Below are 144,179 nucleotides of genomic sequence, written 5' to 3' on the forward strand. Positions count from 1 at the left end.
CCTGAAAGTTGGCCAACCCACCAGAGCCTCTGATGAAGTGAACCTCCAGATTCACGAAACTGGCTTGCCACTCCACTGCCTGGACTTGGAGGTCAGGTAGGCGCTCACGCTTCTCCCACAGCCAGCAATTGGAGAGACCGAAGCCACTACCCTGACTACAAGGGATTTGTATTCCCTGACATGCAGTCTGATCAGTTTTGTGTGTAGTTGTATTTTACCTTTTTGATTTTAATAAAAAAAAATTGCAGGGATGAATTTGTAGAGAGGCAGGGAGGAACAGTACGTGGAGGATGGAGAGGAGAATGTTTAGTATGCGATGGTAGAGTCAAATATTTGGGCATAAAAATTCCATCTCCCTAAAAATGTATAATACATATACATAGCAATAGTTGTCAAATATTGTAGGATTAATTAACAAATAGGATTACCAGATAGGTGACAACGAGCACCCTGGGATGCCTGTTGTGGTTGGTCTTCCTCCTCCTCCTCAAAGCCACATTCCTCCTCTGACTCCTCTTCCTCACAATCCTCTTCCAGCGTTGCCGCAGGTCCAGCAAGCAATGCTTATAAGGCTGTTTCTGGTGGTGATGGTGACCACAACTCTTCCTCTTCCTCTTCACGCTCATCTACGGCCTGATCCAGCACTCTTCGCAGGGCACACTCCAGGAAGAAAACAAATGGTATGATGTCGCTGATGGTGCCTTCGGTGCGACTGACTAGGTTTGTCACCTCCTCAAAAGGAAGCATGAGCCTACAGTCATTGCGCATGAGCGTCCAGTAACGTGGCAAAAAAATTCCCAGCTCCGCAGAGGCTGTCCTAGCACCCCGGTCATACAAATAGTCGTTAACGGCTTTTTCTTGTTGGAGCTGGCGGTCGAACATTAGGATTGTTGAATTCCAACGTGTCGGGCTGTCGAAAATCAAGCGCCTCACTGGCATGTTGTATCTGAAAAGTGCACCATGGCTGTGTAGGAACGCCTGAAATGGCCACACACCTTTCTGGCCTGCTTCAGGATGTCCTGTAAGCCTGGGTACTTATGCACAAAGCGTTGTACGATGAGATTACACACATGTGCCATGCACGGCACATGTGTCAACTTGCCCAAATTCAATGCCGCCAACAAATTTCTTCCGTTGTCACAAACCACTTTGCCAATCTCCAGTTGGTGCGGGTCAGCCATTGATCCACCTGTGCGTTCAGGGCGGACAGGAGTGCTGGTCCGGTGTGACTCTCTGCTTTCAGGCAAGTCAACCCCAAGACAGCGTGACACTGCCGTATCCGGGATGTGGAACAGTACCTGGGAGCTGGGGGGGGGTGCCGTTGATGTGGAGCAAGACGCAGCAGCAGAAGAGGACTCAGCCGAGGAGGTTATGGAAGAGGATGGAGTAGGAGGAGTAGAGGATGTGGCAGCAGGCCTGCCTGCAAGTCGTGGCGGTGTCACCAACTCCTCTGCAGAGCCACGCATTCCATGCTTGGCAGCCGTCAGCAGGTTTACCCAATGCGCAGTGTAGGTGATATACCTGCCCTGACCATGCTTTGCAGACCAGGTATCAGTGGTCAGATGGACCCTTGCCTCAACACTGTGTGCCAGACATGCCATTACTTCCTTTTGCACAATCGAGTACAGGTCGGGGATTGCCTTTTGTGCAAAGAAATTTCGTCCGGGTACCTTCCACTGCGGTGTCCCAACAGCTACAAATTTTTGGAACGCCTCAGACTCCACCAGCTTGTATGGTAAAAGCTGGCGGGCTAAGAGTACAGACAAGCCAGCTGTCAGATGCCGGGCAAGGGGGTGACTTTGTGACATTGGCTTCTTACGCTCAAACATGTCCTTGAAAGACAGCTGACTGTGGGCAGATGAGCAGGAACTGCTCAAGGCGAGAGATAGAGTGGCGGATGGTTGAGAGGGGGCAAGAAGGACAGCAGTGGTTGACGTGGCTGAAGATGGTGGACCAGGAGGAGGATGGCAGCTTTGAGTTTGTGTGCTGCTTGTACTCATGTGTTGATCCCATAGGTGTTTGTGATGTGCGATCATGTGCCTTCGCAAAGCAGTTGTACCTAGGTGGGTGTTGGACTTCCCACGACTCAGTTTCTTTTGGCACAGGTTGCAAATGGCATCGCTGTTGTCAGAGGCAGAAACACAAAAAAAATGCCACACTGCTGAGCTCTGCAATGACGGCATTCTGGTGGTGGCAACAGCATGCGTTGATTGGCGTGCTGTCTGGCTGACCCCGGGTGCCGATGCATGCTTTCTGACTGTGCCACCAGCTCCTTGCGACTACCTCCCCCTGCTTCCAACTCGTCTCCTCCTCCTCTCTGTCTCCCCATCTGAACTTTCCCCCTGTTCTTCTTCTCTTCTAGCAGGAACCCACGTGAAATCCACGGATGCATCGTCATCATCAACCGCTTCTCTTGTATCTCACAACTCAGCAAAGGAAGCAGCAGTGGGTACAACATCATGATCATCACACCGTACGTCCATGTGTGTAATGCTGCCTGACTGAGACATATCCCTGTTATCTACATCCTCTGGCAATAATGGTTGCGCATCACTCATTTTTTCCAACTGATGTGTAAATAACTCCTCTGACAGATCAAGTGAAGCGGCTGTGGTGCTAGTGTTGGTGGTGGCGGCAGGCGGGTGAGTGGTAACTTGAGAGGTGCCCGAAGCTAAGCTGGAGGAGGATGGTGCGTCAAGGTTCCGAGCGGAAGCTGTAGAAGATTGGGTGTCCTGTGTTAGCCAGTCAACTATGTCCTCAGAACTTTTCGAGTTCAGGGTACGTGGCCTCTGAACACTGGGCATTATTCTAGGGCCAAAGGGAATCACAGCACCACGACCACGACGGCCCCTGCGGGGTGGCCTGCCTCTGCCTGTCATTTTTTTTTCGATTAGTGGTACTATGCATGCAAGCTACTGTGACAACAGATATGAGTGGTACTGTGCACTGGCAGAAGTTGGCAGAGTAGACACTGTAGGCCTGACACACACGCTTGCAGACAACTAACTGCTATTCATCTATTTTTTTTTTTTTTTAAATGTACACTACTGTTACACCAGATATAAGTTGCACTGGTGTGACACTGTGCCCTGGCAGGCCCTGAAACGCACACGTGTGAAGGAAACTGACTGCTATTATATTACAGTCAAAAAAGTTTTTTTTTTTTTTAAATGCAAGCTATTGTGACACCAGATATGAGTGGTGGCACTGGGCAAGTGGGCATAGTATACGCTGTGAGCCTGACACACACTCTGGCAGGCAGGCAACTGCAATTAGATTACACAAAAAAAAAAAGCAGACTGATGTTCTAGCCCAAAAAAGGAATTTTCGGGGTGCTGTCCTTACAGCAGAGATCAGATGAGTCCTTCAGGACTGTAGTGGACACTGAATACACTAGCCTAGCTATCGATTTCCCTATTAAATCAGCAGCAGCTACACTGTCCCTCCTCTCACTAAGAATGCAGCTTCCGAATGAATCTAAAATGGATGCTGTCCAGGAGGTGGTATGGTCTGGGAGGGAGGGTCTGCTGCTGATTGGCTGGAATGTGTCTGCTGACTGTGAGGTACAGGGTCAAAGTTTACTCAATGATGACAAATAGGGGGCGGAACGAACATCGCATATGTTCGCCCGCCGTGGCGAACACGAACAAGCTATGTTCGCGGGGAACTATTCACCAGCGAACTATTCGGGACATCTCTAATTACAATATATATTTCAATTCAATTTGCCATATCAGGTACTTTCTGGGATATTCTTTCAACTGATATTTTTCTTTCTTTTATATTCCATTTTTATTAATTCTGCTTCCAATTTCATCTGTGTATCCATAGCTGTTTTGTATGGAAATTAAAGATGCTCATATTTCTCCTAATTTTTTTCTATCTTTGATCCCAGTGCTCTTAATTTTTTTTTTATTTTTTATTTTTTTTTTACAATACTGAGCTGTTTTTTTTTAAATGTATTATCGGTATTTATATAGCGCCAGCATATTCTGTAGCGCTTCACAATATGATAAGAAGGGGGGGGATTTAACAATACATGAGACAATTACTAAACCTTACAGGAACAATAGGTTGAAGAAGACCCTGCTTAAATGAGCTTACAGTCTAGAGGAGGTGGGGTCAGCGTTGTATTTAGCGTGAGGCTGACAAGGCATTTGCCTTGAGCTGCACTTTCAGAGGGGAGGCAAAAAAAGCATGTCATCTTCTTGTCCTGGGGGGCCCAAGAGCTGGCCCGAGGCTGGCATCTGCTCATGTTGGAGGCGTGAGAGCTCTGTCCCCTGAGCTCTTCCTGCTCAGCTTCCATTGTCGCCCCACTGTGTCACCCCGGCATCACTAAGCAGCGCACAAGGGAGCAGAGCAGGAAGATCAGAGCTCCCTCGCTGTCTGCATGGACCTCCCACCCAGCAGTGAAAGGATCTCCTCTGGACAAGGGCATATAGAGAATCCACACCGTCACTCACAAAGGTAGGTAGGCTGGGTGGATCACAATTAAAATAAATAAATAAATTGTAAGTGTATCAGTGTGTGTGTCTGTTAGTGAGTGTGTGTGTGTCTATTAGTGACAGTGTATATGTGTTTGTCAGTGAGTGTGTATGTGTGTCTGATAGTGAATGTGTGTGTTTGTCAGTGTGTCTCTCAGTGTGTGTCTGTCACTGAGTGTGTGTCTGCCACTCAGTGTGTGTGTATGTGTGTCTATCAGGGAATGTGTATGGTTGTCAGCAAATGTGTGTGTGTCTGTCAGTGAGTGTGTATGTCAGTGTGTGTGTCTGACACTGAGCGTATGTGTGTCTATTAGTGAATGTGTGTGTGTGTATGTGTGTCTGACAGTGAATGTGTATGCCAGTGTGTGTGTGACACTGAGTGTATATGTGTCTGTCAGTGAATGTGTATGTGTCTGTTAATGTCTGTGTGTGTGTGTGTGTGTGTGTGTGTATGTGTGTGTGTGACTCTGATTGGGTGTGTCAGTGAGTGACTTGTCAGTAAGTGTGCATGTGTGTCTTGTCAGTGAATCCGTGTCTTTCAGGGAGTATGTGTGTTTGTCAGTGAGTGTGTGTGTCTCAGTGAAAGTGTGTGTTAGTTAAAAGGTGTGTGTCCGTGTCCCAATGACTGTGCATCTGTCCGTGAGTGTATGTCTGTGTAAGCATCAGTGAGGGCGTGTGTCTGTCACTCAAAGAGCATGTTGGTTTTAAACAGGAAGTAAAATTTAGATTGGGGGAGTGTCCAAGTTTTGTCATGCCTAGGGTAGCACAAAACCAAAATACACAACTGGGTGGGGTATAAAACACAATAGGACATAAGATAGCAATCAAACAAGGTGGGAGTGAAGCAGAACTGGAAGAGAGAGTAGAGTGCTTCCCTTTAGGAGAGAGCAAGAGAACGGTATGTAAGGTAGAGGTTACTCTGGTAGGCCATAAGCTGTACTGAAGAGATGGGTTTTAAGGAACTTCTTAAATAATTGAAGACTAGGGGAGAGTCTGATGGTGGTAGGCAGACTATTCTCTAGGAAGGGAGCCGCCCGCGAGAAGTCCTGCAAGCGCGAGTTGGCCGTACGGATGCGAGCAGCAGACAGGAGAAGGTCACGCACAGAGTGGAGAGACCGAGAAGGAGCAAACCTATGTTCAGCGCTTTATAAGTGTGGGTTAGCACTTTGATTTGGCTCCTATAGGATACAGGAAGCCAATGTAAGGACTGACTGAGGGGGGAGGTGTGAGAGGACCAACTAGAGAGGAAAATCAGTCTGGCGGCAGCATTCAATACAGACTGTAGCGGGCTATATGGCTTTTGGGAAGACCAATTAGGAGAGAGTTACAATAATCCATGCAAGAGATTACTAGAGAATGGACAAGGTCCTCAGTAGCATCTTGCGTAAGAAAGGGGAGGATGTGGGCTATGTTTTTAAGATGGAATCTACAGGAGTTGGTAACAGACTGGATGTCAGTTTCCAACTTTATTTCTCCAAACTTATTTTAATATAGTCTTGTAAATTGCTAGTAGAACTTCTTCTTGCCTCGGGTGTTGATTCCTCCAGGATGGATGTTTCCGTTACAGACTTATTTTGCAGATCTTGAAAAAAAACAAAAAAGAGGTCAGTCCCTTATCTTGCTTGGGATGTTGTTTGCCTCTTTTTTTTCTGGTTTTGTAAAGTTGCCATGCTGATAGTAAAGCTCAATAAACATCAATTCCACCCTGAGCTATATTGATAGCAGATGTTTTCCTCTAGCAATATTATATCTATTTACAAACAGCTCTCTGTCCAGTACCACGGTAGGCAACCGTCGGCACTTCAGATGTTGTGGACTACATTCCCCTTAATGCTCTTACACCCATAATGATGGCAAAGGATCATGGGAGGTGTAGTCCAAAACATCTGGAGTGACGAAGGTTGCCTATGCTATAGTAAGCATTTAGCAGATGTATCAACATGTGAACTGCCTAAGCCAGATTTTTGTTCTTTTGTTCCATGTTGATAAATCTGTCTTGTTGGGAATAGAAGCAGGCTTCGACGCAAGATCACCGAGGTTCGCACGTGGATGCATCTGACTTTGAGTTCCAAACGCTCGATGACCAAGTGCTGCTGCCTGCGTTCATGAGACAAGATGGCCGCCATTCTCGCCATTCGTTTGCGGCAAACGTCCATGTTAAAGGGCATTTGTCACAACTCAGAATTATGAGATACATTATTATTCAGCATCACTAATGGATTAATACTATTTTCTGACTCTTGGACGCAACAGCCAATAATGTGATGTAAACGACAACCAAACAATTGGTTCAAAATTCACTATTTACAAAAATAAAGCTAAAATGCAAATATTGAAGTCTTGATTGATATTAAATGGATACTGTAAACACCATAACCACTACCCCATGTGTCCTATGACACATTCACCCAAGTTTATGACAAATAGTTTTACAGATATTCGATACAACCTGAAGGGCCCCCGGTATTTAAGCTCCATGCACAGTATATTGCTATTGTGAACAAGATCGGAGCAGCCATAAGGTGGCAGAGGCATCTACCTTAGGGTACACCAGCCTGGTTGACGCAATGTCCGGGTGACCAACAGGAAGATAACAAACAGCGCTTCCCATCCTGCCAGTCACTTCATATAGTGTGGCCGCACTGACCGAAGTAGAGGATCTTCGGCATCCTCTACCCAGTCTGACAGGAAGCTTCTCGTTGCTCCCCGTGAGCAGCTTCCTGTCAGACTGGGGAAGAGGTCACATAAGATGCTCTACTATGGTCACACTACACAAGGTAGGTAAGCAGGCAGATGAGGGGAGAAGAGACCACAAAGGTACTTGATATGGGGAGAAAGAGAAACACTAAGGGGGCTGGGGAAGACAAAGAGGCACACAGAGGGGATGGGGATTCAAAGAGACACAAAGGGCCTGGGGGGAAAAGAGACACACATATGGGATGGGGGGGGCAAAGATACACACAGATGGCAGGGGGAGAAAGAGACACATCATGGGGCTGGAGAATGGGAGAAAGAGACAAGATGCTAGGGGGAAGACATACAGAGGAGCTGGTGAAGGTGAGAAAGAGATACTCAAAAAGGACTGGGGAGAGACACACAAACAGGGCTAGTGGGAAGAAGGGAAGAAGGAGACACACAGATGGGATTGGGAAGGTGAGAAAGAGTCAAGGTGCTGGAGGAAGACACACAGAGACACACAAACAGGGCTACAGGGGAGAAAAAGGCACACAAATGGGCTGGAGGGAGTAAGAGACACATAAGAGGGTTGTAAGAAACCCAAAAGGGCAAAAATGTTGCATAAGATACACTAAAGGGGTCTGTAAAACACAAAAGGGGGACAAGACACTCTAAAGGGAGTGTAAGACACAAAAGGGCATAATCAATTAAACAGGGGGTTAAAAGACAGGCAGATGAAGATACATTTTTGTGTGGGGAGAGATTGGCAAAATGCATTTTCACCTGTGTAGCCAAAAATACTTGCAACAGTCCTGATTGTGAAAGTTAATCTCATGCAGTACTTTTTAAGTTTGTTTCAGAATGGATTGACAGGACAAGGCACAGTGCCAGAGCATCCTGACACCACAACCACTATCGTAGGATACAGTGGTTATGGGACCTAGATTGCACCTTAATTCATCTTTAATTGTTTAATCTTTGATGTCACAAAATTATGTTTATTACATTTAGATCTTTTTTTTTAATCTACTGCCCCCTCCCTTTCTTTCTTCTGGTAAATAGAAAGTGTTTTTTTTTTGTTTTTTTAAACAATTGACATGGACCCACAATATGTACAAAGAGTAAGCCTGAAAACAGGCAGTGGTAAAAAAAACAAAAAAACATATCAGTGACCCATTCTTCCGTTGTAATGAAACATATAATATAATACATTCAACTTAATGCCTACACTGGATTCTTCCCAATGTCTGAACGCGGCCCGTATTGATTAGGAAAGCAGTTATGCAACAGTAATTTAATTAATTATGGGCAGTTACCTGTGCCCGTAGGAATGTGATATATTTCTATTCCAATCTATGGGGTTCCAATGTTCAATTCCAACCTAGAGGTTAAGAAGCACTAGCTTTTGTTATAGGTTTGCTGGTATTGATATAAGTGCTTATGTTAGCCTTTTAGGGTTAACACATTTTAGTTTATAGTTCCTAATAAATTATTTTAAAGAATAATGCTAATCAGCTTTCTCTTACTTATTTTTGGTCTCCAGACCAGATTCCTATTGGGCTGAGCACCCCACATATCCTCTAGGGTGCCCCATTCAAGGTGACCCCAGGAAAGCATATATTGAGGAGTCTCTGGAAGCCATTTAAGCAGTAAGTATTTCAGTCCACATGTTAATCTCCCATGTTGGAATTAGTGTAAAACCCACCGATATTGGGGAACTGTGGCGTAGTGGTAGGCTTAACACAATATGGCCTTATGGTGTAACTGAATTCTTATATTGGTCTGCTAAAATTGGTGATTTTAAATAGCCTCGTAAAATATAAAACTCTATTTTTGTTTTGTTTGACTTTACGGCAGCACCACTACCCCTAGAAATGCATGTTTCAGGTGTGCCCTAATTACCCCTCTTTTCTGTGTAGATTTGGAATTCAGACCAGATTCCTATTGGGCTGAGTAACCTACCCATCCACTCTTTGGAAGTGACCACAGAAAAGCAAAAAATGGACGAGTCTCTGGAAGCCATTTAAGCATTAAGTATTGCAAGTTAGCATGTTAATCTTTCATGTTAAAATCAGTGTAGGTCCCACCAATATTGGGTTACTGTGGCGTAGTGGTGATCTTAACTCAATATGGTCTTATGGTGTAACCGAATCTCCATATTTATTTTCTAAGATAGGTGATTTTAAGCAGCCTTGTAAAATATAAAACTGTATTTTTGTTTTTTATGCTCTGTTCCTTAATCTCATTTTGATGTATGGATTTTGTTCTGTTACAATGACCTCCCAAAGCAATTTATATGCGGAGCATGAAAGGGGCTCTGTCATATATGAGTTATACTGTTCTACTTCAATCCACAATATGAATGCACTACTGTGTTCTGTGATGGCTGGGGAAGTTTAAAGGGGATGGAGCAAATTTAGAGGGGCAAAGGTTTAAAAATAATATCCGGAAGTATTACGTTACTGAGAGGGTAGTGGATGCATGGAATAGGCTTCCAGCTGAAGTGGTAGAGGTTAACACAGTAAAGGAGTTTAAGCATGCGTGGGGTAGGCACAAGGCGATCCTAACTATAAGATAAGGCCAGGGACTAATGAAGGTATTTAGAAAATTGGGCAGACTAGATGGGCCGAATGGTTCATATCTGCCGTCACATTCTATGTTTCTATGGGTGTTGCCCTCTGTCTTGTTTTGCTTTACCCACTTAGCCCCACAAGATGCAATTCCCTGGTCATATCTAATTGCATGTCAAGTCATTAAAAAAAGGGGAGAAGAGAAACTGCAGATATAATCATGACAGAGACGTGTTTTGTTCTATACGCAGTTATCAGTAGGTCTTTCAATGCCAACACATTTGACCAGTCTTCACCGGTTCTGCTGTTGTTTATTTCAAATATTCTACATTTAAATTAAGAAATATGTGAGCATTTTTTTAGCAAGTAATCTATTCCATTTCAAGCATTCTATTTACTTGTTTTTTTACAGATTACGAACAAGCAAGGCTTTGCGTCAAGAGTTGTCTATTTATGATTTAGTGTAGGACATTTTATACACTAGGGCTGAAACGTGATATTGCTATATATAAATCTGATTCATTCTTGTTAACATTTATTGGCTTCACATTGGATCTAACTTCCCGTGTTGCAATGCCATGGGGCAATTTTTCTCCTTTTTATATATTGTTGGTTGCCTTCTGTCCCCCTTTCATGACTCAAGTCCTTTGCCTGTCCTTCAATTTTTATTGGGTTTGTTAATGCCTCACATTGTTAATTTTAGTAGGTGACGATTTTGTCATAAAATTTCAGCCTTTGTTCATGATGAGGTCAGTCAGTTAATGAGTTACCAAGATTCACACCTTCTAACCTCCCTGAGATAATGCATTTAAATTGCTTATACGTTTCAGACCTAATTTTTCTTCATTCTGTGTTCAACGTGGAATTTTAAATCATGCGCTACTATTCTGTTGCCATATTAGTGCTTTTGGATCTGATAGTGTCTGGTAAGTACATCCGTTTTGGCATTGTATGAACTTAAGTAGATTCCACCCAATCTATGCCTTTATCCTAATTTGTACCATAAAGTTTGGCTTTCATGTGACCTGTAGTGGCTCATCCTTAGTCATGGCTTTATTGACAGATCTTTGAAATGTACCACCTTTGTCTATTCAGGGAGGTCCTCTGAACCTGAATCACTGTGAGAGATCCATGAGAATTGATACTGGTCAAGCAGATGTAAGATGACTTACCTCTCTTCCGTAAATAAAAAATAGTCAAGAAAAGTCAACACAGGCTTCTCAGTGCTGTGATGCCACACGAAATGCTAACTTGTTACATTAAACGAGAGTGAAACACACTCTTTAAACAGACCATCTCATGTATGTGTGAGCATTAGAACCTAGCAAAATAAATTTAAAAAATGTGAAGGTACAAAATGTAATACGTTTGGTGACTATATAGAGGAATCCTGGGATAAAGTTATAAAACAATGTCAATAAGAAGGAATAGTCCATTGGTTTCTGCAGTTATTGCTCCACTTTTAGAAATGTGCACAAGAATCCATCTTAAAACAGAATCCTGCACAGTGGCATAGTGTTTAAGCCAAGATTACTTGTGAAATACACAGATTGGGTGTCTTGGGTTTCACCTATAAAATGTTGAACATAATAACTACAAATTGTTGAGCATCACAATAAGAGCTGCTCACTGATAAGAAAACAGTATATTAATGTTATCTTTGTACTAATACAAATAGTTACAGCACAGACAATAGCTGTGTACTATATACTGTAATTCGGTGTCATTAGAGCACTGTTGGGGGACCAAGGGTGAATGCCTAAACTGAGCTGTAGATTACAGTGCCCTCCACTAATATTGGCACCCTTGGTAAATATGAGCAAACAAGGCTGTGAAAGAAGTGTCAGTCCAAGCATTTTGAGGGCACATACCACCTAAAACAAAGTAAGTACCTCTTTGACTTTTAGTACCTTAACCTTAAACCTTAATATTAAACGTATCTGAATTCTACTTGGTACTTGGAGATTGGTACCCGACCCCTATCACTAACCAAGACATTTAAAATGGCACCACTATGAACAGCACTATATCCTTAGGTCATTTTTACATCTTCGTTACATGTTTCTGTACAGACCATTTTGTTTGTGATATTTTGAACTGATAACATCATTTATAAATGGGTTACTCCAAGCACTGTAAACACTACACTGGTTTGAAGTGCTCATGGATACTGAAGTCTGTATGTGTAGCATTTCCCTGTGAAACACTGCACATAAAGAGTTAACCCCACTGCTCTCATCGATGTAACTACACATCCGAATGCATCATGTGGGCATCATTATCCAGCCTGGAACATCCCTGGCGACACATAGCCATCCAATGGCGACACGGCCCCTCCATCTGTACCGTCCAGGACCTGCCGTCAGCCTGCCTTCACAGGCACTTCAAGGGGATGTGGAATCAGCCATGGATGAGCCATGGAATCAGCCATGTAATTATTATTATTATTATTATTATTATTATTATTATTATTTTTGGTGGGTGGGGGGGAACAAACACAGCAAGAGTTACTCTGACCAAATCCAGTGTTTTATGAAATCACTGTTTTTTGTTTGGAGTAGTCTTTTAATAGAATACGTTATTAATGTATCTATGCCATGATCTCCAATGACATGAAATATGTTGCCTTAATATGAAAGAAATGTGTATTTTGCCATAGTTCCCCTCAAATTTGTGTTTCTTTTCAGGCTTTGCAAATACAGAAGCATGTGACTCTAGTAATGGTATCTACTTATCTGGGTGGTACAAACTTGGTACGTTGATTTTGAAAATAAACTGCATGCTACTGAATTTATTATTTAAAAAAAAAAAATTTTTTGATAAGCCATACCCTACACTATGAACAGCGGTTAGCATCTACATTAATGGGGCCTTGTTGGACATCTTTTTTGTTTTAATGGCTCAGGACACATTTTGGTCACTTAGGTCGATGGAGACTTTGTTCTCAGTTGTGTATAGAGGTAGAGTAGGCTCTGTTGAGCTGAGATATAAATGGTATCGCTCTACTTTATTTAGGAATCAATAGGGATCTTATGGTGTATGTAGACTTATCTGGCTGTCAAATCTTACTTTAATAAATATCAAACAAATAAATATCAAATAAAAATAGGGGCAACTTAATGAAGGTCAGTTTGTCATTTCGCAAATTTAGCCAAATTTATTCAGAGAGATTCTAGTCAATTCAAACATTTTTAATTCATTTTATTTTATTAACTAAATAAAGTTCCTACCTCCAATGTCCACATATTGTCACCTTCCCACGGAAAAAGACATCTTTTAAATAGAGAACAGCTGATATAAGAATTTAGCTGACGCAAGAAGAGTAGGACCTCATTGCTGGAGGACAATGTTATAAATTAACCTTAACCTTAGGCTTTAAGCAGGTAATTATCACGTTCTGCATTACCACGAGGAGCCAAGGGCCCCCATATACAGAGAGAGGGGGAAAATAGGACATTCTTTTCTGTGTTCCTTCTAAACTCTGGAGAAAGATTGCATCCTTTACCTTTCTATGTGTAAAAGCTCCCCCAAGTGACATAATTTGGATCTAAAAGTGCAGTTCCTGGGAATCACAAACAAACATTACGAAAATATACGTAAAAAGAGTTGATGCAGCTGCACAGATCCACGTGCCACTCTTTCCCAGCCTAGTATAAGTCTAGTTGAATCTCTGGAAATGTGATATTTGTTGAAAGCACATCTATCTATAAACGCCGACATTGGAAAAAAAAAATCTGATTTGGCGCACATACAGACGAATCAACAAAAAAAATAAATCTGTGTATACACAGTTGGCTTATCGGAGGGACAGGCAATCCATTTACACCACTAGCAGTAAGAATGGGGGATTGTGGGAATAATTAATTATTAGCCTTCTTACATTATGTAATAAGCATATGGCGATCCATTCAATCTTTTCTCTACTTAAAGTTCAGCTTTCCCCTACGGACCCCGACCAATGCAACTTTGCAAATACTACGAGGTGCCCAGGAAATGAGAGCAGATGTGCCACCATAATGATTACAGGTAAATAAAAGCACAACTTATGGACTTAAGTAATGTAATGATCATTTATATAGACCTTTGAATGGAGAAAAACAAAGTTTGAAGAATCTACATATCAAGACAGGTATGAAGTATTCTTTCAATGATTGATTAATACAGGATATTTATACCACACGTTGCAGTACTGCCAGAATAGATGTATATATATTAGATGTGTGTATTTGGTTTCAAATGAATTGCAATTCGTCCAGATTTGGGGCAATCGACGATTTGTACGAAACTCCGCAACGTCGAATGAGTGAATCACGAAACAAATGAAATGGATAATGAACAAACTCTTTTGTTTGGTCTGTGATTTGGTATTCCATCTGTGACACCAACAGAAGGGGGTCAGAAGGGAGAAGAAGCTGATAAGCTGACTTTTGAGTTGAAGTTAATTATTACCCTCAAAGCTCTCAACAACTCTACCCCAGCTGCATGTCTTCAAAAAAGTTCATCCAAATCATATCCCTGAGCAAAATTTGCACAAACCATATGAACACATTTCAAAATATCAAAATATTTTTTTTTTGCCGTGCCCATACCTAATATGGTGATTTTTCTAAATATTATAAACCTCAAACTTTATTTGGTCCTCGACATTGCCTTATATCCAGGCTATCGTTATGCTCATCCAAGGCAACCTATTCTTTGTGAATCGTATATTTTGCATGATAAATCCTATAGCTGCTGAAAAAATGCATTTAAAGTTCTTGCTGTGAAGTCATTAATAGGTAGATATAAACACTCATTTGTTGAACTTTTTCATTTTTTGCATTTAATATTTTTCAGATGCATCAAATAAGACAATGTATTTCTATGGATGTGCCACAGATTCATTGTGTAATTTGGGAACCAATGTGTTAAATGAAGACTTTCGTTTTGAAATAACTTGCAATCATGAAGAAACATCTTCAACCTCTGCATCACCTCCACAGGATAGTTTCAAAACTCAGCCTAGTACACCTGAAACTCAATCTATCTTGCCAGAATCTCAGTCTACATGGTCAGAGGCCCAATCCTCCGTGACAGAAGCTCAATCTGATCTTACAGATACTCAATCTCCAAAACAAGAAACCCAGTCTCCAAACCAAGAAACTCAATCTACTCACCCACAACCAACTACATCCCATAGTGTGACTAGTGCTGATTCCCCCTGTAAATTAGTGGCCTTCATCCTCATTGCTACTATTCTGATAAAAGGTCTGGGCTAACAATGAAATAGTAAAGTGGAAGAGCATTGTTCACGTTAGTAATAATTCTGAAGTACATTGATTAGAAGTCTTCACTTTATTAAAACAATCAATGTGTCACAGTCCTCACTGGTCTACCACACTTCGAAACATCTTCACCCATGCTTTGGAAATAATAGTGGGTGGACATTCTATTTGGAACTGTTCTGCATTTATGAGTATAGGTTAGATGTCACACATTCTAACTGGTGGAACATCATTTTTAGGCAGACTGTGAAGTCTCCTGTAGACATTGTCGGTTTCAAACATTTTGATACCCCTTGTTTATCACCCCTATTTGACATTCAGTAGGTCTTAAATCTGGTTTACAGTTACTCCCAGCTTTAACTCTTATTAGGGGCTAAAACAGTGTCATACGAAGTTGTGTCAAATCATCAGCCTCCTCAATCTAGTCTAAAAATAATATCCCCCACAGGTAATCATTATCCAAATTTAGCATTTTACGCTGAATTTAAACCTACATAGGTCTCTCCCTCCTGTCCTGATGTCTTCCCTTGTCTCCCATTCTAGAAATTGAGAGTGTTTCACTAATGTACAGGACCTCACAGTGGAAAATATACACATGGGTAACCTAGAATTTGAGGAACTGTGATTGCTGTATATATTGTGATTACAATGTTTTAATAAATCTGCCAAATTTAATCTAACAGATGTCTTTCTTCTTTTTTTTTTCTGTAAAAGTTCTGAATTTGAGGCTTTCATTTAAAAATTCTCAGAACATGTGCCTAATATCCATTAGGGTTGTTAAAGGACAAAATCTGTTTTCATTTGTTATTTTGCTAACTGCTACTACAGAACACATTTCACCCCATTCCCTTCTGATACCATGCACATACGTATATCACAGAGCTCCACGGCAATAAGACTCACAGTAATATGCAGTCTATATGAGTGTATCGCAGAGCTTCGGAGAAATAAAACTCACAGTAATGTGCAGTGCATATGAGTGTATCACAGAGTTCAACAGCAATACAACTCACAGTAATGTTCAGTATTCTTGAGTGTACACTCCTGATGATCCCAAATCGCTGGTGAAACGCGTTTCAAGTGCTAGACTTGACCGTGTATTAATTTGCACTTTTTTGTCCACTTTTTATTACTTTCTTGAACATTTTGTCCTGGAGGTCATTGTTGGCTGTGCATATATATATATATATATATATATATATATATATATATATATATATATATATATATATATATATATATATATAATTAGTTTGAATTAGGAAACAACATTACAATGTTCTCGTTCATTCTATGTGGTGCTAATTATACTGTTGTGACAAGGACTGGTACTTTTTTATAGTAGATTTATTATTTTTCTTTCCCCCCTTTTTTCGCTCAAGAGCAATTTGTTTCTGTAGTGGAGTTTTGGTTATTTTCCAACTTTTTTGTTTTCAATCAGTACCAAACCCTCTTGCAGCATTCATATTGATGTAGTGTGACCCCTGGTGGTAACATATTAATTGTGTTCTTCTAGATCTAGACGCACATTAGAGGAGAATCAAGACCTCTAGTGGTTATATAATATTACTGCATCATATAACTCACTCAAGTCCTAACATTTTTTTAATGGATGATAACCGTATTATTTGTAGAAACAGGGTGGGCCAAAATTCAGATTAGGATTTGACAGGTTAATAACTTATTTGTTAGCTCAATTTTTTCTTTGTGAGTACATATACGAACTGAGTCTTCATCATGGGTAATTTCACGAAGGAACAACAAGTTTATTATAGTGGAATTTTATCTTTATCTTCCAATTTAATCAAACAAATCTCTATACGTTAAGCATTAGTTTATTGATAGAAAATGTATTGACTACTCAAATCCTACTCTGAATTTTGCCCTTCCCCCCATGAGAAGTATTAGAAATCTATGGTCGTTAGCAGTTTATTATTATTTTTACTGACGTGGACCAGGGCATAGAATTATTTACAACTGACAGTACTTATCGAAAAGGAGGCCCTGTTTTGGATACAGTTTTTTCTTACTTGACAAGTTTATAAACAAAAGTTTTATTTTTGCTAAGTACCACATTTATTATATTAATTATCTAATCGAGTGCTAAAACCCCTTGGTCTAGTGGTGGGCTAATTTGGAATTTTAGGACTAATTACCTTTTTTGAGAGCTTAGCACAAATGAAGAGAAATGTGTCAGGAAGCTTCACACTCATTCAGACATCAAACCTAAAAGCAAGGCAATCATCAATGCCAAAAATAATAAAAATGTTATAAAATAAATGTCTACGCCCTATTCTTGCTCCTAAAAGTATCATAGAAGGAAAGATATCAAATTGATCCCAGACATGTTATTTCCAAAGACGTATCCCTATATTTAACAAATATGTATTTGTGTTGAGTGAAATATAAAATGAAATGTAGAAATACTCACATCTATATAATCTATACAACTCCTATACGAGAACTGAAAGGGTCCATCTTGCTCCATGTCAGTCATTGTTGCAAGCTCAGCCCTTTGCACCTGTTAGTATATAGAGAGAGCGCGTAGAGCAAGCATGTCAAACTTGTTGTCAGTGGGCCGCATGTGGCCCACAATTAATATATTTGTGGCCCGTCTGCCCTGGGGCCACTTTGTGCTGTGACTGCAACAAGACGCAAGACCGGAAAGATACTTCCTGTTTGCTTCTTGTCTTCTCTCCCACGGCCACAAGAGGGCAGAGTGTCTGTCTGTCTGCAGAGCAGGTCAGCCATTCCCCCCTTCACTCCTGTTCGCAGTGCTCGAGGAGCGTCTGGCCTGCTTGGACAGAGAAGAGCAGGAACTGGAGGAAGGGCGGCTCATCTTAAGGTAGGAGAAGAGGGGCTTGGAGGACCTTCTTGTGTAGTGTGTTAAATTGGGGAGGAGGCAATTTATTTGAGGAAAGTAGGGGGCAGTGTTTTAATTTGAGGGAGAAAGGGGGGCAGTGTATTAATTTGGGGGTGGGTGAGGGCAGTGTATTAAATTGTGGAGGCAGTGGGCAGTGTATTCATTTGAGGGAGAAAGGGGGCAGTGTTTTAATTTGAGGAAGAAAGGGGGTAAGTGTATTAATTTGAGGGAGAACGGGGGCAGTGTATTAATTTGGGGGAGGGAGAGGGCAGTGTTTTACTTTGGGGGAGGGAGAGGGTAGTGTATTAAATTGTGGAGGCAGTGGACAGTGTATTAATTTGAGGCGGAAAGGGGGGACAGTGTATTAATTTGAGGGAGAAAGGGGGGCAGTGTATTAATTTGAAGGAGGGAGGGGGCCAGTGTATTAATTTGAGGGAGGGAGAGGGCCAGTGTATTAGAGTGGTGGAAGGGGGGCGGTGTATTAATTTGAAGGAGGGAGGGGACACTGTATTCATTTGGGGGACTGAGGGGGCCAGTGTATGAAATTGGGGAGGAAGGCAGTTTATTAATTTGAGGGAGGGAGAGGGCCAGTTTATTAAATTGGGGGAGAGGGCCAGTGTATTAGAGTGGTGGGAGGGACGCAGTGTATTAAATTGGGGGAGAGAGTGGGCAGTGTATTAATTTAAGGAAGGTGGCACTGTGTTAATTTGGGGGAGGGAAGGGGACAGTGTATTCAATTGTGGTAGAGAGAGGGGGCCAGTGTATTAGAGTGGTGGGAGGGGGGCAGTTTATTAAAAATAGGGGACGGAGGTGGCAAGTGTATTAGAGCAGTGGGAGAGGGGGGAGTGTATTAAATTGGGGGAGGGTGTGGGCAGTGTATTAATTTGAGGGTGAGGCAATGTATTCATTTAGGGGAGGGAGGGGGCAGTGTATTCAATTGGGGGAGAGAGGGGGACAGTGTATTAGAGTGGTGGGAGGGGGCAGTGTGTTAGTTTGAGGGAAAGAGGGGACACTGTATTAATTTGGTGGACTAAGAGGGCCAGTGTATTAAATTGGGCAGGGGGGCAGTTTATTAAATTGAGGGAGGGAGAGGGCCAGTGTATTAGATTGGTGGGAGTGGGGCAGTGTATTAAATTAGGGGAGGGAGTGGGCAGTGTATTCTAGTGGTGATGGGGGGCAGTGTATTAGAGTGGTGGGAGGGGCAGAGTGTTAAATTGGGGGCAGTGTATTTGAGTGGTCAGAGGGGGGCAGTGTGTTAAATTGAGGGGAAGAAAGTGTATTAAATTGGTGGAGGGAGGGGGCAGTGTAATAAATTAGAGTGGTGGGAGTGGGGGCAGTGTATTCAATTAGAGTGGAGGGAGACGGGCAGTATATTAGATTAAGGGGCAGTGTATTAAGTTTGCAGAGGGATGATGGCAGTGTATTAGATAAAGGGGCAGTGTATTAAGTTGGCAGAGGAATGATGGCAGTGTATTAGATAAAGGGGCAGTGCAGGGCTGCCATCAGAAATTTCGGGGCCCCTGACAAAGCACAAGGTCTGCCCCCCCCCCCCCCGCCCCCTCCCTCCCGGGCCCGCCTACGCCCTACCCAGTCCGCTGACAATGATGCGGGACTGAATGTGGTGTGTATAGTGGAAGTGAATTAGAATGTGTGTAATGGATGTAGTGTTTGTGTGTATTAGATACTGTTTGTGCAGTGAATGCAGAGAGTGTGTTTGTGTAGCGGATGCAGTGTGTATAGTGAACGCAGAGTGTGTTTGAGTAGTGGATGTAGTGTGTGTTTGTGTAGTGGATGTAGTGTTTGTATGTACTAGATGAAATGTGTTTAGTGGATGCAGTGTCTGTAGTGGATGTAGTGTGTGTATTAGACGCAGTGTCTGTGTATAGTGAATGCAGAGTGTTTCAATTTGTGGTGGATGTAGTGTGTGTACTGTGAATACAGAATGTTTGTGTAGTGGATGCTGTGTGTACAGTTGATGCAGAGTGTATGTTAGTGTAGTGAATGCAGAGTGTGTGCAAAGTTTAGTGAATGCAGAGTGTGTGTTAGTGTGTAATAAATGCAGAGTGTGTCTGTTAGGGTGTAGTGAATGCAAAGTGTGTCAGTGTAATGAATGTAGTGTGTGTGTGTGTTAATGTGTAGTGAATGCAGAGTGTGTGTTAATGTGTAGTGAATGCAGAGTGTGTGTTAATGTGTAGTGAATGCAGAGAGTGTGTTAATGTGTAGTGAATGCAGAAAGTGTGTTAGTGTAGTGAATGCAGATAGTGTGTTAGTGTGTAGCGGATGCAGAGTGTGTGTTAGTGTAGTGAATGCAGAGTGTTAATGTGTAGTGAATGCAAAGAGTGTGTTAGTGTGTAGCGGATGCAGAGTGTGTGTTAGTGTAGTGAATGCAGAGTGTGTGTCAGTATAGTGGATGCAGTGAGTGTGTTAGTGTGTAGTGTATGCAGAGTGCATGTTGTATTAGTGAATGCAGTGTGTGTATTGTATTAGTGTATGCAGTGTGTGTGTTGTTAGTGTATGCAGTGTGTGTTGTGTTAGTGTATGTAGTGTGTGTTGTATTAGTGTATGCAGTGTTTGTTGTGTCAGTGTATGCAGCGTGTGTGTTGTGTTAGTGTATGCAGCGTGTGTGTTGTTAGTGTATGCAGCGTGTGTGTTGTGTTAGTGTATGCAGAGTGTGTGTTGTGTTAGTGTATGCAGTGTGTGTGTGCTGTGTTAGTGTATGCAGAGTGTGTGTTGTGTCGGTGTATGCAGTGTGTGTTGTGTTGGTGTATGCAGAGTGTGTTGTGTCAGTGTATGCAGCGTGTGTGTTGTGTCAGTGTAAGCAGAGTGTGTGTTGTGTTAGTGTATGTAGTGTGTGTGTTGTGTCAGTGTATGTAGTGTGTATGTTGTGTTAGTGTATGTAGTGTGTGTGTATGTGTTGTGTCAGTGTGTGTTGTGCCAGTGTATGCAGTGTGTGTTGTGTTAGTGTATGTAATGTGTGTGTGTGTTGTGTCAGTGTATGCAGTGTGTGTGTTGTGTCAGTGTATGTAGTGTGTGTGTGTGTGTGTTGTGTCAGTGTATGTGGTGTGTGTGTGTTGTGTTAGTGTATGTAGTATGTGTGTGTGTGTTGTGTCAGTGTATGCAGTGTGTGTGTTGTGTCAGTGTATGTAGTGTATGTAGTGTGTGTGTGTGTGTTGTGTCAGTGTATGTAGTGTGTGTGTGTGTTGTGTCAGTGTATGTGGTGTGTGTGTGTTGTGTCAGTGTATGTAGTGTGTGTGTTATGTTAGTGTATATAGCGTGTGTGTGTTGTGTTAGTGTATACAGTGTGTGTGTGTGTGTTGTGTTAGTGTATACAGTGTGTGTGTGTGTGTGTTGTGTTAGTGTATACAGTGTGTGTGTGTTGTGTCAGTGTATGCAGTGTGTGTGTGTGTTGTGTCAGTGTATGTAGTGTGTGTGTGTGTGTTGTGTCAGTGTATGTAGTGTGTGTGTGTGTTGTGTCAGTGTATGTAGTGTGTGTGTTGTGTCAGTGTATGTAGTGTGTGTGTGTGTGTGTGTTAGTGTATGTAGTGTGTGTGTGTGTGTGTTGTGTCAGTGTATGTACTGTGTGTGTGTGTGTGTTGTGTCAGTGTATGTAGTGTGTGTGTTGTGTCAGTGTATGTAGTGTGTGTGTGTGTTGTGTCAGTGTATGTGTAGTGTGTGTGTGTGTGTGTTGTGTCAGTGTATGTAGTGTGTGTTTTGTGTCAGTGTATGTGGTGTGTGTGTGTTGTGTCAGTGTATGTGGTGTGTGTGTTGTGTCAGTGTATGTGGTGTGTGTGTGTTGTCAGTGTATGTGGTGTGTGTTGTGTTAGTGTATATAGTGTGTGTGTGTGTGTTGTGTCAGTGTATGTGGTGTGTGTTGTGTTAGTGTATATAGTGTGTGTGTGTGTTGTGTCAGTGTATGTAGTGTGTGTGTGTAAATGTGCAATCTGGGGGGAGGGGGGGCATTTTAACATAATTTGTTTTTTAAATTACATTTAATTAAATTGTTTCTCCCCCCTCCCTGCTTACCTGTGTCTAGGGAGGGGGGAGATTCTATCCCTGGTGGTCCGGCGGCATGGTGGGGCCCCCTGGGTTCCCTGTTACCGCAGAGGGGGCCCAGGCAGCACACTGCCTCTTCTCTTCTCTCCTCCAATAACTCTCGCGAGACCCGCGGAGCGTTGCCATGGCAACCGGGTCTCGCGAGAGTTATTAGCAGAGGAGAGGAGAAGAGAAGAGGCTGTGTGCTGCCTGGGCCCCCTCTGCGGTAACAGGGAACCGGGGGCCCGCGGCTGCACACATAGATAGCGATATTCGCTGTCTATGTGTGCAGGGAGGGAAAGTGGGGCCCGGACTGCCAGAGCAGTCCGGGCCCCCCAGGGCCGCCGGGCCCGTGACAACCGTCATGGTTGTCACCCCCTGATGGCGGCCCTGGGGCAGTGTATTAAGTTTGCAGAGGGAGGAGGGCAGTGTATTAGATTAAGGGGCAGTGTATTAAGTTTGCAGAGGGAGGAGGGCAGTGTATTAGATTAAGGGGCAGTGTATTAAGTTTGCAGAGGGAGGAGGGCAGTGTATTAGATTAAGGGGCAGTGTATTAAGTTTGCAGAGGGAGGAGGGCAGTGTATTAGATTAAGGGGCAGTGTATTAAGTTTGCAGAGGGAGGAGGGCAGTGTATTAGATTAAGGGGCAGTGTATTAAGTTTGCAGAGGGAGGAGGGCAGTGTATTAGATTAAGGGGCAGTGTATTAAGTTTGCAGAGGGAGGAGGGCAGTGTATTAGATTAAGGGGCAGTGTATTAAGTTTGCAGAGGGAGGAGGGCAGTGTATTAGATTAAGGGGCAGTGTATTAAGTTTGCAGAGGGAGGAGGGCAGTATATTAGATTAAGGGGCAGTGTATTAAGTTTGCAGAGGGAGGAGGGCAGTGTATTAGATTAAGGGGCAGTGTATTAAGTTTGCAGAGGGAGGAGGGCAGTGTATTAGATTAAGGGGCAATGTATTAAGTTTGGGGAGGGAGGAGGGCAACGTATTAGATTAATGGGCAGTGTATTAGACTGGGTGGAGAGGGCAGTGTATTAGAGTGGAGGGAGTGGACAGTGTATTGGATTTGTGGGCAATGTATTAGAATGGGGGGAAGGACAGTGTATTAAAGTGGGTCTGCATGGAGATACTGCGCAGCTTTTTTCCACACATGCACAATAGCCTCCCAATGTTTTCCTATTGAAAAGCACTGGATTGGCTGAGATCATCAAATTTGATGATCTCAGCCAACGTGAAGAAAACACTCATAGGACTTCAAAATCAACAAGATAATGTGATTTATTTTTTACAGCTGTCCAACAGCATACATTTCCCATTTCAGTCCCAATACTAAACTTTTCTTAATATGTCAAGGTAGTTGGACTGAAACATTGGTTATATACAAATGCACGTCTCCTTAAAATAAATGTGCTCTTTTGTTTACTTTGAAGCCCTACGAGAGTGAGGACGTCCAGTGTCAGTTAGGCAACTTTTTATACTGTACTTACCTTCACCTTACTGTATTTTCTACGTACTTCACTATCAGTTTCCTATTTCTCCTCCATTTTATGGTTATATGTACACACTCCAAGGACATTCCAGGTGCTGCACCTCCATCTTTGTTTTTAGGTGTAAAAATATGAATTAATTTCAAGAACATACAAATGGTTTCAGAAACAGAACATTTTAAGCATGTACACAAAATATGGTGGCAGAAGAAATGTGTGTAAACATGTCATCTTCAAAATGATGTGATGGTGTTTTCTCTTTGAATAGAATAGACTTCATATGATGTACACAATTGTATTATTGTATGTGCTTGTTAAAACAAGCCTGGATGTTTTGTTTTTGTTTTTTGGAAAATCAGTATATTTAAGGATATAATTAATATGTATGTTGTTGATCCAAGGCAAAATCTGATTGCCTTTAAGGATTTTTTTCTGTTGTTGTTTCTTGTTATCTGAGTATGGCAGGGTGTTGTATTATATAAACAATATCTTTAAAATGCAATCACTTGTAATCAATATCTCTCACATAGAGTTAGAAAATGTAAAAGTGTTCTTCCCCTTGAATTGGAGGCGTTATTCAATCTCCTATGTAGATGTACAGCACTTAAGACTCAATTATTAGTGAGAACCACATCAACCTTCTTAAAATAAATCAAAAGCAATGTTGGACTCATGGGCAAACGTGGAGGTGCCATGGCAGATCCATTTCAAAATTATGGCTTTCCCAACTGTCCTTCATGTTTTTTGTACTCTCCCTATTTGTATTCCAACATCTCTATTACAGCAATTCCAAAGAGTGTTCAATGTTTAAACGTGGTAGAAACAACCCTAGATTGGCTTATTCAGTGATGTGCCTCCTCGAGATTTAGGTAGCTTGGGTGTGCCAGACCTGAAACGATATTACATTACTTCAATTCTCTGCCTCTGTAGAACCAAGTCCAGTCCTCTATGGGCCCAACTAGAAAATTACTCTCTGCATTCTTGTTCCTGCCAACAATTTCCATGGGTCCATCTAACTATAAAAAGGAATATTCCCTTGCACCACTTTTGTCCTAGACCTATCTTACTCCCAGACCCACTTTATATCCTGTTTTTGCTAAGCCCAAACATGTATTCCTTATACTATAGTGTTAACCTACCTGTTTAGGTATCTGGCCTCCCTCTCTGTAAGGTTAAAAGGTTGTTTAACTTATCTTGTCTTCCTCCTCATGCTGGTCTCGCTGGCTGGCCTGCAAGCTTGATGATCTCAGCCAATCTTGATGATCTCAGCCAATCTAATGCTTTGCCACATGAAAGCATTGAGAGGCTGTCACGGGAGGCAGTCCATAGACCGGACCTCTGTGCCTGATGTAGTTGATTAAGAGTCTTCAGCGTGATAGTGGATACGTAGGGCCTAGTGCAGGGTAACCGCACCCCCCCTGGTGTTGAGCACCAGCATTTGTGCGGCCTCATACCAAGACCCTGTTGCAGCTTAGCGGATGTCAGAGCAGAAATATGCTGAGATGTATCCAGTACTAGAAACAAGGCAAGGCTAGGATAGACACCAAACAAGAAAACAAAACAAAACTAATAGAACCCAGAACCAGAGAAGGATAGAAAGCAAAACCCAGAACATGTACACAATACAAAAGGGAAACATAAACAGAACATGGGCAGGACAGTACAGGACAGGACTGTACATGGACTGGGAATACAATATAAAACAAGACAATATATAATAGGAAAAACAAGAGGAGACATAACTAAGTACTAATATGTGCAATAAACATTGGAGATTTAGACATACATAAATGGCCAAGATGTAAAGATGTATGTGTCAGGATCGGGACAGGGATCCAACACGCAGAGTACAAACAGGTGGTAGGTACGTATACCGGACCTTAGAATGGCCGGACTTAACGTAAGGAGTAAGTAGAGAATGGTCTAGGAACAAGCCGAGGTCGAGGGAACAAGAGGACAGGTAAGCGAGAGACAAGCCGAGTCAAAGGGTAACAGAGATAAACAGGGTAGTACAAACAAGCCGGGTCAGAACCAAAGAGACAACAGAATACAAGAGCACTGAGTGACTAGACAGGCTAGAACCACGAAAGGGCAATGAGCAGATGCCGAAAGCCTTACTTTATACCTTGATTCTAGAGGGTAATCACGCCCCCGACGAGTCCTGATTAGTGCTCGGGACTTGACTGACGGGTCGACCCGGGTTGGCGTCATGACGTCGACTACTGAGCGTCGCGTCATATAAGGAAGTGGATCCCTCGCGGTCGGCTTGTAAATGGCCGAGAGAACCGCGAGGAACGGAAGAAACAACCCCTCTGGGAGGATAAACGTCTAAGTCTCTCACCTCCTCTGAGGTAGAGACTACAGGTACCCTGACAGTACCCCCCCTCTCAGAAACGCCCACCGGGCGGAAGGAACCGGGACGAGATGGAAAACGGGAGTGAAAAGCCCTGCGGAGGCGAGGAGCATGTACATCCTCCTGAGGTACCCAAGTCCTCTCCTCAGGACCATATCCCTTCCAGTCAATAAGATATTGTAACTTCCCCCGGGAGATTCGAGAATCGATGATGGAGTTGATTTCATACTCCTCCTGACCCTCAACCTGAACAGAGCGAGGAGAGGATATAGTGGAGGAAAATCTGTTACAGACTAGCGGTTTCAGTAAAGAAACATGAAAGGAGTTAGGACTGTAAGGGCCAATGTAACGAGAAGCGAATTTCATAGAAGGAACCTTCAAACGAATGTTTCTAGTACTCAACCATACCCTATCACCTGGAACAAAAACCGGAGCCGCCCTTCTGTGCTTATCAGCGTGTTTCTTGAACAACATGGAATTATGTAGGAGAATTTGTCGAGTCTGATCCCACAACTTCCTCAAATTGGCAACATGAACATCAACCGACGGTACCCCTTGGGAAGGAGAAACCGAGGGAAGAATGGAAGGATGAAAGCCATAATTCATGAAGAAGGGACTGGAACGAGTAGAATCACAAACGAGATTATTGTGTGCAAACTCCGCCCAAGGAATCAAACCGACCCAATCGTCCTGGTGTTCAGAAACAAAACAACGCAAATATTGTTCAATCTTTTGATTGGTACGTTCAGCAGCTCCGTTAGACTGAGGGTGATAGGCAGAAGAAAAATTCAATTTGATGCCTAGTTGAGAACAGAAGGATCTCCAAAAACGTGAAACAAATTGGGAACCTCTATCGGAAACAATTTCGGAAGGTATCCCATGTAAGCAAAAAATCTCTCTCGCGAATATCTCCGCCAATTCAGGAGAAGTCGGGAGTTTAGTTAAGGGCACGAAATGAGCCATCTTAGTAAACCTATCAACCACCGTGAGGATCACAGTCTGTTTTTTAGAAACAGGCAAATCTACAATGAAGTCCATAGCCAAACAGGACCATGGTCTCTCTGGAATGTTCAAGGGATGTAACAACCCACATGGAAGCGTATGAGGTTGCTTAGTCTTCATACAGACCTCACATGCTCCGATGAAATCCCTAATATCCTTCCGTAAAGAAGGCCACCAGAAATCTTTAGAGATCAAGGAACATGTCTTGCGAATACCCGGATGCCCAGCCGCCTTACTGTTGTGAAAACACTGTAAGAGTTCCAGTTGGAGTTCAGGAGGAACGAAATGCCTTGCCCCAGGAGTCTGTCTAGGCGCCAGATGCTGCAACTTCATGATCTGACCAAGCAACGGAGAGTGAATCTTAAGACTCGTGTTGGCGATAATATTGCACCTGGGTACTATAGAAGACAAAACCGGCTCAGATATCGCAGAAGGTTCATATTGTCGAGACAAAGCATCGGCTTTAGAATTCTTAGAACCAGGTCTATAAGTGAGCACGTAATTGAAATGCGAATGTGAATAAAGACCAACGAGCTTGCCTGGAGGACAAGCGCTTGGCCTCCCCAATATAGGACAGGTTCTTGTGGTCTGTCAAAATAGTAACAGGATGTAAGGTGCTCTCCAATAAATGTCTCCACTCCTTTAAAGCCATGATAACTGCTAGTAGTTCCCTGTCACCAATGTCATATCTGCTCTCAGGGCCTGATAGTTTCTTGGAAACAAAAACACATGGATGTAAGGGCTTATCCACACCTAACCTTTGGGACAGGATAGCACCTATACCTGTCTCTGAGGCGTCTACCTCGAGTAGGAAAGGCAGAGTCGTATCAGGGTGAACTAAAATTGGTGCAGAAGCAAACAGTTCCTTGAGTGTTTTGAAGGCAAGAAGGGCTTCAGTAGACCAGTTCTTAGTGTCAGCCCCCTGTCTGGTCATATTGGTAATAGGAGCTATAATTGAAGAGTAACCCTTAATGAAGCGCCTATAATAGTTGGAGAATCCAATAAACCTCTGAATGGCCTTGAGGCCCCTGGGTAAAGGCCAATCCAAAATGGACTGGAGCTTATCCGGGTCCATCTTAAACCCTTCCCCAGAAATCACATAACCAAGAAAGTTTATCTGGGATTGGTCAAAGCTGCATTTCTCCAATTTGCAGTACAGGCCATGTTGAAGAAGCTTGCGCAATACCCTTCTGACTTGTCTGTGGTGAGTCTCAATCTCTCTAGAGTGTATAAGTATATCATCCAGATATACAATAACGCAGTCATGTTGAAATTCCCTAAGAACTTCATTGATCAGGTCCTGAAATACTGCCGGTGCATTACAGAGGCCAAAAGGCATTACTGTGTATTCATAGTGCCCATAACGGGTATTGAACGCCGTCATCCACTCGTGTCCCTGCCGAATTCTCACCAAGTTATACGCCCCTCTGAGATCTAACTTGGTGAAAATCTTGGAGCCTTTTAGACGATCAAAGAGCTCGGTAATCAAAGGAATTGGGTAGGCATTTCTAATGGTTATTTTGTTCAAACCTCGATAATCAATGCAAGGTCTTAGTGTACCATCCTTCTTTTTAACAAAAAAAAACCCAGCCCCGGCAGGAGAGGAGGATCTCCTAATGAATCCTTTTTCAAGGTTCTCACGAATATACTCCTCTAAGACTAAGTTCTCTTTAGTGGACAAAGGATATACATTACCCCTGGGGGGCATAGTACCAGGTAGTAGATTAATCTTACAATCAAAAGACCTGTGTGGAGGTAAAGTATCAGCATTCTTTTTGTCAAATACTGCCTTTAAATCCAGGTACAGGGGCGGTATTTGTACCTCTGTAGAGTAGGTAGAATTAATCGGTGTGTTAACTGCGCAAAGCGGTGACACTGTCCGTAAGCACCTGTCCTGACAACCCTGACCCCATGAGATTATCTCCCCTAATTCCCAATCAATAATAGGGTTATGTTTTTTTAACCAAGGGTACCCCAGGACTATGGGAACAGAAGGAGAAGAAATAAGCAATAAAGATATGTCTTCCTCGTGTAAGATACCAACAGTTAATTTAACGGGTATGGTTTCACGGAAAATCACAGGCTCAACTAAAGGTCTACCATCTATGGCCTCAACGGCCAAGGGTGTCTCCCTTAACTGGGATGGGATAGCGTGTTTGGTAACAAAAACTTGGTCGATAAAGCTCTCAGCAGCTCCGGAATCTATCAATGCCATAGTTTTTAGTACTCCCTTCTCCCAAGTTAAAGAAACGGGTAGCAGAAGCCTGTGATCTTTATAATTAAGATTAGAGGACAAAATAGAAACACCCAAGGCCTGTCCTCTAGAGAAACTTAGGTGCGAGCGTTTCCCGAGCGATTAGGACAATTTAGGCGTAAATGACCTCTGACTCCACAGTACATACACAACCCCTCCCTTCTCCTGTACTGTCTCTCCTCTTCTGAGAGGCGAGTATTGCCTATCTGCATAGGTTCTGGAAAAAGTGAGGTTGTGGATTCAGAACTTTGAAATGAAGGAGCTAGTTTAAAGGAAGGTCTACGGTTTCTCTCTCGAGTGTTCTGCCTCTCTCTTAAACGTTCGTCAATGCGAGAAATAAAAGAAATTAAATCCTCCAAATTTTCAGGAAGCTCTCTAGTAGCAACCTCGTCAAGGATTATGTCTGATAACCCGTTTAAAAATACATCTATATAAGCCTGTTCATTCCACTTAACCTCTGCCGCCAAGGACCTGAACTCTAGTGCATAATCCACAAGTGTTCGGTTTTCTTGTCTAAGGCGCAACAGTAATCTAGCTGCATTGACCTTTCTACCTGGAGGGTCAAAAGTTCTTCTGAAAGCAGCTACAAAGGCATTATAATTATATTCTAACGGATTATCATTTTCCCACAATGGATTGGCCCATCTCAAAGCTTTCTCAACAAGTAATGTGATAATAAATCCAACCTTCGCCCTATCTGTAGGATAGGAGCGGGGTTGTAATTCGAAATGGATACCTATTTGGTTTAAGAAACCACAACACTTCTCTGGAGAACCACCATAACGTACAGGTGGAGTGATACGGGAAGAAGCACCTACGGTGGCTACCTCTAGACCTGAACTCACAGGAGAGATAGAAGTATTACGCATCTCCTCTGGTTGATTACCAGAACGAGATAGTAACGCCTGTAGTGCTAGAGCCATCTGGTCCATTCTGTGATCCATGGCGTCGAACCTAGAGTCAGAAGGACCAACCTGAGTGTTTGTACCTGCAGGATCCATTGGCCCTGTCGTAATGTCAGGATCGGGACAGGGATCCAACACGCAGAGTACAAACAGGTGGTAGGTACGTATACCGGACCTTAGAATGGCCGGACTTAACGTAACGAGTAAGTAGAGAATGGTCTAGGAACAAGCCGAGGTCGAGGGAACGAGAGGACAGGTAAGCGAGAGACAAGCCGAGTCAAAGGGTAACAGAGATAAACAGGGTAGTACAAACAAGCCGGGTCAGAACCAAAGAGACAACAGAATACAAGAGCACTGAGTGACTAGACAGGCTAGAACCACGACAGGGCAATGAGCAGATGCCGAAAGCCTTACTTTATACCTTGATTCTAGAGGGTAATCACGCCCCCGACGAGTCCTGATTAGTGCTCGGGACTTGACTGACGGGTCGACCCGGGTTGGCGTCATGACGTCGACTACTGAGCGTCGCGTCATATAAGGAAGTGGATCCCTCGCGGTCGGCTTGTAAATGGCCGAGAGAACCACGAGGAACGGAAGAAACAACCCCTCTGGGAGGATAAACGTCTAGGTAGAGGTAGAGACTACAGGTACCCTGACAGTATGCACCCCACCACTGGGTCAAAGTCCTCCAATTACGGTGGGTCCTATCTACCAAGATATGCATGACTAAATAAACAATAATAAAATACACACAGCACTTACCTGCAAGAAAAGGGCAGAGGGCTTGTAGCAACTGCCTGCAGGAACCAACTGAAACAAAAAGGATTAATGGAAAAGGAACGGGTGTGGCAACATATAACAAACATTTAAAGGAATATCAGAGACTGGGAATTCAAGGAATGGAAAAAAGGAATGAACCCAGAAAATCCAGCATAAAGAAAACCAGACATAGAATAGAAAACCAGAAAAACTAAACAAGAATTGTAAAAAGAGTACTGGATACCAGAAGCCATGACCAGACATCTAAACAGGACAGAGCAGGTCCTGACAGAGGCTAATGCTCAGGCGCAGCAAAACGCCACACTGCGCCAATCAGCATCTCCTCATAGAGATTTATTGAATTAAAGCATCTCTATACGAAGTGTTTCAGGTCTCCATGCAGAGAATTAATGTCAATCAATGAACGCCAATCAATTTTTATTGAAGTAACTGCACGATAGATTTCATGAGTAGAAGCATAAAAGAAACACAGTATCAGATTGCAAAATGTAAATGCAATACAACATGTTATGTGTTTTTTAAAATTGTAAAAGCCAAGGAGGCACACAAATAAGGCTATCTGAATTAGAGTCTGACATGCTTGGAACTAGGCTTAAGACTATTTAGGTGAGACAAGGTCTTGCATTGCATTATGAGCTCACAGAGAATCTAAACGTTAAAATGCCCCATTACCCTGGGGCTAGTAGGAGGGGAAATTATTGTCGAAGCTGACATGAACTTAAGGCATAAATTAAGATGGGTCAAGTGTCACCATATCACAATTAAAGATATTCAAAATAGTGCTAAAATAAACTTAAAACCAATATTTGCCAGCAAGGAAATTAAAATACATAACTAAATAAAATGAATAGAAAATTAGCATGTTAATAAACACAGAAATGGGATAGGTAAAAAAAAAAATATAAACTGCAGGAAAAGTGGTGAAGTCTGAATCATAGTGTGGAGGAAACCGGGCCACCTCCTCAATTCCCAGCATCATTACGTGGCAAAAATGGGGTTGTGTCCAATGTCCAAAGGAGGACAAGGTGTTACGGCCAGTGCAGAAGGTCATTGGTAGTTCAGGCTAAGTTGTAGTCAGAAAATAGAGTCTGTATTATTATTATTATTATTATCGGTATTTATATAGCGCCAACTAGTTTCGCAGTTACAATAAATGAGACCATTACACAATGGCACAGGAACAATAGGTTGATGAGGGCCCTGCTGTATTATTTACCATCTCAGTTGCTACCAGGACTTGTGGTTAGACCCATTTGTATTTGATGGCAGCAGTTTGCAAGCGTTGGGTGACAGGCCTGAGAGATATTCACCAGGTCATCATAAAAGGTAAGGCCAGATTCCTCAAATACCAGTGGCTGTTTGGCCCGAACCACTGCCATTACCGACTATTTGTCATCAAGGGATTGTAAGATATTTATAATGTCCCTGGGTGGGTTATCCGTGCGACGATGTGAGAGGTGCACTCGAAATACTCCTTCCAAATGTATAACCTTGACCTGCTTTGGAGACAGTAGTGTGAAGAGCAGACACTGTATATATTGCGGCAGCTCATCGGCTCATATGGAGTTAGTGACTCCCCTGATCTTCAAGTTCCATCGCCTCATTTTATCTTCCAGAGTGGCTATTCTGTTTGCAAGGACTTGACGCATGAACAGGCAATGTTTGCATTGAAAAGCCTGCACAGACAGGCTATAGACACCATAATCACTACATTTAGCTCTAGTGGTTCTGGTGACTAAAGAGTCACTTTAACTGCCTGATTACACTGTGATAATGTGCTTCAGCTATTTTTCATGATGGTTCCCTTATGTCTTTGCCCTCTAATTACAGTGCCCATCCTTCTAGAGAACTGTTTACTTTATGTATTAAGAATATACTCCATTCCTTTAAAATTCTTAGCGTTGAACCCTTGTCACCACACGTTTTGTAAAATGGTTTTGAGTAAGATACACATTTGCCAGATACTTTCCGATCCTGCCTATCCTTTTCCCCGTTATTGGTAGACTTTCTATAGGCATAGATGTTATGGATAGACATCTAATTTTAAAACATCAAAATGCTATGGATAGACATCTAATAAGCAAACTAATGAAAATTATGCTTCATTTTCATCCAAAATTCTATCACCTCTAAATGTTTCAGCTTCATATATGAGGCCCAAAATGAAGACACAATCCATTATGTACTCATAGTAGCCAGTACCACCATTCCTAGGATGTAGAAAACGCTAATCCTCCCTCAATAACCCAAGTGCTCTAATCACTCTTTGTCACAACAACATGACCACAACACGCAGAATCAACCCCCCAAATAGAGAGGACGTATTACCAGACCTTAGAATGGTCAAGTTTAACGTGGTTAGCGAGAGAATAGTCAAGAAATAGCCAAAGTCTAGGAAAACCAGAGATCAGGGTAATGATAAGAAATAATGAGAATAATGAAACAGGATAAACAAGAAAACGAGCCGAGTCAAGGATACCAGATAAGCAGAATTGTCCAAATACAAGCCTAGTCAAAATACCAGTAAACACTATCATGAAATACAATAGCACTAGAAGGAACAACAAATAAACCACAATAGGGCACTGAACAAAAGCAAAAGGAGCTAGCAATCGGAGTTTCCCCATGCCGGCATGCAGGAGTAACACCTATGAGGATATGTGCCACTGTTTATGTGGTGTGAGCCAGATGTCAGGTCTAGTGGTTTATTATACTCAGAAGCAATATTTATCTTGTGTATCATTATTTTGCTTTTGATTGTTGTTTCTTTGTTATGTGTTTCTCTGAATGTTCGTATCACTTTTTCTGACAAGCAGTAACTATATGCTACATTGTACTGATACAGCTGTCTATTCGTGGATGTAATGCACGTTATTTTGTTAAAACCTAAGCAAACAATAAACAAGTAAAAAATTTCCCCTGTTGTGGCGTAATATGCCATCGCTTTAAACAATTTTGAATTCATCTGGATTAACAGCATAAAAAATGTGTTTTCAAAGTTGAACTCAGTGGACTCTTTTCAGTCTAGATTACTCTGTAACTATGTAACATACAGCAAATGCTTTTATGTGTTTATTGAGCTTTAAGAATGATTTTGGCGTGATGTCGGGTAGACTAATCAAGGAAAAACATACTATATACTCGGATAGCGTGCTAAATAAAATGCAGTCATCACGGAAAGCACCAGGACGTTTCTTTACATGTAGCAAAGTGAAACAATGAACCATAAAATATATACATTAGCAAAGATTTCCTTCTTTCTGCATTTAAGGCTGGCAAAGCATCATGGGAGTAGTAATTCTGCGCAGTGTGAGATCTACCCTTCGGTCACACCTGATCTATTATATACTTTTTACATGTTGTGGTGGACCTGGCATCTGTCCCTGGGGTTGCCCGAACCCATATTGAGTTTGTACGAACAAACATGTAATCCCCCTGTTCGGGAACCGAACAGAGCTTGTGTGTTCCCCACCTGTTATTGAATTAGAACACCAACCACACCTTGCTTCAAATATTTATTTTAATGTTGTTCATTTGAAAATTTAGTCATTTATCTCCTTTCGTTTCCCATTCGTATGCTGCTATCCACCAAACCATAGCTATCTTCCACTGTGAGGTCTGTATCCCACCTCTGCCACCAAGTGTAGCAGAGCTGCAAGGCTGAGACTGAATATCTAAGCTGTAATCCTTTGGAGCTGGAATTGAAGTAATGGTTAGTAGCTATAGCCCATTCCCCCAGTAACTAGACGACACACAGTTCTGGGAGCCAATTTATTTTATTCTGGCCACACATGGCTTTTATGCACAAACCCCTACATGGGGTCTCCTATACAAAAAATACAGGGCTTTCCCCCCCCAAGATCATCTGTGCCTAAGAGAGAATTGTGTGAGAAAAAACTATAACTCAATTATCTTTCAGGTACAGAGAAATCTACAATATTTTAAAACACCCCAAAATAAATTTGAATACAAAAGTAACATCATCGAATAGCTTGGATCTGAGCATACACCTTCAGTGGTTCGGGAACGCCATTCAAATGAAGTTTTGACAGGTCGGCCACGAGGCGGTGCCCCAATACAGTTCCAGAGAAAACAAGGCAACGACCGTTCATCTTTCGGGGTTCTTACACGAACACTGACTAATGCTCCCCCTGGCTGTTAGTGTACGAGTAGTTTAAGCCTACCGAACGCTGTTCTCATAACTGTTCGGGACGTTGGTACCAGCGGTACCAGTTTACCGGGTGTTCGTGGGGTGTGTAGCCAAAAATAGTTCCACGCCATCAACGACCATGTACCGCTGCCCGCATTCAGGAGACAAAATGGCCGCCATTTGTTTGCACACATGCATTCTGTTATACGAACGGCCACACAGTGAGAACTCCTTAATTGCAGTTAACAGCGAAGGGTGGTCGGTGTTCTAATTCAATAACTCAATAACAGCCCCCCTCACAAACACTCTGATCGGTTCCCGAACAGGGGGATACATGTTTGTTCGTACAAACTCAATATGGGTTCTAGCAACCCCACGGACTGATGCCAGGTCCACCACACACGTTAATTCTTGCTAGTGCTATTTTCTGTGCACACTTTTTATTGCTGATTTAATTTTTAGCCATTAATGCACATATGGCGAAATTAAGATGCAATGCACATTATACATTTTTCTACCTGCACCATGTTCCCGTGTCACTGTACTTTGGCTGTAACTTGCAAGCCTTGCCTCTATTTTATGACATTATTCATTTATTGAATCAGTTAATGAATTACAGACCTGTACCTGAATTTTTTTATTGCAGAGCTAGTCTATAATTTCTTCATTTTTCTCCATAAGACATTATCAGATATGGATTCCTACCTGCCTGTACTTTGCATATTACTGGGTCTTGTGAACCCATGTAAGTACATCTGGTTTTAGGGAACAAGATATACAGGGACAGATTGACAGCACTCTAGACACCAAGGGCAAACTTAGGCCCTGTACCCCTTTTTTTGTCTACATACAAATAGAGCTGGGTATTTTCACTAAGCAGTTAATTTTATTGAATTTAATTTAATCTTATCTGGGAAAATTATGACATTGCCGAAGTTTGAAAATGTTAGGTGGAATTGTGTGCATCTCATTAGTTTTCACTACAGGTAACGGTTTCGTAATATCGAACAGCAAAAATTTGCAAATGCATTTGTATTTATGAATAGCTTCATAATGTATGTCTGAATGTATATGTCTATTTGTGTATTTTATCAGAAATGAATGGTTGTATTGCAATGTCAAAATGTAAAAATGCATTTGTGTGTAGTGCTAGTGTGTGCAACTGTGCATATGCAAGAGTTTACACGAAAATGCCCTTATGTGTGAGTGCAGGATCAGATATGTTAGCAGTCCATGCGTGTATGAAATTTGGTGTTTAAAATGTTGGGGCATTCGTAACAAGGGAACCCACAATTATTATTAGTGCTGACCGATAATATTTGTAAACAAATAACCCTGGGAAATCAGCTGATGTCACCAGCCATTCTATGACTGCATGGCCCCAGTAGGGACCACCTAATGCCACAGGTCCACAGTTTATGACCCAAGCGCCCAAGCAATGAGTGAGCCAATGACTAAATGTATAGTTCTTTCATATTTTACTAAGACACACCTTGACTCACTGATTTTAGATACACCATGCTCTCAAGCTGATATTTAGTTTATTGCCCACAGGTATGCAGAATAAATTTATAATGTAGTATTGGAGTTAAGCATAGCTTGCCTAATTGTTTTGTTTTATTTTTTAGGTGATTCACTGTCATGTATTGAATGTTACAGTGTAACTCAAACGTCATGTACAGGCCTCTCTAAAGTTTGTCAATCTAATGATGCAACCTGTATGACGGGAGTAATCAAACTAAGTAAGTCTTCATAGCTCCTAACAAAGGTCGTCTTCGGTAAAGGTAATACTCAGGTAGAACTTGTTGTGTTATATACTCCATTTTGGGAGATAGAAGTAATTCATTTTAAAAATGCAATTTTTAATGATGTACATTGCATGTAAATTGGACATGAAATTGATATAACAGCATGCAAATGTGCAACAATGTGCATTTTTTTAAATTATTATTTTATTTCAGGCTTGTACCTGCCCTGCATACATTTATATTACTTGTGTGGACCGGGCCTTGGTGCAATGTCATCATCAATATATTGCTGGATTGTTAGTCTACCCATCCCTCCCACTCGGGTCCCCCCCCTCCCCCCTGTTTCTATATATGTCTTATTGTAGGTTTCTTGTCTATCCACCCCGTACATTTACTCTTGGAGACTATGAGAGCCTCTTATATCCTGTATGGTTTTGTTATTCTGTTTGTCTGCCGGTTCAGGGTTATATTTCTCTCTTTTTTTTTCTCTCTCTTTTTCCATTTCTCTTCTCCTTTTTTCCCTTCTCTCTTTTTTCCCCTTTACCTCCTCTCCCTTCCTCTGATCTTTTGTTGCCCCTTGATAGAGGGCGAAAGCAGGAAGGAAGAATCAGAAAGAGAAGAGTCCGGTCACTATGTGGGACACAGAAGACCAAGTATATCATCCAGTCTATTTATCCATGTATCCCAGTCTTCTATTTGCTTATATCTGTTTCCCAAGTTTACTAGGATACCTCTTTCCATTCTTGCTTGCCATGTTACTTGTTTTATCAATTTGTTGCAATTTGGAATTATCTCTGTTTTCCAGTTTCTTGCAAGAAGTATTTTGGCTACCTTGATTACACGTAATGACAACATTGATGTTTTTTTGTCATTTCTGGCCAGTGCAAGTTTAGTAAATTCACTTCAGGCTTACAAGGTAGTTTGGTTTCCATTATTTGATATATTATCTTGATTACTTCTTTCCAAAATGTATTTATGGGTGTGCACTGCCACCAACTATGGATCATATTACCTTCACCAGTATTGCATTTCCAGCATCTGTCTGGTAGTTCTGGGAAGATTCTCTTTAAGCGTTTAGGTGTTAAATACCATCTATTTGGTAGTTTGAACTGGGTTTCTAAAAGATTTAGACAATGTATATTTTTATTGAGTTTGTTTAATGAATGCATCCATTGTTCCTCTTCTATAAGTACTTGAAATTCTTTTTCCTATTTAATAATCAATGCTTTCGGTTTGTCATGTCTCCATCTATATACAACTTTAGCACATTTTGCCATTAGGTTTTTATAGTTCTTTAATTCAAATAATTGTATAAGGTTTATGGTAATCTCCTCCTTATTTTTAAAGAGGTGTTCTTTTAAAAAGCTTTTAATTTGCAGATAGATGAACATTTCACTGGGGGAATCTTAAAGTCCTTCAAATTTTGGTTAAAAGGTTTAAGGTTGTATTCCTCCATTATATTTTTAAATTCCTTTACCCCTTTTGACATCCATATATCTGTTTTTATATTTTCTAACATATCTGAGATACTTGCGAATGGGAGCATATCAATTATTTTGTTTCTAAGGTCTTTCTTGTTTGTATGTTTATCCCACCATCTCATTAGCTCTTTAAGTACCTGAGATTTGCTTCATGCCTCTCTAATACATTTTTTATTTGCCTCAACAACCCAAAATAATGAGGATAGGTTTCCAACCCCAGTCTTAGCTTTTTCCATTTTATACCATATTTCTTGAGTACCCGCCTTGCTTTGTGTGAGCCTTATATGAAATAGTCTGCTGGCCTGATAACATTGTAAAACTTCTGGACACCCTAAGTCTTCGTCCTGTCTTGATCTAGCCAATACTTTAATTTTGACTCTTAACTTTCTGCCCCCCAAAATAAATTTAACAAAAGAAGAATGTAGTAGAGACAGACAGTTTACTGGGAAATTAATTGGAATAATTCTCCACAGGTACAACCATTTTGGCTGGATATATGCTTTTAGGATGTTAATCCTACCCGACCATAAAAAACCCAAGCCTTTCCAATCCCTTAGATTTTTATTAGTTTGTTTTAGTAGGGTTTGAAAGTTAGCTTCTATTAAATATTTTCATTCTGTAGTTATGTTGATACCCAGATATTTTAGTCTATCACTGTTTTCGGGGAGCCCAGTGTCCTGCACAAGTAGTTTGATTGTCCTTTTAGTAATATTTTTAGCTATAAATGTCGATTTCCCCAGATTTATTTTACATCCTGAGACTTTGGAGTAGTTGTTTATGTCCTCCAGTAGTTCTGGGATCGAAATGTTTGGCTCTTCTAATGTTAATAGTATGTCATCTGCATAGATGTTTAGTTTGGTTTGTCCTAGTGAATTCGTGATTCCCTTAATTTTATTATTCGGTCTTATTGAAATTGCTAAGGGTTCTAGCACCATTATATACAGTAAGGGGAAGAGAGGATACCCTTGTCTGGTCCCATTTTTATATTAAAATTTTGTGATGTAAAACCTGACCTTGTTATCTTGGCTGATGGAGAGCTGGAGAGAGCAAACACGGCTTGTAAAATTGGTCCGGTAATTCCAAACCGGTTTAAAGCGGCGAACATGAAACCCCGCCCAACCCTGTCAAACGCTTTCTCTGAATCTATTGACAGAAAAATTAAAGGGGTTCCACTGCTCTCTGCTTCCTCCATTATGTTTATTATTTTTCTAAGGTTGTTAACTGAGGACCTTCCTGGTATAAATCCGACTTGATCATTGTTAATAAATTGTGGTATTACTATTTTTAATCTGTCAGCTAGAATGGAAGATAGTATTTTAATATCTGTATTAATTCATGATATGGGTCTATAATTGACTATAATTTCTAGGTCTTTGTCTGCTTTGAGGATGGGTACAATGTTTACCCTCAACAGCTCTCCAGGACAGTCCCCTGTTTCCATTATATGGTTAAAAATATTGTTGAGTTCCCCTTTTAGTTGATCTTTCATTACTTTGTAAAAAAATATTTGTAAAGCCATCTGGGCCTGGACCGGTCTTTATTTTAAGTTTTCTATCGATTTACTGACCTCTTCTTCTGTTATGGGCTGATTTATTTGCCTTAATTGATAGGGTTAGATTTCTGGTATAGGCAAGAAACCAAATGTTTCTTCTGGTAAGCTGTATAAATTCTGATAAAATCTTTCAAATGTTCCAACAATTTTTTCCAGAGCCATTAGATAAGTGTCGCTCTCTTTTATTTTATATATTACTCTTTTGTGTATGTCATTTTTTAATTCATTGGTTATACTTGATTCGGTTTTATTGCTTTTTAAATACCATTTAGCTTGCAATGATTCTAGTTGTTTGGATGCTTTGTTTATTAGTTGATTGTTAACCTGTTTTTCTATTTCTGCTATCTTACTTGCTGTTTGTGTAGAAAGTATTAATTTATTTTGCCTTTTATGTTCGCTTAAAGTTAAGTATAGTTTCAATAGGGGCGGTAATTCTCTTTTATTTTCAATCGATACAATTTTTATCAGGTGACCTCTAACTACACTTTTACATGCACACCAGACCGTAATGTCCGGTGTACCTTTGCCTTTGTTTTCACGAAAGAAGAGATTTGTTATCTTTTCCATTTCTTCCACACAACTTTTTTTTGTGTAGTATAAAGTCTTTTATATGCCAATCTTTGCGAAAATTATCTAAATTATCTTTAAATTCCAGCATGATAGGGCTATGGTCTGACCATGCTATATCCTGTATCTCTATTTTTTTTACAAGATACAGCATGGTCACATTTCCCAAGATATAATCTATTCTCGAGTAAGAATTGAATAGTCTAGAATAGCATGTGTAATCTAAATCTGTGGGATGGAATGTTCTCTATATGTCTCTTAAGTTGTACAGTTTGTTCTCATCTTTATTTAAATTTTTATTATCATTCTGTTTTTTTCTATCTCTTATCGGATCGACTACGCAATTAAAATCCCCATAATTAGTGCCAGCCCTTGTCTGTTCTATCTTTTTAAACACTTTTGCTATAAATTGTATTGCTGCTTTATTTGGTGCATAAATATTGACTAGTGTAAATAATTTGTTGTTAATTTCACCTATCAAGATAATATATCACCCTTCTGGGTCTAATTCTTGGTATTTAATAACTAGTGAAACATTTTTTGCAAAAATAAGTGCAACACCCCTTTTTTTCTTCCAAGGCTGCGCTTATAATAATGGGGTATCTTGATGAGTTTATTGTCTTTTCTTTGGCTATTGTCCAATGAGTTTCTTGAAGGGCACAAATTTGTACCAGTTTTTTAATCAAATAATCTACAATTATTGACCTTTTACATGGTGTATTTATGCCCCTGGGCATTTATAGATATCAACTTAATTTATGAAAATTTCTTATTTTTCGGGGCTCTCTCTCTCCAAGTGTTACCATATATACATAGAAATCAAAACATTTTTTTTATTAGTATTTACATAAGAATAAGACGGGTTGATACAAAGCAATGGGACCAACCTAAAACAAGTGTAGTGTATGGCTGCTGACCCCGCCATACCGTATCTCGAGTAGTGAATCCCATTACTCAAATATAGGTCCCACATATTATGTGGGAAATGCGAATGGCAAGCACAACTGGAGGTACTACTAATGAGGGGAGGAGGGGAAAGATAGAGGGAAACACAAATAATGGAGAAAAAAAAGAATGAGAGTCCCCTAACTTCATTGTCCTCCCTATCTGATTGTGTATCTTCTGTGAATTGACTCTTTTTCCTTTTCCTCTTCCCTTTCCCCCTTCCCTTCCTCTTCCTTGTCTCTTTTTTTTTCCTTTGGGGAATTTCCCTCTTCTCTTAATTCATTACTTCCCATTCGTGATTTTAGTGTGAAAATTTTCTCTTCTAATTAGAGATTCGTTTCTAGGTGGAGTGCCTATTTAATACATTTTTCTTGTGGTCTATAATTATATTTGTTTATTTATTTGCCCTAAACCTCTTTCAGTATTTTAGTGTCTCCCACAGGTCCCCAATATGGATTATAGAATACAAAAGAATATATAAACAGTAAAACAAAAAGAATTAGAAAATATAAAAGAAAATTCCCTTCCTCATTTCTCAAGAAAGTTAAGAGTCTCCCCCGTTTCTATTCCCTTTCCCCCATTTTCCTCCCTTCCCCCCCCCCTCCCCACACTTCTTCCTTCCCTTCTCCATTTCTTTAGATATTTAAAACCTCCCAATTCTTTTGCTAGTGGCAGGGGCTATTTCCAATTTTATTTTTCTCTAGCCAACTTTTCAGGTCTTCTGCACTATTGCTATAGATGAGTTTACCTTCATATGTTATAACTTTTGTGGGGAAACCCCAACGGTAATTGATGTTGTTCTGTCTCAGGGTCAACGTGCCTTCAGCAAAGGTTCTCTTCTTTTGTCTAGTTCACCATGACAAATCCCGGAATACTTTTAGGGTTTCATATTTTCCTATGCATTCATTATTTTTTATGGCTCTCAAAATTTGCATCTTAATTCTAGAGGAGGCTCAGCATATCATTACGTCCCTTGGGAGATGTTCTGGGACTCCTTTAGGTTTGTATACTTTATGACATCTTTCCATCATAGGGATTCTATGGTCCCATTCAACCTTCAAGTATTTAAAGAATTCCTCTATATATGGTTTCAAATTTGTTTGATTTATTTGCTCTGATATTCCTCTGATTCTTAAATTGCTCCGTCTTGACCGGTCTTCTAATTCTGTCAGTTTATCTTCCATATCCTTAATTTTTTTCTCTCTAGCGCCTGGTGTTCTCCTTATATTCTAGTCCCTTTAGTTTTTCTTCTATTCCTAGAAATAGTTGATTAAGGGTTGACAGTTCTGTCTTGATGTCTGTAGTCTTGGTTTGAATTTCTTCTCTTAATTTACTGAATTGTATATCTCGATGTCTGAGTAGATCATCATATTCGCTTTTTGCATCACTTTGATTTAATTCTTGGGTTTCCTCCCTTTGTGCTTTGTGAATGCTTGCTTCTAAATGAATATTAGAGAGAATCAATTCCTCCATGTTTGTTTTATTAGTTGTTGGATTTGGTGAAAAAAAGGAAAGGCGTTTTTCTGTTTTATTTTCCAGCTTTTTTTTCCTTTTTTAAATGCTTGCCATTTTGTGTCTTTTTTGTAGCCATTTTTTTAACATTTATTTAATTATTATCTATTTTTTTCCTTTTTCTGTGCCTTTGTATTTTGTTTCTTGTTGGTTTCCATTGGTTTTGGGGGTACTTTTAGGATGTTGGGAAAAACTGTGTTTTTTTGTGCCTGGAGATAATTGAGTTAGTACAGTATCTGACTCAATTATCTCCCAGGCATAGGGGAGGGATTGCATTATTATGTATGGGAGTGTCCTGGACCTGGGGGCCAATGTCATTGGTTTGTGTAATTTTGTTGCAGGCTTCCATCAGGTCCAGGGGGGAGTACCTCTTGCATGAGGATTGCCATAAAAGGTTATGTGTGGCCCTATTAAAACCAATAGTCCCACAGCATAGAGCCTCGTCTCATGTTTGTGAGAGAAAGCAATACAGCTGTCTCCCTTCTGCTTGGAGTGCTATGATCACTGGCTCTTATAAGAGCTGTTCCTGCTCTGCTTTCCCGCATCCTTCCCACTAGGGGGAGAAGAACACATCGGGCAGCGGAACCCCTCTCCTAATTAGGGTGGCCACCACACACACACTGACAGGTATGCACTCTCAAATACACATACATTGAAATACACTCACAAACACATATAGCCTTACTGATTTGACACTCTGACAGGCACACACTTCACTCACTTACTCACATACACACATTCACTCACATACTGACAGACACACACACATACCGACATATACACATTTACTGACAGACACACACTTATTGACAGAGACACACACACACATTCACTGACAAACACACACTTACTAAAAGACACACATTTACTGACAGACATATTTACTGACACACACATACTCACTGACAGATACACACTCATTAACAGACACGCATACTCACTGACCCACACTCCCTGACAGATACACACTCATTAACTGACAGACAGAAACACACACTCACTAACAGACACACATTCACTGACAGACACACACACTGATACTGGCACACACGCACATTTTCTTATACACTCACAATTATTATTGTTGTTTTATTGTAATTTATGTTCACTTAACCTCCCTACCTTTGGGGGAGCTAGAATGGATTCTTTCCTTTGGATCCAGTGGGGCTGCTGGGCTGGCTGCAGTGCAGGCTACTGGGCGGGCAAGCGGGCGCCAATAGAGGCGACAAGGGAGCTGTAATATTATTGTGATATTATTGCTCTGCTCCCTTGCTTGCTTGTGAGAATATTTATGAAGTAATTCAAATATTAAAATAATATTTTATAAAAACTATCAAAAAAAATAATTTTTATTAGTATCAAGAATGCATATTATGGCACTGTATCCCCTTATTAATTAAAGCTTAGAGTTACTCACTATTTTTAATTCTAATAGACCCTGGAGCATGTTTGCTAGTGAATTTATATTTCACATATTAAGTCACAATATTTATAAAATTATATATTTATTATGAATGATTAATAATAATTAATATGTAAATATACATGACAATAATCAGTGAATATTTTGAAAACAATAGGAAATAAAATATGTTATGATAACAATTATAACAGTAGGATAATTTCTAGATCACATTATCTTAGCGTGAAGAGTTAGTAGTCCACTCAGAAATTATCTACGAGTAAGGGTCAGTATCCTTAGCAAGTAACAATACAGATATGAGTAAACATAAATACTCAGCTTGCTATTTGTACTTCAGCAACATAAAGTTAAAAGATCAACACCGATAAGACATGTATTACAAAAATACTAAGGGAATCATAGATAACATTTCAGATACAGTACACAGCACATAGCAAAAAATACAGATGCTTGCCGTTCAGATAAGATAACACTGTTAGTCTAATTAACTATCTTACTGTTGATTATAGTTCTCATTGAGTAAATACATAAACATTGAAATCTAAGTTTCAATACATTTGAACAATTTTTTACACAATTAGTTAAATAAACTATTATTTACCATCCAGTGACCAATACAACCTTAAGCATTAAGATCTTTCTATTACAGTATTTAAATAACTGATGTCCACTAGCTGATATTATAACTACTTGAAATTTCTCAGTAACAAGTAACAATTAAGATATCCTGCCTGCTCCTTCTACACACTTATTAAGGATATGTCTAATATCTCTGGATAATGACTTGATATGCTAAACTTGGCAAATTACCAGTGAATGAATATAATTTACTAATTTCAGCTGCAGCTTGAAATCCTAAATCATATTATTCCCTTTAGCTAATTATGATCCCAAAAAGTTTTGAAATGTATATCAGCATTAATCAGGTATATGTTGTTTAGGGATGTAATAATCCAATGGATATAAGAGTGGATGTATGAGTTTGAAGTGTTTAAGGATGTTAGTCAAAGGTTTAGAAATTGAGAAATTAAGTGTAAGGGAATTCTGGAAGAGTTTATAAGTCCCAGAATTGGTCTGGCTAACAAAAACATTTTCAGAGTTTATGAACAATTCCAGAGGGCAAAGGTGTGTCTTCAGAGAAGTGTTGAGCATGTATTCCCAGAGTGCATGTTGTCTCCTCTTCCCCTAAAGTTTCTCTGTCTCCTTCATTTAAAGAATTTTCTTATCTGTCAAATTCACACCCAACTATTTGAAATAACCAATGGAATTGTATGGGTGTGCACTATCATAATAAGTGTTGACCTCATCCTAATGGTCAATTTATCGAATTTGATGGTGTAATTGTCCAATGATTATTTTCGCCATGAAACCCAAAAACGACTTTCTCTTAAGGAGTTAATTGATTGTGATGACGAAAAATTACATCACAGGGCAGTCCATTTTTATTGCTACTTCATCATGTAGATAATGTCATATCAAAGCTGGTTTTGGTTAGTTTTAACAGACAGAGAGGCACCAAACCTTGCAATAATTTGAAATGGCTGACATGGATGCCCTCCAAATCAACTTAAGTTTTACAAGAGGACCTTGTAGAATTATCTTATGGTTTAATTAATGCTCATAAGAGAATTATATCTTAAAGGACAATCACACATTGGCTAATCTGTGCCTTGATTCTAGTGCCTTGATTAAAAAAATCTTGAATATAAAAAAAATATTAAAGAGGAGTAATATCTCATGTATATAATTAAGTTTCTAATGATATATTTTAAGTATGGGCCCTTTCTAACACATTAGTTTCTAGTGATGCCCTTTAATATGACCTTATCTCACATTAGATTCTTAGTCAGGCAGTGTGTTTGTAGCGGAGTACAAACCCAGAGTGGTACCTCCATCGTAGTCTCTCCAAGATCCCATGGTGAAGTAGTGAATATAACTCCCCTATACCAAAACATCAGTCAAGACTTAATGAAGGATACACCAACTAGTTTTAATAGACAAAAGCACACACATTTATACCCAAACCCCTAGCATAGGGTTTCTATTTAGAAACTCTCAAGCCCGATCAGGTGTCTATGTGTCTGAGAGATAATTGAGTTGATCCCCGGTAAACGAATTATCTCCTGGATAATGAGAGCGCAATACAGAAATACCCCCAAAACATACATAAAACATCAAGGTATTCCCACATGTCAACATCCTTCAAAAAGTCTGCTACGGGGGGGGCGGCCTAGAGAGGACCCTGGGCGGGAGAGGCGGACGATCTCCCGTCCTCTGTCTCTTACCCCAGCAGGACCACACAAAGTCCTGTTTCCCCCCTCAGGGCCGCGGGGGACCTCCCGGCCCACACTCCACTGCCCATGGAGTGGTGGGGCCCGAACAAACCACAAAGCGACGCTCTGAACAGCAACTTGACACACAAGATGGCGGACGTACTCACCTGCCACAGCCAAACAAAGCAAGCACCCATACACTGCAGACCGGTGGCCCAGGGACCCTGGAGTCAAGGCTTGATGCCATCCTGGCGGCCTTTTGGGCGAAGCTGGTGGCAACAGCAACAAATCCCAAACGAGAACCGCAAACGACAGCACAGAGGCAGAGGACACAAAATGACCGCAGACCACACAACGACACACGGCGGCGCCCAAAACTCACCTCCGGGGAAAGGGAAACACCTCTGGGGAAAGGGAAACATCAACAGACCCGCTCCCCGACAGCGGAGTAAATTACCCGCAAAGTGACGCAAGACCGCGACCCGACCCTGTTCTCCCTCGGTGAGGACAGACTTGGGCGGTGCTGGGTCCCCGGTCGGCGGCACGAAGAAACGGGCCTCAACACAGGCCTGGGACCAGGGGGCCTCCTCACCTCACCTCTGCCCGGCAGACAAACATGGAGCCCTCAGAGGCTCGATCCACCAGGCGCACTCCATAGCTGACCTGGACAGAGACTACAAAACGTGGCCCACCGAAGGCATCGGCTGATTATCTGGCCCTCTGAGACAGGCGCTACCCTACGGTTTCCGAATCTGCTACCATTGCCAACCACCCATACTGCTCACACGTAGGCTCACCGGACCCACTAGCCAGAGACTCAGGCTATTATTGGGACTGTCACTCACCAGGAAGATCAGGTACCAGGGCAGGGGACAGGATGACTGTGGCGAAACCGACCTCGCCACGTGTCCTTGGAGGGGGCTGATTGCCCGCCTCTTGCCTTTGGACTATGGACCAGACTTTATGGGAATGTGATACCCCAGATAGCCATACCATGGAGCCTATTCATATAATGAAAGACTATGGGAAAGACTTTAGCTCCATGGCAATTGTACTGTGTGAGTAGGATCTGCGCGCTATTCGGTAGTTTTGTGCGTGCAGATCCCAGCTATCTGGGGATAGGTGAAATGTCTGTGTGTTATGTGTAAATGTGACTTTATGTATTTTAAAGTGTTTTGTGTCGTTTTGCAACCATGTGGTTAATGGAGTCTGCCTTTAGTCCTGGGTAGTTGGATTGCTTCTCCAGTTGACTACAGGGCAGAAGGGAGGAAACCGGGGTGCATTGTGGGGATGTTTTTCTGCCAGCCAGAAAGGAACAAAAGATACTTTTAGTAACTTTTGAACCCCTGGTCGGATTCATGCCATTTTTTAATATGTTGTTCCCCTGAATGGATTGATTGTGGATATGTATTTTTGTGTGAATGTGATGTATGGTTTTAAAGTTGTGAGAGTTGTGTAAAAGTATATTTTACACTGTATGCATAATGGGATTATGTGTCACACTAAGGGGAGGGGATGTGTGGGAGGTAACATCTATGTCATTGGTTCTTTTATGCCTCCCCCTGGGTGTGGACTGTATGTGTGAGTTGGAAATAAAAGCCAGGCTGGATGAGCCAGTCCAGAGTTCCTGTTTTACCCTCAAAGTGATGTGTCGTCTCATTATTGGGGGAAGGATTTAATGTATGCTGTTCCAGTTGACTGCTAGGAGTACAAGCCTATTCATATGGTTCCTATTCAATGGTCTACAGCATTCATATGCTTGTGAAGATTCATATGCTGCATCGGATTCGGTGATTGTGGTGTCTGCCAGAGTGCTTGGAGTCCTCAGGTGCGCTAGGAGCATCCATTAACGGAGGTACCAAGTCGGGGTGCCAGGCGATCCGTTACAATGACACTACTATAACGCGCTACCTGGACATATCAGTCGCTACCATGCTTTTATACCCAACCCTTGCCTGGACTCCATGAACTACACTGTTCACCCAGTTACCTACCCTTGTAGTCTCGATGGCACACCACCCGATCTGCACCGTGGAGCATCTTGATACTCTGATGTTATTTTTGATGTCTGTCATTGTGCTAACCTAGCCTGACTCCTGTATCGCACAGAGTAACCTAATACAAAATGCCTAGTGACGCCCTTAATTGTCTCCAAGCTGCCCAGTGCATATATCTAGTATGTGTTCCCCATACGACTATATTAGACTAAGCACTGATTATCCTTTCTGGTTATAGTTCCTAAAAAATGTGCTATCACCATACCAGAGTAATGCTATAACTCGTTAGTTATAGCCGTTGTTAATCTATGCTTAATGGCAAAGTTTTTTGTTTGTTTTTTCTCGTCATTTCATTGACATGCCTACCATAAATGCCGATTCACTCAACCTATTATAACTGACCAAAAGTTACATACACATCCTGTTTACAAAAAAAATGTGCAACTGACTCGTGTCATGATAATGTTGTAATATATAATATGCTGTAATATGCCTGTACCTGCTATTGTGGCACAGAAGGCTTGTCTGTATACCCTATTGCACGAAAATAAAGAATTTTAAAAAAAAGTCTGCTACTAGCACGCATTCTGTCAAAATATCGCTTGGATCCATGGGATTTTGTCCAAACGCCATTGACTAAAAGTTTCAGCTAACCGTTGTTGAAAGGTTGACCGAAAAGAGTTCCATGCAGTTGGAGTCATCTCTTGGTAAATTCACAGGGTTTATATCCTGGCGAGAAAGAGGAGCTCCCTGGTGGATAGAGGAAACTATTGGTTGGCTAAAGTGGTAGGTGATTCCCTCCAAAAAACGCCATCCTGGGTAGTTGGGAAGGTGGTTAAAACCACGGTACAAAATGCCAAGGGGTTGAGTGTGGCCGAGCCGGAATTCCAGAGCGAACATAGGTTACTCCTGCTTGATAGCTTCTGTACCCTTCAGCTCCGGGATAATGTCTCCTGGGTATTGAACGAGGTGTAGTGGATGATAAAGTACATAGGGAAGTGGGAATGCATAGGGGGTCGCTTAATAGAGTATTGTACCAATCAAAGGTTACCTCTTTTTACAGAGGAATGTGTATAACAAAAGTGCTCAAGAAAATTAAAAGTGATTTACAGGCAGCTCTATACACTTGTGTGGAAACGGCTACTCCAGTTGGTGAGAGGGTATCAGCCGTTGGAGACGTCCTTTTTCCCGGCAAGCTGTTGTTCAGTAATGGAGTTGCTTATTCCCATTCACTGGATCCAAGTAGAGAGCAAGGCAGAGCTCTTAAAAGAGCTAGGTGATTAAGCTGCAGATTTCCTTCCAAGAACGAGACAAGGCTACGTTTTGAAGGGTCAAGAAGAACTGCATTTTAAAGGCAGGTACTCTCCTTTTATGCTATGCTTCCCATGCAAGGGAGCCACCCACATAATTATTACAGTAACCAATACAACACAAAGTACAACCCACACATCTCCTCCCCTTAGATAAGCGTTTAACATAATTAACAAGCACACATTTTCCCCCAAGTTTTGGATGTACCCCAAATATATGTGGTACATTCATAAATCTGGTATCCCCTGATAGCCCTAATCTGGGGAGCACCATATTTTAAAATCACCCAGATCGGTTCAGGGGTTGGGGAGTTATGGAACTTTAAAGTTTTGACCGACCGCATAGGCACAATAGCCGAAAACAGTTCCATAAGTTTTGGCCTTGCGGTCGGTCTCCGTTCGTGGATTAAAAGTCCCGAAATGCTTGCCATCCGTGAATATCCTGGGGTTCGTTAGAATCCCCATGTTTAACTTAGTCTGTCTACCGAACAGCGGGACGTTCTGTAGTTTCGGCACGAATTTATGGAAGTCTGGAGGTCTCTGCGGTGTTTGCCTGGTCGAGTGTCCGATTTTAGTTCCAGACACTCGACAGCAGTTTAAGATGGCCACTGCCATGTGTAAAACTCCCGAAATGGCGGCCACCCAGGGACTTAAACAAAGCGTTCGTGGGTTTTCAATATGACTGTATTAGCCGAACAGGGAGGTAAATTGAAGCACAATTAGGTATCAGGGTGGTCCGGTGTTCGGTAGTTTTCCTTTGTATGGTGCATGCAGTGTCCATATAGTTTCGGTGAAAACAATTAAACGAATGCTTTAATCTACCGAAAGTCTTTAGAGAAATTCCACACGAAAGCAGGTAAAACATACAATTTTCAGACAGCTTGATGTCCTTTGCTGGATAAAAGGTGTATATATATATATATATATATATATATATATATATATATATATATATATAATCCGTAGTTTCTGTTACCTTATATGTCCCCGGCTGGTTCTTAAAGGGCCAGTAATGCCATATATGAACAGTCTTTGTATTTATGTGCAGGGTAAAGTGGGAAAGGGCAAGAAAATGGTGGATGTTCCCAGGCACATTGTAGGGATTTGTTACAATTATAGTCAATAGGTAAGCTCTTTTACAGTGTTTATGTTAGCTTACATTTCAAGGTTTTTACGATCTGGACTGTGAATAAGATAGAGACAAGCATTATCTCTTTTCACCAATTAAATAGTGTTTAAGAAAAAGAAAAGAAAAAATATAAGTCTGTGACTTTTATATTCTGCTAGCAGCAAAATGGAGTAACGGTTGCTATACAGTGACATACAAAATAGCATTGGTTTTACCCACAAAATGTCTGACACACTGCTTAGTGATGCAAGCGCTACAATGACATCAGATTCATATTCCATTTTTCTTTTAATACAGACTCGGTTTGGATGTTTGGCAGATCATGTGAGAATATAAAGTCTTCATGTAACATTTCTGGGAGCCTTCTTCAAGGGTCGGTTCAGCTGGCTACCTCTTGCTGTGACAGTGACAACTGTGACCCCATTCCACTCAATTGTATGTAATTTAATTATGGATTTAATTGTACAGCCTTATACATTGTAATGGGATTAATATTTTATTATTTTACATAGTAATATAAATCTGATTCGTCCAAGTGGGTCATCCAAATTCTAAAACTTTGAATCGCAATATGGTTGTAAAACAAAAAAACTAAAAAACTTGCACAATAGGCAAGCATGTTTGTTCGATTTGTGATTCAGAGTTCAATCAATGCCCCCCCCCCCCCCAAAAAAAAAGATAATTGATGGGAAAAAAGATGATTGATGGGAAAAGATGATTGATGGGGAAAAAGATGATTGATGGGGAAAAAGATGATTGATGGGAAAAGGTGATTGATGGGGAAACCAGATGATTGATGGGGAAAACAGATGATTGATGGGGAAAACAGATGATTGATGGGGAAAACAGAAGATTGATGGGGAAAACAGATGATTGGGAAAGATGATTAATCTGAAGAAAAAAATCTGAAGAATTGATTTAATTCATAGATCAAGTGAATAGTGACCAATTCAGGGAAAAAAAGGAGGAGCAAAAACACCAACTGTATTTATATATTATATATTTAATAAATACATTTTACTACTACTTCATTCTTTTCCCTCTGTTTGTTACTTTTATTCATTAGATATGTGAATCAAATGGCAGGAAAATATTAACTTGTTATTATATTAATAAATCTATTATGATATAATTATATTATGTTTATATTTTGAAGAACACTGATTGTCCCATTCCCACTTCTTTTTGGTTTAATTTAATCATTTCCATTAATATTTTGCATGGTTGATATTAAGCCGAGCCACCATAGAATGACTATCGGACTATGTCTAAACAAAAAAATGAATACACCCCAATCAGGGGACTCAATACTGGTGTTTAGGAAAGGAAAAAAAAAAAGATTAAAAATTACAGCTGTTTTATAACTAACTTAGAAATCGATCTAATGGGGCAGTGCTACAAATGTCCACAGCTATAAGTGCCAATAGTATCTAGTAGGAAAATACTCTATTGGTAAGACAGGAAAAATAAAGATACCGATTGGACTCAAGCTGGGAAACAAATGTAACATTGTTCCCAATCCTTGTTTAATGGCATCAAACTGCCGCCAAGCTCTATTGGGGCTATAATGAACCCCAATGATGGCTGTTAGGTGCAAATAAACAGGATAAGTACAGGGAAAGTTCACTAAATAGTGCTCTGGTTACTAAATATAACATTGGAAGCAAATAGCAGGAAAAGAGTAAGGCAACAAGGCTATAGCCTAGACCAGTGATGGCAAACCTTTTTGAACTCGAGTGCCCAAACCGCAATACATGCCATCTTTTTTTTCCACAAAGTGCCAACACGACAATTAAACCTGAATACTGAGGTTTAAGTTTAGATAAAACAACTCGTACAGTTGTCCGAACTAATTAACAACTTTTGTTTTAAAAAAAGAACACAACAACAGAGAGTTCAATTATACAAAGTTTAAATAATGATATAAATAGATAAAATTAAGCTTATATCTATTAGTATCTCCAACAAATGCAATATATGCACAAACAGACTGCTGAATACATACACACAGTCTGCTGAATGCATACACTGCTGAATACACACACAGGCAGACTGCTGAATACACACACACACACACACACACACAGACTGCTGAATACATATACACAGTCTGCTGAATACACATACAGACAGACTGCTGAAAACACACACACAGTGCAGAGCACACACACAGACTGCTGCATATATACTCACAGACTGCTGCATATATACTCACAGACTGCTGCATATATACTCACAGACTGCTGCATATATACTCACAGACTGCTGAATACATACACACACACACAGTCCTCTGAATACACACACACAGTCCTCTGAATACACACACACAGTCCTCTGAATACACACACACAGTCCACTGAATACACACACACAGTCCACTGAATACACACAGACTGCTGAATACATACACACAGACTGCTGAATACATACACACAGACTGCTGAATACATACACACAGACTGCTGAATACACACTCACACACACACAGACTGCTGAATACACACACACAGACTGCTGAATACACACACATACAACCTGCTGAATACATACATACACACAGACTGCTGAATACACACACACACACACACACACAGAGACTGATGAATACACACACATACAGACTGCTGAATACACACATACATACTGCATTGAGGGGCGCTGTGTGTGTGAGAGGGGTGCTGTGTGTGGGGGGGTAAGGGTGCTGTGCTGTGTGGGAATAGGGGTGCTGTGCTGTGGGAGGGGTGCTGTGGGGGGTAGGTGTGCTGGGTGTGTGGGGGTAGGGGTGCTGTGTGTTGAGGTAGGGGTGCTGTGTGTGGGGGTAGGGGTGCTGTGTGCGTGTGTTGGGGGTAGGGGTGCTGTGTGCGTGTGTTGGGGGTAGGGGTGCTGTGTGCGTGTGTTGGGGGTAGGGGTGCTGTGTGTGTGTGTGTTGGGGGTAGGGGTGCTGTGTGTGGGGGGGGGGGTAGGGGTGCTGTGTGTGGGGGGATAGGGGTGCTATGTGAGGGGGGTAGATGTGCTGTGTGTGTGTGTTGGGGTAGGGGTGCTGTGTGTTCTGGGGGGTAGGGGTGCTGTGTGTTGGGGTAGGGGTGCTGTGTGTTCTGCGGGTAGGGGTGCTGTGTGTGTGGAGGGGCAGGGGCACTGTGTGTGTGGGGGGGTAGAGGTGCTGTGTGTGGGGAGGGGGTGTAGGGTTGGTGAAGATACATTTAATAAAGAAAAAAAAAGGTATATTAGATCTGTATCCCCCCCCCCCCTTCTTACCTTTGGTGAAGGAGGGGCACAGCCATCCCTGGTGGTCCGGTGGTGGTAAGTACTGTAGGGAGCAACTCTCCTGTCCTCCCGTGCAATGCTGTGTGGAGCATTGCCATTGTAACTGATATCTCCTGCAACCTACTAAACTAATTCTGCTCTGGAAAGCCTCTCTCTGCCATGGACTAACTATTGCCTTTCTCTTATACTAATACCAATTTCTGCTGCTGCTTGTTCCATTTATCAAATTCCGATTATTTAAAGATACAGTACCTGTACTAATTTAAATCATTATCTCCACTCCTATTCATTAAATAAAACCATCAGTTATCTGCAGTTGTGTTCCATATAGTTACCAAGTAAAGCATTACAGAATAATTCAGCCTTTTGTAATGGATCCAGCAGATATCAATTCCAAATTTACTGTATTGAACCAAAGAGTAGATACACTTGCCCAAGGCATGCAAGATCTACAGATTGCAAACAAACGGATCCTTACTTATGTAAGAGACTTACAAACACATACTCCTCATACTGTTACGCACTCGGCTAGCGACCCTGCTGTCTGTAATCCCGAAAAGTTTTCTGGAGATCGGTCCAAATACAGGGAGTTTCTTAATTCCTGCAAATTATTGATTGCTTTAAAACCTAGATCTTATCCCACTGAAAGATCCAAGGTTTGTTCAGTTGTTTCTTTTCTAAGAGGTGAACCTATGGCCTGGGCTCACTCCTTCCTGGAGAACGATGACCCCATCTTAGACTCCTCGGATGAATTTTTTGAAGCCATGTCTCTTCTTTATGAAGATCCCAATAAACAAGCTACAGCGGATTTAACCATTAGAACCTTACATCAAAGAAACAGATCCGTTGAAGATTACATTGCTGAATTTAAAAGATGGGCAACAGAAACTCAATGGAATGACATAACCCTACGCAGCCAGTTCCGTATCGGGTTATCTGAAGCAGTAAAAGATGAACTCTCAAGAACTGAACTGCCTACTACACTGAATACTCTGATTCAACTTTCAATCAGCATTGACAGATGGCTTAGAGAAAGAAAAGCTGAGAAAGCTCTCTCGAGTTCATTATGGAAAAAAACATTCATTCCGTCAAAGATGCCTGAAAAACCAACAATACAAACAGAACCTATGGACATAGGGGTAATAAGAAGTCCTCTTACTCCAGAAGAGAGAACCAGAAGAAGACAATTAAACCTCTGCATGTATTGTGCTTCACAAGATCATGTGATCCCAGAATGTCCCTTATTGAAACGTCCAAGAGGCGGTAAGCATGCTTCTATCACTTCTATACTGAGTGTACTTCCTCCAAAATCAACCACTGATTTCTCCTCTATTTCTCTCATATTGCAGTGGGACAAAGAAAGAATTACGACTGAGGCCAGGGCCGGATTAAGAGCCCAGTGGGCCTGGTGCTGATAATTATGATGGGCCTAATTACAAAATCTTATTGACCAAAAACACTAAAACAGTCCTACCTCCTAAGCATCATGTATCTGATGGAGATGGTGCTGGAGGGAAACTCATAGAATGCAACTATGAGTAAACACAAACCCTTTGCTAATCTCACGCGTTCATCTATCAAGTAAACCCATACCCTCTAACAGCAGTGTCCAGCAAAGCAGAAAGTCTATAGATGTGGTAAAAGGGTGGGCCACTGACACAAATCACATAACCAGAACGTCCGAAAGGGCAAACATACACAAAAAGGGCGCATGTCCCCATGTCTCCCAGTCCCTTAGTGTCTGTGTCCCCATGTCTCCCAGTGTCCCCATGTCACTAGGGGACATTGAGAGACATTGGGACACTGGGAGACATGGGGACACAGATAATAGGGAACACTGGGAGACCTGGGGACACTGAGACTCTTGGGGACACTGGGAGACATGGGGACACAGGGTGACAGACACGAGGGGACACTGGGAGACATGGGGCACTGAGACACTGTGATATATGTAGGGGGCACTGGAGACTTGATAAAGACCTGGGTACAGGTCAAAATGTTGCAGTGTCCAATAAACCTGCCTAAAGCTATCACAGTGAGTGCCTGAGATTTTTTTATTTTATACTAGGGGACACTACTAGGGGACACTACTAGGAGACACTACTAGGAGACACTACGGGCACTGAGAGACATGGGGCACTGAGAAACTCTAATACACAGGGGCCACTGATACCTAGGGGACATTGGAGACTTGATAAAGACCTGGGTACAGGTCGAAACATTGCGGTGTCCAATAAACCTGCCTAAATCTATTACAGTGAGTGCCTGAGATTTTTTTTCTTTTATACTAGGGGACACTGAGACACTAGGAGACATGGGGACATTGGGAGACTAGGGGACTTTGGGAGACTAGGAAACACTAGGGACACTGGCACACTACAGACACTGAGAGACACCAGGGACACATGGGGATACTGAGATACTAGGGACACTGGCTGGGAGATGTGGGGACACTGGGAGTGCCCCATGTCTCCTAGGTCTCAAAGTCGCCCAGTGTCCCCATGTCTCCCTGTGTCCCCCAGTGTTTCCATGTCTCTCATTGTCCCCTAGTGCCTCAGTGTCCCCATGTCACCCAGTGTCCCCTAATGTTTGTATCCCCATGTCTTCCAGTGTCCCTTAGAGTCTGTGTCCCCATTTCTCCCAATGTCACTAGGACACTAGGGGACACTTAGAGACATGGGGACACATGGGAACACTGGGAGACATGGGGCCACTGAGACACTAGGGACAGTGGCTGGGAGACATGGGGACACAGACTAGTGGCCACTGCGAGACATGGGGCCACTCTGTCCCTAGTGTCTCAGGGTCCCCATGTTCCCCAGTGTCCCAATGTCTCAGCATCCCCATGTCTCGGAGCTGCTGTCTGGACTCTCTGTGCAGAGCTGCTCCCCCGCGGATCAGAGAATAGAGAGAGGCAGGGAGGGAGATGCCGTAACTTCTTATCACTGCCTCTTTCCACACAAACAGCGACCCCTACTGGCCGGCGCCAGACGTGGACCCCTCGCTCGCGCTGCATTCGTGGCTCTCCACAATGTTCCCCAGTGTCCCAATGTCTCAGCATCCCCATGTCTCGGAGCTGCTGTCTGGACTCTCAGTACAGCGCTGGTACTGCAGAATAATCTCTGTTTATACTGAGACAGACATTTGTATTGCCGGTATTACTGCAATACCGGCACCGGCTAGGCAGCCTCAAATACCTGAGAAATACTTCTGAGAAATACCTGGCAACCCTAAGAAATACATGAGAAATACCTGGCAACCCTAAGCATAGTGTGTAAAAAAAAAATGTAAAAAAAAAAATTTTTTTTTTTTTTTTTTTAAATCAATGGGCCTATTCCATGGGCCTGGGCCTGGAGCTGCAGCTCCATCAGCCCCTATGTTAATCCGGCCCTGACTGAGGCCATTATTGATTCTGGTGCAAATGGGGTGTTCCTCGATTCATCCTTTGTAACAAAAAATAAAATTCCTTGTGTTCGTAAAAGCACTTCTGTCTCTGTCAGAGTTATCGATGGCTCCTTAATATCCTCGAGCCCCATTCGAAATGAAACTATTCCTTTAAGAATAACCACTAATAATATTCATTCCGAATTTCTTGGATTTGATGTTATCGCATCTCCTCTTTATCCGGTTATACTAGGAATCAACTGGTTAAGGACTCACAATCCACAAATTACATGTTCTCCCTTCTCTCTCACCTTTTGCTCTGCTTATTGTAAAGGAACATGTTTACAACATATCCCCATTTTCCAGGTTACTGAAGAACCGATTATACCTACCTATTATTCCGAGTTTGCAGATGTATTTAGTAAAAAGGAAGCTGAGACTCTTCCACCTCATCGACCCTATGATTGTCCAATAGACCTCATACCTGGTGCCCCTATCCCTTTTGGGCACATTTATCCTCTCTCCGAATCACAGTTAAAAAACCTCAAGGAATACCTGGATGAAAACCTCCGTAAGGGGTTCATTAGACCTTCCAGCTCACCGGCTGCTTCCAGCATGTTTTTCGTAAGAAATAAAGACCAGACTATACGTCCCATCATAGATTACAGATCTTTAAACAAAATAAGAGTTAAAAATCGTTATCCTCTTCCCCTGATAAATGAGTTGATCGAAAGGTTAAGAACAGCTACCATCTACACTAAGCTTGATCTCCGTGGGGCATATAACCTTATTAGAATTAAAGCTAATGATGAATGGAAAACTTCCTTTCGGACCCGATATGGCCTTTATGAGTATCTTGTTATGCCTTTCGGGCTCTGTAACGCCCCCGCAACCTTTCAGCATTTCATAAACGACATCTTCAGGGATCTTCTAGATGTATGTGTTATCATTTATCTAGATGACATACTTATATACTCTAACAGTCTCGAGGAACACAGGAAACACGTAAGATGGGTGTTATCCAGACTAAGAACTCACAAGTTATACGCCAAACCAGAAAAATGTATTTTCGATGTTAATGAAATTACCTTTTTAGGGTGCGTTATTTCACCTCATACGATAAGAATGGATAATTCCAAAATAGATTGTATTCTCAACTGGCCTGCTCCTACTAATGTAAAGGACTTACAACGTTTCCTTGGGTTTGCCAACTTCTATAGAAAATTCATTAAAAATTACTCCGACGTAGCTCATTCACTTAATCTTCTTAACAGCAATAAACATCCCTTTACTTGGAATGAAAAGGCTCAAGCAGCCTTCGATGAATTAAAGAGAAGATTTACAACTACTCCTATTCTTCAACTGCCGAACCCTGCATTTCTCTATGTCCTGGAAACAGATGCTTCAGAGACAGCTATCGGAGCTGTCCTTTCCCAACACAAAACACCTCAAGATCCTCTCCATCCAGTTGCCTTCTTCTCACGATCCATGTCTCCTGCTGAAAAAAACTACCCTATCGGAGAAAAATAATTACTGATTATAAAAGCAGCCTTCGAAACCTGGCGGCATCTTCTTGAAGGGACACAAACTCCTATCATAGTATATACTGACCACAAAAACCTTAAATATCTGCACTCCAACAAAACTCTCTCAGCCAGACAAGTAAGATGGAATCTTTTTTTTTTCTCGGTTTAATTTTCAAATTATTTATAGACCCGGATCCAGAAACAAAAAGGCGGATGCCCTGTCCAGAATCCACCAAGGTCCTCCTGTACTTGGAACTCCTCCTTATAAAGTTATTGGAATCATATCATCACTAATAGATGACATAAAAAATCTCTTGAACTTCCCAAGTCAAACAAACTAACAAAGAAAAACGGTATCTACTACTTCAATAACAGAATCTACATTCCTCCCATATTTAGGAATAAAATACTCAAATTAATTCAAGATTCTCCTTTGGCTGGTCATCCTGGTATAAAGAAGACCCTAGAGTTATCTACGAGATATTATTGGTGGCCTCGCCAGGACAAAACCATCGAATCCTATGTCAAAACTTGTTCAACCTGCCAGAGATCCAAGTCTGAACATCATCAGCCATTTGGTCAATTATTGAACCTACCGATCCCGGAAAGACCTTGGCAATCCATTTCAATGGACTTCTTGGTAGAACTCCCTCCTTCTCAACATCATACCACCATTTTCGTAGAAGTGGACCACTTCACAAAAATGTCCCATTTTATTCCCTTGAAGAAGTTACCCTCATCATCTGAACTTGCTAAGGTATTCATCGATAATATAGTGAAACTTCATGGACTCCCTGATGAAATCATATCAGATAGAGGGACTCAGTTCACCTCCAAATTTTGGAACGAAATGTGTTCTTCCCTCCATATTCAGCGCAAACTATCTTCAGCCTATCATCCCCAAACCAATGGGCAAACAAAGAGTTAACCAATGCGTAGAACAATATTTACGATGTTATTGTTCTACCTACAAGATGATTGGATCACATGGTTGACTATGACAGAATTTACGTACAACAACTCTATTCATACCAGTAGTAAAATGACTCCTTTTTTCTCAAATTATGGGTTCCATCCCTCTTCATTTCCTAACCTAACCATTCCTTCTTCTAACCCCACCGTTTCAAATCAAAACTCTTTCATGTCTTCCCTATTTCTCAAATTACGTGAAAATCTTAAACTCGCATCGTTTAATCAAAAGAAGTTTTTCGATGCTAAAAGGCAACCTCCTCCTACTTATAAAATAGGTGATCTTGTATGGCTCACCTCAAAAAACATTGCCACCAACCGTCCCTCGAAGAAACTGAGTTCCCTCTTTCTTGGTCCTTTCCAAATATTGTCAATCATCAACAATAACGTTGTTAAATTGAAGCTTCCACCTACTTTAAAAATTCATCCTGTCTTCCATGTTTCCTTGCTTAAACCTCATATTCCGGCTCCCAGCCTCACTCTGCGGGCGGCGCGCGAGGGAGCTGAGCAGAGCTCAGGGGAAAGTGCTCCCTCGCCGCCCGGCCGCCCGCCCAGCAGCCAGCCCATCAGCCCGACCGGCAGCCCCAGGGAGAGGGAGAATCCCCCCTCCCCCCCCAGCATTCCTAAAGGTAAGGAGGCTGGGCGGTTAAATAAAAAAAAATTAAAAATGTGAGTGTTAATGTGAGTGAGTGTGTGTGTCTGTTAGTGTGTGTCTGTTAGTGTGTGTCTGTTAGTGTGTGTGTCTGTTAGTGTGTGTGTCTGTTAGTGTGTGTGTGTGTGTGTCTGTTAGTGAGTGTGAGTGTGTTTGCCTGTTAGTATGTGTCTGTTAGTGAGTGTGTGCTTGTCTGTTAGTGAGTGTGTGTGTGTCTGTTAGTGAGTGTGTCTGTTAGTGAGTGTGTCTGTTAGTGTGTGTGTCTGTTAGTGAGTGTGTGTGTCTGTGTGTGTGTCTGTTAGTGTGTGTGTGTCTGTTAGTGTGTGTCTGTTAGTGTGTGTGTGTCTGTTAGTGAGTGTGAGTGTGTTTGCCTGTTAGTATGTGTCTGTTAGTGAGTGTGTGCTTGTCTGTTAGTGAGTTTGTGTGTGTCTGTTAGTGAGTGTGTGTGTGTGTGTCTGTTAGTGTGTGTGTCTGTTAGTTAGTGAGTGTGTATGTGTGTGTCTGTTAGTGAGTGTGTGTGTGTGTCTGTTAGTGAGTGTGTGTGTGTGTGTGTGTGTCTGTTAGTGAGTGTGTGTGTGTGTGTCTGTTAGTGTGTGTTTGTCTGTTAGTGAGTGAGTCTTTTAGTGAGTATGTGTTTCTGTCAGTGAATGTGTGTGTGTATTTAGAATGCGGGGCCTAGGGCAGCACAAATCCTGCCTATGGCAGCACAAAACCAGGATACACCACTGTCCATAACAGTGGTGACACTACTTTGGTTTCTAACTATCATCCGATATCCTTGCTCCCAGTATTGTCAAAAATCTTTAAAAATATGTGTCCATACGTGACTATGTAAGTATTACCAACAATCGAACTATCTGACCCCTGATCAATCAGGTTTTAGTCCAAATCACTCCACTACAACTGCCCTCTTAAAAGTAATGACATCCAAACTGGCATGGAACACGGAGACCTAACTGGAGCTATTTTCCTGGATTTTGGACATTCTATTTCATAAACTAGAAAACTCAGGTATTAGTGATGATCGTTCGCTAGTTTTGATCATATGTATCGGAGCGATCACAATATGTGTCTATTTCTGACAGCAACTCCCTTCTCCGGGGTGGGTTTGGGGGTGAAAGGACCTGATGTTTCCATTTAATGGATCTATTTGGGTGAACAGTGAGTGTTGCAGGGGATGTGGCGACCAAAGGTTGGGAAAACCCCAGTGACATAGTTTTAGCTATTACCTCCCCGACCAGGTAAGCAGTAGATGAAATGATGGAGCAGGGACAAGGAGTATTATTCAAAATTGAAACTAGTTAACATGGATTGGTCATCTACTAAGCTTAGGTTTCATATTTGGTGGCTCTGTCACTTTGTTTCCCTCTCATCTTAATGTCTATCTTGGTTTACATTTAGGGCCCCCTATCATTACCAAGAAAAATGGAGTGGCCTGCCCTTCTTGCACTTCAGCACTTGATACACAGTGTACCCAACTTCAGACCATGGAATGCACTGGTAATGAGAACCGCTGTGCCACAGTACAGATGTCAGGTAAGCAGAGGTCACATCCTAATAAGAATCCCTTCACCACGTAACAGTTGCTCCATTCAATGTAGTAGAGCATGATACATGCAGTCCCCTGTCAAATTAACTCAATCCAAAGTAATTTATATTGGGTCCATGATAACCAGCAATTGTACACAGCTCACAGATTGTAAGCTCTTTAGGCAAGGCCCTCCCCACATCTGTTAACATTATTTTGTCTGTCAATCACTTGTTGTTACATATCCACATTGCTTAATTGTAAAGCAACGTGTAATAAATCGGTTCTATATAAATACCAACACAGTAATAATTAAATAGAGTCAGGCTTAGATATTGCAGCATAGTTTCCATCAAAGTATATTGCGTGTAGTGTGTACACAGTGTGCATAGTGTACATGGTTATTATAGTTTATATAGCAGATATGGTTATTATAGTGACCTCCACCAACAAATCCCCTAGTGGAGCGATTAATATAATACAAACTCACCCTTATGTAGACAATAAAATCTGTCCAGTGTTGTACATAAGGGAAGAGAAAAGAAGAAAAACAAATATAGTGTGGTATGTCAGATACTAATGAATATTAAATACAGTAGACACACTCACATGAATTTGAGCCAATATGGACAGGCTCAAATCACCTGTGCAGGAGTGTACTTAGGTGACAGTTCATCTCTTCCGATGATTTCATCAGGTGAACTCAAATAAAACCGAGGAGAAAAACACAGCTTCTAGTGTAGTGTATTCAGTAAAAGTATATTTCTTAAATACTATAAGAAATTGCTCACCTTTTCCAGAGCCTGGGTTCACGCACGCTGTGCCAGATTAAGGGGGCACAACCCTACTTTCACAGGCAGATAAGTAGTAGAACCAAGGGACTTTATCTCCAAAAGAGGTATAACAGTTATTAATAGATACAACTTTAAAAATATAAAACAAGTAATTACGGGGGGCGGGGCCGGGCGGCCATGCTAGCAGGCTGCAAGTCACTATGGCTCCTGAGGAATTTGGCTAATATCGGGCAAATCCCCGCTCAACTCAGCCTGAAACACCCTGGAAACCGTGGTACAAGATCCTGGAGTGTCCCGGTGTAGCTAGAGCACCTGATATCGGGTGGTCCTGGGTCCCGGTGAGATGCTCTGGGGCTTGGAGACTGAGGCCTACTCGGGAGGGGGAGTGGAGCAGATGGCCGCTGCTTTGCTTTTCACCCCGACTGCAGAGAAGCACAACACGACTTGAGCCCTCCGGGCCCCGTTCACCCCCCCTTTGGACCAGTGGGGGTTATCCCGGTCCCCACCGGGCAGGCAAACACCCACAAGGCGCTCCTGGGCAGCTCGGCACTAGCCGCCAACGACCGCCACGCGGCCTCAACAAAATGGCCGAACGTGCGGTAGCTGCCCCACAAGCCACTGGAGACAAGCAGCGCAGACCGCGCCAACTAGGAGCGCCTTACCCCAGTCTCCTACTACCAAGACCGCAGACCGTCATCTGAGGCAGGCCCTGAAACCTACTCTTACCGCAGCGGCAATCTCCTGGAGAGAACTCTGGGCCCACCCTGAAAGAACAAGCCTCGCCAACAATCGGTGGACCTGAATCACCGGATTGCTACTGCTTACAGAGTACAGCACCCAGACTCACCCAGCAACCGGGAAGCTTGTCGACGACAGTCGGCGGACACCGCGCCACTGAGCAGGACAATGGGACCTAGTGGACTTCTGGTACTATCTTCCACACACCTAGTCATGTGCTGTGTTCCCCCGGACTCTCATTTGTTGCTCTGCCGGAGCTGGCGGTCATTCCAGCCCTTTCTGCTAAGATGCACACCGTAAGCTGTACCACTCATAGCCTCATTAGAGGTTACTGTAGCTAAAATTATCGATCAGAATGCATGCACCCTAACTACGGTAGTTGTTTTTTTGGGGGGTTAAATTTCCTACCTATGGACGGAGACAGCATGGTGTGTGACGTTATGCCTGGTGGTTCCCTATTTCTTTGCTATCACTCTCGGTTAAGCTAGAGACCTCTAAATCTAACACAAATGTCAGTATGCAACTCAGAATATGTTCCTTATCTGTCATACCTAGTAACTGACACCTGGAGTAACTTTTGCTGCAACTACTTTACTTTAAACTATAAAATGTGCTATGTCCTGAAATGCCAAACAGTTACTGTTAAATGTTGACTGACAAGTTGTCACTGGCTGTTGTGGCATTGCTTGCCTCACTGTATTTCTCGTGCACAATAAAATAAAGAATATAAAAAAAAACAAAAAACAAGTAATTACAGGTGTCCATAAGCTTCAGTTGTCGTCCAAGATGCATTTCGCCACATATAAGGGCTTTTTCAATCGATTCATGTATGGTCACCTTCAGGTTCTTCTTTCTCCTTTATATTTCCTATTCGTGTTTCCTCTGTGATGCCCTTTTTCATCTTTCAGTTTAGCTTTTCTCAAATATCTCCACTTCTGTGAGTTCTGCCTGTTACAGCCCCCTTTCTGTTTGCTCTTTTCCATTCCGTCACTTGTTTTTTTAGGACAGTCGTTGTATTCTTGAATACAACTTTTTCCCTTCATTATGTTCTCTCCTATTATTCTCATTCATTATCTCTTATCTCAACCTATTCCTTGGCTAGTAGGATCAAGTTGTACCCAAAACCCCACCATCCAGATATAGCCTTCCCACTCATTCCCACTGTACCCAAGCTCTGAGTTAATGTTATGTGAGTTAATATCATTATATGATGCTACCATTATTTTTCTTTTTTTTTCAGCAAACTTAGTACCAAACTTTAACCTACATGGATGTGCCACAGAATCCATCTGCACATTTGGTAATCAGACTTTCGACATTGATGGAGTAATAATGAGATTAGGAATTTCTTGTTCCAAATCTCACAGTACACCCAATGCTGAGTTCCACTGCTGCCTGATTTTCATGGCACTCACTGTTGCTTTAATTAAATTCATTCCGGCCTAGTGATCAGCTTTTCAAAACTTACGAAATAAATATAATTGAACTTTGTCCGACTGAAATAAAAAATAAAGCTGTAGAACCTGATCAGAGGCCAACATTTGCACCACTTCATAAATACTTATATTGTGATTGTACTGGTACTGTAACTTCAAACACAAAAAAAAAAATCATCAGAATTATTTACTAAAATGAAAATTCAAAGTTAATTTCAAATTTAGGGTAAAAATACCCAAACTGAAAATATTCTCTAAACTGTAAGCTGTGATTTCCTTTCTGCTACTCTATTAAATTTTTAATTTACTCTGAATTTACTTTGAATTCTCACTTTAGTAAATAGCCCTGACAATGTTATTAACCCCTTAATTAATTTGATCAGAGGATACAAACAAGTCTAGCTAGAAAGGTGCTTCAGTTGTCCAACTAAAAGTTTGACCATATCGCCTCCTGTGGCTAATTGGATACAAATATTAAAATATTAAAACTACACCAAGCACAGCTTCCACTATCATATTTTACTTAGTGATTTAGGTAATGTTTAAGGCAGTTATTATCTGGTTTCCAAATTGTCAACTTTATTGCTCAAATGTTGTTACAATTCCCAAATTTGCCAAGGAAGCTCCTTGCTATGTGCACCAAGTCTTTCACCTGCAAAGAAGCTAAACCTACAAAATACTGGAAAGATTCACAACGATCTGACTGCATTTCTATTTAAATTGGTGAAATCATTAAACAAGCAAAAGCTAATATAAAATCTGTGTTCTTTTTTATTTATTGTTTATTAGTTTCTCTTTGACTTACTCTGTGTTCTATATGAAGGATTGTAAATTATAACAAAAAGTTTTTTTTCTTAATTTAAAAACAATAAAATTGCATATATGTTAAATTTAACCCCTTCAGGACCTAGGACGGTTCAGGACCGTCATCTGCATTTTTGCGTTGCCGACCGCTGACGGTCCTGAACCGTCCTAACGGTCAGATGTACTTACCCGATCGCCGTCGTTCCCCAGGCGGCGATCGGCGGTGCTCCCGGTGTGGGGAGACTTCCTGCAGCCCAGACAGTCTCCCTGCGGCGGACTAGGACCCCTGTGGCCATGCGATCGCTCAATAGAGCGATCACATGGTCACAATAGGTGTCCATGTGTCTGCCTGCAGGGGAACTGCCTGTGCTGACAGCCAGTCTCCCTGCTGCTGTAAAATATAAAAATAGAATAAAGGTTAATATTAATAAATAAAAATATGATTATATATGTGTATATTGTATCTATATATGTCTATATATAATATATATAATTTCATACTAAGTGTATTTTTATATTAATATGTACATATATTAATATAAAAATACACGTATAATTAAATTACACACGTGTGTATATATATATATATATAATAACTATATATATTGTATATATATATATATATATTATTATAAAATACAAATAATAAGTAATTGAAATTAAATAAAAACATGTAAAAATAATAGAAATTAAAAACAATTATATATCTATATGAAATGTTATTCTAACTGTATTTTGATAGTAATATATATATATGTCAATCAAAATACACTTAGAATGAAATTGGATATATATTTATGTATATATAAATAAATAAAAATAATACAAAATATACAAATATGGGTCAAATATTTTTACATTGAAAATGGCCAGGTTGGTTACGTTGCCTTTGAGAGCGTATGGTAGCCCAGGAATGAGAATTACCCCCATGATGGCATACCATTTGCAAAAGAAGAGAACCCAAAGTATTCCAAATGGAGTATGTCCAGTCTTTTTTAGTAGCCACTTAGTCACAAACACTGGCCAAAATTAGCGTTCAATTTATTTTTTTACTTTTTCCACACACAAACAAATATGAACGCTAACTTTGCCCAGTGTTTTCGACTAAGTGGCTACTAAAAAATACTGGACATACCCCATATTGAATACCCTGGGTTGTCTACTTTAAAAAAAAATATGTACATGTGGAATGTTATTCAGAGATTTATGACCGATAATAGTGTTACAATGTCACTATTGATAAATTAAAAAAATGTATGTTTTGAAACCGCAAGAACCTACTTGTACCTATAGCCCTATAACTTGCAAAAAAAAAGCAAAAAAGCACATGAACACTGGTTGTTTTTAAACTCAGGACAGAATTTTGACTCTATTTAGCTGTTTTTTTTCATTCGCTTTTGTAGATGAGTAAAAGATTTTTCAAGTAAAAGTCAAAACACATGTATTTTTTTCAATTTTTCATCATATTTTTTAAATTAAATTACATGAGATTATATAAATAATGGTATGTAAAGAAAGCCCTTTTTGTCCTGAAAAAAACTATATATAATTTGTACAGGAACAGTAAATGAGAGAGCGGAAAATTACAGCTAAACACAAACACCACAAAAGTGTAAAAAGAGGCCTGGTCGCAAATGTACAACATCGCAAAAAGAGTCCAGTCCTTAAGGGGTTAAAGGGACACTATAGTCACCAGAACAACTATAGCTTAATGCTCCCTTCAGGCATTTTCATGTAAACACTGCCCCTAGGGACACCTCCAAGTGTCCACTCCTTAGATGGCCACTGGAGGGGCTTCCTGGCTCAGTGCTGCACAGTAAGCAGCCCTGCCATTCAGCGTCCCCAGACTCTATGAAGAGGTGCTGATTGGTCAAAACTATATTTGGCCCTGCCCCCTTGCAGATTTTAGCCAACCCAATGCTTTCCTCATGGGAAAGCATTGGATTGGCTAAAAATCTGCAGTTTTGATGATGTCACCAAGGGGCCGGGTCAGCGCTGGCGGACCCGTGGAGAGCTGAAAATAGGGTGAGTTTTAACCCATTCTGTGGGGGCTAATGGGGTGGGTAAGTCACCTAAATGTGAGGGTTATGTGGATTTTCCTAAATGTGGGTTTTCACCATATGGTCAAAATACATGTTTGTGTTACTGACCCTATAGTGATCCTTTAAGTATTATAGACTACAGACTTGTAGATAATAAACTATGACTACTAAGCCTTGAATGATTAGCCTGAACTGTAGAATTACTATATAAGAATAGTAATAAGAAGACTGTAGCTCGCCTTACATGAAAAAAGGGTAGTTTTCATGACTCTAAATTAAAAAAATACAGTTTGCAAGAGGTATTAAAACAATCTCCGATTTTACTACCAGTAAAGGGTAAAGGGGACGCCACCATGTTAAATTTAATTTTAACAAGGCTCAAGCGCACACCCAAACCTACCTCTCATGGAGACGTGGGCATTACGACTTCTGCCCACACTACACCTGGCAAGGAGCCAATTGTTTAAATGCACTTCCTTGCATTGCATCCATCATGGTGGCATTACTCACAGACCTGAAGCTGTCATGGCTGACAATCCCCAGTGGAGCAAGACCTTGAATCCTTCATTTTCTTAAAACACTTGCAAGCTAAGATTTGCACTGTGGAGGACTTACCATATAATCCACCACATTGGGGTGATAAAATGGCTTATCAGTCTATCATCACTGAAAGGGTTAACTAATTTAAAAAGGTTGATATAAACCAGCAGGGCTCCCGTGGCTAAATGGTCTAGAAATTTAGAAACAGTACAAGCACTGCTAGAGCTTTTTTATTTTTTTTATTTCCAGGGCTCTCATAAGTAAGTAAGTTTTGAGTGATCTTAAAGGAACACTCCAGGCACCATAAACACAACAGTGCACTTCCGTTAGCTTCATTGACTGAGAGTGATCGGCAGCTGATCTCGCCAATGAACTAAAGTGAGCATTCAAAGTTAATTTCAAATTTAAGGCCAAGAAAACTGAACTGGAAGAATTCAGTTGGGCTCCTAGTTCAGCTATTTGGGCTTTAAATTTAAAATTCACTTTTGTTAATAACCTTATTAATAAGCATGAAATACAAAAATGGTTTAGGCACTTCAAGGTTCTACCTACACTGTCTTTGTCAAGCTTGATAAAGACTGTGCAGGTCGAAACATTGCGTGACATTGGGCTTAAATTTGCCATTTCTGAACCTTGGAGCGCCAAAACTATTTTTGTATTTCATGCTTATTGTTATTGGGACCTGGTGCTTGGTCCTGGTTTGGTTGCACCCTGGCTCAGAGTTCCTTATTGCTTTTTGAAAAATATAACCTTATTAATGTCTTGTCACATAATTGGATCTGTGTATTGGACATCCTCTAGCGCCTCTTCATCCCTATCACAATATCCCCTCAGTATGTGAAGTGAGAGAAGATATAAGAGCCCATTCTGACCTGCTAGGGCAGCTGGACATTGTGTTTTAATTATCATATAATACATTTTATTATATTATTATATTGACCATCAATTGCCAATGAGCCTTAACTTTTTTTAACATCCATAAGAATTGACAGTTGCTCAGGAATTAATTTAGGAACATTATTTGGCAAAGGTTTAAGGGCTAGTCCTCCACGTAGAACTGGAATCCAGGATTTATGGGCAATAGATGGCGGGGGATGTATATTTATGAACAAAGACAGGACCCAAAACTTATCCTTTTGGAACATTTAACAAGAATGAATCTTTTCTTGTAAATGTTACATTCACCACAACACTCTACTGACTATGTCTAGCCAATTATTTAGTCAATTAAGTAATCCTAAGGCTTTACTTATTAATTAGGAACTCATGAGAATTGACCAAAGAACGTAAAGTTATGATAACATTTCTGATTACTAAATAAATGATCCAGATCCTAGCCATGACATTTTGAGCAAGTTGTTACTTTTTTTTTTTTTTACCAATATTTGGATAATTACCATCCATCCAAATTTAAAACCTCCGTAACGTTTATATGATATTCTCTTGACATTATTGTCTTCTTGATTATATGAACCTTCTAGAACATTCACTCTTTCAATGCAGTATTTTTTTTTTTCATCCACAATAACTGTGGGTTTTCTCAATATAGATGTGAGACTTACTGGCCTTCTTTGACATCCGATTTGTCAAATTGCATCTATATAGAATTCTTGAATTACATCGAGTAACCCCTATTATTAAGGGTGTGTTGAAAAATTTAGTGTGTGGTGCTCTAGTCATATACTCTTGCTACTTTGATATTACTAAATGCATTGCATCTTGTCCTATAAACTTGGTATTATTTATAATGCATTAACATATTTTTCACTATCAGTGGACTAACAAACAATACGCAATAAAATCAGTGGATGTAAACGAACAGGAGCAGTGTTATAAAGAGATTTGTAAACGAGGACCAGAATTTTAAATTGAGCTCTATATCTTACAGGAAGCCAATGTAAGGACTAACAGAGGGGGGTGGCGGGGGACCTGAGAGAGAGCACAAGAAGATGAGGCTCACCACAGTGTTCATTCTAGAGGGTAGCTGCGAGTGTGTAAGACCAGTGAGAAGCAGATTGGAGTAGTCAAGGTGGGGGATGATTGTGGCATGAGCAAGCACCGTAGACAGGTTGGTGTTTGTTAGGGGGGGAGCTGTTTTTTTTAAGGTGGAAGAGATGGGATTTGGTCTGTATGGTATGGTTGTAAGGGTTGAAGGAGAGGTTGAAATTGCAGAGAACCACAGGGCAGCGAGTCTGTGTTTTAGGAGTGATAGAAGTACAATGGACTTTAGACATGGAGGTAGAGGGCTTAAGGCAGGCTTAACTGTCAATGATAATATATATTAAGGGAAACCAATTAACATTCAGATGCACTCAGGAATGTATCATGGTTTTAAATAATTTACATACGCCAGGGCCCAGAGTGGAATGTATAACTCCACTTAATATCTACCATACAGCCAAGATTTTCAAAAAATATAAAGTAAAATAACTAATGTCCAATTATATAAACTAAACACAGAAGTCTAAGATAATCGATAAAATGATTAATGAAGACCATAGCAAGACCAGATGTTTTATAAGGTATATAGTTTCAGTTACATAGTTACACAGTTACATAGTTACATAGCTGAAAAGAGGCATGTGTCCATCAAGTTCAGCCTTCCTCACATTTGTTTTTTGTGGTTTTGCTGTTGATCCAAAAGAAAGCAAAAAAAAAACAAAAAAACACAGTTTGAAGCGCTTCCAATTTTGCAACAAACTAGTAAAAATTCCCTCTTGACCCTAGAATGGCAGTCAGATTTATCTTTGGATCAAGAAGCCATTACCCTACAGTTGAAAAATGTTATCCTTGAATATTCTGTTTTTGCAAGTATGCAGCTAGTTATATACGCATATCTAACACAATATGCAAGCTGGGAGCAAATCATTTGAAGCTATAGATCATAAATCAATATACAATATAGATAAGTTGGCACAACAATATAGAGTAAATCTAAATTTAATCAGATATGCTGCACTCACTCTAAACCTTGGTAATAGGGTCCAGATTGTAGCCCATGGAGCAGCGTAGCTAAGGGGAGTGGGCCTTGACATTGCCAGGAGACAGGCATCTAAGGGTCAGTGGTTAGGGATTGGTCTAAGGAAATGGAGTGGGGTGGAGTTATAAGGGGAGTAAAAGTAGTGGCCATTTTAGACCTAAGGATCACTTTAATTTAAGTTACACTTACCTGTTGTTGTCCCACCCACCCTCCCTTTGCTTTCAGGTGTTTCCCGTTTGGTCACGGCGGCGGGGGATGGAGAGTAAAGTTGGGGGGGAGAAAAGAGTGAGATGGGGGAAAAGTTTGGAGTTCAGGGCTAATAGGTAGGCCTTTGGACTGGTTTGGTAGGTTCGAGCTCGTAGGTAGCTCCGAACCAGTGTGTGTTGGGGTGTCTCGGTATGCCCTTTGGTGGCAATGGTCATGTTTCAATGTTAAGTTAAATGTTACAATGTTGTGGTATTATGTTATGTGGGGGTGGGTCATTGTCAAGGGGTTTAAATTGTAAACTGCAGGATGGTAATTGTGCAGGACAACGTTGGCCTGCTGTTGACAATTACCTTTATATTTTATGTTAAGAATCAATAAAGCTGTGATATAAATTTTGCCAAAACCATGGTGTCAGTGTTTTATTGGAAATGGGTATTGGGGTTTATGCATATGCCGACAAGGCGACATGTCAATTAGATAACAAAAAGTGCTGGTGCGCAAAAATTTAAAAAACACCTCAAGTGTTCATTTTTATCATAAAGTGCTTTTAAAGTAGAAACGAAAAGACTGAAAAAGGGATTACAGAGAGGTCCTCCCAATTATCAGTCTCTATACCCCAGGATAGAATTGTTCATAATCATGGCTAAAAATTGCCAGTATAGAACATGCATGAAATATATGTAAAATAATAAATTTGTATTAGTCCCTTCTAGGGAAGATAATGAACGACAAAATAAATAATAAACAGTGAAAGAGTGTGAAAGAATAGGAATCCTCTGTAAAGTACTGGCCACACAGCACACCTTGTTATCAAAATAATTACAACAATGTCTCAACAGCTAAAGTAGCTATTGGTGTGTATCTTAAGAGAAACAATAGTGTCTCCCTGATTTGGATCGCTGAATAGCAGAGTTGCTAGGGAGGGGAGGGAGAAATCCCCCGCTCACAGGGTATGCTTAAGGAATGGAGTATATGTTGAAAAATAACGGCACACTCAGACTAGCCCCAGATCGTAAGGCTGATGTAACAGACCCCCCCCCGTGTGTAGAGTGCAAATCACATAGAGTAGACCCCTAATATCAATAGACCACTGTAGACCCCTAATATCAATAGACCACTGTAAGTTGAGAGCAGCAGAACTTCACATCCCATGTAACGGGACTAGAGTGACTAGAGCCTGAAAAATCGTTGGCTCCTAAGTTTTCGTCACTCAGGATATGCTGCTCGTATACAAATATCAACCTACCGTATATACTCGAGTATAAGACGAGTTTTTCAGCACATTTTTTGTGCTGAAAAACCCCCACTCGTCTTATACTCGAGTCAGTTGTCTGTATTATGGCAATTTACATTGCCATAATACAGACATGGACTGGGGGCTGGCAGGAAGCTGTAACTTACCTTCACAGCAGCTCCTGTCAGCTCCCTTCTCTCTCCTCCGGTGCGTGCAGCTCCCAGGTCAGCTCCCTCTGCAACTTTCGCGAGAGCTGCGGGGTCAGAGCGTTGCCACGGGTTACCGTGGCAATGCTCCGCGCGGCCGCGAGAGTTGCAGAGGGAGCTGACCTGGGAGCTGCATGCACCGGAGGAGAGAGAAGGGAGCTGACAGGAGCTGCTGTGAAGGTAAGTTACAGCTTCCTGCCAGCCCCCTCCTACAGCCCATCCACTGGACCACCAGGGAGTGAGAGCCCCCCTCCCTGGCCAGCTAACAAGAAGGGAGGGGGGACGAAAAAATTAAAATATTAATAAGAAAACAAATAATAATAAGAAAAAAAATATTAAAATAATAACAAAAAATAATACAAATAATAATAAAATAAAAAAAAGTTACCTAAAAAAAATAATAACATTAAAAAAAATATTAAAATAATAATTAAATAATAATTAATAAAATGCCCACCCCCACCAATACACTGCACACACACACACTGCATTCATACACACACTGCACTGCATTCATTATAAACACACTGCATTCATACACACTGCACTCACACACACTGCACTCATATACACACACTGCACTGCATTCATTATACACACACTGCATACACACTGCACTCATACACACACACACACTGCACTCATACACACACTGCATACACACTGCACTCATACACACACTGTACTGCATTCATTATATAAACACTGCATTCATACACACACTGCATTCATACACACACACACACTGCACTCATACACACACACTGCACTCATACATACACACTGCACTCATACACACACTGCACTGCATTCATTATACACACACTGCACTCATACACACACACTGCACTCCATTCATTATATACACACTGCACTCATACACACACTGCACTCATACACACACACTGCATACACACACACTGCATTCATATACACACTGCATTCATTATATACACACACTGTAAATAAATATTCAGTTAATATAATTTTTTTAGGATCTAATTTTATTTAGAAATGTACCAGTAGCTGCTGCATTTCCCACCCTAGTCTTATACTCGAGTCAATAAGTTTTCCCAGTTTTTTGGGGTAAAATTAGGGGCCTCGGCTTATATTCGGGTCGGCTTATACTCGAGTATATACGGTAAATCCTGATAAGGAGTCTAATTGCTGATAAAGCGAGACAGATAACTGCCAACAGATTTCTTAATCTACACTTGGACCAAGTGGTCCCGGTAACAACTCTACAGGAAAGAACGCTGCTCATATTAATCTAAACTCTGATAAGAAGTCTGGGTGCTAGGTTAGCGAGGCGGTCAGATACAGCTGAACTAAAAGTCCTATTGTATAGAGGAAAAAACTTTTCCTAGTACTAGTATTGCAGAAAGATCCCTAGTCTAATCTCGGACCAAGTGGTCCCGGTAATGGCTCAACGCGCGTTTCGGCGCTGGCGTTGCGCCTTTGTCAAGAGATAAATGTCTTAAAAATAAACCAATGCATATGTATAGTAATTAATGCACTACATGTCAAGAGATAAATGTCTTAAAAAATAAACCAATACATATGTATAGTAATTAATGCACTACATAAAGCCAAAGCATTGATTTGTGTATATATCCCCAAGTAATGCTATATCCTAAGTGCTCCATATAGAGTGCTACATGAAGATTATGTCTATCCTCCCATAAAAGAGACAGACACATAAATGGTATTTCGAAAAAAAAAGGGGAAGATCACCTAACTCAAAATTTCAAGATAAAATTATTATTATTATCTGCAAGTGGGTAAAACGTGTTCAAGTATAGTACATAACAATTTATAATATAAATATATACATACACAGCAACATACAAGATATAGGGATATACATATCAAAAATTATATCAGAAATAAAAACTTAAAACACAAGATCTAAAAACATATAAGGAACATATACAGGTATCAAATTCTCTAATCTGCTACTTGACCCATGTATTGGAGATGGATTGGAGGTGTTAGAAAAGTTAAAACATGAAAAAAGTAAAAAAAATAAAATAATTAAGATTATATATACAGTATATAAATATTATAAAAAGAGAGAGACTTGTAAAAATTTGCATAATTCAAAGTCCTTATTTAGACCGGACGGAGCTAGGGTATCTAACCGGAAAATCCATCGCATCTCTTCCTGTCCGATCTTACGGATAAAATCACCTCCTCTCCAGTCCCTGCATACTCGTTTAATCCCGACCAATTCAAGGCCACTAGGGTCCTGTTTGTGTATCTTTTTAAAAGGTTCGGAGACACTGTGACATTCCAATCCTTTTTAATGTTATATATATTGTGACAGACCCATCCGTATGGACTAAAGATACTGTGTTGGTCTGTTCTGCCAATTGCCTGTATTCCCCCCGTTCGTATGCCTGGATTAAGGGAATGCATTTGTTTGCCGACTGCAACTACCGAACGGACGGCCACCCAGGAGAGAAGTGTGCTGCTCGTTAACCTATTGATCCCAATTAGAACGTTGACCGCAGCCACTTCTCAATTAAGACCGAAGACAGGGTGGTCGTCGTTCGTATGTCGACCACGAGGCGGCGGCCATTTTGACTATGCGAAAGCCCAGCGGTGTTCGATGGTTATTTCATGGAACTCAAAACGGACACTTTTTCAACCGAACACCGCTGAAGCCATCGTCCTCCCCTTCTCCATCGACAGAGGTATACGAACGCCGGCCGTTCGGGAACTTTAACAGCACGAATGGACTTGAACCCAGATAGCCGTCCCATGGAGTCAATCGCATACCGAAGAACTATAACCGACTTTGACTCCATGGCGATTAAACTATGCGTATGAGCGCTATTCGTCAATAATATGCACTCAGATCCAGGCTATCTGGGGATGGGTTATACGAATGCAATATGTTCGGCAGTTATAAAGTTATAGATTTTAAAATGTTTTATAACTTTGAGTTAAAATGGCGATGTGCCTCTGCTCGAGGAGATAATTGAATTACTTCCCAATTATCTCCCGAGCAGAGGGGAGGAAACTGTGATGCATGCTTGGAATATTGGGGGGATGTATGTCTGAAATGTCCCCATGTCCTTCTATTATTTCAGTCTTCCATTTGGTCCCCTAGGGGAGTGTCCACCAAGTAGGAGACCTGCATAAATACAGGCAGGTAGCCCACAGTAAACTCAGTTCGTGTTTTACCCTCATAATGGAGCTTAGTCTCGTTATTGGGGGGATTTTATTACCAGCGACTAGAGACTGCTTATGGAGATTATATGCCGTTTAGGACCTATTGCCATTCGGCTGTAAGTGGCGATTCGTACGATTGGAGCTCCAGAAGGGAGAAAGCCGTACCGGTACCGTTCGAGAGTTTGGAGGATTCCCTAACTAGCGGTTCGCATGGTTGTACTGCATACGCTACCGACTACAGTATTGTGACCGGGGAACATCCACTAAACGGCGGTTTGGGCATTTATTACAGGAGGTACCGTAACATATATGCTCTCTAATCCTTATATGGAGAGGTCATGTTGTCCTCCCTACATATTGTAATTGACAGGGGCATTTAAGTAGATATATTATATTGTTATAACAAGTGATGTGTTCCCTAATTATACATTCTTTTTTGGTTCTTTCTGATTTAAATTTCAGCTCAGGTTTACTATTGTTTTTATTTGTATTTTTGCATGCAAAACACATTTTACACTTAAAAATAAACCTTTTGGTTGTCCTAGAAAGGTACCTGGTGGTCTATTTGACTTTTCTTTATAAAAGCTATGGACCAAAGTGTTTCTAAGATGCGGCACCCCGGAAAAGTAATCTTAGGTTCGGGTGGTAATGTGTCACCCAGGTCTTCATCTGTTTTCAATATTGGCCAGTATTTTTTTATAATTTGTTTAATTGATCTATGTTGATTAATAAAATAAAAAACTAAAACATCCTTAAAAGAATCCGAGCTACTATTTTGTTATTGCTTCCTTTGTTTTAGTTCTACCTGTGTTACGTCTTTTACTTCCTCAAGAGCTCTTCCTAAAATAGATCATAAATCAGGAAGCCTTAAAGATATTTCAAAAGAAAACCTTTTTTACTACTCCATCCTGGAAATTCCCTTCATAAAGTGTCTGTAACTGTTCATATAATCATATAATAAGTCATTCGTTTTTTACAGCATGCAAGTGTTTATTTAAGAAGCAAGTTTTTAACCCCTTAACGACCGCTGACGGTTCAGGACCGTCAGCGGTAAAACGTGCGTTTGGACCGCTGACGGTCCTGAACCGTCATAACGGTTTTGGGCTACTTACCTGATCGCCGTCGGTCCCACGGCGGCGATCAGTGCTCCACCCGGTCCAGGGGGGTTGCCTGTCTGCCCAGGCAGTCCCCCTTCGGCAGATCAGGACCCCACGGCCATGTGATCACTCGATCACATGACCGCAATAGGTGTCCATGTGTCTGCCTGCAGGGGGACTGTCTGTGCTGACAGGCAGTCTCCCTGCAAGTAAAAAATCCAAAATAAAGTGTAAAAAAAAAATCTGTGTAAAAAAAAAAAAAAATATGTGTATATATATGCTATATATACATGTATTATATCTATATATACCTATATATAATATATGTATATATATCATATATATAATGTCACACTAAGTGTATTTTTATATTTATATATACGTATATAATTATAAAAATACACTTATATTTAAATTACACACGAATATATACAATATATATAATAACTATATATATGGTATATATATATTATTATAAAATACAAATAATATGTTAATAAAAATAAATAACAAAAAATAAAAATAATTTTTAATAATTAAAAAAAAATTATATATATATATTCAGTTTTATTCTAACAGTATTTTGATATTGATATATATATATTTATATCAAAATATACTTAGAATGTAATGATATATATATCTATGTATAAATAAATAAATAAAAATAATACGAAATATACATATGTCCACATACATAATTACATAAATAATTTCATAAATATACACGTAGACGTCAAATATATAAATATGTATATATATTAAAATTCTACGTGCATATTTATGTAATATTTTTACCTAATTAAGTAATTTTAATGATTGCAATTTGAGGGACCTGCCTGCCAACCCAGGCCAAAAGTACAGATAATTTAATTTGCTAGCACTGTGTTTAACCCTGTAACTTTCTATGACACCCTAAATCCTGTACATGGGGGTACTGTTTTACTCGGGAGACTTCGCTGAACACAAATATTAGTGTTTCAAAACAGTAAAACATATCACAGCGATGATATTGTCAGTGAAAGTGAAGTTTTTTGCATTTTTCACACACAAACAGCTCTTTCACTGAGGATATTATTGCTGTGATATATTTTACTGTTCTGATACACTAATATTTGTGTTCAGCGAAGTCTCCTGAGTATAACAGTACCCCACATGTAGAGGTTTTATAGTGTTTGTGAAAGTTACAGGGTCAAATATAAGGCTTGATTTTACTTTTTTTTTTTTATTGAAATTTGTCAGATTGGTTAGGTTGCCTTTGAGAGCGTATGGTAGCCAAGGAATGAGAATTAGCCCCATGATGGCATACCATTTGCGAAAGAAGACAACCCAAGGTATTGCAAATGGGGTATGTTCAGCTTTTTTTAGTAGCCACTTAGTCACAAACACCGGCCAAAGTTAGCGTTTTTTGCATTTTTAACACACAAACAAATATAAATGCTAACTTTGGCCAGTGTTTGTGACTAGGTGGCTACTAAAAAAAACTGGACATACCCCATTTTGAATACCCTGGGTTGTCTACTTTAAAAAATATGTACATGTTAGGTGTGTTTCGGGGATTTATGACAGATAACGGTGTAACAATGTCACTATTGATACATTTAAAATATATATATATTGAAACAGCAATTTCCTACTTGTATTTATAGGCCTATAACTTGCAAAAAAAAGCAATAAAGCATGTAAACACTGGGTGTTTTTAAACTCGGGACAAAATTTTGAATCTATTTAGCAGTTTTTTTCATTAGCTTTTGTAGATAAGTAAAAGATTTTTCAAGTAAAAGTCCAAAAACATGTTTTTTTTTTTATTTTTCACCATATTTTATTATTTTTTTTAAATACAATATATGACATAATATATATACTGGTATGTAAAGAAAGCCCTTCTTGTCGTGAAAAAAACAGTATATAACTTGTATGGGAACCGTAAATGAGAGAGCGGAAAATTACAGCTAAACACAAACACCACAAAAGTGTTAAAACTGCTCTGGTCCTTAACGTACAAACATCGCAAAAACAGGCCGGTCCTGAAGGGGTTAAAGCTATCAAACAGTCAGTGACACATAAAGATGAAAATAAACACAGTCAGAGTTTCAGAAGGCATGGGTGGAATATTCCTAAATGACTGTGCATATAACGGTGTTAAATATCTCAGATCAAAACCAGTCCAATGATTTTAGCTGGTGTTTAACCAAATTATCTATCATCCAATATCTGCATGAGCTATGCCATGTTAAGTTGGTACGTGGGTATGATGGTATGTTGGACCAGTAATGACCTCCTCCGCAACTTTCCTTTCCTCTCCATACACTATTTGCGAAGTAGAACTCTCGGGTGGCTTCTTCAGAAAACGTCACTTTTGCTTCCCACAGACAGCGTGAGAGTGGTTCATGCTATCTCTCACTCCACATCCAGCTCTCCCCTGGTCTTAGCTCTCCTACACCACTTAGTTTTGAAGTGTTAACAATATAATACCTGGCTGTGGTCTGTCATCAGACCAGTGCGTGAAGAAAATGCCTTCTTGTCTTATTCCCAGTGGCATCATTTTCGGAATCTGTTCTGAGTGCTGTGAGCACCTTTGATGCCTCTTGAACTTGATCAGGGAGTTAGTTTCACCATCCACTTTGTCCACTTATTCTCAGGTGTAGAGGAGCTGGTTGGATATGGCTTTATTGAGATTGCATGAGGGATCATCTCAGTCATGTTTGACCAGTGTTCCATTATTTAACTTTATTAAGGATTAAATATGTGGCTCTACTACCAAACATCATTTACATTTTATTTTGGGTGTTTTGAGTTATAAATGGGAATTTTTCCATTCTACATCAGGTGTGCTTCTCTAGTTTTAGTGTTTATTCATTCATGGTAGAATTTCCCCCTTCCTTTTAATGGACTCTTCAGGGAGTGGGTGGGTTGCTCCTACCTCCAAAGGTACTCCTCTGTCTTATAGATATGTTATCAATCAAAGTGGTGTGGTTCTGCTCTGGTTGAAAAGGTCCAAAATAGACAGAGGTATAGAAGTTTCCATTCATGCTACTGGTGGGGAGCACTGTCCAGTGTTCAAGTGGGTTACATCCATGCTTATGTGTGCCCGAGTCCTCTGGTGGGCTTTTCCTTACTAATTCATTCAAGTGGCTCTCACCTTAACCTCTTCCATTTCTCCAGTATAGTCAAGAAATGCTTGTCTGTAATAAATTCACTCTCTTCTTCTTATGATATAATATATTTCTTCTTTCTTCTATTTTGGTGGCTCGTCTGAAAGTTAATATATATCTATATTATAAGTGTTCTTTGTGTCAGATACAAACATCGTTATGCATCAAACTTTTTCTTTATGTTTATTTTTATTTTTATCATCTTTTTATTTTGCGATACAAATACAAAAATATACAATACAATATAATTGCATAGAATGTGTAATATAAATTGTCTTACAATGGAGAAATTCATCTTTTATTTAATATTGGATTTGAAATTTTTCATTTTAAACTTTAAAAGACCTCAATTTCTCCGATCCTTATTACATAGAAGACAGTGATGCCGCTAACATTAAAAACTCATTCATACTACCATTCATTCCATAACTTTCAGGGGAAAATATTCTATGATGTGTCAACTCTCTCTCCATTTTTGTTTTCTTTTTAAGTTCATAATATATCTAGTATTTGTATTATATTGTATTATATATATATATATTATATCTTATAGATAACATCATACTAAGTGTATTTTTTATTAATATATACATATATTAATAAAAAATACACTTAGAGTAAAATTACACATGTATATATATATATAAAAAAGGATCTTGCACTCCACCTCTCCAATTGTTCAATGCCCGGTGCTTGTCAGCCAAAATACAAAGAAAGTTCCAAAGATAGCACTCCAGGGACTTGATAAAAATGAACTTTTATTTTCTTCACTAAAACATCAAAGTGTCAACGTTTCAGCTTGATCCCCTCAAGCTTTCTTCAGGACATACTGTGCAAACAAATAAACCCACATTTATAACATAAAAATAATATTAACTCACCACACTTGTGACACCTCTGACTCCATGGACGCCCGGACCGGGACTGCCGCGGGCTACCCGACGTGCGTCTGCAGCCGCACGGCGTCACGCTCAATGACGCGGCCAAGGGTCATCACCATGGTGACCTATAGTAACATATGCAAAAAAAAACATATGAATCTCACGGTTAAAAGCAAAAGTAAAGACCGGACCTGTCCTGGTACAGTTAACCTCAGTGTGAGATTTGCCTATGCACCTGTCTTTAAATTTTCTTAAATTGACAGGTCCGGTCTTTACATCTTCAGAGTCATTAGTAACTATGTTATACCGCATTTCTGCTTGTTATGAGTTCAGCATATTTATTAAGTGTTGAAAACAGTGTAGTAGCTAGTACTCTATGCTGCCAGTATTGTCAAATTCGAAGTAACAAAGTTTTCATTCCCCTAGTGTGAAGCAGTTATGTTCACTGCTTTTAACCGTGAGATTCAAATGTTTTTTTTTGCATATGTTACTATAGGTCACCATGGTGATGACCCTTGGCCGCGTCATTGAGCGTGACGCCGTGCGGCTGCAGACGCACGTCGGGTAGTCCGCGGCAGTCCCGGTCCGGGCATCCATTGAGTCAGAGGTGTCACAAGTGTGGTGAGTTAATATTATTTTTATGTTATAAATGTGGGTTTATTTGTTTGCACAGTATGTCCTGACGAAAGCTTGAGGGGATCAAGCTGAAACGTTGACACTTTGATGTTTTAGTGAAAAAAATGAAAGTTAATTTTTATCAAGTCCCTGGAGTGCTATCTTTGGAACTTTCTTTGTATATATATAATTATTTATATCAAAATAAACAGAATTAAATTATATATATATCTATGTATATCCCCTTAACGGCCATGGCCTTCCTATGTACGTCCGACAAAAAAGCGGTTGTTAAGGACGCGGACGTACCTAGTACGACCGCGGCAAATAGGAGCCCTGGACTTACCTAGACCAGCAAACCATGGTGTGCACGGTCAGGGGGGGCTGCCGGAGACCCCAGCAGTCTGTCTGTAGCAGCTCCAGCCACCTCGGCCCTCCAGGGCCATGTGATCACCATGATCACATCGCCGCAATAGGAGTCTAGGAGCTGCCAGTAGGGGGACTGCCTGAGCTGTCAGAAAGTCCCCCAGGCTGCTAAAAAGTTAAAAAAAAATAAAAATAATATATATATATATATATATTAGACATATATTATATATGTATAATATATTATTAAATAATTAAAGCATTTTATTATATATTATACATATATAATGCATATATATGATTTCATTATAAGTGTACTTTGAGATATACACACGTTTGTCCCTAAGTGGCTACTACAAAAGACAGGAAATACCTCATTTGGAATACCCTGGGTTGTCTACATTTGAAAATGGTATGCCGTGGTTGGGTTATGTTAATTCCTGGGCTACCATATGGTCTCAAAAGGCAATACAGACCCAGCAAACCAATCTGGCAAACTGAATTGGGCAAGCCCTATATTGACCCTGTAACTTTTCAAAACACCATAAAGCCTGTACATGGGGGTGTATTGTTATACTAGGGAGACTTTGCTGAACACAAATATGATTTTTTTAAAACAGTAAAGCATATCACGACGATGAAATCGCCAGTAAAAGTGCAGTTTTTATGTAAAAATAAAAATAAAATAAAAAATAAAAACACTAACTTTGGCCAGCATTTGTGGCTAAAAAAAAAAGTCTAGAAATACCCCATTTGGAATACCCTGGGTTGTCTAAATTTGAAAATGGTATGCCATGGTGGGGTTTTTTCCACATACCTGGGCTACCATATGGTCTCAAAAGGCAACATAGGCCCAGCAAACCAATCTGGCAAATTTCAATGTGCAAACACGGAAAAGGGGAAAGTCCTACATTGACCCCTGTAAGTTTGAAAAAAACTATAAAACATGTACATTGGGGGCACTGTTGTACTCAGCAGATGTTGCTGAACACATATTGGGGTGTTCTTGGTCAGTAACACATAACAGGAACTGAGAATCTATGCCTAAAGTACAATGTGAGAGAAAAATAACACACAAAAAAATAACTACCCAAAAGTTTGACAAAGACTGGTGGTAGAATTAGTGCATGGAAAGATTTTAAATACCACTATTTAAAATAACCTAGGGTGTCTACTTTTCAAAAATATATGGTTTAATGAGGGTAAATTACATTGGCCGAATAGGACATGGGTGCATGATGACCATATGTGAAAATCCCAAGTTGGAAGACTGGAATGCGCACCCTTCAAATAAGATATTTTAGCCCCCCAGAGAACCTGACACACCTATACATGGGGGGTATCACTGTACTCAAGAGATGTTGCTGAACACATATTGGGGTGTTCTTTGGCAGTAACCCTTAATATTCTCTGTACATGTATTCTTAAATTGCTATGTGTTTCAAAAAAATCACCAATTATTATTATTATTTTTTTTAAATGTGGCATAGAGTGGTGGTAAAATGGTAGCATGAAAAGAGTCAAAATACCCCTAGTTTAATACCTTAGGTTGTCTTCTTTTAAAAAAATATATACATGTGAAGGGTTATTCAGGGATTCCTGAGAGATATCAGTCTTACAATGTAACTTGCGTTAATTTTGAAAAAAAAAAATGGTTTGGAAATAGCAAAGTGCTACTTGTACTTATAGCCCTATAACGTTCCAAAAAAGCTAAGAACATGTTAACATTGGGCATTTCTAAACTCAGGACAGAATTTAGAAAACTATTTAGCACTGGTGTTTTTTGGCAGTTGTAGATAAGTAACAGATTTTGGGGGGCAAAGTTAGAAAAGGTTAAACAAGAAGTGGGTTAAACAAGAAGTGGGATATTAAACAGGGTGTAGCGCACTGCTTTGTATTGTTTTTACATCTGTTTCTATCTGGTTCGGAGCTTGTTCCATGGCCAGCTTAGACTGCCTTGGGCTGCTATAATAATAATAATTATTATTATTATTATTATTATTATTATTATTATTATTATTATGATATTTATAGAGCGCCGTCAAATTCTGCAGCGCTTTACAATGGGTGGACGAACAGACATGTAGTTGTAACCAGACAAGTTGGACACACAGGAACAGAGGGGTTGAGGGCCCTGCTCAATGAGCCTACATGCTAGAGGGAGTGGGGTAAAGTAACACAAAAAGGTAAGGATAGTATTAGACTAGTGACAGTTGCAGAAGAGGAATCAGTCGGAAGCTATTAACAGTTTAGTTGATGCGCTTTTATGAAGAAGTAGGTGTTTAATGATTTTTTGAAGGAGTGGAGACTGGGTGAGCATCTAACAGAGGAGGGAAGCGAGTTCCACAGGAACGGTGCAGCCCTCGAGAAATCTTGAAGGCGAGCATCAGAGGTGGGAGTACGGACAGAAGATAGACGTAAGTCTTCAGCTATGGGTCACCCTGGGCTGCACTTGTGCACTCTAGATACAGACCTAACCACTCAGTTTCCCAATTTGACCAGAGGTTGGTTGGTGTTGTAGTGAGAAATCTGTAAATGGGAGTATGACAATTCTGACTTTATAAAGGGAGATAGTATACATTAAATGAGTTTGGATGTTTAAACACATGTCTGCAGTCGGGGATTGAGCATTTTTTCACACAAAACATATATATCCCAAATCCCAAGAAATATCTGAATCAATGCCTGGACAACGCCGAGATAAGCCACCAGCTCAAACATAATCTCACACAGTACTGGATTAGCACAAGCCCTACACAATCCCTTCTGAAGAAGCCTTGTGAGGCGAAACGCGTTAAGTGGGACATTAACTTTTTATACCTTTTATGGTTTTTGTTTATATTTTGTTTATATTAAAGTATACTTTTAAAGTTACTTTTTATATTCATTCTTTTACCTCCTGTATATCCTTGGTGGGGATTATACCACCTAAGCTGATCATACTAGAGCAGGTTACATGCTCTAGCAATTGTAAGTACAATACTATCCATTATTTACACCATTACTGGTACTTACTTCACCATTGGCTGCTATTTTCCTTTTTTTGCATATACCACGCATATTGCACTTTGGAAGCACCTGTATATACCACAACAACATATCCTAAGACGGGGATTGTACCGTCCAAGCGCTGCACAGCTGAGCTCTGTTATAGCTCGTATAAATGTGAGTGGATTATATATAGCTGTACTCACCACCGCCAAAAATATTTTAATTACTGTATTGCACTATTGTTTTTTATTCTCTGCTTTATTCCGAGGTTCGGTTTCTTCTGGATATACTTGAGAACATATGTATGTATATTTTGCACATATAAAATACTAGGCGCGGGATACACCTTTCTTTTTTCTGTACATTATCCACAAGGTTTGGGAATCCTTGTTTGTATACTGCTGCCTGTCCATTATTAACTATAGTGAGCGCCTATTATCCTATCTTTTTCTCCTACACAATCCCTGCCTGCTTCCTCACTATTGCAGTAATGTGCCACCAAACATTCCAATATTCCACTTCCTGCAGCGTTCCATCAGCTAAAGAAATATACCGTGAGAATAAAGAGGTCAAATCTTGTATGCTTATGGTCAAGGGGGCACTGACTTCCCTTAACGCCTTGGACAACCACCGAAATCATTTAATCTTAATACAGTCATTGTTACGACTGCAGCCAAATGAAACTAGTGCTAGTTCTATGCTGTAACAATTTTTAATCAACATAACTCATCTGTCCGATAGAATTCCAAACCTGTAATTATATCTGGAATCAGCATCACACTGTCACATTGAAGCAATTGTCGCACTTCTTACACCATGTTCTTTATAAAAAGCATTTGAGAATCAGGCTGAAGTGAGCAGGCTGTCTCAACACTATATTACAGATACATTTATTTTTGCTTCTCCTGCCTGCTTCTTCTTTGACGCCCTACTCAATAAAGGCTAGGTTTAGGTTTATTGCCCAAAACATTTTAATGCTGCTTGCCACAGGACGCTGGGTAGGAACATCATCAACGTTGAACATGATAAACTGCCAGCTTGTTTATAGTATTTTTTTATATGGTTTCTGGTTAATGAATGGCAAAACGTGGCATTTAAAATCGCTGTGAAGCCTAGCTAGGTGGGTAAATGTAAGATGGTTTGTTCTAGCTAGTCTGGGCCAGTACTTTTAGCTCTTGGGTTAATCTTCAACCATTTACCAACCTTCACGCACTCACTAGCCCACACCATTAGAGAACCCGAGGTCGCTGCAGAGGGGGTTCGCCCTGTCCAAAGAATCACTTAGCAACTTGACACCCTGAGCCTCTATATAAGTCTCTATGTAATTTGTATTACGGGAACTATCCCACTTAAGCAAATTCTCACACGACTTCCTATTCCTAATTCAGCATTTTCAATCTGCTTCAGTACCGACTTTATCTTATCTTTTAGCTGACATTGAGATTTCTCTTGTGACTATTATACTTTATAATATAAAAATTGCACCGTTAATGTATGCCTTACACATGTTTATAAGTGATGAATTGATCGGCGAGCAACTGCTGTTGTGGCATTGCACGCCTCTTTGTTTTTTCACAAGCACAATAAAATAAAGAATTAAAAAAAAAAATCGCTGTGAAATTTAAGGATTCCTGATTTCTCGCTCATGTTGTACATTATGGATTCCTGCCTCTTCGTGACTTGTCTGTTTGTTGTTTTAGCTTCAAGTGAGTATATTTTACTTTTCCTATTACGCGTGAGGCGAGAAAATCCAATCTCTGAAAGCAGACCAATGAGGGTTCCAAAATATCACTTTGGTTATTGGTCTGTTGCTAATACTGCTGATTGTTGCAATTTGAAGATTGTTTTCAATATTCCATATAGTGTGTATTACAATCTGAAAGTATTACCTTTTCTGTTTTAACTCATCGTACTTGATCTTTTTAATGCTTCAGATGGGAATTTGTACAAATTAACATAATGGCTCTGAAAAGCTTATTCAACTCATTTATTTTGAAACCTGGCACATGAAATTTGCATAAGATGCCTTCTGAAGCATGACAATATACAGGATTATTAAAGTGCGCATTGTCGGGAATTCAAAGTGTGCTTCCAATTAAATTGCCAAAGTGGCCAAACTAGCAATGCTTCCAGTGTGACTATTTTGCCCTTAAATGTAATATTCACTTTTAATTCCTAAAAATTCTCAGTTTAGTGAATAACCTTGTATCCCTTTTATTCACTAACTAGGTCATTTACTAAATATAATACAAACACAATAGGTGGAGCAAATATTATACTTTCCTCTCTTCTCAACGAATTCAGCAATGCTGCGGAGACAGAGAGGTATACAAATAGTGCAGATAACTCTAAATTACAATGTAAAAATAACATATGCAAGGAAACACTCACAAAATTAGAGCCAATATAAAACCTGGCTCTGGTGTGGATGGCCTTAGGATCTTTTAGGGGTGATCCAAATCCCTCTCTAGATGGTCTGGATATCCGGTCTGTAGTGTGGAAAATTGTTCAAGAAGCAGAAAGGATTTTATTGGATACTAAGACATATAAAAAAATACCCACAAATCCAAGTATAAGCATACAAGAAAAATGTTAAATATACATTGAAAAAAGGAGTTACGTTAGGAATTTTGAAAGAAGATGAAAAGAGATATCTATCAATTCCGTTTCCAAAAACACCAGTTTTTTACTATTTACCAAAGGTCCATAAAAACAAAAATAATCCTCCGGGAAGACCAATTATTTCGGGCATAGATTCTGTCTCCTCGAGAGTTTCAGAATATATTGATAAATTGCTACAACCAAAGTCATAAAAAATCCCTCATACCTAAAAAAAACTATACACATGCTACAAATTTTAGAAGAAATTGAATGGCAGGAAAACTATCTTTTAGTGACATGCAGTGGCGTACACACAACCCATGGGGCCCCGGTGCGAAAACTGATCCGTGGGCCCACCCCCCCCCGCGCGCTTACTCTGCGCGGGCTGGGGCCGCAACACATGGCGGCGGGCACCTGGTCGCAGGGCTGCGACCCCTGCGACCACGGTATGTACGCCAGTGCATGCATAAACACATACACTTAAAGGACCACTACAGACACCCAGATCACATCAGCTCAATGAAGTGGTCTGGGTGCCAGGTCTCTCTAGTTTTAACCCTGCAGCTGAAAACATAGCAGTTTCAGAGAAACTGCTATGTTTCACTGAGGGTTAATCCAGCCTCTAGAGTCTAGAGGCTGTCTCATTGACAGCCGCTAGAGGATTTTCTGCGATTCTCACTGTGAAAATCACAGTGAGAAGACGCTGAACGTCCATAGGAAAGCATTGAGTAATGCTTTCCTAGGGGCGGTTTGAATGCGCGCGTAGCTCTTGCCACGAATGCGCATTCGAAGCTGAGAGGCGGATCGGGGCAGAGAGATCCCCAGCGCCAAGGGAGTCCGGCGCTGGAGAAAGGTAAGTGCTTAAGACACACACACATTAACTGACAGACACACACTCAGTGACAAACATACATACACACTCACTAACAGACGCACACAGACACACACTCTAACACTAACACGCACACTCTAACACACACACTCTAACACTAACACACACACACTCTAACACACGCTCACACACTCACTAACACACACACACACTCACTAACATACACTCACACACTCACTAACATACACTCACACTAACATACACTCACACTAACATACACTCACACTAACATACTAACATACACTAACACACTCACACACACACTCACTAACATACTCACTAACATACACTCACACACACACACACACTAACATACACTCACACACACTCACTAACATACACTCACACACTCACTAACATACACTCACACACTCACTAACATACACTCACACACTCACTAACATACACTCACACTAAGATGCACACACTCACTAACATACACACTAACACACACTCACTAATGTTTATTTATTTTTTTTTTTTTTTTATTTAATCCCCCCAGCCTCCTTACCTGTGGGAGAGCTGAGGGGATTCCCTGGGGTCCAGTGGTGTCACCCGGCTGGCTGGTCCTGCTGTCACCAGGCTGGCGGGCGCGCGAGGGAGCACTCTCCCCTGGGTGCTCCCTCTTCAGCTCTCTCGCGCGCCGCGTACTGAAGCCGGAGCCGAAAGATGACGTCATCTTCCGGCTCCGGTTTCAGTGCGGCGCGCGAGGGAGCTGAAGAGGGAGCACCCAGGGGAGAGTGCTCCCTCGCGTGCCCGCCAGCCTGGTGACAGCAGGGCCAGCCTCGGGGGGCCCTGAGGTGGCCGGCTCTTGGGGCCCCCAGGAGAAGAGGCTGGCCCTGTGGGTACATACCTGGGTCGCAGGCCGGCCGGGCCCCCTGGTGGGCCGGGCCCGGTCGCAGCCGCGACCCCTGCGACCCCGGTATGTACGCCACTGGTGACATGCGATGTAAGTTCCCTGTATAGTATTATACCCCATCACTTGGGAATAGAGGCAGTGAAATATTTTTTAGGAAAATCAGGTTTTAAAGACATACAAATAGATTTTATTGTGGAAGGCATTTTACTAATTTTAACAAATAATTATTTTTGGTTTAAAGATTATTTTTTCTTACAAACCACGGGTACGGCGATGGGCACCAAGTTCGCACCAAGTTACGCGAACCTATTTATGGAATATTGGGAAGAAAAGGTTATATTACCAAATACACATGCGCGAGCTTGGTGTCCTATCGCCGTTACATTGATGACATTTTTTTTATATGGAAGGATGGTGAGGAACAGCTTTTTAAATTTTTTAAATAACAACGAGTGGGGTATTATTTTAACATCAACATATAGCAATAATCAGATTATTTTTTTAGATTTAGAAATTTTTATTTCAGGATCAATAATACATACAAGGAATCATTTTAAAGAGGTAGATGCTAACAGCTATATCGATAAGAATAGCTGTCATTATACCCCCTGGTTGGCCAATGCTCCAAAAAGCCAATTGCTAAGAATATAAAGAAACTGTACACAAGATAGGGATTATATATCACAAGCAGAGAAAATATCAATTTATAGAAAAAGGCTATAATGCAACAGAATAGGAGCAAAGGAGAAAAAACAATCCGTGAATGAGAGTACAATTAAGATTCCCTTTATATGTAATCACAGTGGAAATAATAATAAAGTAAGAAAAATTATTAAAAAGTCTTGGCCAATTCTACAAGAAGATCCTATTTTGAAACAGATCTTACCCCCCGAGCCGATGGTAGTATACAGAGGATGTAAAAATATAAAACAAATGGTAGTAAAAAGTAGTTTTAAAACTAAACAGATTTTTTTAAAAATAGGAATAAAGGTTTTTTTGGTTGCGGATCCTGCTTGGCGTGCAGAGACACGAACCAGAAAAAAGACATATTACCTCCTTTTGCTACCAAAAAGATAAAGTATTCAGTATTAAAAATCAGTTAACATGTTTTTCTAAAAAATGTATTTATATCCTGAAATGCCGCTGCGATCTTATATATGTGGGTAGAACCACCAGATGCCTACATATAAGAATCGCGGAACATATAAGAAATATCAAAAAGGGTCTAGAAACACATAGTGTTACAAACCATTTTAAAATGTATCACAAAAATGACCCAAAAAAATGTTCTTTTGTGCAATAAATTGGTACAGAGAGATTGGAGGGGGGGAGATTTGAATAAAAGGATAGGCGAAGAGGAGATGAAATGTATTTACAATTTTAGAACATTGATCCCACATGGTCTTAATCATGATTTTGAGTTGTGTCAATTTTTATAGTGATATTTATATTTTTATAGTCTTTTTAACCCCTTATTTATTATTATTTATTTATATATTCTCCCAAATCCCCTCCCTCTCTGTATTTATAAAAAGGTGCTGTTATACTATTTAACAAGAATATTGAATTAGGCAACGTGTTACTTTAAATAATATCTGTCTGGGTTCACTATCTCACTTTTAGAATTTTGTGTGAAGTGGGATGATATTGAGAGTCCACATAAAACTATAGAAATGGATTCACTACTAAATTACATACAATTTAGCGATATCTAAATTAAATTTGCACTGTCACTTTAAAAATTGACACTCAGGGGCGGGGCCTGGACGCAGAGCCAAGCGGGCGCAGGTCAGAGCTGCTCCCGCTCCAAACGCCAAATCTGTCGGATAAAAAGACTCCAAAACTCGTCAAATTGGCCACCAACAAAGAGCTGCTGACAAGGGCTATGCGTTGGTACCAAACACCCGGCACGACTGCAGAACACCCAGCAACGCAACCCGAGGCCTACAAGCATGGCCGGCGTGGAGGAGGCGGCCGCCCCCCCGCCGCCAGCGACGGCGTACAGAAAGAGACTGGGCCTACGTTCCACCCCCTATGGACCGGCGGGGGTTATCCCGGTCCCAGCTACCCATTACCTGCTGCCAAGCGACGACGGGGTAACACTCTGTGCAGCCGTGGACAAGATGGCGGACTCCGCACGGACCCCCACCACACGGGACCTACTGGAGCCGCTAGAGGTCCGCCTTGACCTGCTATTCACAGCCTTCTGGAAGAGGCTCGAGAGCAGACCGCGAACCGCGAAACCGCCACCTGACCCACCTCACCCTCCCCGCTACGCACCAAGCTTGATCAGCCAGCAGGCTCATGAGACACACTCTGACGAGAGGCGGAGGAGACGGGTGAAGCCCAGGGCACGCGGGCCACGCAAGCAAAGGAACAAGGGCTGCCACCCGCAGACCTGGGGGCACTACCTGCCATCCCCTAAAAGGAATCCGCTGGGCTACAACGGGACCACCAAAGCGAGACACCGTGACACAGGCACCGGAACAGAATGCTGGCAGGAGGAACACCTTACCGCCGCAGGGCAACAGGGTTCCTGCACGCAACACCAGCCTCCTGGCTGCTCTCTCCACCGACTACCTCGCCTGCCCTCACTCCCAGCGCACATGTCCAGCCTCCAGGGAAGGGGTTGGGTGACCGAGACGGACTCTAGTTTCCAGCTGGCTAAGGACAGTGTCCCCCCCTCTACAGTCACAGGCTGAGTAAACTGTCGACCACTCTATAGCAACGCATATCTGTATTTTGTTCTTTTTTGCTCCTTCACAAAGTTAGACATGAACCTGTTATCCTGATACTGCGGTTATTGTATACGCTATACTGTAGCCTAATTACCATCGTATATCCTTTACTCTCTGCTACGGTATACTACTTTGTACTATATTGAATACTCCCTCGCAAGTTAGACATATTTTTGCCATTATGAAACCGCAGTTATCGCATAAGCTATGTTATAGTTACATTAACACGACCTAGTGGTACTTTTATTTTATTACTCTACCTATGTAAACAACATCTAATGTATTTTATTCTTAATCCTCACCAGTTCCATCACCTAGTAAAGCATCTTATAGTGCAAACATCTAGATCTAGATGACCTAGCCAACTAAATGCAAATGTACACCTTGCATATTTTGACTCACAAGCGTTCGAATTATCTTGTTAACTTAAAAATTGCATATATGTAATCTTGAGAACAGACTCACATGATTCTTTCCTTATTTATGCTAGGAAAATGGGCAGTTCATTATTGCAAAGCGATCTCAGGCAAACATAACCAAGCTGAACATTACTATCTGCCTTAAAAGTACCACTCTTGCTCACTTAGCAAAAACTTGCACAATTCTGCTGATATGTCGAATATGTAAATCTTAACTAGTCCGGCAAGGTTTACTAGTCCCTAAATACCACTATGCACAGTTGAATTATAGCATGTTTACTATCTTACGCTTGATCACATCGGGACCCAACATAATAGACGCGCAAAATGAGCATGTATTAGTATGTTTATAAGCTTTAAAAATGTTTTATCTTTTTTTTTTTTTTTAAAGTGCTGTTTATTTTTGCCGTGACCATGTATGCCGTTGAAACGCCTGTATCCGCTGTTGTGGCGCTACAGACTACTCTGTTATGTAATCTAATGCACAAGAAAAATAAAGAATAACAAAAAAAAAATTGACACTCAAAGATAAAAGGACTTTGCAATTATATATAAAGAATTACATTATGTAGCTATAGTGTTATTTTAAGATGTAAAATTATGGTTTTATTGATATAATTAATTTATTTTTATTTGTCTATCTCTCCAATTATATCAGTTAATACCAATGTATACTTCATGTCAAGAAGATGTATTATTCTGTTGGACAATTTATAGGAATATAATGCTTATAGAGACTGTTTTTATTATATGAACTAAGAGACCGGTAAAGGGTAAAGGATTCCAAATTTGGTGGAACGCAGAGTGCGTTCCACATATACAGAGTGCACAGATGAGGAAATTGGAGGTGTGCTGTCACGGATCGACGGGCACCCCGACTTGGTACCTCCGTTGATGGATGCTCCTAGCGCTTCCTGAGGACTCCAAGCACTGCAGCAGACACCACAACCACCGAACCGGAGAAGCATACAAATGTTCTCAAGCATGAGAATGCTGTAAAGAGCTGAACAGGAAAAGCATACAATCAGCTTACACTCCTGGCAATCAGCATACAATCCAATTCCCCCAATAACGAGACGACACTTCGTTTTGAGGTCAAGCAGAACTGACTGTACTGGCACATACAGCCTATTTTATTCCCAATCCACAAACTTAGTACTGCCCACAGGGTTTTACCGAACAACGAATCAATCCGTACAATACACACAGACACTCCCACACAAAATCCTCCCCTCTGCCTGTGATATGATTACTGAACACAATGGTTAATTTCGTTATACGAATGGGCTCCATGGCATAGCTATCTGGGGTAACACTGCTCACATAGGGAAAGTACAGAATGACCCGGCTTTCGGGTCTTTGCAGGGGAAAATCAAGCATTTTAACATGGGGCCATAGTCACAGGGCAGGAGGCTGGCAATCAGTCTTCTCCAATGCTTAGTGGCGAGGCTGGTTTCGCCACAAACGCACAATGCGTTCCATTCATGCCGGAGATCATAACCATTAAGTGTTATGCGTTCCAGTAATACTGAGGCTCCACGTGACCGGAACCAGGAAGTGAAACAGGCGACCGAGGAATGGAACGCAAGTTGCGTTCCACTGGGGGGACAAAAACGCGAATTTGGATTATACACAGCATTTAAAGACCTGTATGAACTTACAAACAAGAATTCAGCCAAGTGAGGAAGCCACGTTAGGCGAAACGCGTTTTTGGCAGCATTTTACTTATCTCATAGATTTTATTTACATTTTTTATTTTACCTGTATCTAATAAATATTTTTTACTTTATACCTATCTGGATCCCCTGCAGTTTTTTATTGGGAGAAATTTTCCACACTACAGACCGGATATCCAGACCATCCAGAGAGGGATTTGGATCACCCCTAAAAGATCCTAAGGCCATACACCAGAGCCAGGTTTTATATTGGCTCTAATTTTGTGAGTGTTTCCTTGCATATGTTATTTTTACATTGCAATTTAGAGTTATCTGCACTATTTGTATACCTCTCTGTCTCCAAAGCATTGCTGAATTCGTTGAGAAGAGAGGAAAGTATAATATTTGCTCCACCTATTGTGTTTGTATTGTATGTATCTTTGGTGTTGGTATAGGGGATACCACACGGGTGTTTTTGAGCTTTATTGTCACTATTAGATATACCACTGGTATTTGTTTTTTACATTTACTAAATATGAATGTTAGTATGTGTCTGTGTGTCAGTATGTATGTCTGTGTGTCTGTATGTGAGTGTGTATGTCTGTTTCAGTATGTGTGTTCAGTATTTATGCCTGTATGTGTGTGTATATCTGTTTCAGTATGTGTCTCTGTTAGTATGTATGTGTGTTTGTCAGTATGTCTCTGTGTGTGTGTATGCAGGGACGTTTTAGCAAAAAACGCCGCCCCCAAATGCCCAGGGCAAATGCCTTGTTAGCCTTGCGGCTAACTGACATGCTGGGCTGGCGGGCGGCGCTGGCGGGCGGCGCTGGCGGGTGGCGCTGGCGGACGGCGCTGGCGGACGGCGCTGGCGGGCGGCGCTGGCGGGCGGCGCTGGCGGGCGGCTGGCGAGGGAGCACTTTCCCCTGAGCTCTCTGCTTAGCTCCCTCACGCGCCGCAGAGTGAGGCTGGGAGCCGGAATATGACATCAGCAGCCACCACTGGACCCCCAGGGAGAAAGAGAACCCCCCCAGCATTCCCAAAGGTAAGGAGGCTGGGGGGGGGTTAAATAAAAAAATGTGTTAATATGAGTGAGTGAGTGTGTGTATGTCTTTTAGTGTGTGTGTCTGTTAGTGTGTGTCTGTTAGTGTGTGTGTCTGTTAATGTGTGTGTGTCTGTTAGTGTGTGTGTGTATTTTAGTGTGTGTGTCTGACTGTGTGTGTGTGTGTCTGTTAGTGTAAGTGTGATTGCCTGTGAGTGTGTGTCTGTTAGTGAGTGTGTGTGTGTGTCTGCTAGTGTGTGTCTGCTAGTGAGTGAGTGTGTGTCTGTTAGTGTGTGTGTGTGTGTGTGTGTGTGACTGTGTGTGTCTGTTAGTGTGTGTGCCTGACTCTGTGTGTTTGTGAGTGTGTTTGCCTGTGAGTCTGTGTCTGTTAGTGAGTGTGAGTGTGTCTGTTAGTGTGTGTGTGTCTGTTAATTTGTGTGTGTGTGTTAGTGTGCTTCTGTTAGTGTGTGTGTGTGTGTGACTGTGTGTGTCTGTTAGTGTGAGTGTGTTTGCCTGTGAGTTTGTGTCTGTTAGTGAGTGTGTGTGTCTGCTAGTATGTGTCTGCTAGTGAGTGAGTGTGTGTCTGTTAGTGTGTGTGTGTGTCTGACTGTGTGTGTCTGTTAGTGCGTGTCTGACTGTGTGTGTGTGTGTGTGTGTTAGTGTGAGTGTGTTTGCCTGTGAGTGTGTGTCTGTTAGTGTGTGTGTGTGTGTCTGACTGTGTGTGTCTGTTAGTGTGTGTGTCTGTTAGTGAGTGTGTGTGTGTCTGTTAGTTTGTGTCTGCTAGTGAGTGTGTGTCTGTTAGTGTGTGTCTGTGTTTGTCTGTTAGTGAGTGTGTGTTTCTGTTAGCTAGTGTATGCGTATCTGTCAGTGAATGTGTGTGTGAGTGTATTTCGAATGCGAGGCGGGGGAAGGGTTGGGTGGGGGTGGCGGGGGGAGGAGTTTTGTCCTGTATGTGTTTACATGTGTGTGTGTGTATCTGTGTCCTTTTGTATCGGTGTGTGCATCTGTGTTTGTGTCTGTGTGTGTATTATGTGTCAATGTTTGAATGTGTGTGTGTGTGTGGTTGTATATGTGTGTGTGTATATCTGTGTGTCAGTGTGTGTATCTGTGTGTATTTGCATGTATTTGCATGTGTGTCATTGTATGTGTCTGTGTATCAATGTGTGTGGAAGTGTATACACAAAACACAAATGCATGCCTACATTCAAACACCAACATTCACACACATACTCTATACAAAAAACATGCTCACAGTCAAACACAAATTGTGTGTGTATATATAAATACACACCCACACACACACAATATGCACACAGTGCATCCACTACACATGCACTAACACACACTGCACATTACATACACTGCAGCCAATAAACAAAGACACACTGCATCCACAAAACACACACCCTGTATCCACTCTACAAACACTACTTCCTTGTGGGTGGACTTGGAGGCAGGTCCTGCGAGCGGAATTTGGAGACATTTAGTGACAGGAGGTGTACTGTTTTGGGGGGGAAAGGATTGTGAAATTTTTACATTGATTTTGAAAATATGGTTGATCATGCAAAAAAATTATTTTATTATAGGAAGGTGATCATATGAAACCATTTATCACATAGTTGTTTGGCTCTTTTTAAAATCATATTAATAACAGAAATCACCCAAATGACCTTGATCAAAAGTTTACATACCCTTGAATGTTTGGCCTTGCTACAGACACACAAGGTAACACACACAGGTTAAAATGGCAATTAAATGTAAATTATCCATGCCTGTGGCTTTTTAAATTGCAATTAGTGTCTGTGTATAAATAGTCATTGAATTTGTTAAATTTTACGTGGATGCACTGAGCAGGCTAGATACTGAGCCATAGGGAGACGAAAACAACTGTCAAAAGACCTGCGTAATAAGGTAATCGAACTTTATAAAGATGGAAAAAGATATCCAAAGCCTTGAAAATGCCAGTTAGTACTGTTCAATCACTTATTAAGAATTGGAAAATTTGGGGATATCTTGATACAAAGCTGTAATTTCTTGGTTTGTGTTTCCTCAGTTGATTAAGTATTTTATATATTATTATTATTATTATTATTTTATTATTTATATAGCGCCATCAGATTCCTTAGCGCTGTACAATGGACGGACTAACAGACACGTAATTGTAACCAGACAACTGGACGTAAAGGTGGAGGGCCCTGATCAATGAGCTTACATTCTAGAGGGAGTGGGGATATATCTATCTATCTCTATCTCTATCTCTATCTCGCCAGGTTAATATACATCTATATTAACAAGAAAGTGCTAATACGCAATCTGACATTCTTTATAAAAAATATGCATTTATTCTTCTTTAAAAGCAAACAATAACATACTTAACAGATGGTATTTCTTAACGACGTTACAGAAAATGAGAGATCTTAAGTAGTCCTCTTAGTATAAGCAAGTCAGGGACACACCAGGAGAGGAGAGCAGATCCTGGGAGACAGAGAACGTGGTCCTTTGTCCTCAGTTCTTTATAGGCAAAATTACATCATGACTTTTAATTTAAATAATGCCCATATAAGGATACTCCCCACTTAAGGACCCTACCCCCAATCTCCATATACAGCACATTCCAGAGTCCTCATGGTACAGAATAGCAAACACCATCTGTTCTTTTTTACCCATTAGACATCCACACCTTAATATGTATATGAATAGGAACATATAGAATATGTAATATTCTACACCAGCCAAGGTCAGGTAGACCAAGAATGATACGAGTGCAGAAAGATAGGTCCTGCGTTCACTCCCATCACTACTGGGCCATTGGAGGTAACTAAAAAACCTCAATTTGTTTAAAAATACATAGGGATTAGGGAGAGAGCGCAGGTAACTTGTTTTTCTTGGTTTTTACTATAGCCCACGAATGATGTCAGCCACAACTGCCAGAATAATTGTTCAGGATGCAAAGAAAAACCCACAGATAACCTCAGGAGAAATACAGGCTGCTCTGGAAAAAGAAGGTGGGGTTGTTTCAAGGAGCACAAAATGTGTCCTGCTACCAATTTTTGCTTTTACTTCTCCTGCCTGCTTCTTCTTTGACGCCCTACTCAATAAATGCAAGGTTTAGGTTTATTGCCCAAAACATTTTAATGCTGCTTGCCACAGGACTGCTGGGTAGGAACATCATTAACATTGAACTTTATAAACTGGTAGCTTGCTCATGTATTTTTTTTATATGGTTTCTGGTTAATGAATGTCAAAACGTGGCATTTAAAATCGCTGTGAAATTCAAGGACTCCTGATTTCTCGCTCATGTTGTACATTATGGATTCCTGCCTCTTCGTGACTTGTCTGTTTGTTGTTTTAGCTTCAAGTGAGTATATTTTACTTTTCCTATTACGCGTGAGGCGAGAAAATCCAATCTCTGAAAGCAGACCAATGAGAGTTCTAAAATATCACTTTGGTTATTGGTCTGTTGCTAATACTGCTGATTGTTGCAATTTGAAGATTGTTTTCAATATTCCATATAGTGTGTATTACAATCTGAAAGTATTACCTTTTCTGTTTTAACTCATCGTACTTGATCTTTTTAATGCTTCAGATGGGAATTTGTACAAATTAACATAATGGCTCTGAAAAGCTTATTCAACTGATTTATTTTGAAACCTGGCACATGAAATTTGCATAAGATGCCTTCTGAAGCATGACACTCTACAGGATTATTAAAGTGCGCATTGTCGGGAATTCAAAGTTTGCTTCCAATTTAATTGCCAAAGTAGCCGAACTAGCAATGCTTCCAGTGTGACTACTTTGCCCTTAAATGTAATAGTCACTTTTATTTCCTACAAATTCTCAGTTTAGTGAATAACCTTGTATTGCTTTTATTCACTAACATGGTAATTTACTAAATATGAATGTTAGTATGTCTCTATGTGTCAGTATGTATGCCTGTGTGTCTGTGTGTGTGTGTCTGTGTATGTCTGTTTCAGTATGCGTGTTCAGTATTTATGCCTGTATATGTGTGTATATCTGTTTCAGTATGTGTCTCTGTTAGTATGTATGTGTGTTTGTCAGTATGTCTATGTGTGTCTGTATGTGTGTACCTTTGTGTGTGTGTATCTGTGTCCTTTTGTATCAGTGTGTGCATCTGTGTTTGTGTCTGTGTGTGTATTATGTGTAAATGTTGTAATGTGTGTGTGTCTGTGTGGGTGTATATGTGTATGTGTATCTGTGTGTCAGTGTGTGTATCTGTGTGTATTGGCACCCATCCCCCCTGCTCCCCCCCCCCCCCCTCCAAAAAAAAACAAACTACTAAATTTTGAAAATGTGTTATATTTTTTACATTTTTTTAAAAATGTATTGAACAAATTTGTAAACTTTTTAAAACCCCTGCCCTCTTCTACAAAATCCCTGCACCCCCTCACACACCGTTACAGACAGACAGTCACACACAGTTACAAGCAGACAGTCACACGCACAGTCACATGCAGACAGTCACACATATAGTCACAGGCAGTCATACACACAGTTACAGGTAGAGAGTTACACACACACACACAGTCAGTTACAAGCAGTTACACAAAATCACGCACACTGTTACAGGCAGACAGTCACATATACAGTAACACACACGGTCACAGGCAGATAGTCATACACATAGTTACAGCCACACACACACACAGTTACAGGCAGTTACACACACAGTCAGTTACAGGCAGTCACGCACAAAGTTACATGCAAAGACAGTCTCACACACACACACAGTCACAGGCAGATAGTAACAGGCAGCATCACACAGTCACAGGCAGTCACACACACACAGTTACAGGCATGCAGTCACACACACACACACACAGTTACAGGTAGACAGCTACGCACACACACACAGTTACAGGCAGACCGTTACACACACACAGTTACAGGTAGACAGTTACGCACACACAGAGTTACAGGCAGACAGTTATACACACACACAGTTACAGACACAAACACACAAGACAGACAGTCACACACACACACACAAACACAGTTACAGACAGACAGTCTCACACACACACACACACACACACAGTTACAGGCAGACAGTCACACACACACACACACACAGTTACAGGCAGACAGTTACACACACACACACACACACAAACACAGTTGCAGGCAGACAGTCACAAACACACACACACAGTTACAGGCAGACAGTTACACACACATAAACACACACAGTTACAGGCAGACAGTTACACATGCATACACACACACACACACACACACACACACACACACACAGTTACAGGCAGACAGTCACAAACACACACACACAGTTACAGGCAGACAGTTACACACACATAAACACACACAGTTACAGGCAGACAGTTACACATGCATACACACACACACACACACACACACACACAAAGTTACAGGCAGACAGTTACACACACACACACACACACACACACACAGTTACAGGCAGCTATACACACACACTCACTTACTTACAGACAGTGTGGGCTGGAGGAGGACTGGATTGCTTGAAGTCCTTCCCTGGCTGGAGCCTGTTAGGTGGAGAAACCTCTATGTGCAGCAGTAACAGCAGCTTGCAAGGGCTGTGTTAAGCCCTGCCCCCGCTCTCGGACTGGCTCCGCCCCTAAATGTCCATGGCCCCCTTATTCATTCCGTGCGGCCAGTTCATCATGCTGGTCTCTTTGTGTGATCAGTGCGACACCCCAGCTGCCATGGGGCACAGCTCACACAGCCCCCTCCAGCCCCAAGACCAGGGTCAAGGCACCCCCCTACCAGGTGGCACCCGGGGCGGACCGCCCCCTCTGCCCCCCCCCCCTTAGTCCGCCACTGCATGCTGTCATTGATGCTAAAGGGGGCAACACACATTATTAAGAACTAAGGGCATGCAAACTTTTGAACAGGGGGCATTTCATATTTTTTTTAGTTGCTATGTTTTGTTTTATCATTGTGCCATTCTGTTATAACCTACAGTTGAATATGAACCCCTTTCTTTAAAAATGCTAAATATATTATCGATTCTCCAAGGGTATGCAAACTTTTGAGCACAACTGAATACAGTTCATTTGTGCCCAATTTGCTACATGGTTAAAAAAACATTTATTTTGTTGTAATCATTGTGTTTGATGTTCCAGGTTAATATTTGCCATGTATCAATTGTACAAGTTCAACAGAAGCTCCCTACTCGGGCCAAAAACGACCCTGTCAATCAAACGAAGATGTGTGCATCTTATCGACACTTAGTTTACGTACGTTTATCTAAAAAGTAAACTGAAATTCTGAAACTATAAAATTAGGTCTGCAGTAATAAAGAAGTAGTATCAAAGGAACACTTTGGACACCATAACAACTTAATCAGAATGATGGTTGATTGGAGATCCCTGGTGCAGGTTTATTTTTAGTGGTTAAACTATTCACAAACCCAAAAGTCTTCTCTCCAGCTCCATTTAGTTCTGCCCCTGTACCTGCACTTCTTTTAGATTCTTGAAATAGGAAGCCTTGGACAGACTTGGACATGCATATTGTACTCAAGCTGCTATTATGAATTGGAAGAACTGACACTGTCTTGAGTATTGATCCAAGTACTAGGTTAGTGTCACAGATCACTGCTGTAGTATTAATCCTAGTACTAGGTTAGTGTCACAGATCACTGCTGTAGTATTGATCCTAGTACTAGTTCAGTGTCACAGATCACTGCTGTAGTATTAATCCTAGTACTGGGTTAGTGTCACAGATCACTGCTGTAGTATTAATCCTAGTACTAGGTTAGTGTCACAGATCACTGCTGTAGTATTAATCCTAGTACTAGGTTAGTGTCACAGATCACTGCTGTAGTATTAATCCTAGTACTAGCTCAGTGCCACAGATCACTGCTGTAGTATTAATCCTAGTACTAGGTTAGTGTCACAGATCACTGCTGTAGTATTAATCCTAGTACTAGGTTAGAGTCACAGATCACTGCTGTAGTATTAATCCTAGTACTAGGTTAGTGTCACAGATCCCTGCTGTAGTATTAATCCTAGTACTAGGTTAGTGTCACAGATCACTGCTGTAGTATTAATCCTAGTACTAGGTTAGCGTCACAGATCACTGCTGTAGTATTAATCCTAGTACTAGGTTAGAGTCACAGATCACTGCTGTAGTATTAATCCCAGTACTAGGTTAGTGTCACAGATCTCTGCTGTAGTATTAATCCTAGTACTAGGTTAGAGTCACAGATCACTGCTGTAGTATTAATCCTAGTACTAGGTTAGTGTCACAGATCACTGCTGTAGTATTAATCCTAGTACTAGGTTAGTGTCACAGATCACTGCTGTAGTATTAATCCTAGTACTAGGTTAGAGTCACAGATCACTGCTGTAGTATTAATCCTAGTACTAGGTTAGTGTCACAGATCACTGCTGTAGTATTAATCCTAGTACTAGGTTAGTGTCACAGATCACTGCTGTAGTATTAATCCTAGTACTGGGTTAGTGTCACAGATCACTGCTGTAGTATTAATCCTAGTACTAGGTTAGTGTCACAGATCACTGCTGTAGTATTAATCCTAGTACTAGGTTAGAGTCACAGATCACTGCTGTAGTATTAATCCTAGTACTAGGTTAGTGTCACAGATAACTGCTGTAGTATTAATCTTAGTACTAGGTTAGTGTCACAGATCACTGCTGTAGTATTAATCCTAGTACTAGCTTAGTGTCACAGATCACTGCTGTAGTATTAATCTTAGTACTAGGTTAGTGTCACAGATCACTGCTGTAGTATTAATCCTAGTACTAGCTTAGTGTCACAGATCACTGCTGTAGTATTAATCCTAGTACTAGGTTAGAGTCACAGATCTCTGCTGTAGTATTAATCCTAGTACTAGGTTAGCGTCACGGATCTCTGCTGTAGTATTAATCCTAATACTAGGTTAGTGTCACAGATCACTGCTGTAGTATTAATCCTAGTACTAGGTTAGCGTCACAGATCTCTGCTGTAGTATTAATCCTAATACTAGGTTAGAGTCACAGATCACTGCTGTAGTATTAATCTTAGTACTAGGTTAGAGTCACAGATCCCTGCTGTAGTATTAATCCTAGTACTAGGTTAGTGTCACAGATCACTGCTGTAGTATTAATCCTAGTACTAGGTTAGAGTCACAGATCACTGCTGTAGTATTAATCTTAGTACTAGGTTAGAGTCACAGATCCCTGCTGTAGTATTAATCCTAGTACTAGGTTAGTGTCACAGATCACTGCTGTAGTATTAATACCAGTACTAGGTTAGTGTCACAGATCACTGCTGTAGTATTAATCCTAGTACTAGGTTAGAGTCACAGATCACTGCTGTAGTATTAATCCTAGTACTAGGTTAGTGTCACAGATCACTGCTGTAGTATTAATCCTAGTACTAGGTTAGTGTCACAGATCACTGCTGTAGTATTAATCCTAGTACTAGGTTAGAGTCACAGATCACTGCTGTAGTATTAATCCTAGTACTAGGTTAGTGTCACAGATCACTGCTGTAGTATTAATACCAGTACTAGGTTAGAGTCACAGATCACTGCTGTAGTATTAATCCTAGTACTAGGTTAGTGTCACAGATCTCTGCTGTAGTATTAATAATAGTACTAGGTTAGTGTCACAGATCACTGCTGTAGTATTAATCCTAGTACTAGGTTAGTGTCACAGATCTCTGCTGTAGTATTAATCCTAGTACTAGGTTAGTGTCACAGATCACTGCTGTAGTATTAATCCTAGTACTATGTTAGTGTCACAGATCACTGCTGTAGTATTAATCCTAGTACTAGGTTAGTGTCACAGATCACTGCTGTAGTATTAATCCTAGTACTAGGTTAGTGTCACAGATCACTGCTGTAGTATTAATCCTAGTACTAGGTTAGAGTCACAGATCCCTGCTGTAGTATTAATCCTAGTACTAGGTTAGTGTCACAGATCTCTGCTGTAGTATTAATCCTAGTACTAGGTTAGTGTCACAGATCACTGCTGTAGTATTAATCCTAGTACTAGTTTAGTGTCACAGATCACTGCTGTAGTATTAATCCTAATACTAGGTTAGTGTCACAGATCTCTGCTGTAGTATTAATCCTAGTACTAGGTTAGTGTCACAGATCACTGCTGTAGTATTAATCCTAGTACTAGGTTAGAGTCACAGATCCCTGCTGTAGTATTAATCCTAGTACTAGGTTAGTGTCACAGATCACTGCTGTAGTATTAATCCTAGTACTAGGTTAGAGTCACAGATCCCTGCTGTAGTATTAATCCTAGTACTAGCTTAGTGTCACAGATCACTGCTGTAGTATTCATCCTAGTACTAGGTTAGTGTCACAGATCACTGCTGTAGTATTAATTCTAGTACTAGGTTAGAGTCACAGATCACTGCTGTAGTATTAATCCTAGTACTAGGTTAGTGTCACAGATCACTGCTGTAGTATTAATCCTAGTACTAGGTTAGTGTCACAGATCACTGCTGTAGTATTAATCCTAGTACTAGGTTAGAGTCACAGATCACTGCTGTAGTATTAATCCTAGTACTAGGTTAGTGTCACAGATCACTGCTGTAGTATTAATACCAGTACTAGGTTAGAGTCACAGATCACTGCTGTAGTATTAATCCTAGTACTAGGTTAGTGTCACAGATCTCTGCTGTAGTATTAATAATAGTACTAGGTTAGTGTCACAGATCACTGCTGTAGTATTAATCCTAGTACTAGGTTAGTGTCACAGATCTCTGCTGTAGTATTAATCCTAGTACTAGGTTAGTGTCACAGATCACTGCTGTAGTATTAATCCTAGTACTATGTTAGTGTCACAGATCACTGCTGTAGTATTAATCCTAGTACTAGGTTAGTGTCACAGATCACTGCTGTAGTATTAATCCTAGTACTAGGTTAGTGTCACAGATCACTGCTGTAGTATTAATCCTAGTACTAGGTTAGAGTCACAGATCCCTGCTGTAGTATTAATCCTAGTACTAGGTTAGTGTCACAGATCTCTGCTGTAGTATTAATCCTAGTACTAGGTTAGTGTCACAGATCACTGCTGTAGTATTAATCCTAGTACTAGTTTAGTGTCACAGATCACTGCTGTAGTATTAATCCTAATACTAGGTTAGTGTCACAGATCACTGCTGTAGTATTAATCCTAGTACTAGGTTAGTGTCACAGATCACTGCTGTAGTATTAATCCTAGTACTAGGTTAGTGTCACAGATCTCTGCTGTAGTATTAATCCTAGTACTAGGTTAGAGTCACAGATCACTGCTGTAGTATTAATCCTAGTACTAGTTTAGTGTCACAGATCACTGATGTAGTATTAATCCTAGTACTAGGTTAGAATCACAGATCACTGCTGTAGTATTAATCCTAGTACTAGGTTAGAGTCACAGATCCCTGCTGTAGTATTAATCCTAGTACTAGGTTAGTGTCACAGATCACTGCTGTAGTATTAATCCTAGTACTAGGTTAGAGTCACAGATCCCTGCTGTAGTATTAATCCTAGTACTAGCTTAGTGTCACAGATCACTGCTGTAGTATTCATCCTAGTACTAGGTTAGTGTCACAGATCACTGCTGTAGTATTAATTCTAGTACTAGGTTAGAGTCACAGATCACTGCTGTAGTATTAATCCTAGTACTAGGTTAGAGTCACAGATCACTGCTGTAGTATTAATACCAGTACTAGGTTAGTGTCACAGATCACTGCTGTAGTATTAATCCTAGTACTAGGTTAGTGTCACAGATCACTGCTGTAGTATTAATCCAAGTACTAGGTAAGTGTCACAGATCACTGCTGTAGTATTAATCCTAGTACTAGGTTAGAGTCACAGATCTCTGCTGTAGTATTAATCCTAGTACTAGGTTAGCGTCACAGATCTCTGCTGTAGTATTAATCCTAATACTAGGTTAGTGTCACAGATCACTGCTGTAGTATTAATCCTAGTACTAGGTTAGCGTCACAGATCTCTGCTGTAGTATTAATCCTAATACTAGGTTAGTGTCACAGATCACTGCTGTAGTATTAATCCTAGTACTATGTTAGTGTCACAGATCACTGCTGTAGTATTAATCCTAGTACTAGGTTAGTGTCAAAGATCACTGCTGTAGTATTAATCCTAGTACTAGGTTAGTGTAACAGATCACTGCTGTAGTATTAATCCTAGTACTAGGTTAGAGTCACAGATCCCTGCTGTAGTATTAATCCTAGTACTAGGTTAGAGTCACAGATCCCTGCTGTAGTATTAATCCCAGTACTAGGTTAGTGTCACATATCACTGCTGTAATATTAATCCTAGTACTAGGTAAGTGTCACAGATCACTGCTGTAGTATTAATCCTAGTACTAGGTTAGTGTCACAAATTACTGTTGTAGCATTAATCCTAGTACTAGGTTAGTGTCACAGATTACTGCTGTAGTATTAATCCTAGTACTAGGTTAGTGTCACAGATTACTGTTGTAGTATTAATCCTAGTACTAGGTTAGAGTCACAGATCACTGCTGTAGTATTAATCCTAGTACTAGGTTAGAGTCACAGATCACTGCTGTAGTATTAATCCTAGTACTAGGTTAGAGTCACAGATCACTGCTGTAGTATTAATCCTAGTACTAGGTTAATGTCACAGATCACTGCTGTAGTATTAATCCTAGTACTAGTTTAGTGTCACAGATCACTGCTGTAGTATTGATCCTAGTACTAGCTCAGTGTCACAGATCACTGCTGTAGTATTAATCCTAGTACTAGTTTCGTGTTACAGATCACTGCTGTAGTATTAATCCTATTACTAGGTTAGAGTCACAGATCACTGCTGTAGTATTGATCCTAGTACTAGCTCAGTGTCACAGATCACTGCTGTAGTATTAATCCTAGCACTAATTTAGAGTCACAGATCACTGCTGTAGTATTAATCCTAGTACTGGGCTACTGTCACAGATCATTGCTGTAGTATTAATCCTATTACTAGTTTAGTTCCACATATCTCTCGTGTAGTATTAATCCTAGTACTAGGTTAGTGTCACAGATCACTGCTGTGGTATTAATCTGTGTACTAGTTTAGGTTCACAGAACTCTGCTGTAGTAGTAATCCTAGTACTAGTTTGGAGTCAAAGATCACTGATATAGTAGTAATCCTAGTACTAGTTAAGTGGCAATGATCACTGCTGTGGTATTAATAGAAATACTAGGATAGAGTCACAAATCACTGCTGTCATATTAATCCTAGTAGTAGTAGTATTGTGTCACAGATCACTGATGTAGTATTAATCCTAGTACTAGGTTGGTGTCACAGATCACTGCTTTAGTATTAATCCTCGTACTAGGTTAGTGTCACAGATCACTGCTTTAGTATTAATCCTCGTACTAGGTTAGTGTCACAGATCACTGCTGTAGTATTGATCCTAGTACTAGGTTAGTGTCACAGATCTCTGCTGTAGTATTAATCCCAGTACTAGGTTAGTGTCACAGATCACTGCTGTAGTATTGATCCTAGTACTAGGTTAGTGTCACAGATCTCTGCTGTAGTTTTAATCCTAGTACTAGGTAAGTGTCACATATCACTGCTGTAGTATTAATCCTAGTACTAGGTTAGTGTCACAGATCACTGTTGTAGTAGTAATCCTAGTACTAGGTTAGAGTCACAGATCACTGCTGTAGTATTAATCCTAGTACTAGGTTAGTGTCACAGATCACTGCTGTAGTATTAATACCAGTACTAGGTTAGTGTCACAGATCACTGCTGTAGTATTAATCCTAGTACTAGGTTAGAGTCACAGATCCCTGCTGTAGTATTAATCCTAGTACTAGGTTAGTGTCACAGATCACTGCTGTAGTATTAATACCAGTACTAGGTTAGTGTCACAGATCACTGCTGTAGTATTAATCCTAGTACTAGGTTAGAGTCACAGATCACTGCTGTAGTATTAATCCTAGTACTAGGTTAGTGTCACAGATCACTGCTGTAGTATTAATACCAGTACTAGGTTAGTGTCACAGATCACTGCTGTAGTATTAATCCTAGTACTAGGTTAGAGTCACAGATCACTGCTGTAGTATTAATCCTAGTACTAGGTTAGTGTCACAGATCACTGCTGTAGTATTAATCCTATTACTAGGTTAGTGTCACAGATCACTGCTGTAGTATTAATCCTAGTACTAGGTTAGAGTCACAGATCACTGCTGTAGTATTAATCCTAGTACTAGGTTAGTGTCACAGATCACGGCTGTAGTATTAATACCAGTACTAGGTTAGAGTCACAGATCACTGCTGTAGTATTAATCCTAGTACTAGGTTAGTGTCACAGATCTCTGCTGTAGTATTAATCCTAGTACTAGGTTAGTGTCACAGATCACTGCTGTAGTATTAATCCTAGTACTAGTTTAGTGTCACAGATCTCTGCTGTAGTATTAATCCTAGTACTAGGTTAGTGTCACAGATCACTGCTGTAGTATTAATCCTAGTACTATGTTAGTGTCACAGATCACTGCTGTAGTATTAATCCTAGTACTAGGTTAGTGTCACAGATCACTGCTGTAGTATTAATCCTAGTACTAGGTTAGTGTCACAGATCACTGCTGTAGTATTAATCCTAGTACTAGGTTAGAGTCACAGATCCCTGCTGTAGTATTAATCCTAGTACTAGGTTAGTGTCACAGATCTCTGCTGTAGTATTAATCCTAGTACTAGGTTAGTGTCACAGATCACTGCTGTAGTATTAATCCTAGTACTAGTTTAGTGTCACAGATCACTGCTGTAGTATTAATCCTAATACTAGGTTAGTGTCACAGATCTCTGCTGTAGTATTAATCCTAGTACTAGGTTAGTGTCACAGATCACTGCTGTAGTATTAATCCTAGTACTAGGTTAGTGTCACAGATCTCTGCTGTAGTATTAATCCTAGTACTAGGTTAGAGTCACAGATCACTGCTGTAGTATTAATCCTAGTACTAGTTTAGTGTCACAGATCACTGATGTAGTATTAATCCTAGTACTAGGTTAGAATCACAGATCACTGCTGTAGTATTAATCCTAGTACTAGGTTAGAGTCACAGATCCCTGCTGTAGTATTAATCCTAGTACTAGGTTAGTGTCACAGATCACTGCTGTAGTATTAATCCTAGTACTAGGTTAGAGACACAAATCCCTGCTGTAGTATTCATCCTAGTACTAGGTTAGTGTCACAGATCACTGCTGTAGTATTAATTCTAGTACTAGGTTAGAGTCACAGATCACTGCTGTAGTATTAATCCTAGTACTAGGTTAGAGTCACAGATCACTGCTGTAGTATTAATACCAGTACTAGGTTAGTGTCACAGATCACTGCTGTAGTATTAATCCCAGTACTAGGTTAGTGTCACAGATCACTGCTGTAGTATTAATCCTAGTACTAGGTAAGTGTCACAGATCACTGCTGTAGTATTAATCCTAGTACTAGGTTATAGTCACAGATCTCTGCTGTAGTATTAATCCTAGTACTAGGTTAGCGTCACAGATCTCTGCTGTAGTATTAATCCTAATACTAGGTTAGTGTCACAGATCACTGCTGTAGTATTAATCCTAGTACTAGGTTAGCGTCACAGATCTCTGCTGTAGTATTAATCCTAATACTAGGTTACAGTCACAGATCACTGCTGTAGTATTAATCTTAGTACTAGGTTAGAGTCACAGATCCCTGCTGTAGTATTAATCCTAGTACTAGGTTAGTGTCACAGATCACTGCTGTAGTATTAATCCTAGTACTAGGTTAGAGTCACAGATCACTGCTGTAGTACTAATCTTAGTACTAGGTTAGAGTCACAGATCCCTGCTGTAGTATTAATCCTAGTACTAGGTTAGAGTCACAGATCACTGCTGTAGTATTAATCCTAGTACTAGTTTAGTGTCACAGATCACTGATGTAGTATTAATCCTAGTACTAGGTTAGAATCACAGATCACTGCTGTAGTATTAATCCTAGTACTAGGTTAGAGTCACAGATCCCTGCTGTAGTATTAATCCTAGTACTAGGTTAGTGTCACAGATCACTGCTGTAGTATTAATCCTAGTACTAGGTTAGAGACACAAATCCCTGCTGTAGTATTCATCCTAGTACTAGGTTAGTGTCACAGATCACTGCTGTAGTATTAATTCTAGTACTAGGTTAGAGTCACAGATCACTGCTGTAGTATTAATCCTAGTACTAGGTTAGAGTCACAGATCACTGCTGTAGTATTAATACCAGTACTAGGTTAGTGTCACAGATCACTGCTGTAGTATTAATCCTAGTACTAGGTTAGTGTCACAGATCACTGCTGTAGTATTAATCCTAGTACTAGGTAAGTGTCACAGATCACTGCTGTAGTATTAATCCTAGTACTAGGTTAGAGTCACAGATCTCTGCTGTAGTATTAATCCTAGTACTAGGTTAGCGTCACAGATCTCTGCTGTAGTATTAATCCTAATACTAGGTTAGTGTCACAGATCACTGCTGTAGTATTAATCCTAGTACTAGGTTAGCGTCACAGATCTCTGCTGTAGTATTAATCCTAATACTAGGTTAGTGTCACAGATCACTGCTGTAGTATTAATCCTAGTACTATGTTAGTGTCACAGATCACTGCTGTAGTATTAATCCTAGTACTAGGTTAGTGTCACAGATCACTGCTGTAGTATTAATCCTAGTACTAGGTTAGTGTCACAGATCACTGCTGCAGTATTAATCCTAGTACTAGGTTAGAGTCACAGATCCCTGCTGTAGTATTAATCCTAGTACTAGGTTAGAGTCACAGATCCCTGCTGTAGTATTAATCTCAGTACTAGGTTAGTGTCACATATCACTGCTGTAATATTAATCCTAGTACTAGGTAAGTGTCACAGATCACTGCTGTAGTATTAATCCTAGTACTAGGTTAGTGTCACAAATTACTGTTGTAGCATTAATCCTAGTACTAGGTTAGTGTCACAGATTACTGCTGTAGTATTAATCCTAGTACTAGGTTAGTGTCACAGATTACTGTTGTAGTATTAATCCTAGTACTAGGTTAGAGTCACAGATCACTGCTGTAGTATTAATCCTAGTACTAGGTTAGAGTCACAGATCACTGCTGTAGTATTAATCCTAGTACTAGGTTAGAGTCACAGATCACTGCTGTAGTATTAATCCTAGTACTAGGTTAATGTCACAGATCACTGCTGTAGTATTAATCCTAGTACTAGTTTAGTGTCACAGATCACTGCTGTAGTATTGATCCTAGTACTAGCTCAGTGTCACAGATCACTGCTGTAGTATTAATCCTAGTACTAGTTTTGTGTTACATATCACTGCTGTAGTATTAATCCTATTACTAGGTTAGAGTCACAGATCACTGCTGTAGTATTGATCCTAGTACTAGCTCAGTGTCACAGATCACTGCTGTAGTATTAATCCTAGCACTAATTTAGAGTCACAGATCACTGCTGTAGTATTAATCCTAGTACTGGGCTACTGTCACAGATCATTGCTGTAGTATTAATCCTATTACTAGTTTAGTTCCACATATCTCTCGTGTAGTATTAATCCTAGTACTAGGTTAGTGTCACAGATCACTGCTGTGGTATTAATCTGTGTACTAGTTTAGGTTCACAGAACTCTGCTGTAGTAGTAATCCTAGTACTAGTTTGGAGTCAAAGATCACTGATATAGTAGTAATCCTAGTACTAGTTAAGTGGCAATGATCACTGCTGTGGTATTAATAGAAATACTAGGATAGAGTCACAAATCACTGCTGTCATATTAATCCTAGTAGTAGTAGTATTGTGTCACAGATCACTGATGTAGTATTAATCCTAGTACTAGGTTGGTGTCACAGATCACTGCTTTAGTATTAATCCTCGTACTAGGTTAGTGTCACAGATCACTGCTTTAGTATTAATCCTCGTACTAGGTTAGTGTCACAGATCACTGCTGTAGTATTGATCCTAGTACTAGGTTAGTGTCACAGATCTCTGCTGTAGTATTAATCCCAGTACTAGGTTAGTGTCACAGATCACTGCTGTAGTATTGATCCTAGTACTAGGTTAGTGTCACAGATCTCTGCTGTAGTTTTAATCCTAGTACTAGGTAAGTGTCACATATCACTGCTGTAGTATTAATCCTAGTACTAGGTTAGTGTCACAGATCACTGTTGTAGTAGTAATCCTAGTACTAGGTTAGAGTCACAGATCACTGCTGTAGTATTAATCCTATTACTAGGTTAGTGTCACAGATCACTGCTGTAGTATTAATCCTAGTACTAGGTTAGAGTCACAGATCACTGCTGTAGTATTAATCCTAGTACTAGGTTAGTGTCACAGATCACTGCTGTAGTATTAATACCAGTACTAGGTTAGAGTCACAGATCACTGCTGTAGTATTAATCCTAGTACTAGGTTAGTGTCACAGATCTCTGCTGTAGTATTAATCCTAGTACTAGGTTAGTGTCACAGATCACTGCTGCAGTATTAATCCTAGTACTAGTTCAGTGTCACAGATCTCTGCTGTAGTATTAATCCTAGTACTAGGTTAGTGTCACAGATCACTGCTGTAGTATTAATCCTAGTACTATGTTAGTGTCACAGATCACTGCTGTAGTATTAATCCTAGTACTAGGTTAGTGTCACAGATCACTGCTGTAGTATTAATCCTAGTACTAGGTTAGTGTCACAGATCACTGCTGTAGTATTAATCCTAGTACTAGGTTAGAGTCACAGATCCCTGCTGTAGTATTAATCCTAGTACTAGGTTAGTGTCACAGATCTCTGCTGTAGTATTAATCCTAGTACTAGGTTAGTGTCACAGATCACTGCTGTAGTATTAATCCTAGTACTAGTTTAGTGTCACAGATCACTGCTGTAGTATTAATCCTAATACTAGGTTAGTGTCACAGATCTCTGCTGTAGTATTAATCCTAGTACTAGGTTAGTGTCACAGATCACTGCTGTAGTATTAATCCTAGTACTAGGTTAGTGTCACAGATCTCTGCTGTAGTATTAATCCTAGTACTAGGTTAGAGTCACAGATCACTGCTGTAGTATTAATCCTAGTACTAGTTTAGTGTCACAGATCACTGATGTAGTATTAATCCTAGTACTAGGTTAGAATCACAGATCACTGCTGTAGTATTAATCCTAGTACTAGGTTAGAGTCACAGATCCCTGCTGTAGTATTAATCCTAGTACTAGGTTAGTGTCACAGATCACTGCTGTAGTATTAATCCTAGTACTAGGTTAGAGACACAAATCCCTGCTGTAGTATTCATCCTAGTACTAGGTTAGTGTCACAGATCACTGCTGTAGTATTAATTCTAGTACTAGGTTAGAGTCACAGATCACTGCTGTAGTATTAATCCTAGTACTAGGTTAGAGTCACAGATCACTGCTGTAGTATTAATACCAGTACTAGGTCAGTGTCACAGATCACTGCTGTAGTATTAATCCCAGTACTAGGTTAGTGTCACAGATCACTGCTGTAGTATTAATCCTAGTACTAGGTAAGTGTCACAGATCACTGCTGTAGTATTAATCCTAGTACTAGGTTATAGTCACAGATCTCTGCTGTAGTATTAATCCTAGTACTAGGTTAGCGTCACAGATCTCTGCTGTAGTATTAATCCTAATACTAGGTTAGTGTCACAGATCACTGCTGTAGTATTAATCCTAGTACTAGGTTAGCGTCACAGATCTCTGCTGTAGTATTAATCCTAATACTAGGTTACAGTCACAGATCACTGCTGTAGTATTAATCTTAGTACTAGGTTAGAGTCACAGATCCCTGCTGTAGTATTAATCCTAGTACTAGGTTAGTGTCACAGATCACTGCTGTAGTATTAATCCTAGTACTAGGTTAGAGTCACAGATCACTGCTGTAGTACTAATCTTAGTACTAGGTTAGAGTCACAGATCCCTGCTGTAGTATTAATCCTAGTACTAGGTTAGAGTCACAGATCACTGCTGTAGTATTAATCCTAGTACTAGTTTAGTGTTACAGATCACTGATGTAGTATTAATCCTAGTACTAGGTTAGAATCACAGATCACTGCTGTAGTATTAATCCTAGTACTAGGTTAGAGTCACAGATCCCTGCTGTAGTATTAATCCTAGTACTAGGTTAGTGTCACAGATCACTGCTGTAGTATTAATCCTAGTACTAGGTTAGAGACACAAATCCCTGCTGTAGTATTCATCCTAGTACTAGGTTAGTGTCACAGATCACTGCTGTAGTATTAATTCTAGTACTAGGTTAGAGTCACAGATCACTGCTGTAGTATTAATCCTAGTACTAGGTTAGAGTCACAGATCACTGCTGTAGTATTAATCCTAGTACTAGGTTAGTGTCACAGATCACTGCTGTAGTATTAATCCTAGTACTAGGTAAGTGTCACAGATCACTGCTGTAGTATTAATCCTAGTACTAGGTTAGAGTCACAGATCTCTGCTGTAGTATTAATCCTAGTACTAGGTTAGCGTCACAGATCTCTGCTGTAGTATTAATCCTAATACTAGGTTAGTGTCACAGATCACTGCTGTAGTATTAATCCTAGTACTAGGTTAGCGTCACAGATCTCTGCTGTAGTATTAATCCTAATACTAGGTTAGTGTCACAGATCACTGCTGTAGTATTAATCCTAGTACTATGTTAGTGTCACAGATCACTGCTGTAGTATTAATCCTAGTACTAGGTTAGTGTCACAGATCACTGCTGTAGTATTAATCCTAGTACTAGGTTAGTGTCACAGATCACTGCTGTAGTATTAATCCTAGTACTAGGTTAGAGTCACAGATCCCTGCTGTAGTATTAATCCTAGTACTAGGTTAGAGTCACAGATCCCTGCTGTAGTATTAATCCCAGTACTAGGTTAGTGTCACATATCACTGCTGTAATATTAATCCTAGTACTAGGTAAGTGTCACAGATCACTGCTGTAGTATTAATCCTAGTACTAGGTTAGTGTCACAAATTACTGTTGTAGCATTAATCCTAGTACTAGGTTAGTGTCACAGATTACTGCTGTAGTATTAATCCTAGTACTAGGTTAGTGTCACAGATTACTGTTGTAGTATTAATCCTAGTACTAGGTTAGAGTCACAGATCACTGCTGTAGTATTAATCCTAGTACTAGGTTAGAGTCACAGATCACTGCTGTAGTATTAATCCTAGTACTAGGTTAGAGTCACAGATCACTGCTGTAGTATTAATCCTAGTACTAGGTTAATGTCACAGATCACTGCTGTAGTATTAATCCTAGTACTAGTTTAGTGTCACAGATCACTGCTGTAGTATTGATCCTAGTACTAGCTCAGTGTCACAGATCACTGCTGTAGTATTAATCCTAGTACTAGTTTTGTGTTACATATCACTGCTGTAGTATTAATCCTATTACTAGGTTAGAGTCACAGATCACTGCTGTAGTATTGATCCTAGTACTAGCTCAGTGTCACAGATCACTGCTGTAGTATTAATCCTAGCACTAATTTAGAGTCACAGATCACTGCTGTAGTATTAATCCTAGTACTGGGCTACTGTCACAGATCATTGCTGTAGTATTAATCCTATTACTAGTTTAGTTCCACATATCTCTCGTGTAGTATTAATCCTAGTACTAGGTTAGTGTCACAGATCACTGCTGTGGTATTAATCTGTGTACTAGTTTAGGTTCACAGAACTCTGCTGTAGTAGTAATCCTAGTACTAGTTTGGAGTCAAAGATCACTGATATAGTAGTAATCCTAGTACTAGTTAAGTGGCAATGATCACTGCTGTGGTATTAATAGAAATACTAGGATAGAGTCACAAATCACTGCTGTCATATTAATCCTAGTAGTAGTAGTATTGTGTCACAGATCACTGATGTAGTATTAATCCTAGTACTAGGTTGGTGTCACAGATCACTGCTTTAGTATTAATCCTCGTACTAGGTTAGTGTCACAGATCACTGCTTTAGTATTAATCCTCGTACTAGGTTAGTGTCACAGATCACTGCTGTAGTATTGATCCTAGTACTAGGTTAGTGTCACAGATCTCTGCTGTAGTATTAATCCCAGTACCAGGTTAGTGTCACAGATCACTGCTGTAGTATTGATCCTAGTACTAGGTTAGTGTCACAGATCTCTGCTGTAGTTTTAATCCTAGTACTAGGTAAGTGTCACATATCACTGCTGTAGTATTAATCCTAGTACTAGGTTAGTGTCACAGATCACTGTTGTAGTAGTAATCCTAGTACTAGGTTAGAGTCACAGATCACTGCTGTAGTATTAATCCTAGTACTAGGTTAGTGTCACAGATCACTGCTGTAGTATTAATACCAGTACTAGGTTAGTGTCACAGATCACTGCTGTAGTATTAATCCTAGTACTAGGTTAGAGTCACAGATCCCTGCTGTAGTATTAATCCTAGTACTAGGTTAGTGTCACAGATCACTGCTGTAGTATTAATACCAGTACTAGGTTAGTGTCACAGATCACTGCTGTAGTATTAATCCTAGTACTAGGTTAGAGTCACAGATCACTGCTGTAGTATTAATCCTAGTACTAGGTTAGTGTCACAGATCACTGCTGTAGTATTAATACCAGTACTAGGTTAGTGTCACAGATCACTGCTGTAGTATTAATCCTAGTACTAGGTTAGAGTCACAGATCCCTGCTGTAGTATTAATCCTAGTACTAGGTTAGTGTCACAGATCACTGCTGTAGTATTAATACCAGTACTAGGTTAGTGTCACAGATCACTGCTGTAGTATTAATCCTAGTACTAGGTTAGAGTCACAGATCACTGCTGTAGTATTAATCCTAGTACTAGGTTAGTGTCACAGATCACTGCTGTAGTATTAATACCAGTACTAGGTTAGTGTCACAGATCACTGCTGTAGTATTAATCCTAGTACTAGGTTAGAGTCACAGATCACTGCTGTAGTATTAATCCTAGTACTAGGTTAGTGTCACAGATCACTGCTGTAGTATTAATCCTAGTACTAGGTTAGTGTCACAGATCACTGCTGTAGTATTAATCCTAGTACTAGGTTAGAGTCACAGATCACTGCTGTAGTATTAATCCTAGTACTAGGTTAGTGTCACAGATCACTGCTGTAGTATTAATACCAGTACTAGGTTAGAGTCACAGATCACTGCTGTAGTATTAATCCTAGTACTAGGTTAGTGTCACAGATCTCTGCTGTAGTATTAATCCTAGTACTAGGTTAGTGTCACAGATCACTGCTGTAGTATTAATCCTAGTACTAGGTTAGTGTCACAGATCTCTGCTGTAGTATTAATCCTAGTACTAGGTTAGTGTCACAGATCACTGCTGTAGTATTAATCCTAGTACTAGGTTAGAGTCACAGATCCCTGCTGTAGTATTAATCCTAGTACTAGGTTAGAGTCACAGATCCCTGCTGTAGTATTAATCCCAGTACTAGGTTAGTGTCACATATCACTGCTGTAATATTAATCCTAGTACTAGGTAAGTGTCACAGATCACTGCTGTAGTATTAATCCTAGTACTAGGTTAGTGTCACAAATTACTGTTGTAGCATTAATCCTAGTACTAGGTTAGTGTCACAGATTACTGCTGTAGTATTAATCCTAGTACTAGGTTAGTGTCACAGATTACTGTTGTAGTATTAATCCTAGTACTAGGTTAGAGTCACAGATCACTGCTGTAGTATTAATCCTAGTACTAGGTTAGAGTCACAGATCACTGCTGTAGTATTAATCCTAGTACTAGGTTAGAGTCACAGATCACTGCTGTAGTATTAATCCTAGTACTAGGTTAATGTCACAGATCACTGCTGTAGTATTAATCCTAGTACTAGTTTAGTGTCACAGATCACTGCTGTAGTATTGATCCTAGTACTAGCTCAGTGTCACAGATCACTGCTGTAGTATTAATCCTAGTACTAGTTTTGTGTTACATATCACTGCTGTAGTATTAATCCTATTACTAGGTTAGAGTCACAGATCACTGCTGTAGTATTGATCCTAGTACTAGCTCAGTGTCACAGATCACTGCTGTAGTATTAATCCTAGCACTAATTTAGAGTCACAGATCACTGCTGTAGTATTAATCCTAGTACTGGGCTACTGTCACAGATCATTGCTGTAGTATTAATCCTATTACTAGTTTAGTTCCACATATCTCTCGTGTAGTATTAATCCTAGTACTAGGTTAGTGTCACAGATCACTGCTGTGGTATTAATCTGTGTACTAGTTTAGGTTCACAGAACTCTGCTGTAGTAGTAATCCTAGTACTAGTTTGGAGTCAAAGATCACTGATATAGTAGTAATCCTAGTACTAGTTAAGTGGCAATGATCACTGCTGTGGTATTAATAGAAATACTAGGATAGAGTCACAAATCACTGCTGTCATATTAATCCTAGTAGTAGTAGTATTGTGTCACAGATCACTGATGTAGTATTAATCCTAGTACTAGGTTGGTGTCACAGATCACTGCTTTAGTATTAATCCTCGTACTAGGTTAGTGTCACAGATCACTGCTTTAGTATTAATCCTCGTACTAGGTTAGTGTCACAGATCACTGCTGTAGTATTGATCCTAGTACTAGGTTAGTGTCACAGATCTCTGCTGTAGTATTAATCCCAGTACCAGGTTAGTGTCACAGATCACTGCTGTAGTATTGATCCTAGTACTAGGTTAGTGTCACAGATCTCTGCTGTAGTTTTAATCCTAGTACTAGGTAAGTGTCACATATCACTGCTGTAGTATTAATCCTAGTACTAGGTTAGTGTCACAGATCACTGTTGTAGTAGTAATCCTAGTACTAGGTTAGAGTCACAGATCACTGCTGTAGTATTAATCCTAGTACTAGGTTAGTGTCACAGATCACTGCTGTAGTATTAATACCAGTACTAGGTTAGTGTCACAGATCACTGCTGTAGTATTAATCCTAGTACTAGGTTAGAGTCACAGATCCCTGCTGTAGTATTAATCCTAGTACTAGGTTAGTGTCACAGATCACTGCTGTAGTATTAATACCAGTACTAGGTTAGTGTCACAGATCACTGCTGTAGTATTAATCCTAGTACTAGGTTAGAGTCACAGATCACTGCTGTAGTATTAATCCTAGTACTAGGTTAGTGTCACAGATCACTGCTGTAGTATTAATACCAGTACTAGGTTAGTGTCACAGATCACTGCTGTAGTATTAATCCTAGTACTAGGTTAGAGTCACAGATCCCTGCTGTAGTATTAATCCTAGTACTAGGTTAGTGTCACAGATCACTGCTGTAGTATTAATACCAGTACTAGGTTAGTGTCACAGATCACTGCTGTAGTATTAATCCTAGTACTAGGTTAGAGTCACAGATCACTGCTGTAGTATTAATCCTAGTACTAGGTTAGTGTCACAGATCACTGCTGTAGTATTAATACCAGTACTAGGTTAGTGTCACAGATCACTGCTGTAGTATTAATCCTAGTACTAGGTTAGAGTCACAGATCACTGCTGTAGTATTAATCCTAGTACTAGGTTAGTGTCACAGATCACTGCTGTAGTATTAATCCTAGTACTAGGTTAGTGTCACAGATCACTGCTGTAGTATTAATCCTAGTACTAGGTTAGAGTCACAGATCACTGCTGTAGTATTAATCCTAGTACTAGGTTAGTGTCACAGATCACTGCTGTAGTATTAATACCAGTACTAGGTTAGAGTCACAGATCACTGCTGTAGTATTAATCCTAGTACTAGGTTAGTGTCACAGATCTCTGCTGTAGTATTAATCCTAGTACTAGGTTAGTGTCACAGATCACTGCTGTAGTATTAATCCTAGTACTAGGTTAGTGTCACAGATCTCTGCTGTAGTATTAATCCTAGTACTAGGTTAGTGTCACAGATCACTGCTGTAGTATTAATCCTAGTACTATGTTAGTGTCACAGATCACTGCTGTAGTATTAATCCTAGTACTAGGTTAGTGTCACAGATCACTGCTGTAGTATTAATCCTAGTACTAGGTTAGTGTCACAGATCACTGCTGTAGTATTAATCCTAGTACTAGGTTAGAGTCACAGATCCCTGCTGTAGTATTAATCCTAGTACTAGGTTAGTGTCACAGATCTCTGCTGTAGTATTAATCCTAGTACTAGGTTAGTGTCACAGATCACTGCTGTAGTATTAATCCTAGTACTAGTTTAGTGTCACAGATCACTGCTGTAGTATTAATCCTAATACTAGGTTAGTGTCACAGATCTCTGCTGTAGTATTAATCCTAGTACTAGGTTAGTGTCACAGATCACTGCTGTAGTATTAATCCTAGTACTAGGTTAGTGTAACAGATCTCTGCTGTAGTATTAATCCTAGTACTAGGTTAGAGTCACAGATCACTGCTGTAGTATTAATCCTAGTACTAGTTTAGTGTCACAGATCACTGCTGTAGTATTAATCCTAGTACTAGGTTAGAATCACAGATCACTGCTGTAGTAATCCTAGCACTAGGTTAGAGTCACAGATCACTGCAGTAGTATCGATCCTAGTACAAGCTCAGTGGCACAGATCACTGCTGTAGTATTAATCCTAGTACTAGTTTTGTGTTACAGATCACTGCTGTAGTATTAATCCTAGTACTAGGTTAGAGACACAAATCCCTGCTGTAGTATTCATCCTAGTACTAGGTTAGTGTCACAGATCACTGCTGTAGTATTAATTCTAGTACTAGGTTAGAGTCACAGATCACTGCTGTAGTATTAATCCTAGTACTAGGTTAGAGTCACAGATCACTGCTGTAGTATTAATACCAGTACTAGGTTAGTGTCACAGATCACTGCTGTAGTATTAATCCCAGTACTAGGTTAGTGTCACAGATCACTGCTGTAGTATTAATCCTAGTACTAGGTAAGTGTCACAGATCACTGCTGTAGTATTAATCCTAGTACTAGGTTAGAGTCACAGATCTCTGCTGTAGTATTAATCCTAGTACTAGGTTAGAGTCACAGATCCCTGCTGTAGTATTAATCCTAGTACTAGGTTAGTGTCACAGATCACTGCTGTAGTATTAATCCTAGTACTAGGTTAGAGACACAAATCCCTGCTGTAGTATTCATCCTAGTACTAGGTTAGTGTCACAGATCACTGCTGTAGTATTAATTCTAGTACTAGGTTAGAGTCACAGATCACTGCTGTAGTATTAATCCTAGTACTAGGTTAGAGTCACAGATCACTGCTGTAGTATTAATACCAGTACTAGGTTAGTGTCACAGATCACTGCTGTAGTATTAATCCCAGTACTAGGTTAGTGTCACAGATCACTGCTGTAGTATTAATCCTAGTACTAGGTAAGTGTCACAGATCACTGCTGTAGTATTAATCCTAGTACTAGGTTAGAGTCACAGATCTCTGCTGTAGTATTAATCCTAGTACTAGGTTAGCGTCACAGATCTCTGCTGTAGTATTAATCCTAATACTAGGTTAGTGTCACAGATCACTGCTGTAGTATTAATCCTAGTACTAGGTTAGCGTCACAGATCTCTGCTGTAGTATTAATCCTAATACTAGGTTACAGTCACAGATCACTGCTGTAGTATTAATCTTAGTACTAGGTTAGAGTCACAGATCCCTGCTGTAGTATTAATCCTAGTACTAGGTTAGTGTCACAGATCACTGCTGTAGTATTAATCCTAGTACTAGGTTAGAGTCACAGATCACTGCTGTAGTACTAATCTTAGTACTAGGTTAGAGTAACAGATCCCTGCTGTAGTATTAATCCTAGTACTAGGTTAGAGTCACAGATCACTGCTGTAGTATTAATCCTAGTACTAGTTTAGTGTCACAGATCACTGATGTAGTATTAATCCTAGTACTAGGTTAGAATCACAGATCACTGCTGTAGTATTAATCCTAGTACTAGGTTAGAGTCACAGATCCCTGCTGTAGTATTAATCCTAGTACTAGGTTAGTGTCACAGATCACTGCTGTAGTATTAATCCTAGTACTAGGTTAGAGACACAAATCCCTGCTGTAGTATTCATCCTAGTACTAGGTTAGTGTCACAGATCACGGCTGTAGTATTAATTCTAGTACTAGGTTAGAGTCACAGATCACTGCTGTAGTATTAATCCTAGTACTAGGTTAGAGTCACAGATCACTGCTGTAGTATTAATACCAGTACTAGGTTAGTGTCACAGATCACTGCTGTAGTATTAATCCTAGTACTAGGTTAGTGTCACAGATCACTGCTGTAGTATTAATCCTAGTACTAGGTAAGTGTCACAGATCACTGCTGTAGTATTAATCCTAGTACTAGGTTAGAGTCACAGATCACTGCTGTAGTATTAATCCTAGTACTAGGTTAGTGTCACAGATCACTGCTGTAGTATTAATACCAGTACTAGGTTAGTGTCACAGATCACTGCTGTAGTATTAATCCTAGTACTAGGTTAGAGTCACAGATCACTGCTGTAGTATTAATCCTAGTACTAGGTTAGTGTCACAGATCACTGCTGTAGTATTAATCCTAGTACTAGGTTAGTGTCACAGATCACTGCTGTAGTATTAATCCTAGTACTAGGTTAGAGTCACAGATCACTGCTGTAGTATTAATCCTAGTACTAGGTTAGTGTCACAGATCACTGCTGTAGTATTAATACCAGTACTAGGTTAGAGTCACAGATCACTGCTGTAGTATTAATCCTAGTACTAGGTTAGTGTCACAGATCTCTGCTGTAGTATTAATCCTAGTACTAGGTTAGTGTCACAGATCACTGCTGTAGTATTAATCCTAGTACTAGGTTAGTGTCACAGATCTCTGCTGTAGTATTAATCCTAGTACTAGGTTAGTGTCACAGATCACTGCTGTAGTATTAATCCTAGTACTATGTTAGTGTCACAGATCACTGCTGTAGTATTAATCCTAGTACTAGGTTAGTGTCACAGATCACTGCTGTAGTATTAATCCTAGTACTAGGTTAGTGTCACAGATCACTGCTGTAGTATTAATCCTAGTACTAGGTTAGAGTCACAGATCCCTGCTGTAGTATTAATCCTAGTACTAGGTTAGTGTCACAGATCTCTGCTGTAGTATTAATCCTAGTACTAGGTTAGTGTCACAGATCACTGCTGTAGTATTAATCCTAGTACTAGTTTAGTGTCACAGATCACTGCTGTAGTATTAATCCTAATACTAGGTTAGTGTCACAGATCTCTGCTGTAGTATTAATCCTAGTACTAGGTTAGTGTCACAGATCACTGCTGTAGTATTAATCCTAGTACTAGGTTAGTGTAACAGATCTCTGCTGTAGTATTAATCCTAGTACTAGGTTAGAGTCACAGATCACTGCTGTAGTATTAATCCTAGTACTAGTTTAGTGTCACAGATCACTGCTGTAGTATTAATCCTAGTACTAGGTTAGAATCACAGATCACTGCTGTAGTAATCCTAGCACTAGGTTAGAGTCACAGATCACTGCAGTAGTATCGATCCTAGTACAAGCTCAGTGGCACAGATCACTGCTGTAGTATTAATCCTAGTACTAGTTTTGTGTTACAGATCACTGCTGTAGTATTAATCCTAGTACTAGGTTAGAGACACAAATCCCTGCTGTAGTATTCATCCTAGTACTAGGTTAGTGTCACAGATCACTGCTGTAGTATTAATTCTAGTACTAGGTTAGAGTCACAGATCACTGCTGTAGTATTAATCCTAGTACTAGGTTAGAGTCACAGATCACTGCTGTAGTATTAATACCAGTACTAGGTTAGTGTCACAGATCACTGCTGTAGTATTAATCCCAGTACTAGGTTAGTGTCACAGATCACTGCTGTAGTATTAATCCTAGTACTAGGTAAGTGTCACAGATCACTGCTGTAGTATTAATCCTAGTACTAGGTTAGAGTCACAGATCTCTGCTGTAGTATTAATCCTAGTACTAGGTTAGAGTCACAGATCCCTGCTGTAGTATTAATCCTAGTACTAGGTTAGTGTCACAGATCACTGCTGTAGTATTAATCCTAGTACTAGGTTAGAGACACAAATCCCTGCTGTAGTATTCATCCTAGTACTAGGTTAGTGTCACAGATCACTGCTGTAGTATTAATTCTAGTACTAGGTTAGAGTCACAGATCACTGCTGTAGTATTAATCCTAGTACTAGGTTAGAGTCACAGATCACTGCTGTAGTATTAATACCAGTACTAGGTTAGTGTCACAGATCACTGCTGTAGTATTAATCCCAGTACTAGGTTAGTGTCACAGATCACTGCTGTAGTATTAATCCTAGTACTAGGTAAGTGTCACAGATCACTGCTGTAGTATTAATCCTAGTACTAGGTTAGAGTCACAGATCTCTGCTGTAGTATTAATCCTAGTACTAGGTTAGCGTCACAGATCTCTGCTGTAGTATTAATCCTAATACTAGGTTAGTGTCACAGATCACTGCTGTAGTATTAATCCTAGTACTAGGTTAGCGTCACAGATCTCTGCTGTAGTATTAATCCTAATACTAGGTTACAGTCACAGATCACTGCTGTAGTATTAATCTTAGTACTAGGTTAGAGTCACAGATCCCTGCTGTAGTATTAATCCTAGTACTAGGTTAGTGTCACAGATCACTGCTGTAGTATTAATCCTAGTACTAGGTTAGAGTCACAGATCACTGCTGTAGTACTAATCTTAGTACTAGGTTAGAGTAACAGATCCCTGCTGTAGTATTAATCCTAGTACTAGGTTAGAGTCACAGATCACTGCTGTAGTATTAATCCTAGTACTAGTTTAGTGTCACAGATCACTGATGTAGTATTAATCCTAGTACTAGGTTAGAATCACAGATCACTGCTGTAGTATTAATCCTAGTACTAGGTTAGAGTCACAGATCCCTGCTGTAGTATTAATCCTAGTACTAGGTTAGTGTCACAGATCACTGCTGTAGTATTAATCCTAGTACTAGGTTAGAGACACAAATCCCTGCTGTAGTATTCATCCTAGTACTAGGTTAGTGTCACAGATCACGGCTGTAGTATTAATTCTAGTACTAGGTTAGAGTCACAGATCACTGCTGTAGTATTAATCCTAGTACTAGGTTAGAGTCACAGATCACTGCTGTAGTATTAATACCAGTACTAGGTTAGTGTCACAGATCACTGCTGTAGTATTAATCCTAGTACTAGGTTAGTGTCACAGATCACTGCTGTAGTATTAATCCTAGTACTAGGTAAGTGTCACAGATCACTGCTGTAGTATTAATCCTAGTACTAGGTTAGAGTCACAGATCTCTGCTGTAGTATTAATCCTAGTACTAGGTTAGCGTCACAGATCTCTGCTGTAGTATTAATCCTAATACTAGGTTAGTGTCACAGATCACTGCTGTAGTATTAATCCTAGTACTAGGTTAGCGTCACAGATCTCTGCTGTAGTATTAATCCTAATACTAGGTTAGTGTCACAGATCACTGCTGTAGTATTAATCCTAGTACTATGTTAGTGTCACAGATCACTGCTGTAGTATTAATCCTAGTACTAGGTTAGTGTCACAGATCACTGCTGTAGTATTAATCCTAGTACTAGGTTAGTGTCACAGATCACTGCTGCAGTATTAATCCTAGTACTAGGTTAGAGTCACAGATCCCTGCTGTAGTATTAATCCTAGTACTAGGTTAGAGTCACAGATCCCTGCTGTAGTATTAATCTCAGTACTAGGTTAGTGTCACATATCACTGCTGTAATATTAATCCTAGTACTAGGTAAGTGTCACAGATCACTGCTGTAGTATTAATCCTAGTACTAGGTTAGTGTCACAAATTACTGTTGTAGCATTAATCCTAGTACTAGGTTAGTGTCACAGATTACTGCTGTAGTATTAATCCTAGTACTAGGTTAGTGTCACAGATTACTGTTGTAGTATTAATCCTAGTACTAGGTTAGAGTCACAGATCACTGCTGTAGTATTAATCCTAGTACTAGGTTAGAGTCACAGATCACTGCTGTAGTATTAATCCTAGTACTAGGTTAGAGTCACAGATCACTGCTGTAGTATTAATCCTAGTACTAGGTTAATGTCACAGATCACTGCTGTAGTATTAATCCTAGTACTAGTTTAGTGTCACAGATCACTGCTGTAGTATTGATCCTAGTACTAGCTCAGTGTCACAGATCACTGCTGTAGTATTAATCCTAGTACTAGTTTTGTGTTACATATCACTGCTGTAGTATTAATCCTATTACTAGGTTAGAGTCACAGATCACTGCTGTAGTATTGATCCTAGTACTAGCTCAGTGTCACAGATCACTGCTGTAGTATTAATCCTAGCACTAATTTAGAGTCACAGATCACTGCTGTAGTATTAATCCTAGTACTGGGCTACTGTCACAGATCATTGCTGTAGTATTAATCCTATTACTAGTTTAGTTCCACATATCTCTCGTGTAGTATTAATCCTAGTACTAGGTTAGTGTCACAGATCACTGCTGTGGTATTAATCTGTGTACTAGTTTAGGTTCACAGAACTCTGCTGTAGTAGTAATCCTAGTACTAGTTTGGAGTCAAAGATCACTGATATAGTAGTAATCCTAGTACTAGTTAAGTGGCAATGATCACTGCTGTGGTATTAATAGAAATACTAGGATAGAGTCACAAATCACTGCTGTCATATTAATCCTAGTAGTAGTAGTATTGTGTCACAGATCACTGATGTAGTATTAATCCTAGTACTAGGTTGGTGTCACAGATCACTGCTTTAGTATTAATCCTCGTACTAGGTTAGTGTCACAGATCACTGCTTTAGTATTAATCCTCGTACTAGGTTAGTGTCACAGATCACTGCTGTAGTATTGATCCTAGTACTAGGTTAGTGTCACAGATCTCTGCTGTAGTATTAATCCCAGTACTAGGTTAGTGTCACAGATCACTGCTGTAGTATTGATCCTAGTACTAGGTTAGTGTCACAGATCTCTGCTGTAGTTTTAATCCTAGTACTAGGTAAGTGTCACATATCACTGCTGTAGTATTAATCCTAGTACTAGGTTAGTGTCACAGATCACTGTTGTAGTAGTAATCCTAGTACTAGGTTAGAGTCACAGATCACTGCTGTAGTATTAATCCTATTACTAGGTTAGTGTCACAGATCACTGCTGTAGTATTAATCCTAGTACTAGGTTAGAGTCACAGATCACTGCTGTAGTATTAATCCTAGTACTAGGTTAGTGTCACAGATCACTGCTGTAGTATTAATACCAGTACTAGGTTAGAGTCACAGATCACTGCTGTAGTATTAATCCTAGTACTAGGTTAGTGTCACAGATCTCTGCTGTAGTATTAATCCTAGTACTAGGTTAGTGTCACAGATCACTGCTGCAGTATTAATCCTAGTACTAGTTCAGTGTCACAGATCTCTGCTGTAGTATTAATCCTAGTACTAGGTTAGTGTCACAGATCACTGCTGTAGTATTAATCCTAGTACTATGTTAGTGTCACAGATCACTGCTGTAGTATTAATCCTAGTACTAGGTTAGTGTCACAGATCACTGCTGTAGTATTAATCCTAGTACTAGGTTAGTGTCACAGATCACTGCTGTAGTATTAATCCTAGTACTAGGTTAGAGTCACAGATCCCTGCTGTAGTATTAATCCTAGTACTAGGTTAGTGTCACAGATCTCTGCTGTAGTATTAATCCTAGTACTAGGTTAGTGTCACAGATCACTGCTGTAGTATTAATCCTAGTACTAGTTTAGTGTCACAGATCACTGCTGTAGTATTAATCCTAATACTAGGTTAGTGTCACAGATCTCTGCTGTAGTATTAATCCTAGTACTAGGTTAGTGTCACAGATCACTGCTGTAGTATTAATCCTAGTACTAGGTTAGTGTCACAGATCTCTGCTGTAGTATTAATCCTAGTACTAGGTTAGAGTCACAGATCACTGCTGTAGTATTAATCCTAGTACTAGTTTAGTGTCACAGATCACTGATGTAGTATTAATCCTAGTACTAGGTTAGAATCACAGATCACTGCTGTAGTATTAATCCTAGTACTAGGTTAGAGTCACAGATCCCTGCTGTAGTATTAATCCTAGTACTAGGTTAGTGTCACAGATCACTGCTGTAGTATTAATCCTAGTACTAGGTTAGAGACACAAATCCCTGCTGTAGTATTCATCCTAGTACTAGGTTAGTGTCACAGATCACTGCTGTAGTATTAATTCTAGTACTAGGTTAGAGTCACAGATCACTGCTGTAGTATTAATCCTAGTACTAGGTTAGAGTCACAGATCACTGCTGTAGTATTAATACCAGTACTAGGTCAGTGTCACAGATCACTGCTGTAGTATTAATCCCAGTACTAGGTTAGTGTCACAGATCACTGCTGTAGTATTAATCCTAGTACTAGGTAAGTGTCACAGATCACTGCTGTAGTATTAATCCTAGTACTAGGTTATAGTCACAGATCTCTGCTGTAGTATTAATCCTAGTACTAGGTTAGCGTCACAGATCTCTGCTGTAGTATTAATCCTAATACTAGGTTAGTGTCACAGATCACTGCTGTAGTATTAATCCTAGTACTAGGTTAGCGTCACAGATCTCTGCTGTAGTATTAATCCTAATACTAGGTTACAGTCACAGATCACTGCTGTAGTATTAATCTTAGTACTAGGTTAGAGTCACAGATCCCTGCTGTAGTATTAATCCTAGTACTAGGTTAGTGTCACAGATCACTGCTGTAGTATTAATCCTAGTACTAGGTTAGAGTCACAGATCACTGCTGTAGTACTAATCTTAGTACTAGGTTAGAGTCACAGATCCCTGCTGTAGTATTAATCCTAGTACTAGGTTAGAGTCACAGATCACTGCTGTAGTATTAATCCTAGTACTAGTTTAGTGTTACAGATCACTGATGTAGTATTAATCCTAGTACTAGGTTAGAATCACAGATCACTGCTGTAGTATTAATCCTAGTACTAGGTTAGAGTCACAGATCCCTGCTGTAGTATTAATCCTAGTACTAGGTTAGTGTCACAGATCACTGCTGTAGTATTAATCCTAGTACTAGGTTAGAGACACAAATCCCTGCTGTAGTATTCATCCTAGTACTAGGTTAGTGTCACAGATCACTGCTGTAGTATTAATTCTAGTACTAGGTTAGAGTCACAGATCACTGCTGTAGTATTAATCCTAGTACTAGGTTAGAGTCACAGATCACTGCTGTAGTATTAATCCTAGTACTAGGTTAGTGTCACAGATCACTGCTGTAGTATTAATCCTAGTACTAGGTAAGTGTCACAGATCACTGCTGTAGTATTAATCCTAGTACTAGGTTAGAGTCACAGATCTCTGCTGTAGTATTAATCCTAGTACTAGGTTAGCGTCACAGATCTCTGCTGTAGTATTAATCCTAATACTAGGTTAGTGTCACAGATCACTGCTGTAGTATTAATCCTAGTACTAGGTTAGCGTCACAGATCTCTGCTGTAGTATTAATCCTAATACTAGGTTAGTGTCACAGATCACTGCTGTAGTATTAATCCTAGTACTATGTTAGTGTCACAGATCACTGCTGTAGTATTAATCCTAGTACTAGGTTAGTGTCACAGATCACTGCTGTAGTATTAATCCTAGTACTAGGTTAGTGTCACAGATCACTGCTGTAGTATTAATCCTAGTACTAGGTTAGAGTCACAGATCCCTGCTGTAGTATTAATCCTAGTACTAGGTTAGAGTCACAGATCCCTGCTGTAGTATTAATCCCAGTACTAGGTTAGTGTCACATATCACTGCTGTAATATTAATCCTAGTACTAGGTAAGTGTCACAGATCACTGCTGTAGTATTAATCCTAGTACTAGGTTAGTGTCACAAATTACTGTTGTAGCATTAATCCTAGTACTAGGTTAGTGTCACAGATTACTGCTGTAGTATTAATCCTAGTACTAGGTTAGTGTCACAGATTACTGTTGTAGTATTAATCCTAGTACTAGGTTAGAGTCACAGATCACTGCTGTAGTATTAATCCTAGTACTAGGTTAGAGTCACAGATCACTGCTGTAGTATTAATCCTAGTACTAGGTTAGAGTCACAGATCACTGCTGTAGTATTAATCCTAGTACTAGGTTAATGTCACAGATCACTGCTGTAGTATTAATCCTAGTACTAGTTTAGTGTCACAGATCACTGCTGTAGTATTGATCCTAGTACTAGCTCAGTGTCACAGATCACTGCTGTAGTATTAATCCTAGTACTAGTTTTGTGTTACATATCACTGCTGTAGTATTAATCCTATTACTAGGTTAGAGTCACAGATCACTGCTGTAGTATTGATCCTAGTACTAGCTCAGTGTCACAGATCACTGCTGTAGTATTAATCCTAGCACTAATTTAGAGTCACAGATCACTGCTGTAGTATTAATCCTAGTACTGGGCTACTGTCACAGATCATTGCTGTAGTATTAATCCTATTACTAGTTTAGTTCCACATATCTCTCGTGTAGTATTAATCCTAGTACTAGGTTAGTGTCACAGATCACTGCTGTGGTATTAATCTGTGTACTAGTTTAGGTTCACAGAACTCTGCTGTAGTAGTAATCCTAGTACTAGTTTGGAGTCAAAGATCACTGATATAGTAGTAATCCTAGTACTAGTTAAGTGGCAATGATCACTGCTGTGGTATTAATAGAAATACTAGGATAGAGTCACAAATCACTGCTGTCATATTAATCCTAGTAGTAGTAGTATTGTGTCACAGATCACTGATGTAGTATTAATCCTAGTACTAGGTTGGTGTCACAGATCACTGCTTTAGTATTAATCCTCGTACTAGGTTAGTGTCACAGATCACTGCTTTAGTATTAATCCTCGTACTAGGTTAGTGTCACAGATCACTGCTGTAGTATTGATCCTAGTACTAGGTTAGTGTCACAGATCTCTGCTGTAGTATTAATCCCAGTACCAGGTTAGTGTCACAGATCACTGCTGTAGTATTGATCCTAGTACTAGGTTAGTGTCACAGATCTCTGCTGTAGTTTTAATCCTAGTACTAGGTAAGTGTCACATATCACTGCTGTAGTATTAATCCTAGTACTAGGTTAGTGTCACAGATCACTGTTGTAGTAGTAATCCTAGTACTAGGTTAGAGTCACAGATCACTGCTGTAGTATTAATCCTAGTACTAGGTTAGTGTCACAGATCACTGCTGTAGTATTAATACCAGTACTAGGTTAGTGTCACAGATCACTGCTGTAGTATTAATCCTAGTACTAGGTTAGAGTCACAGATCCCTGCTGTAGTATTAATCCTAGTACTAGGTTAGTGTCACAGATCACTGCTGTAGTATTAATACCAGTACTAGGTTAGTGTCACAGATCACTGCTGTAGTATTAATCCTAGTACTAGGTTAGAGTCACAGATCACTGCTGTAGTATTAATCCTAGTACTAGGTTAGTGTCACAGATCACTGCTGTAGTATTAATACCAGTACTAGGTTAGTGTCACAGATCACTGCTGTAGTATTAATCCTAGTACTAGGTTAGAGTCACAGATCCCTGCTGTAGTATTAATCCTAGTACTAGGTTAGTGTCACAGATCACTGCTGTAGTATTAATACCAGTACTAGGTTAGTGTCACAGATCACTGCTGTAGTATTAATCCTAGTACTAGGTTAGAGTCACAGATCACTGCTGTAGTATTAATCCTAGTACTAGGTTAGTGTCACAGATCACTGCTGTAGTATTAATACCAGTACTAGGTTAGTGTCACAGATCACTGCTGTAGTATTAATCCTAGTACTAGGTTAGAGTCACAGATCACTGCTGTAGTATTAATCCTAGTACTAGGTTAGTGTCACAGATCACTGCTGTAGTATTAATCCTAGTACTAGGTTAGTGTCACAGATCACTGCTGTAGTATTAATCCTAGTACTAGGTTAGAGTCACAGATCACTGCTGTAGTATTAATCCTAGTACTAGGTTAGTGTCACAGATCACTGCTGTAGTATTAATACCAGTACTAGGTTAGAGTCACAGATCACTGCTGTAGTATTAATCCTAGTACTAGGTTAGTGTCACAGATCTCTGCTGTAGTATTAATCCTAGTACTAGGTTAGTGTCACAGATCACTGCTGTAGTATTAATCCTAGTACTAGGTTAGTGTCACAGATCTCTGCTGTAGTATTAATCCTAGTACTAGGTTAGTGTCACAGATCACTGCTGTAGTATTAATCCTAGTACTAGGTTAGAGTCACAGATCCCTGCTGTAGTATTAATCCTAGTACTAGGTTAGAGTCACAGATCCCTGCTGTAGTATTAATCCCAGTACTAGGTTAGTGTCACATATCACTGCTGTAATATTAATCCTAGTACTAGGTAAGTGTCACAGATCACTGCTGTAGTATTAATCCTAGTACTAGGTTAGTGTCACAAATTACTGTTGTAGCATTAATCCTAGTACTAGGTTAGTGTCACAGATTACTGCTGTAGTATTAATCCTAGTACTAGGTTAGTGTCACAGATTACTGTTGTAGTATTAATCCTAGTACTAGGTTAGAGTCACAGATCACTGCTGTAGTATTAATCCTAGTACTAGGTTAGAGTCACAGATCACTGCTGTAGTATTAATCCTAGTACTAGGTTAGAGTCACAGATCACTGCTGTAGTATTAATCCTAGTACTAGGTTAATGTCACAGATCACTGCTGTAGTATTAATCCTAGTACTAGTTTAGTGTCACAGATCACTGCTGTAGTATTGATCCTAGTACTAGCTCAGTGTCACAGATCACTGCTGTAGTATTAATCCTAGTACTAGTTTTGTGTTACATATCACTGCTGTAGTATTAATCCTATTACTAGGTTAGAGTCACAGATCACTGCTGTAGTATTGATCCTAGTACTAGCTCAGTGTCACAGATCACTGCTGTAGTATTAATCCTAGCACTAATTTAGAGTCACAGATCACTGCTGTAGTATTAATCCTAGTACTGGGCTACTGTCACAGATCATTGCTGTAGTATTAATCCTATTACTAGTTTAGTTCCACATATCTCTCGTGTAGTATTAATCCTAGTACTAGGTTAGTGTCACAGATCACTGCTGTGGTATTAATCTGTGTACTAGTTTAGGTTCACAGAACTCTGCTGTAGTAGTAATCCTAGTACTAGTTTGGAGTCAAAGATCACTGATATAGTAGTAATCCTAGTACTAGTTAAGTGGCAATGATCACTGCTGTGGTATTAATAGAAATACTAGGATAGAGTCACAAATCACTGCTGTCATATTAATCCTAGTAGTAGTAGTATTGTGTCACAGATCACTGATGTAGTATTAATCCTAGTACTAGGTTGGTGTCACAGATCACTGCTTTAGTATTAATCCTCGTACTAGGTTAGTGTCACAGATCACTGCTTTAGTATTAATCCTCGTACTAGGTTAGTGTCACAGATCACTGCTGTAGTATTGATCCTAGTACTAGGTTAGTGTCACAGATCTCTGCTGTAGTATTAATCCCAGTACCAGGTTAGTGTCACAGATCACTGCTGTAGTATTGATCCTAGTACTAGGTTAGTGTCACAGATCTCTGCTGTAGTTTTAATCCTAGTACTAGGTAAGTGTCACATATCACTGCTGTAGTATTAATCCTAGTACTAGGTTAGTGTCACAGATCACTGTTGTAGTAGTAATCCTAGTACTAGGTTAGAGTCACAGATCACTGCTGTAGTATTAATCCTAGTACTAGGTTAGTGTCACAGATCACTGCTGTAGTATTAATACCAGTACTAGGTTAGTGTCACAGATCACTGCTGTAGTATTAATCCTAGTACTAGGTTAGAGTCACAGATCCCTGCTGTAGTATTAATCCTAGTACTAGGTTAGTGTCACAGATCACTGCTGTAGTATTAATACCAGTACTAGGTTAGTGTCACAGATCACTGCTGTAGTATTAATCCTAGTACTAGGTTAGAGTCACAGATCACTGCTGTAGTATTAATCCTAGTACTAGGTTAGTGTCACAGATCACTGCTGTAGTATTAATACCAGTACTAGGTTAGTGTCACAGATCACTGCTGTAGTATTAATCCTAGTACTAGGTTAGAGTCACAGATCCCTGCTGTAGTATTAATCCTAGTACTAGGTTAGTGTCACAGATCACTGCTGTAGTATTAATACCAGTACTAGGTTAGTGTCACAGATCACTGCTGTAGTATTAATCCTAGTACTAGGTTAGAGTCACAGATCACTGCTGTAGTATTAATCCTAGTACTAGGTTAGTGTCACAGATCACTGCTGTAGTATTAATACCAGTACTAGGTTAGTGTCACAGATCACTGCTGTAGTATTAATCCTAGTACTAGGTTAGAGTCACAGATCACTGCTGTAGTATTAATCCTAGTACTAGGTTAGTGTCACAGATCACTGCTGTAGTATTAATCCTAGTACTAGGTTAGTGTCACAGATCACTGCTGTAGTATTAATCCTAGTACTAGGTTAGAGTCACAGATCACTGCTGTAGTATTAATCCTAGTACTAGGTTAGTGTCACAGATCACTGCTGTAGTATTAATACCAGTACTAGGTTAGAGTCACAGATCACTGCTGTAGTATTAATCCTAGTACTAGGTTAGTGTCACAGATCTCTGCTGTAGTATTAATCCTAGTACTAGGTTAGTGTCACAGATCACTGCTGTAGTATTAATCCTAGTACTAGGTTAGTGTCACAGATCTCTGCTGTAGTATTAATCCTAGTACTAGGTTAGTGTCACAGATCACTGCTGTAGTATTAATCCTAGTACTATGTTAGTGTCACAGATCACTGCTGTAGTATTAATCCTAGTACTAGGTTAGTGTCACAGATCACTGCTGTAGTATTAATCCTAGTACTAGGTTAGTGTCACAGATCACTGCTGTAGTATTAATCCTAGTACTAGGTTAGAGTCACAGATCCCTGCTGTAGTATTAATCCTAGTACTAGGTTAGTGTCACAGATCTCTGCTGTAGTATTAATCCTAGTACTAGGTTAGTGTCACAGATCACTGCTGTAGTATTAATCCTAGTACTAGTTTAGTGTCACAGATCACTGCTGTAGTATTAATCCTAATACTAGGTTAGTGTCACAGATCTCTGCTGTAGTATTAATCCTAGTACTAGGTTAGTGTCACAGATCACTGCTGTAGTATTAATCCTAGTACTAGGTTAGTGTAACAGATCTCTGCTGTAGTATTAATCCTAGTACTAGGTTAGAGTCACAGATCACTGCTGTAGTATTAATCCTAGTACTAGTTTAGTGTCACAGATCACTGCTGTAGTATTAATCCTAGTACTAGGTTAGAATCACAGATCACTGCTGTAGTAATCCTAGCACTAGGTTAGAGTCACAGATCACTGCAGTAGTATCGATCCTAGTACAAGCTCAGTGGCACAGATCACTGCTGTAGTATTAATCCTAGTACTAGTTTTGTGTTACAGATCACTGCTGTAGTATTAATCCTAGTACTAGGTTAGAGACACAAATCCCTGCTGTAGTATTCATCCTAGTACTAGGTTAGTGTCACAGATCACTGCTGTAGTATTAATTCTAGTACTAGGTTAGAGTCACAGATCACTGCTGTAGTATTAATCCTAGTACTAGGTTAGAGTCACAGATCACTGCTGTAGTATTAATACCAGTACTAGGTTAGTGTCACAGATCACTGCTGTAGTATTAATCCCAGTACTAGGTTAGTGTCACAGATCACTGCTGTAGTATTAATCCTAGTACTAGGTAAGTGTCACAGATCACTGCTGTAGTATTAATCCTAGTACTAGGTTAGAGTCACAGATCTCTGCTGTAGTATTAATCCTAGTACTAGGTTAGAGTCACAGATCCCTGCTGTAGTATTAATCCTAGTACTAGGTTAGTGTCACAGATCACTGCTGTAGTATTAATCCTAGTACTAGGTTAGAGACACAAATCCCTGCTGTAGTATTCATCCTAGTACTAGGTTAGTGTCACAGATCACTGCTGTAGTATTAATTCTAGTACTAGGTTAGAGTCACAGATCACTGCTGTAGTATTAATCCTAGTACTAGGTTAGAGTCACAGATCACTGCTGTAGTATTAATACCAGTACTAGGTTAGTGTCACAGATCACTGCTGTAGTATTAATCCCAGTACTAGGTTAGTGTCACAGATCACTGCTGTAGTATTAATCCTAGTACTAGGTAAGTGTCACAGATCACTGCTGTAGTATTAATCCTAGTACTAGGTTAGAGTCACAGATCTCTGCTGTAGTATTAATCCTAGTACTAGGTTAGCGTCACAGATCTCTGCTGTAGTATTAATCCTAATACTAGGTTAGTGTCACAGATCACTGCTGTAGTATTAATCCTAGTACTAGGTTAGCGTCACAGATCTCTGCTGTAGTATTAATCCTAATACTAGGTTACAGTCACAGATCACTGCTGTAGTATTAATCTTAGTACTAGGTTAGAGTCACAGATCCCTGCTGTAGTATTAATCCTAGTACTAGGTTAGTGTCACAGATCACTGCTGTAGTATTAATCCTAGTACTAGGTTAGAGTCACAGATCACTGCTGTAGTACTAATCTTAGTACTAGGTTAGAGTAACAGATCCCTGCTGTAGTATTAATCCTAGTACTAGGTTAGAGTCACAGATCACTGCTGTAGTATTAATCCTAGTACTAGTTTAGTGTCACAGATCACTGATGTAGTATTAATCCTAGTACTAGGTTAGAATCACAGATCACTGCTGTAGTATTAATCCTAGTACTAGGTTAGAGTCACAGATCCCTGCTGTAGTATTAATCCTAGTACTAGGTTAGTGTCACAGATCACTGCTGTAGTATTAATCCTAGTACTAGGTTAGAGACACAAATCCCTGCTGTAGTATTCATCCTAGTACTAGGTTAGTGTCACAGATCACGGCTGTAGTATTAATTCTAGTACTAGGTTAGAGTCACAGATCACTGCTGTAGTATTAATCCTAGTACTAGGTTAGAGTCACAGATCACTGCTGTAGTATTAATACCAGTACTAGGTTAGTGTCACAGATCACTGCTGTAGTATTAATCCTAGTACTAGGTTAGTGTCACAGATCACTGCTGTAGTATTAATCCTAGTACTAGGTAAGTGTCACAGATCACTGCTGTAGTATTAATCCTAGTACTAGGTTAGAGTCACAGATCACTGCTGTAGTATTAATCCTAGTACTAGGTTAGTGTCACAGATCACTGCTGTAGTATTAATACCAGTACTAGGTTAGTGTCACAGATCACTGCTGTAGTATTAATCCTAGTACTAGGTTAGAGTCACAGATCACTGCTGTAGTATTAATCCTAGTACTAGGTTAGTGTCACAGATCACTGCTGTAGTATTAATCCTAGTACTAGGTTAGTGTCACAGATCACTGCTGTAGTATTAATCCTAGTACTAGGTTAGAGTCACAGATCACTGCTGTAGTATTAATCCTAGTACTAGGTTAGTGTCACAGATCACTGCTGTAGTATTAATACCAGTACTAGGTTAGAGTCACAGATCACTGCTGTAGTATTAATCCTAGTACTAGGTTAGTGTCACAGATCTCTGCTGTAGTATTAATCCTAGTACTAGGTTAGTGTCACAGATCACTGCTGTAGTATTAATCCTAGTACTAGGTTAGTGTCACAGATCTCTGCTGTAGTATTAATCCTAGTACTAGGTTAGTGTCACAGATCACTGCTGTAGTATTAATCCTAGTACTATGTTAGTGTCACAGATCACTGCTGTAGTATTAATCCTAGTACTAGGTTAGTGTCACAGATCACTGCTGTAGTATTAATCCTAGTACTAGGTTAGTGTCACAGATCACTGCTGTAGTATTAATCCTAGTACTAGGTTAGAGTCACAGATCCCTGCTGTAGTATTAATCCTAGTACTAGGTTAGTGTCACAGATCTCTGCTGTAGTATTAATCCTAGTACTAGGTTAGTGTCACAGATCACTGCTGTAGTATTAATCCTAGTACTAGTTTAGTGTCACAGATCACTGCTGTAGTATTAATCCTAATACTAGGTTAGTGTCACAGATCTCTGCTGTAGTATTAATCCTAGTACTAGGTTAGTGTCACAGATCACTGCTGTAGTATTAATCCTAGTACTAGGTTAGTGTAACAGATCTCTGCTGTAGTATTAATCCTAGTACTAGGTTAGAGTCACAGATCACTGCTGTAGTATTAATCCTAGTACTAGTTTAGTGTCACAGATCACTGCTGTAGTATTAATCCTAGTACTAGGTTAGAATCACAGATCACTGCTGTAGTAATCCTAGCACTAGGTTAGAGTCACAGATCACTGCAGTAGTATCGATCCTAGTACAAGCTCAGTGGCACAGATCACTGCTGTAGTATTAATCCTAGTACTAGTTTTGTGTTACAGATCACTGCTGTAGTATTAATCCTAGTACTAGGTTAGAGACACAAATCCCTGCTGTAGTATTCATCCTAGTACTAGGTTAGTGTCACAGATCACTGCTGTAGTATTAATTCTAGTACTAGGTTAGAGTCACAGATCACTGCTGTAGTATTAATCCTAGTACTAGGTTAGAGTCACAGATCACTGCTGTAGTATTAATACCAGTACTAGGTTAGTGTCACAGATCACTGCTGTAGTATTAATCCCAGTACTAGGTTAGTGTCACAGATCACTGCTGTAGTATTAATCCTAGTACTAGGTAAGTGTCACAGATCACTGCTGTAGTATTAATCCTAGTACTAGGTTAGAGTCACAGATCTCTGCTGTAGTATTAATCCTAGTACTAGGTTAGAGTCACAGATCCCTGCTGTAGTATTAATCCTAGTACTAGGTTAGTGTCACAGATCACTGCTGTAGTATTAATCCTAGTACTAGGTTAGAGACACAAATCCCTGCTGTAGTATTCATCCTAGTACTAGGTTAGTGTCACAGATCACTGCTGTAGTATTAATTCTAGTACTAGGTTAGAGTCACAGATCACTGCTGTAGTATTAATCCTAGTACTAGGTTAGAGTCACAGATCACTGCTGTAGTATTAATACCAGTACTAGGTTAGTGTCACAGATCACTGCTGTAGTATTAATCCCAGTACTAGGTTAGTGTCACAGATCACTGCTGTAGTATTAATCCTAGTACTAGGTAAGTGTCACAGATCACTGCTGTAGTATTAATCCTAGTACTAGGTTAGAGTCACAGATCTCTGCTGTAGTATTAATCCTAGTACTAGGTTAGCGTCACAGATCTCTGCTGTAGTATTAATCCTAATACTAGGTTAGTGTCACAGATCACTGCTGTAGTATTAATCCTAGTACTAGGTTAGCGTCACAGATCTCTGCTGTAGTATTAATCCTAATACTAGGTTACAGTCACAGATCACTGCTGTAGTATTAATCTTAGTACTAGGTTAGAGTCACAGATCCCTGCTGTAGTATTAATCCTAGTACTAGGTTAGTGTCACAGATCACTGCTGTAGTATTAATCCTAGTACTAGGTTAGAGTCACAGATCACTGCTGTAGTACTAATCTTAGTACTAGGTTAGAGTAACAGATCCCTGCTGTAGTATTAATCCTAGTACTAGGTTAGAGTCACAGATCACTGCTGTAGTATTAATCCTAGTACTAGTTTAGTGTCACAGATCACTGATGTAGTATTAATCCTAGTACTAGGTTAGAATCACAGATCACTGCTGTAGTATTAATCCTAGTACTAGGTTAGAGTCACAGATCCCTGCTGTAGTATTAATCCTAGTACTAGGTTAGTGTCACAGATCACTGCTGTAGTATTAATCCTAGTACTAGGTTAGAGACACAAATCCCTGCTGTAGTATTCATCCTAGTACTAGGTTAGTGTCACAGATCACGGCTGTAGTATTAATTCTAGTACTAGGTTAGAGTCACAGATCACTGCTGTAGTATTAATCCTAGTACTAGGTTAGAGTCACAGATCACTGCTGTAGTATTAATACCAGTACTAGGTTAGTGTCACAGATCACTGCTGTAGTATTAATCCTAGTACTAGGTTAGTGTCACAGATCACTGCTGTAGTATTAATCCTAGTACTAGGTAAGTGTCACAGATCACTGCTGTAGTATTAATCCTAGTACTAGGTTAGAGTCACAGATCTCTGCTGTAGTATTAATCCTAGTACTAGGTTAGCGTCACAGATCTCTGCTGTAGTATTAATCCTAATACTAGGTTAGTGTCACAGATCACTGCTGTAGTATTAATCCTAGTACTAGGTTAGCGTCACAGATCTCTGCTGTAGTATTAATCCTAATACTAGGTTAGTGTCACAGATCACTGCTGTAGTATTAATCCTAGTACTATGTTAGTGTCACAGATCACTGCTGTAGTATTAATCCTAGTACTAGGTAAGTGTCACAGATCACTGCTGTAGTATTAATCCTAGTACTAGGTTAGAGTCACAGATCCCTGCTGTAGTATTAATCCTAGTACTAGGTTAGTGTCACAGATCACTGCTGTAGTATTAATCCTAGTACTAGGTTAGTGTCACAGATCACTGCTGTAGTATTAATCCTAGTACTAGGTTAGAGTCACAGATCCCTGCTGTAGTATTAATCCTAGTACTAGGTTAGAGTCACAGATCCCTGCTGTAGTATTAATCCCAGTACTAGGTTAGTGTCACATATCACTGCTGTAATATTAATCCTAGTACTAGGTAAGTGTCACATATCACTGCTGTAGTATTTATCCTATTACTAGGTAAGTGTCACAGATCTCTGCTGTAGTATTAATCCTAATACTAGGTTAGTGTCACAGATCACTGCTGTAGTATTAATCCTAGTACTATGTTAGTGTCACAGATCACTGATGTAGTATTAATCCTAGTACTAGGTTAGTGTCACAGATCACTGCTGTAGTATTAATCCTAGTACTAGGTTAGTGTCACAGATCACTGCTGTAGTATTAATCCTAGTACTAGGTTAGAGTCACAGATCCCTGCTGTAGTATTAATCCTAGTACTAGGTTAGAGTCACAGATCCCTGCTGTAGTATTAATCCCAGTACTAGGTTAGTGTCACATATCACTGCTGTAATATTAATCCTAGTACTAGGTAAGTGTCACAGATCACTGCTGTAGTATTAATCCTAGTACTAGGTTAGTGTCACAAATTACTGTTGTAGCATTAATCCTAGTACTAGGTTAGTGTCACAGATTACTGCTGTAGTATTAATCCTAGTACTAGGTTAGTGTCACAGATTACTGTTGTAGTATTAATCCTAGTACTAGGTTAGAGTCACAGATCACTGCTGTAGTATTAATCCTAGTACTAGGTTAGAGTCACAGATCACTGCTGTAGTATTAATCCTAGTACTAGGTTAGAGTCACAGATCACTGCTGTAGTATTAATCCTAGTACTAGGTTAATGTCACAGATCACTGCTGTAGTATTAATCCTAGTACTAGTTTAGTGTCACAGATCACTGCTGTAGTATTGATCCTAGTACTAGCTCAGTGTCACAGATCACTGCTGTAGTATCAATCCTAGTACTAGTTTTGTGTTACATATCACTGCTGTAGTATTAATCCTATTACTAGGTTAGAGTCACAGATCACTGCTGTAGTATTGATCCTAGTACTAGCTCAGTGTCACAGATCACTGCTGTAGTATTAATCCTAGCACTAATTTAGAGTCACAGATCACTGCTGTAGTATTAATCCTAGTACTGGGCTACTGTCACAGATCATTGCTGTAGTATTAATCCTATTACTAGTTTAGTTCCACATATCTCTCGTGTAGTATTAATCCTAGTACTAGGTTAGTGTCACAGATCACTGCTGTGGTATTAATCTGTGTACTAGTTTAGGTTCACAGAACTCTGCTGTAGTAGTAATCCTAGTACTAGTTTGGAGTCAAAGATCACTGATATAGTAGTAATCCTAGTACTAGTTAAGTGGCAATGATCACTGCTGTGGTATTAATAGAAATACTAGGATAGAGTCACAAATCACTGCTGTCATATTAATCCTAGTAGTAGTAGTATTGTGTCACAGATCACTGATGTAGTATTAATCCTAGTACTAGGTTGGTGTCACAGATCACTGCTTTAGTATTAATCCTCGTACTAGGTTAGTGTCACAGATCACTGCTTTAGTATTAATCCTCGTACTAGGTTAGTGTCACAGATCACTGCTGTAGTATTGATCCTAGTACTAGGTTAGTGTCACAGATCTCTGCTGTAGTATTAATCCCAGTACCAGGTTAGTGTCACAGATCACTGCTGTAGTATTGATCCTAGTACTAGGTTAGTGTCACAGATCTCTGCTGTAGTTTTAATCCTAGTACTAGGTAAGTGTCACATATCACTGCTGTAGTATTAATCCTAGTACTAGGTTAGTGTCACAGATCACTGTTGTAGTAGTAATCCTAGTACTAGGTTAGAGTCACAGATCACTGCTGTAGTATTAATCCTAGTACTAGGTTAGTGTCACAGATCACTGCTGTAGTATTAATACCAGTACTAGGTTAGTGTCACAGATCACTGCTGTAGTATTAATCCTAGTACTAGGTTAGAGTCACAGATCCCTGCTGTAGTATTAATCCTAGTACTAGGTTAGTGTCACAGATCACTGCTGTAGTATTAATACCAGTACTAGGTTAGTGTCACAGATCACTGCTGTAGTATTAATCCTAGTACTAGGTTAGAGTCACAGATCACTGCTGTAGTATTAATCCTAGTACTAGGTTAGTGTCACAGATCACTGCTGTAGTATTAATACCAGTACTAGGTTAGTGTCACAGATCACTGCTGTAGTATTAATCCTAGTACTAGGTTAGAGTCACAGATCCCTGCTGTAGTATTAATCCTAGTACTAGGTTAGTGTCACAGATCACTGCTGTAGTATTAATACCAGTACTAGGTTAGTGTCACAGATCACTGCTGTAGTATTAATCCTAGTACTAGGTTAGAGTCACAGATCACTGCTGTAGTATTAATCCTAGTACTAGGTTAGTGTCACAGATCACTGCTGTAGTATTAATACCAGTACTAGGTTAGTGTCACAGATCACTGCTGTAGTATTAATCCTAGTACTAGGTTAGAGTCACAGATCACTGCTGTAGTATTAATCCTAGTACTAGGTTAGTGTCACAGATCACTGCTGTAGTATTAATCCTAGTACTAGGTTAGTGTCACAGATCACTGCTGTAGTATTAATCCTAGTACTAGGTTAGTGTCACAGATCACTGCTGTAGTATTAATACCAGTACTAGGTTAGAGTCACAGATCACTGCTGTAGTATTAATCCTAGTACTAGGTTAGTGTCACAGATCTCTGCTGTAGTATTAATCCTAGTACTAGGTTAGTGTCACAGATCACTGCTGTAGTATTAATCCTAGTATTAGGTTAGTGTCACAGATCTCTGCTGTAGTATTAATCCTAGTACTAGGTTAGTGTCACAGATCACTGCTGTAGTATTAATCCTAGTACTATGTTAGTGTCACAGATCACTGCTGTAGTATTAATCCTAGTACTAGGTTAGTGTCACAGATCACTGCTGTAGTATTAATCCTAGTACTAGGTTAGTGTCACAGATCACTGCTGTAGTATTAATCCTAGTACTAGGTTAGAGTCACAGATCCCTGCTGTAGTATTAATCCTAGTACTAGGTTAGTGTCACAGATCTCTGCTGTAGTATTAATCCTAGTACTAGGTTAGTGTCACAGATCACTGCTGTAGTATTAATCCTAGTACTAGTTTAGTGTC

The 144,179-nt window shown here is 40.1% G+C and overlaps 1 protein-coding gene across 1 annotated transcript; it reads left to right on the forward strand.

Moving 5' to 3' along the window:
* The first annotated feature begins 10,181 nt into the window (after nucleotides 1-10,181).
* On the forward strand, nucleotides 10,182-65,804 carry LOC134582866 (phospholipase A2 inhibitor and Ly6/PLAUR domain-containing protein-like). Its single transcript, XM_063439539.1, has 7 exons — nucleotides 10,182-10,656; nucleotides 12,418-12,483; nucleotides 13,661-13,756; nucleotides 36,444-36,557; nucleotides 51,050-51,187; nucleotides 61,952-62,086; nucleotides 64,851-65,804. Exons 1-7 carry the CDS (start codon nucleotides 10,605-10,607, stop codon nucleotides 65,054-65,056), a joined length of 807 nt encoding a protein of 268 aa, XP_063295609.1. The 5' UTR covers nucleotides 10,182-10,604; the 3' UTR covers nucleotides 65,057-65,804.
* The last annotated feature ends 78,375 nt before the right edge of the window (nucleotides 65,805-144,179 follow it).

This window comes from Pelobates fuscus, chromosome 13 (genome assembly GCF_036172605.1).
Source record: "Pelobates fuscus isolate aPelFus1 chromosome 13, aPelFus1.pri, whole genome shotgun sequence".
NCBI classification, from domain to species: domain Eukaryota; kingdom Metazoa; phylum Chordata; class Amphibia; order Anura; family Pelobatidae; genus Pelobates; species Pelobates fuscus.

What these genes read in the sequence shown, in the direction of transcription:
- LOC134582866 (XM_063439539.1), top strand. Translation starts at nt 10,605, where the DNA reads ATGCGCTACTATTCTGTTGCCATATTAGTGCTTTTGGATCTGATAGTG. An exon ending in GACGGGAGTAATCAAACTAA is followed by an intron (nt 36,558 to 51,049) that starts GTAAGTCTTCAT and finishes CTTTTAATACAG; the next exon opens with ACTCGGTTTGGATGTTTGGC. An exon ending in TGCCACAGTACAGATGTCAG is followed by an intron (nt 62,087 to 64,850) that starts GTAAGCAGAGGT and finishes TTTTTTTTTCAG; the next exon opens with CAAACTTAGTACCAAACTTT.